Raw genomic sequence first — 142,358 nt, 5'->3', positions numbered from 1 at the left:
GGGAGGCCGCAAGGCTCAAACGCAGAATAACTGCGTCTGAGTATAGGATTAGCTCGGGCCCACAGACATTTTATGCTTGACCTGCTTGGGGCTGTTTATGTTGCCATCTTGCCAATAGTTAAAAATCAGGAGATTTCACACAAAAGCCCCGACTTCTTTCAAAAGCGACGAATTGAGCTCCATGGGGCCTTCCTGCCCTCACATAATGATTGACCAGAACCGAGGAGGCCACTCCTGTCCACAGAGCACGCGCGCTCCGGCTCACTGCGGCCTGAGCCCTACTCCTGACCCATTCATCAGCTAGGTCACCCTTCGCCCCTGCAGGTGGCTGAGCTGGTAACCCTTTCCCCAGGCAGATGGGTCTTTGGGGATGGCAGAGAGTTCCTACCCTGCAGCATGGGAGCTGTGGGGTGACTTCCTTGTACCCTAAGTGGCAAAGAAGTAGCAGGGAGAATGACCAGCCCGATTACCAGGAACACCTCCATGGTAATCACCTGAGCCAACCCCGCAGGACCCAGCCTGAAGGGCGGATGTCTCAGGGTACTGGCTCGGAGAGATGGTGCCTGAGGACTCTGTTGTTTCTCCTGTACCTGGAACCAGCTAAATCCTCAGAAAAGGAAGAAGAGCATCACCACATTTTCCGAGGTCAGCTTTCCACCTTCTTGCAGAAAAGGGCTCAACTAGAATTAAAAATAGCTAAAGGCAGCTGGTGGCTCAGTCGGTTAAGCGTCCAGCTCTCGGTTTCGGCTCAGGTCGTGACCTCGTGGTTCGTGGGTTCGAGCCCTGCATCGGGCTCTGTGCTGACAGTGCAGAGCCTGCTGGGGACTCTCTCTTTCCCTCTCTCTCTGACCCTCCCTCACTTGTGCCGTCTCTCTCTCTCTCTCAAAATAAATACATTAAAAAGTCAACTTAAAAACAGGAACTAAAAACAGCTAACGCGGCAGGCGCTGTTCTAAGTGTTTTCCTAGGAAACTGTTTTTAATTTTCTCAGTACCCTAAGTAAAGATCCCATGATTGCCCCCATTTCATAGATGAGGAAACTGAGACACAGAGTGCTCAAGTAAAAGCGGTCAGGAGAGTGGATTCCTGAGCCCAGCCGCCTGGGTTTCAAGCCCTGCTTTGCCACTTCATTGCTGTGTGACCTTGAGTGAATTACTAACGTCTCTGGTACTCAGCTCAGCAGTAAACGGCGAGGTAACAATCACAGTGACTTCCCCAGGCTGTGCTAAGTGAGCTGGTGCACCTCAAGCGCCTGGGACCGACCGGCCCCCCGTGAGCACATCACTGAGCAGCAGCTGTGTAGATGTGATCTCCATCATTCCTTATCTAACCCAGTCCCCCGTGAACTTCAGGTGTCACTTTAGTTCTGCCTCTTCCAGGAAGCCCACCCTGACCTCCACGGGGTCTTGGGCTCCTTCACATAACGTGCGTCTGGTCAGTGCCCCAGACCTCCCCAGTTCAGCTGGTCGGTCGTGCATTTCTGCAACCGATGATGGTGATGATGGTGATGATGGAGATGGTGATGGTGATGATGATGGTGGTGATGGTGATGATGGCAATAGTGACCTATTACTGAGCCCTGACGTGGACCAGGAGGTGCATTTCAATTTCACGCTCACGTGTCACCTTGTGAAACTGACCAAATGCAGACACAGACTCTGCTGTCACTCCTGCAGCCACCGGGCCACCTGGCAGGAGGGAAAGACCAGGGCGCACAGCTATTTCTAAGCCCCTGACACGTACTCAGCTTTTTTAACACACATTGACTCCTTCAACTCTGCAGGATCGATGTGTCCATCATCCCATTTCACAGATTAGCAAGCACACTGAGGCTTGAGGAGGGTGAGGTGGCCTGCTCTGGGTCACACAACCAGTGAGTGGCAGAGGGTGGTCCTACACTCAGGTATGTTTGGTGTTAAACCTAGATCTGCCCATATCTCCCCCAGCATTTCCTCCGGACATGAATGGGAAGAAGAGTCCAGAAGGCTGGGCTTGCCCAAAGTGGGCTGTTGGCTCAGAGAAGGTTGTGGTGAGACTGTGGGGTAGCATTTTGGGGTCCCCGCCCCATAAGCTCCACTGGACTCACCGCACATAAGGACATTGGGCCCTTACAGAGGACATGGCTCACTTTACACATTGACAGGATGGCTTCAGGCATGGCTACATCCAGGGGCACCTACAGTGTCAGTAAGATGCTCTGTCTTTTAGCCCTGCTTTCCCTCTGTGTTGGTGACGTTCTCAGACAGGCTCTTCTAGGTGGGGACAAGCTGGTCACCAGCACCAGGCTGGAAGCTCCAGGCTTCCAACCACCAACTTAGCAGCCACAGCAGAAACCGGATCCCTCCTTCCAGGGAGTCCAGCAAAGCCCCAGGATGGTGCTTATTGGCCAGACATAAGGCTGCATGAGGAGGGGATCAGGCCACATGGACGGGAGAGGGGAGGACTTTTCACTGCTGACCCCAGGGCCCCGTGTCAGGGTGCGAGCTGGGGTGTCCGTGCCCCGGGGCAGCAGCACTGGGTCCCACGGTCCTGCCAAGAAGTCCGACTGGGTTGTAGCCTGTGGAGCCTCCAAACCTGCCTCTCTGGTTCCCCCAGAGTTTCCAGGGCCCCATTACCCTGTAACCCACTTCTTTCTCTGCTCAAACCACCACCAGCAGCAGCAGCAGAGTCTCTGGCTTGCCAGGAAGAGCTCTGGCACTGACGATAAAGCCTCATTTTACAGATGGGGAGACTGAGTCCCAGGGAGGGGAGGTGACTCCCCCGGGTCCACGGCTGGCAAGCATGGAGCTGGGGTCTGAGCCCGGAATTCAAGTGGAGGGGGGGCCTGCTGCCCTCCCCGTGCAGCGGGTCTCCTTCCTGTGGGGCAGGGCCGGGCCCTGAGCTGGTGCCCCTGCCTCGGTGGCCCTGCGGGGAGGACCCGGGCCCGCCGTCCCGCCATGGGTTGAGTCTCGCTGTGCCATGGCCAGTTTTAACGGACGCTCAGGGCAGGGGTGGGACGCAGAGGTGAGCTGTGATGGGACAGTGATTTCCCCCCAGGACGCGGGCTCCGGCCCCAGTGCGTTTCCTCCTAACGGATGGGGAAGTGAAACATGGGAGCAGCACTGCCCTGGCACAGGGCCATCTCGGGACGCTGACTCTCCTGCTGCCGGCTCTTCTGGGGCCCGAGACGGACTTCTCGGCACAGGGCAGGAGGCTCTCAGTCACCTCTCCAGCTCTGACCCCCACGGTCTCTTGCTCAGGTGCTCAAGCTGTGTCTATAGACAGGCAGAGCTGTCACTCGCTCGCTCAAGCCACCCCCGAGAGTCACCCCTGGTCCTTATGCCACTGGAACCCCCCAGTGTGGCTTTTCTGCTTTGACTCCGCTCACCTGCCCTGTCCCCACCCAGCTGGAGCCCAGTCACCTCTCCCTGGAGCACTGCAGACACCACCCCCCCCCCCCGCCACCTTCTGCCTCCACCAGGAGGCCTGCACAATCCACTGTCCCTTTAGGGGTGATGTGACACTTCAAATATGTAAATCAGTTCTTGTTACCTCTCTGCTCATCGTCAGCTGACTCAGCATCAATGCTCTAGCCCTGAGCTTGACCAGAGGCCTGTGCTGCCCGTTTCCCCTTTGTCCTGCGTCCCGTCTCCTCATCTCCCCCCACCGCCCTCCTGTGCGGGGGGATGTACCTCTGCTCCCCGTTAATCTTTAAAACATTCCCTGTTATCTTCCCTCATTACTCTTATGTCATCATGAGATCAACTTTATTGGCTATTAGTGGACCGTCCTTAGCTTTGTCTGTCTCTTGTTGACCATTTAAGCCACTGGACCTTAAGGGTCTAACACAATTCCAGGTGCATAGCAGGTATTCGCTAAATATTCTCCGAATGAATAAGTGAATTGGTGACTATGTGGTGTGCACAGATGGTCACATCCGTGTACACACTCACACACACACACACACATGCACGCACACCCTCTGGCCTCGTTTCCTGACAGTGGGAACCTTTTCCCAATGACGCGACACAGTTCCCTGGGAGGAGCTATAAATGGAGCCCAGCTTGGAGTCAGGGCCCGCCCCAGTCCCCGGCCGACACCTGCTGGGTTAGATATTTATTTACACTCTCCTTCCTCTGGGCAGAGGATCGTCACCCCTCTGGATTTCTGCTCTGTCCTTCTCCTTTCTCCACCAGTGTCTGAGGAGGGCTCCTGGAGGAAATAACGGAACAAAACCTGCCTTTCCGAGAGCTCGGGGACACCAACCACAGCATCTGCAGAGGGAAGGAGGCTTCTCCACGATGGCAACTGTCACGTGGAAACGTCATAGGGTCTCCCTGGGGAAGTTCTGTCCCCAGCTCCCTGTCTCCTGAGGCCCCACCTGCCGGTCAGACCTCTTCCCCAAGCTCTCTTCTGTGGCTCCTGGTTCACAGGCCAGGTCCCAGGTCTTCTCTGAGCCCCAGTCAGCGCCTGCTCCTTGCTCCCTGAGGGTTGATTTCCACTTACCGTCCTGCCTCCTCCAACATGGCCAGACCACTGCTCACGGCCCCCACGGTTCTCCTTGGGGTTGCTCCTCACCTAGGGGTTCACTTAACAAGTCACAGATAGGACCGTGTTATGGCACAATATGCCGTAAAGGCAAAGCTGCAACTTTGAACCTCTGTAAATACTGAAAAGTAATGAAATTATACTCCAAGTCTTATAAAACATTTATTGTATCAAGGGCCCCTGGTATAAAAAAAATAGATACATATACATTAAGAGATAACTCTCTAGCACCATAAAGATGACACAAAATTAACATATAGGCTGGAATGGACATTAAATCTTTTATTCACAGGGATAAATATACTTGTCTTTCTAGAGTTTAGGAGGCTGTTTCGGAATAATTCATCTGGCCCAAGATGGTGGCAAACATCGATTCAAAGCCTGGGCTTTGGAGTAAGTCAGGTGGGACCCGGGGTCCAGTCCGGGTTTGCTCGTAAGAGCTGCGTGACCTTGGGACAAACCTCAGACCCTCTGTTTTTCCAGTTCCTCATCTGTAAAACGGTGTTAGTAACAGGACCCTCCCTCACTGGGGTGCCCTGAGGGTGGAGAGGAGTCACACACGTGGACAGCTGCCACGGGACTTGAGGATGGCTCGTGTTGTTATGTTGGTCACCCAGGGACCCTCCAGGGAGCACCCCCAACGCCCCAGGTGCGGCCGAGCTCCGAGAGAGAGAGGCGCCTGGCTAGATCTTCGTAAATAGTTGAGACAAATAAATATACGGTCCTAGACACGCATATATTAAAAAGCATGATGATTACACAATGGACCCCAAGGTAATAAAAGTTACATAGACCAGATTAGAAATACAACTCTCTCTGGCCCATAAATTTGGCCTACAACTTGCACATGAGCTAAAGAAGACATTAAACATTTCATTAATGCTCATTTGTTGGGCCTCTAAGAATTTACAACACGGTCCTTGGAGATGTGTCTGCTGCCCCCACTATGATCTGCTTTTCTAGAATTTGGAATTCACCCTCCCCCACCCCCCGAGGAGACACTCTCGTTCTGTGCAGGGCTCAAGGGAATTCATTCATCCTACAGGTATTTATGGAGCACCTGCTCTGCGCTAAGCAAGGTTTTAGACACTCGGGATGAAACACCGAACACGACAACCCACCCCAGGAGACAACAGATAAAAAGCACTGCTTTCTTGGAACCTCTAGCCTAATGGGGTGAGATAAAGACAAGAGGAAGGGACAACAGATGGATGCTTGGGAGGGAGGGAGAGGAGGAGGGAGACAAAAGCCAGTGTATTGAAGGTTGGCTCTGACGCGCCGTCTCGCCGAAGTCCACAACACCCCTCACGGGCAAAGTGCTGTGAAGTTCCCCATTTTACAGATGTGGAAACTGAGGCCCTGAAAGGTTAAAGATGCCCAACAGGAAGTGGTAAAGGCATGAACGGAACCAAGTGCATCTGGGTTCAAAGCCTCCCATAGGTTTGGAATGAATGAATGGTTTCCAGAGCGAATGCATGAGTGGATACGTGAGCACATACGCATCGCTCTGAGGGCCCTGCAAAGCAGAGATCCCACGAGGGCTTTTCAAAACCCAGGGAGAGTCTAGGCCTTTCCCTATGTCCTCTGACCTACTTCCTGATTCCCTCAAATTACTCAGGATCAAGATCGAGGCCCCTCACCTGCCCCTCCTTGCCTGCTCCCAAGGCATCTCGCCTGCACCGTCGCACCTCCCCGACCATTCTGCGTGATTCTGCCCTCACCCTCCGCAGTCTGCTCTCCACTCCAGCCGGGGCGATCCTGTGAAAGCCCACGTCAGGCCATGCCCGCCCCGCACAGAGCCCTCCGTGGCTCCCACCTCACTCGGAAGGCTAACAAGACTGGCCGCATCCTCTAGAGAAACATGGGCTGGGCCGCGTGTCCCGCCCCATCCCTCTGCCCCTCTGAGCCCAGCTCCCCCCTCAGCTCCCTCTGCTCTAGCCAGGCCTCCTCCGGGATACAGAAGCCCTCGCCCCCTGCAACCTTGGTCCTGTTCTTCCCTCGGCCTGGAAAATCCTTCCCAGGGGTCCTCTGGCTGGGTCAGCTCCTTAGGTCTCCTCTGTGAAGCCCACCCCGACCACCCACTCTCTCACGCTGGCCTCACGCCCTCCGACAGCATTTGTCACCAGCTGACATTTTTCTCAATCTATTTCTGTCGCTATTCGGCCCCCCTGCTCAAATGGAATGTCTGCTCAGGAGGGCAGGGATTCTTTTCCAGGCCTGTCTGTGTTCTCCCTGGCTGCAATTCCTGTCTTATCAATTAAAAGAAATCTCCAGCGTCAAAAACAAAAGCCTTTGCTCGGCACGCTCTTGGTACCAGGCACAGTGACTGCTTCTGTCCTGCTAAGACTGCCTGTCGACCAGGCCCCCGGTCAGGGCTTTGCTGATGGGTCCAGTCATTGTTTCTCTTTGTTTCCTCTAATTCCCGTGAGCAACATTGCCCTGCATGACCCACCCGCACATCATTCTCTAAGAGCCTCATTTGCGTAAATGGAGTCCCCAGTTAGAAACCAAAAGTTTTTATTTATTTATTTTTTAACATTTATTTACTACTGAGAGACAGAAAGAGACAGAGCATGAGCAGGGGAGAGACAGGGAGAGAGGGAGACAGAGTCCAAAGCAGGCTCCAGGCTCCGAGCTGTCAGCCCAGAGCCCGACGCGGGGCTCAAACTCACGGACCGCGAGATCATGACCTGAGCCGAAGTTGGATGCTTAACCGACAGAGCCACCCAGGCGCCCCGAAACCACAAGTTTTTAAAACAAAGATCCCTTCTACAACGTGTCTGGTCCCCAGAGGACCAAGGGCAGTGCAAGGGAGGCAGGGGGTTTTTGTCTGTCTTGCTCACTTCTGTACTCTCGACACAAGGCAGTGGCTGGTATACAGTGGGTGCTCCATAAATGTTTGAGTTTGAATAAATGTGAAAGGGATAAACAGCAGTTGAGGACAGTGACTTCAGTCTGGGTATGGGGAGTCACATCTGAGCTGAGATCTAAAGGATGAGAAAGAGCCACCAGGGGCAAAAAAATGTGGGGGAATAGCATATGCAAAGGGCCTGGGGTGGTGAGTTGGAGGAACTCAGTGCAGCTGAAGTGGAGAGAACTGGAGGAGAGCAGAGAGCGATGAGTCTAAGGGGTCAGCAGGGGCCAGACCATGCAAGGTGTTGAAGGCCATGATGGGGAGTTTGGATTTTATTCTGAGTACAATAGGGAGCCGCGGCAGGTTTCAGAGTAGAATAGTGACATGATTGATTTTTATTTTCAAAAGCTCATTCTGACTGCGGGGGATGAGCCTGGACCGAAAAGGCGAGAGTGGACACCGGAGATCAAGAACGATCCAGGAGAGCCAGGATGGATGATGGGGCACAGGCTAGGGGGGCACGTCGGGGGCTCAGATACTCTTTGGAGATAAACTTGTTATTCTATTGATTCCATCGCTCGACTGTGTGGGGTCCACATTCAGGTTTAGGGAACAAAGCCCCCGCTTAAAGTGAGATGTGGCCGCGTCTGGAAATTCTCTTGTTCCCTGGACACGTTCGCATGGGGACATCATGACAAGGAGAGGTGGCTGGACCAGCGTCCTGTGGAAAGTATCATCACAACACAATCCCAATGGTCCGCGAGGCCCCACGCCACCCGGACACCCCCGGGGGGGGTCTTCGTTGTTGGACTTCCCACGGGGCCTCCCTTCTTGGAGGACGGCCTCTTCCGGACTCTGCAAACAGCCATAAGCTCGTGTGGGTTTTGCTAATTGATATAAATGACTTGCCTTTCACAGCCGCGCATCGGCGCTGAGCACGTCCACATTAATTGGGCTGGAGGAGGAAAATTAAGTGCTTCAATTTGCCATTTTTCAAGATGAAGAATGGGAAAGGAGAGAATCGTTCGGCTTTAAGAGAGGAGCTGTGAGGAGCCGACACCGCTTTGGGGAGGGGGCGGAGCTTCCCCAGGGGAGGGGTCTGGACTCCGTCGGGGGAGCAGCCCAGGGGAGAGGAAGAGTGGAGACGGGCCACACCCAGCAGAATCTCCAGAAGCCCTTCGTGTGCATAAAGGATTTAAAAAAGGCCAACTGCTTTTCAAAGGCAGGGTGCATCCAATGCTTGTGACTGCCCTGTGGGGTACCACCACCTGCCCCCCCAAGGTCAGAAGGGAGACTAAAATTGCAAAGACAGGAAGCCTAGCTTCAAGCGGCGTAAACAAAAACGGAATGGATGGATGGACTCATGGGACTAAAAGGTCCCAAGAGCGGTGTGGGCCTCAGGTAGGGCTGGATCCAGGACTCTAGTCCTTTTCTTCCAGCTTACAGCATTTCTTCCTCCTCTGCCTTCACTCAGGGAGAAGCCACCTACCTGTCCAGCAACCCTGGAGGGAAGACTTTGCCCTCAGGATTCGCCTGACCGGACCAACCTGGTCACATGCCCATCTCTGACCCGACACTTGGGTGAAGGTGGGAGATTTTCTCAGGGCCAGGGATCCCCCCCGTAGTGCCTTGATGGCAGTCAGGAAATGTGTCCCTCTTGGGAGAAGCAGCCTCATGCCAGAACTCAGGCTTGGTGGGCCGGATTTCAGCCCCCTGAGCAAGTACACCTGCCCGTGTGTACCCAGTGGTCCTGGGTATGTCCATTACAGGTCTGGACTGGGTGCCTTGCATAGAGTTGGGCGTGGGGTCCACCCCACCCAAAACACATGAGCTGACAGTGGAGGACGGAGTTTCCCAAAGGACGATCAGGGTGCCGTACCCAGAAGGGAGAAGCTGTTCGTTCACTCAACATATTCCTGGAAAGTGCCCACTATGTGCCAGGCACCATGCAAGGTGTTGAAGATTCGGCAGTGAAGAAAGAGGGCGACGTTCCTCCTGAAACTTACATCCCAGAGAGGGAGACAGACAACAAATGAATGAATGATTAAAAAAACGAAACAAAAAAGAAAAAAACAACCATGAAAAGGCCCTGGGGCCAAAGGTGGGTTGGCCTGAGCCCAGTGTAACTGCGCAGATCCTACAGGGCCTTGTGGGCCCTTGTAAGGAATTTGGTTTTCATTCTGTGCCGGATGAAAACCACTGGAGAGATCTGAACGGAAGAGGGATGCGATCCGACCTGGGTTTTAATAGGAGCTCCCAGATGCTGCACAGGGAAGGGTCTGTGACGGGAGAGGGTGGAGGCAGGACACCAGGAGAAAGAGGGTGGCGCCACGGATGCTGATGGTGGCAAAGGTGGCTGGAGAAGTGGTTGGATCCGGGCTATAACCCGGAAGCAGCATGAAAAGGGCGCACGTCCTGCAAGATAGCCAATGCCGCCAGGTGGGGCGAACTAACCACTAAATCAACGGGAGGCAATTCTATTTGTGTAAATGTAATGTGGACCCTGCTTGCATCTCCTCCCTCATGCCCCTCAGACCTCACCTTATTCTAGAAGCCACCACTGGCTCTCCTTATCTACACCCGCCCTACTGGGCCTGGCTGAGCCAAGTGGGCAGGACCCGTGCGAGCCTCGGAGAGAGGAACCGTGAGCGGGGTGCCGAGCCCCGAGGCCATCCTGGGGCGGAAGAGGGGACGCAGCGCAGCCCTGCGCCACCTGGAAAACCCCCTCAGCATGCCTGGTCCCCGGAGAGCGAGGACGCAGCCTTCCTGGAGCAGCCCCCCTTCCGCGGTCTGCCTGGTTCCACCACTCGGAGGTCCCGGGGGCAAACCGTGGGCTCCATGAATTGGGATTCTCCCGGTTGCAAGCGACAGAAACTCAATTCGCACAGACTTAAGTGAAAAGGGAAATGTAGTAGCTCATGTAACTGAAAGTCAGGGGCGTTGGGCGGCCGACCCAGCTGGATCCAGAGACTCCAACAACTTAGTCATGACGTAGAGCCTCTCCCTCCCGGGCTCTGCTTTCCCGTGGGTTCGGTTCACCCTCTAGCAGGTTGTCTCCATGGGGGTGACCGAGAAGACGGCCAGCAGCTCCGGGCTTCCCCCCCACCAGCCCCGCAGCCACGTCCCTCGACCCCCACCCCCCCAACCCCTGCACAGAATCTTTCCCCACCAGATCCACCCAAAGCCCCAGGACAGGCTCTCATTGGCCCATTTGGGGTCACATGTCCATCCCATAGCCAACCAGAGCACCCAGGAGGATGGAAGGTGGGCTTGGCCACACCTGGGTCTCGAGGTCACCGCTGATGTTGGGGGTTGGGGTCAGTGCTGCTCAGTCCCCGCCATGGCTCAGGGTGAAGGAGGCTGTGTCCACGGTGGGAGATCTAAGGTGGACAGGGGTGGACGCGCAGAGACAGAACTCACGGATGCTCCTGTGGTTCCTCGTCCCAGAGCAGGACAGCGAGTCTGGGAGGTGGGACGTGCCTCAGCCAAGGCCACGGAGCTGAAATGGCCAGAGAAGGGTTTTGAGCACGGGCTTCACCCGCAGCTCCGGAGGCAGTGGTGTCTCCCGTGTTTTGCATCCACGGCAGCGGTGAAGTCTGCAGGAGGCCCTGGCTCCCGGGTGGAGGCCTCTCTCCAGAACGGCAGCCCTTGTCCCGACAGGGCAGCCTCATATGTGCACCCCGAAAAGCAACCTGTGAAGTAGGAGCCACCCCAGGAAGCCCTTCTGCCCACCCTCGCATGTCCCCGGGGCTGCTGACACCCCCCCACCCCCCAGCGCCGCGTCCCCCAGCTTGGAAACCACGAGTGAGCAGCACTGAATGCACACTCATCCGTCAGGCTGCTTCCTCCCCCCTGACTGAGGACCTGCGTCCACACAGCAGTGGGGGGAGGAGAGCCGGGGGTGGGAGGGGTGGGGGAGGAGGGGGGAGTGTTCGAGGAAGAGGAGGGAGGTTGCCGGGAGGATGTCTGCTTCCCTTAGAGCTCTAGAGGGGACGCTGCAACCCCCCTCCATCACGTCCGCGTGCAGAGTCATACCTCGTCCCCAAAGGTGCGTGCAGAGATACACACGTGTGAGCACATTTACATGTGTGTGCAAAACCTATCTACAGCACACACGTGCCTCCCACACATACACCCTGTAGAATGCACACATCCATGGAGGCGCGCGCGCGTGCACACATACACACACACACACACACACACACACACAGCATTTTCGCAGCATCTCATACACACACGTGCATGTACTTCCGGAAACAGTTGTGCGCTCAGTGCCCCACGGTATACATGCACCCTCGCTTCCAGGGGGGTTGGATCACCGATTCCGAGGCCAGACTGCCTGGCTCCAAATCCCAGGGTCTGGGGCCAGTCCGGGGGGGGGGGGGGGCTGGGAGACTCCAGCAGAGCGCGTGTGCTCTGGGTGTGCAGGTGTGTGCACTAGCAGGCGTGCACGGGCTGCTGTGGGCCTGCGCTGTGTCTGCCGTTCGTGTGCTTGGCGTTCGTGTGTTTGGGGTTGGAGCATGGCTCTTGCGCGATCACAGCGCGTGCACAGGGGTTTATGACGCGCCTCGGGTTGAGATGCTTTATCTGCTCTGTGCAAACCGTTCCCTGTGGGATTGACTTTCCCAGACCTGCACTGTCTCCAAAGCTGGTAAAACGCCACCGGCTAGATGCGGCCAAAGCCTGCGTGGCCCTGGCGTCCTGCAGAGAGATGATGGATTCTCCTCCACTGTCCGCTGGCTGGGTCCACCTCCCCGTCCCCAAGCCAGGCTGAAGTCTCCCACACTTCCTCCCGCCTCCGTCTCCTCCTCGGTCACCTTCTCACCCAAGAATGCACACGCTTGAAGGTGAACCCAGCACCCCCCAGGAAGTCTCCCTGAGGCGAAAGGGACTGGAGTCCTCCCCTCCCTCATTCGTTTCGATAATGATGATGACAATGAAACAGCTGCCACGTACTGAGCCATCGCCGCGCGCTGGGCACCACTGTAGCCCCTTAATGCACAGGGTGTCCCTCAACCCCCCCCGGCCCCGCCACCCCAAGTCAGTAGTCATCTCTACTGCCCAGCATTTCTAGAGAAGGAAGCTGAGGCACAGATGGTCAGTGAGTGACCCAGGTCGTGAGTTGTAGAAGCAGGACTTGACTCTGGCAGACCGACTGCAGGGTAAAATCGTCTTCAAATTCCTGTGCGAGAATACGTGCTCCGGCAGAGGGTTCCTTACGTGCGCCCTTGCTGACGTCAGCACGTCGTCCTCTCTCTCCGGCTTGGGCCGCACCCCAGACCCCCTCTCCTGCCCCGCCCCTTCTCGCCACAGCTTCCCTGAACTCTCCGCACCTCTGGCCCATCCAACTGGGAGTCTTTTCCTCCCTCCGCTCTGCCTGGGAGACTTTGCGCTACTTCTTGGGCTTTAGCTGCAAGGTCATCACCGTCTCTTTGCAATCTTCTCTGCCCACGTGCCCATCACACTGCGCTCAAGGCTGTGTCATCGTATTTAAGTCTCACATTGAAAGCAAGAAGCACCGCTTGACAGGATGAACAGATTAATGAGAAGCTACGAACATTGGAAGGCAATCCGACAAATGGGAAGTACGGATAGAGAACGTTTCTGTGCCCCACTAACGATCAATGATGAAGAACCAGGACATGACGGTTGCACCCCTGTGTATGTTTCTGGAGGGAGAGTCGCTAGCTTATCTGATTCTCAAGGGGTCTGACAAAGTGTTTAGAAAAACATTTATTCGCCAATTGAGAAAGAGTTAACATAAACGTTCTAGAAGAAAACGAAATACTCTGCGTGTTTCTGCCGTCTTATTATTCGATCACGTTTATGCTACTGACTCATTAAATGTATCAACAAAGGACAGAAATAATAAATGTAAATACATCCATTAAAAAGCAGTTTTTAGCTCCAGCAGGAATAATAATAGAATGACCTAAGGAGTTCTGGTTTTGAGTGAGACAAAGCCATATAAACAACCCCAAATCCAACAGCATATAACGTAATCATCTTTCCCTAAAGATAAGATCTAATTGTTGTATGGTCCTAGGAATGTAAAAGGTTGCAAGGGTTCGAAAGTGTATGAAGTTATATTTCTTAAGATCCCATCAAATTCAAAGGTTTAGACATAGAAAGGGAAAGACGTGTATGTACCACAAGAGTTTATCAGCTTAGTGAGCTTACCTGGTAGACAGGAAAATTAGGTCAAGTGTGTCGCCTTCGTACCTGGAAGGGAGCTAAGTGATCACTCCACCCGTAAAGTCAAAGAATCATTGACATTACGGCATGAAGTTGACACGTACCCTCAACATCGCCAACCGGAATGCAGACACCCCCCTGGCCTAAATCTCTGCTAAAAATAATATAAATGACAACAAATGGGCCTCTGGCGTCCGGGGTCCTTCCACTGGTCCCCGTGTGCTGTGCACATGCAAGGACCGTAGGGTTCAACTCTAGCTGGAGTCTTTTCCAGTTGCTTCCTCCAACACCCAGAGGACTCGCTGCTACCATTTCCCTTTGACAGTGTGGTGCTGGCTGCCGGGCCGACAGCAAAGCCCACGTCAGTATACCCAGCCAGCAGCAGAAGGGGTCCACACAGAAAGTCTGAAGAAAGGTCTGTGTGCACCCAGATAGACAGTCCCGTGAGAGATCGCCTGGCCACCCTCGTGGGTAGAGTCTCCCTTCTGAGTCAACAGTTCTCTGTGCCCGGAGACCCCTGGACCACAGAACTTACCCACATGAGAAGTGCCACCGAAGAAAGATGAGCCTGACCCTCCTGCAAATCACAGAGACCCCCCCAAATCTTGAGGGGGTGGGTGGACGGGGTTCTCTTCCTTGAGGGGCGCCGGTCCCGGGAGACAGCTGTCAACACATCATGTGATTATGAGCGGCAATCTTTGGGGTGTTAAGAGCCTGGATGGTAGAAACTGTGACCTCCTAGAGGGCGGGGACCATCACCACGTCCATGAAATCTATCCGTGGGCCTGCGCCCACGCCCCCGGGGCACCGAGGACACATCTGAGGTGGAACGGCCTGGTACCGAGAGGCAGAGTGGAACGATTTCAGTCCTGGACTCATCCCCCATTCTGGGACTTGGGGAAAGTGATTCTACTTCTGTGTCTGCTACCTCATTTTTTAAGATGCAAATGCTGATAAACAGCATCTGCCTCCTACGGCTATAATATAGAAGATTAGATCGTAAATTGATTTCGCCTGGTACATGGTAGTAAGAAACACTCAAAAACAAAAATCGCCATTGTCATCATTGTCGTTGCTATTATTATAAACGAATGATGAGTATCTAACTACCCCAGTGGAAATCGGAGCGTCTGCTTCTTGCCCTACACTCTTGACGGAGAGTGTGGGGTGGGAACCACCTCTTGAGGCATCGTGGGGATCTTCCCAAGCTGCTTTGCAGACTTCAACCCATTTTGCAGACAGGAAAATGGAGGTGAGGGGGCTCGAGAACGGGCGTCCTAGAGTGACCCACCGATGCAGAGACAGGGACGATGGGGCTAAGGAATGACTCCAATGCAGTGCACCGGCAACTGGTGGGGTATTGGTGGGGGGCGGTGAGGAGAAGGAAAATAAAGAGAAACCTCACTGTGTCACCTCCTGCAGGGGCCTCCAGCTCAGCAATGTCCTGGCACAATAAGGCTCCCCGAGAGCCCACGACTGCACTCCTCTACCTTCTTCTCCTGGAGAAGCAATGAGCATCGTCTTGGGGGAGGGGCCAGTTCTTCCAGCAACTTCTCTTGCCATCCTTCACCCGGACAGACTCACAGGCAGTCATTCACAGGGTTAGGGACCTAAGCGGGGGGCGGGGGGGGCCCTACGGCATTTACTAAGAGTTTGTCACCTCTGCAAAGTCTGCCTCGGGAAGGAAAACTGAAAGACAGGACCTTCAGTGGGCAGCTCTGTGTCCCCCACTGGCCACCAATTCTGCACCTTGAGGTCAGCTCAGGCCGCCTCCAAGACCTTCCTGGTAAAAGCATTGCCCGGTTGTGGCCCCCACTGTGTCCAGACCCTTAGCCCGGGCTCTAGCCTCCCACCCACGTTCTTGGTTCCCTGCGCCCCTGGCGTGACAGGTGGTTTGTTTGTTTGTTTGTTTGTTTGTTTTGTCCTGCTTTTATTTGAGAAGTGGCTAACAGATCGAAGAGTACAAAGAATAAGAAAAAAATGCACATGTATCAAAATACCCGGAATGGACAACTATTAACACTTCATCGTACTTATGTCTTTAGTGCTTTTTCTAATAAACGCAAGGAAAGTTAAAGATAAAATTGAAGGCTTTTGTATCCCCTGTAGTGTTCCAGCCCCTCACCTTTGAGACAATAACTGTGAATTAAATACACTTTATTTCTTAGAGGAGTTTTGGGTTCTCGGCGAAATCGGGTGGAAGGCACAGAGAGTTCCCATCAACCCCCTGCCGCCCCCCCACCGCATGCACAGCCTCCCCCACTATCAGCGTCCCCCACCAGAGTGGCACATTTCTTACAACCGAAGAGCCCGCGTTGACACATCGCGATCACCCAGAGTCCACAGATGACACGGGGGCTCGCTCATGGTGGTGATGCACATTCCCCGGCGTTTGGACAAATGCCTAATGACATGTACCCATCATTACGGCGTCACACAGAGTCATCCCCTGTGTTCTGCCTTTCCTCCCCTTGGGGCAGGTGATTTTAGTCAACTAGTGTCGATACTGTTTTCCTCCCGGCCCATCTTTAGCTCTCAACTTGTCCTTCTCATTTTGGCTAAGGCCCTTCTCATCCATCACCTTGGACACTTGCCATCAGCCGTGACAGGACACCTGCAGGAGGCGCGGGTTTCAGGTGGGCGATATAGGGGCTTCGCTGGGGACATGTTATGTCTGAGGTGCGCGGGGCTGCACCTGGAGACTCACGTCTGGAAATTTCCGACAGAGAAATGCGGGGTAAGGGGACCGACACCTCCTTAAGGCCCTGTGTCCCAGGCAGTCCTATCACGGGAGGGGCAGAGGCTTGTTACTGTTTACTCCTCACTCTTTCCAGCAGCTTCCTTGGAGCCCAGCAGGAGTCCCCCTCTCACCCCCTCCCCGCCCCCACTGCCGATATTTATTCTTCCGCTGTCTGTTGTGCTAAGTGCACAGCTTGTTTGGGAGATAGGCTAATAAAGCCGCCATGCCATTACATTAGCTGTTTTCCCGCTGAGACCTCCCTTCTTCTGGGGGTGGCAGGCACCCAAACACAGTCCCCATAATCAGGCTAACACAGCTAATGACATTCTTCCAGCCGGGAGGGGAGAGGCTTCCTGAGGCTTCTACAGACTCCAAATTGCTAACACAGATTCTGGAAGGGTAGATCCTGCCAGGCTGGTCTGGACGCCTGGAGACTCTTTCTGGAGTCTCCCCATTTGACAGAAGGGGCGCCTGAGGTCCAGAGAGGGGCTGGCCTCTCCCATTCTGCAGATAAGAAAAGATGGAGTAGCCATCGGCTCAGGGCTGGGGGTCAGGCCTCCTGTCTCCCCAGGACAGCTCCTTCCAGGCCCATCTCACCTCTCCCCTGCCAGGTGGAACGACCTTTCTCTCCAACATGGAGGGTCACACAGGGACCAGACTCTGTGTGTGACCGCTGGTGCCTGGAGAAGGAGGGACTTGGCTCTTGCCTCTGTCCACCTTCCCGGGTCCTCCCTCGGGAGGCCCACCTGCTGTCAGGCTGGCCCGGGATGTCTGTGGTCTGTAGGTCCCAGATGCCTCTTGCTTTCCCACTGCCCCGTCTCCTCGGCCAGCCCTCTCTCCGTGTGATTCAGTGGGGCTGTGGCCACGCACTCCTGGTGCCTGGGGCTGACAGGTTTCCAGCCTGTCCCCTCTGTGTGTTCCACCTCCAGCCACGGTGACAGGTCCGGCGCGGGCACGCGCTCAAGTTGGTCCAATGGAAGCTATCTGGGGGTGTCAGCCGGAACGAGAGGGGAGGAGAGGCTGTAGTTTCTCTGGGCTTCCGGGACAGTGATGCAAGCCCGGAACACAGAGGGAGTTCGCTCGGGAAGCCAGCCCAGATAAAAGTACTACCACCGGCTAAGGCGTGTTGGGTTAAAAGTGACAGAAGAATCCACTCAAATTGGTTTCACAGAAAAAGAGCATTTATATTAGCTTAATAGGGCTCAGCTCAATCCTGGGACTCGGAGAATTTTGTCAGCACCCTCTCCCCAGCTCGCCTGGCCTCTGTGTCAGTTCCATTATCGGCCTGACATTTTCTAGAGTGTCAGGGATGGCCTCCCATCTGCGCCCCTCCAGCCAAAGGAGGGCACCTCTCCCAACACTGAGGCCAAGGTCCTGGGACGGACTTCATCTGTACCAACCTGGGTCACGTGTGCAGCTCAGAGCCAAACAGGGGGAGGGATGCTCTGACTGGTTAGGTCTTGATCATGTGATAACTGGGGCCACCAATCACTTTGCCCTGATTTCTGCCCACCCCTATGATCCATTGAACCCTAGGTTGCTTAGCAACCAGTTCCTGGCTCCTTTTCTGCACCCGGGACTGGGAAAGCCACGCCACGGTCCTGAATGTTGAATTATAGGGATCATCGGTCCTTGGATTTCAGAGGAGAGGACGGCAAGATGACCTTGGTTCAAATCCTGACAGTGATATTTGCTCGTTCAGAGACCTTAGGTAAATTACTCCACATGGAAACAATACTGGTACCTGCCTCAGAGGGTTCTTTGAGGATCAAATGGGGTAATTTGTTATGGGAACTTAGCAGGGCTCAGGAAAGAGAACTAAGTATTAACGGGGATGAGGAGGAGGTACCCCTTGCTATATCTGGTCAGCACTGCCTCCCCACTTTCCCCTGTGCCCCCCTCCACTCCCCTCTCCCTTCCTCCTCCCCTGTCACCCTCTCCACCCTCCTCCAACTTTGCCCTCCCTAGTCACTCCGTCCACCTCCCCTGTGATTCCCCTCCCCCCTCCCCTGTCACCCCCCCCCCCCCCCCGCTACCCTTCTATCTTGCAGGTAACACTAGAGAGCAGATTTCTAATGTGGGTAGCAGCCCGGGTCACCTCCTCAGTAAGAGCTCCTCGATACCCCCCTCCTGGCCGTCAAGGTCAAATTCAGGGTCCTCACACTGGTCTACAAGTTCCTGCAGAATCCAGCCCCTGCCCACCTCTCTTCAGTCACACGGGTCCTTTTCCCTTTCTTTCTTTCTTTCTTTCTTTCTTTCTTTGATTTCAATTATTTTTTTAAATTTTTTAAATATAATTTATTGTCACATTGGTTTCCATGCAACACCCAGTGCTCATCCCAGCAGGTGCCCTCCTCTGTTTTCATTTCTGAGCACACCAAGCTCATCCAGCCTCGGGGCCCTTACCCCTTGCTGTTCCCGGTGCCCAGAAGAGTCTCCCTCGGTGTCACTGTGAGTGACTCCCTGGGTTCCTACAGGTCCCTTCTCAAATGTCACTTCCTCGGGAAAGCCTTCTCTGAGCACGTGATCTAAGGTAAATTGCACCCCCCATTCCCTTTCTTTAAAAAAGAATTCTTTTTCTTTAATGTTTTGTTTATTTTTGAGACAGAGAGAGACACAGCATGAGCAGGGGAGGGGCAGAGAGAGAGGGAGACACAGAATCTCTGAGCTGTCAACACAGAGCCTGACGCGGGGCTCGAACTCACAAACCGTGAGATCATGACCTGAACCGAAGTCAGACGCTTAACTGACTGAGCCACCCAGGCACCCCTCCCCCATTCCTTTTCTGTCCCCGTCAGCCTGTTACTCGTTTCTCTATGTCACTTCTTATCATCTGAAATGGTGTTGGTCTCATGTTTGTGTGTTTATTGCCTGTAAGGGGTATCTGGGCCTTGGAGGGCGAGGTCCAGACAAAGGAAGTCAGGAAGGAAAAAGCCAAGTCACAGGGCCTAGACTGGGTCCCTCTTACTGGATGATCAGAGGCTGCTTTTGGAGGGAGAGCTTTGCGCGACCCTGATGAGCCAGCTGACGGGGCTCTCAGTTACCGAGAGCAATCGCTGCTTGCTAGAAGCTTCGCTGGGTCACCATGGAGGCTGGATCCGCTCTCCCGCACCTTAGTGGTAAACAGGACAAAAGCTGGCCAAACACCCGACCTGTCAGACCCTTCTGGAAAGCAGGAGGCCGCCACCTGGTGAATAATTCACCTGCAGTCAGCAGCCTTGAATGCTGCGTTGGCAAAAAGCAAACGGCCTGCAGAACTGTTTATTTTTAATCTGCTCAAAACCAGGGTCTTAAAGCGCTTACTTTTCCATCCCTACTAATTTGGGAGGCAATTAGCTGTTGGGTGTTCTTGCCCGCCAGCTCCCTCCCTGCGTGTCTGCTCGTTCAGTGTGCTCGTTCCTGCCCAAATAGGCCAGCTGTGAAGAGCTCTGTTAATCTGCTCTTGAACTACTATTTTTAACAAGACTCTTAAATGATAGAGGCATTTGTGCATAAATAGCACATGGTAAGCCTCCCCTTGGGACACTAACCTGATTTATTAAAAATGCTGTAACTACCAAGCTTTATATGTCAACATCATTAACACAAAAATATATGATCTAATCTCCTCTCGTGGCCCGGCCGTGATGCAGGCAGACTGCTCGGAGGAGAGGTAGGAACCTGAAGAGGCACATCATGAGGGGCCAAAGGGGCCGTTTTTGAATTTTTTCCATGAGGCCAGGCCAGCCAACCAAAATCTGTTCTCTCCAACCGCGGCCTGGGAAATGTGGAGAAAAACAGACCCAAATTTCTTTCCATGACCAACATTCCCACCGTGCGGGGCCGGGGGTGAGGTCACCCTGACACCTTTCTCTGTGACTCTGGTGGGCTGGGGAGGGCCCACCCCCTCCCCCACCCCCAGACAGGACTTGAACTCTGGTGCCCAAACCACCCCACCTGCCAGATACTCAGCGTGTCCCGAGAGGCACCCATCCACGCGCCCCCCTCACGACCGTCACTCGGGCCACCTCCGTGCCCCACCTGTGCTCCTATGTGATATTGTTCTCGAAATGGACTCATCGTTTCAAATGTTAGCCTCAAACCAAGCAATATTGTCTATGAAATCTTAGATTTGATGTGCTAGTTACAAATGCTTTTCTTCAAGACTTTAAAAAACAGGGGCGCCCGGGTGGCTCGGTCGCTTCAGCGGCCCACCCTTGGTTTCCGCTCAGGTCACGACCTCACGGTTTGTGAGTTCAAGTCGCGCATCGGGCCCTGTGCTGACAGCGTGGAGCCTGCTGGGGATTCTCTCTCTCCCTCTCTCTCTGCCCCTCTGCCGCTCATGCTGTCTCTGTCTCTCTCAAAATAAATAAACAAACTTAGAAAAGGAAAACCTTTAAAAAGAAAACAGAGAAACAACGCATGCTAGCATCCCGTTCTCCTGGTGTGACAGGCATTGCACTTGGAGTGTGCTGTGTAGACCCCGAATTCCAAGTTCAGAGCAGACGGTGTGGACTGGGTCCAGAGGGTGTCTGCTACTTTGAAGATTCAAAGATGAAGCCTCAGTTTTCCAGTCCAGAGGCTTGGGTCCAGGAGACGGCATTGCATCATGGGAGTGGAGGGCATCGCATCATGGGAGCAGAGGGCACACGGCGCCCCCCTCAGGTCAAATTCCTCTGAGCAGACACAGGAGGTGCCTTTTGGAAGGATAACTCAGCAGGCGAGGTCTTGATGTGTTCGCTTTGTTTGGTTTCTAATGACACGTTTATCGTCTCCGTCTCCGTGTCTGTATCTTTATCAGAGAACCAGAGAGAAACATGCACCAGTCTGAACCACCAGGCCCACCGCCACCTTTGGACCTGCTCTGCCCCCAGGCAGTTTTCACGGCCCTCGGCAAACCCCTCACTGTTCCTGATCTACACATAGCCATGGGAGGCCTTCACAGTTACAGGATTTCCTTTGACTGGAGAATCCTAGGACAATTCCAGAATATTCTAAGTCACCAAACTCAGGATGGCGAGGAGGTGGGAGCATGGGCTCTCGAGGCAGATGTCCCGGCCTCGGACCCCTGACCTTACTCCTCTCAGTGTGACCTTGGGCAAAGGATCTGACGCCTCAGTTTCCTCACCTGCCACATGGGAAGAATCACAGTGTCACCGCTTTGGAGGTTGTTCTGTGGATTCAGAAAATACATGCAAAGCCTGTAGTTCAATGCCAGGCACACAGTAAGCACTTCACACAGAGTCGAGCTTCAGCATTTTTAATGTCAGAGCTCCCCGGGGGGAGTATCACGCAGCAGTCACAGGCGAAACCAGTTTGTTTTGAGTCCCTCCCCCAAGGTGTTAAAATACACACACACACACACACACACACACACATTTAAATTAGCTATCAACTTTTTTTTTTTAACTGAAGAATTTTGCATCAGAGCCAACTTGTAGCTGTCCCGAAAAAGCTGGAAGACCTGTCTCTTCTGTCCCCCTTTCTGCATGGGGACCGTCGGGAAGTGTGCAGTGAGGACTGCTTTAGACGGGGCACATCGTCACTAGTGGCCCACAGGCCCCGCTCTGCCCAAGTGTCTGTCTGACTCACATGACCCCATGCCCGCCCCCAAAGACGCTGGTTCACAGCTACAGCCCCAGCCGAAGAGATCAGATCGATAATCCTGCAAACCCAGCAGTCTCGTGTGGCCCAGGGAATGGTCCAAATGAGCCCCGTGGGTGTTGGCGGTGGGATGAGGGGCTGTGGCTCTGGCACCGGGAGAGGCAGCTTCAGAACCAGAGCCGGGCCCACGGCAGCGGGGGAAGACGGTCAGTTGAGGCCACAGGGGGAAGACACCCGCGTCCTGTGCTGCCCTGCAGCCACCAGGCTGGAGTACCGGAGGCAGCCCTCATCCGGGCCTCGAGTGTCCCCGGAATGCCCGCGATGTCACCGGATCAGACTGTGAGCCGCCTGCCCGTGGCAGACTGTCTAACCACCACGGGAGGCTGGGTCCCATCAGCCCAACCGCCCGGAACAGCTCTGTCCCCGGCAGGCGGGGAAAGGGAGGCCGGGGGATACGCAGCAGTGGAGGCCACATCTGGGCAGAGGGACCCCACTGGACGTTTGTGCCCGGATGTGCTCACCGCTGTGCCTCCGACTCGACCCAGAATAACGCGCCGGCTGCCGGGGCCCTGCCGCTCGGGCGGCTTTTCCTCACGGCGGCAAAGGGGGCGCCGCTCCGGACTCCGCAATCTTACAAAACCGAGTCAAACGCTGTTGCTGGGTTTCACTACAAAAAACCGAGGCTCGAAATTGGCTCCTCAAGCCGGGATCAATTAAGCAGATGTCGAAGACGGCGGTGTCGGAATTTCATTCATGAACGTTGGGTGGAAAAAAATCGGAAAAAGTATGCAGTAATGTTTTCCCTCTGCCCTCGGCTGGCTCTGGTTGCAGACGCTTCTGGGAGACCATCGGGGTGCGATCATGGCACTCGGCCGTCGCTGGGGGGTTCTGTTTACTCTCTGAGAAGCTCCACCCAGATGCTGCCCTTTCCTGTTTCACTTGTGAGTTAATGAGGCTGTGTCCTCAGCAGCAGGATTTTCATTGGGGGTGTCGGCCACACGGAACCAATGGACAGACGCTGCTCGCTGCTCGCGGACCATGTCTGCAGAGCCCCTTAATGTCCACCGTCCCCCCCTCCCCCCCCATCTGTTTCTCCTCCCCCAGTGTCCCCATCTCTAACCGGCACTGCCATCTGCCCTACCGCTCAGCCAAAAGCTAGGCTTCTCCCCCACTCCCCAGCGGCACTTGTCATCCATCAACAAGCTGACCTTGGAGACAGATCTGGTCCATCCACCCCCAGTCTCCACAGCACCCCTGTCCTGCCCTTGCCGCCATCATTGCCCCCCCCCACCGGACCGCGGGTCTCCCTCGTTCCGATCTGGTCTCCAGGTCCCCTTTACAACAGCAGCCAGAGTGAGCCTTTGAAAACACAAAGCAGACGCTATTCATCATCTCAGAATGCATCAGCGGCTTTCTGTTCTTAGAATCAAATCCAAATCCTGTTTCCCTCCCTAGCGGGCTCTGCGTGACTTACCTCTGTCACCAGTCCACCCCGGCCTCTCACCCGGCCTCCCCCCGCCTCTGGGACGTGAACCTAGGAGCAGCGAATGACCAGGCCTGGGTCACAAAGTTAGCATGTGGCCCTTCAGAGTGTCATTTAAGCAAACTCTCAAAGGCAAATGGTAGTTTTTGCCTTTCGGGTAGTTTGGGGAGACTCTTGAAATCAGCAACCTAAGGGGAACTCTAAAAGGCACCTGATTTCTACCTGGTGCGGATACTCCAGAAAACAAGTCATGGAGAAGCAATGCCCGACATTCTAGGGCTTGGGGTCTGTCTCCCTTAACCTTCGACAAGACAGCCACTGCCCCGCGGACCCATAAACGCACGGCCCCAGCATTAGAAGCTCATGGCTCACCTTGGAGACATGTTTTCCCTTTCCCCGTCTCCATCCTGCTGATTAGGTCCAGCCGAAAGTCTCAGAGAGGTTGCTGCTCTGCCTTAAACGCCTCTCTTCTACTCGCCCTCATGAGTTAAGACACCTCGGCCATCACAGGAGGCAGTAACTTGCTAAAGATTAATACCTGTTTTCGCTGCACTTGGTTTTACAACAACCCTCTACTCATGTCGGTGGATATTGGTTTCCTGCTCATGGGACATAAATTTTATTTTAAAACAAAATTAAGCATAAAAATAAAAAGTCCAGTTCAGACAAATCTTAATAGTGGAGATGACCCGGGGTTGTTGCAAAACCAGTGCATTTGCACGTGCCTGGGGAACTCGCAGCCGCCCCGGGTGTTCTGCAAGGCAAGGACCATGAATTAGTGTCTGAGTTGTCCCTGGGCCTGGCCAAGCACTTATCCAAGCGTTTAACCCCCAAAGACACTTGCCAGAGATTTGTTGAGGCTGAATGAAGCCGGTCCACCTGTCCGCAGGTGTCTCTGGAGAAGCCCAGAGCTGCCACAGCGTCCCTGCCCAACGACACAATGCAAGCAAGGTCTGGACCTCCCTGTGTTCCTCTCTCACAGAGGAAGGGAGACTCTACCCAAGGCACCAATCCCACCCCTCCCTCACGGTTCGGAAACAGGATAAGTCCCTTTTCTTGCTGTGTCCCATGCCAGCTATCCCAACCCGCCTCAAGCAAAGGGGCACAGCTGTTCACCCACCCCGGGACTGGAAGGAAGCCCGGGATGATCTCAGTCGAGAAGCCTCTGGCCCCAGAACATTCAGAACTGCCGCACAGAGGAGCAGAAAACCGCTGATGGCACATGTTTTTTTCCCCGACCCCACCTCTGCATGCTGGCTGTACCCAGCTGTGAGCAAATGTGCTGAGCTTTTGGGGGAAAAGCATCATTCACTGGGGCCTGTTTTGGGGTTCGGAAGTCCCATCCTCCTGGCCGTTTTCCAGGTCTCCGAAGGAGCTTGGCCACCTTCAAAGCCGGGTTCAGCGGCCGGAGGGGAAGTCCTGGCCCCTTGTAACTGGAAAGGCTTTCAGGGGCTGATCTAAGAGGGTGGGCCGCAGGGCGGGGGCTGACGGATGCCACAGACAGGAGGGGCCTTCAGACACATCCCCTCCCTGAATTCATCTTCAGAAACCCTCCGCGTGCAAAGATGTGAATGTGCAGACATGGCCGGCGGCACTAGTGACAGTGAAAAATAACGTCTCAAGTTGGAACAAGTCAGTATCCTTCACCAGACCGGCTGAGAAGGGCAGTGGTTAAGAGCACGGGTTCAAATCTTGCCTCGGCCACTTCCAATATGTACATAAAAACACACACACGTAAATGAATATCCTTATGCACCTGTTGCGTATAAATACACACACACACACACACACACACACACACACACACAGATACCTTTTCAACCTCCCATGATTTTCCTCGCTCGGCTCTTTTCTGTGTCCTCATCACGCCCATTGCTCCCTTCCTTTTACCAGCACATTCTGCTGGTTTCCATCAAGAGACACTGATGTAAAATTATAATCCAAGCCTGATATTTATCTTATTTCAGGCACAGATTGTACAGAAAACATTTATGGAGCCCCAAAGAAAAGTTCCGGGGTTCAATTGCCAACCTAGTGATTCAGGTGAAAATTCTAAGAGATGTCCCTGCTCCTTCTCTGGACCTCAATCCTCCGAAGCCACACAGGGTCTGGCGCCCTCTCGCCACTGTCCAGGGTCTGGCAGCCTCCATCACGGCTCCCGTGACTGTCACACTGGCTTCCCCCACCATCTCCCTGCTGCAGCCCTCACCCTCGACCACTCTTACTGTACATGAACCCAGAGGGATCTTCCTGGATCTGAGACAGGCTGTGTCCCAACCCCCTAGCCCATGTCTCTTTCCCTTGGAATAAAACCCAGAACGCCACCACAGCCCGTGGGACCCCCCCCGCCCCCGCCGCCCCATCATGGCCTTGCCACCCTCCCTAAGCTCTAATCCACTTTGCAAAGTTCTGCCTGGACACAAAACTCCCACCGCGGTATCTGTGGTCTGGAAGGACCCCTCGTGGCCCCCGACGTGGCCTATTCTAAACACAACCGTGTTCTCCTGTGTCTAATTGTCAGTGCAAGTTCGGAATCCTGATTGCTTCCTGATTGCAAATTCTTTCTGAAAGCTGCCAGAAAAGCATCTCTATGCGTGATCATTAATACATATTGTCACACGAGGGGTACCTTGGGTTCATGCTAATCACCTGCTCTTGGCAGCTAAAAGGCCGATTCATGATTTTAATAATGAATTCAAAAGGGCTACAGATTTCCTCTTGTACCTTCACCACAATTCAAGAGTCGAGAGCAAAATTCAGATTACAGAATCTTAATAGTTTCTGCTAGCAACAATATTTCAAACGCTGTTGTCCTTGATAGTGAACAGAGCCTAAAGGCCCACCCCCTCAGCTCACTGATGGCCAGAACTTCTTGATGTGTCCAGAGAGCCTCCAGGATCTGTCTCCTGCCTTTCTCTCAGTCTCAGGCTCTGCTTCCCTTCCCCAGGCTCACTGAGCTCCAGCCACACCTGCCCTCCTAGTTCTGCCTCAGGACCTTTGCACGTCCCTCTGAAACCTGATTCAGGAGGTGGACTGACAGAGACACATAACTTCAGCAGAGAGAAAGCAGTCGTGGGGACCAGGCAAAGCAGGAGCTGGAGAGCCTTTGTTGTTTTCTTTCTTTTTCTCCTTGCCTTTATATTCATGGGTCTAAAGGAAAAGAATCGCGTGGATATTTACACAAAGGCAGGCCCATCGCCAGCACTCAGGTAATGACTTGTATAATGTCTTCTGGCATGAACAAAGAGCGTTTCTTTGAACAGTTGAAACTATAGCAGAGCAAAAGCTTAACTCTGCTAAAGTCAAAAGAAAAATATTTGCAATTTCCTCGGTCAACAGACTGGCAGAAAAGCCGTTTGAGACCACTTCTGCAGACAGAATGTCTCCCCCGAGCCCAGCGGGATGTGCTGGTGGCAGCCTGAGACCCAAGTCAGGTAACCAGCCTGTCTCTGAACCAACCAACTCAACAGACAGACCGCCCCCGCAGAGAGGAAAGGCAGAAGTCCAGGCTGGGGGAGCAGGCATGTCTGGTCATCCCTTCTCTGCCGGCACTTTCTCTGTCTGCTCTATGCATTAGGGGAGCCCCACCTCCGAAGTCAGGTCATCCGGGCTCCCCTGCCCTGTGCTTTCTGGCTGGCTTGGTCCACAGGAGGGGGCAGAGCAGATTAGACAGGAGGAGAGAGGGGTCGGCAGGTCCCCCTCCCTTGCTGGGTCGTGATGTGACCGTGGCCGTGACCCTCTTTCGGGGTCTCAGCCCCGTCTTACAGCCACAGCTCTTCCTGGGTTCCCCTTCAGGCCTGGGGCTGGTAAGGACCTCTCTCTGTTGTTAGTCCCTGAGTGACTAGCCCTGTGATCCTGGAAAAGTTACCCCTCCCCACTCCCCACTATACCTCATGATCTTGATCTATATATTGGGCACAGTAATGGCACCTTCCTTATCAGGTTATTGTAATGATTAAATGAGTGAATGCATAGAAAGTGCCTAGAACAGGGTCTGGTGTATAACAAACACTCGGTAAGGGTTGGCTATTGCCGTTGTTATTTTATTACTGCCATTCCTGCGGTAAGCACTCCACTTGGTATCTTACTGGATCCCATGAAGAATGTTCTTCGCTCAAACCGGTAAAGTGACGACATCAGTAGATTATGATAAGTTATGTATATACCTAAGACAACCCCTAAGAAATTATACAAGGAGATACAGTTAAAATCACCATAGAAAAATCAAAATGGAATGCTGAATATCATTCAAATAACCCACAGAAAGCCAAAACAAAGCAAACAAACAAAACCCCCAAAAGAACAAACAAAAATAAAATGACAGCCAAATCGTAACATTTCATCAATTACATTAAAAGCAGATGGGCTCAATACAGCAAATGAAACACGGAAATTGGCAGACTGAACTTAAGAACATGTCCAATTATATGCTGTCTACAAGAAACTCACTTCAAATGTGGTTATACAGGCGAAAGAAAGCCGTATCAGAAGGACTCCTGGAACTTCAGAAAGGAAAAAAAAGAATATCGGAGTGGGCAAAATTAGGCGAGAGTATAAGTGACTGTTCTTTACCTCATGAGTTTCTTACATCGTATATGATGGCTCCGGCAAAAATAATCACCGTGTGATGTGGTGCTCTAAAGGAAATACTCAGACAATTGCATTTTCCAAGTGGGAAGGGTAAAGGACCTTAAATATCAGGAAAGTTTCAATACTCCCTTCTAAGTGTTAAAACATCAGTAGCAATCCAGTCCGCGGTGATCAGTTGTGTGTATGTGTATAGTATCCTAAGTAACCACTGAGAAAAATATATAAAACGGTTTACTCTAAAACATTTAAATAAATCACAGTGGAATTACCAAAAAGACTCAAAAGCTATACCAAGGCAAGAGAAACAGGGAGAAAATAGAGAACGATAATAAATAAAATAGCAGTCTTTCGCCCTAACTGATCAGTCATTATTTTAAAATGCCAATGGTCTAAATAGACTGATTAAGAGAGACAGACCGGCAGACTGTATTTAAAAATACAACCCAACTACAGGTTGTGTGCAAGAAACTCATTTCAGACACAATGATGTAGGCAGGCTGTGGGGAAAAGAAAGGATAAAATTGTTTCATGCAAACATTAATTTAATAAAAGCAGGAGGGGCTGTATTAGTATTAGCTTAAGCAGACTTTACTGCAAAGAAAATTGCTAGGGACAACGAGGGACATTATGTGGCGATAAAAGGACCAACCTACCAAGAAGATACAGTGACGCTAAGTGTGTGTGCACACAACAACGGAGCCTCAAACCCCAGGAGGCAGAAACCGATAGGGCTGGAAGGAGAAGCAGATAAATCCACGATAACAGGTGGACACTTCGGCACCTAACATACAGTATTTGTTTGACACCCTCTGTCAGCAATTGACATACCAAGAAACCCGATCTAGCAGCCAGAAATCAGTGAGGATAGAGTTAAACTGAACAGCACCATAAATCAACTGGATCTAGCTGACATTTATAGACTATTGCATCATCAACAACAGAATACACATTCTTCCCAAGCTCATAATGGAACACTCGCCAAGAGAGACCATATCCTGGCTCATAAAGCAAACCCTAACAAGTGTAAAAGAATTCAGGTCACAAAGGGTATGTTCTTTCACCATAACGAAATCAGACTAAAAATCCACAACAGAAAGACAACAGGAAACTCTTCAAACATATAAATATTACAGGGTACACTTCTACCTAACCCGTGAATCAAAGAGGAAGCCTCAAAGGGAATTTTTAAAACACACGGAACTGAATGAAAATAAAAGATATCGCCATGTGTGAAGTGCAGAGAGAGGAGTTTAGAGCACTAAAAACGCTCACACTGGAAGAAAAGGTAAGATCTCAAATCAGTAACCCAAGTTCCTACCTCTCAAACTAGAGGAAGAAGAACAAAGGAAATCCAAGGTGAGCAGCAGGAAGGACCAAATGAAGAGCCAGAATCGGTGAAATTGAGAACGGAAAGAACAGGGAAAATCGGCGAAACAAAGAACAGTTTCTTTGAAAAGATCGATAAAATTGACGGGTTTCTAACAAGACCAACAAAAATAAAAAGAGAGGGAAAAAAACCCAATAGCGCCAATAGCACGAATAAAACACTACGGATTATACCGCCATTAAAGGGATAGTAAGGAAGTGCGGTGAATGACTTTCCACTCAAATTCCCTACTTGAGAAGAAATGGACTAACTCTTCAAAAACCAAAAACTACCAAACTCAATCAAGATGAAGTAGACAACCTGAATAGTCTTGAACTGTGTAAGAAATTGTATTTGTCACTTGAAAGCTCCCGGAAGAGAAATCGCAAGGCCCAGATGGTCTCACTGGAGGATTTTATCTAACATTTTAAAGAAATTAACACCCAACTTTACACGATCTCTTCCAGAAAACAGAGGAGGGAACACTTCCCAGCAGAGACTTTGTTCTTTGCTTTTTGTGTTTTTCGGTTTTCTATTACGCACATGTTAACTTTAAAAAAAATGTTAATAAATAAAGGTTAATAAAATAAAATTCAAAAACCTAAAAAAAAAATTACTGGCCTCATGAAATGATACCTGATACCAACGCCAGACAAAAACAGTTCAAAAATAGAAAACTACAGACATCCCTTGTGAATTTAGACACAAGAATTTTCCAATTTGTTAGCAAATTGAATCCAACAATATATAAAAGAATTATATAATGTGACCAAATGGGGTTTACTCTAGGTATGCAAGATTGGTTCAATATTAAAAAAAAAAACAATCAAGGGGCGCCTGCGTGGGTCAGTCAATTGAGCGTCCGACTTCGGCTCAGGTCACGATCTCACGGTCTGTGAGTTCGAGCTCCGCGTCAGGCTCTGTGCTGACAGCTCAGAGCCTGGAGCCTGCTTCCTATTCTGTGTCTCCCTCTTTCTCTGCGCCTCTCCTGCTCATGCTCTGTCTCTCTCTGTCTCAAAAATAAATAAAAACATTAAAAAAAAACCAATCAATATAATCCACCATATCAATAGGCTAAAAAAGAAAGAAAACCCTTTTAATGGATGCAGAAAAGGTATCCATTCCGGAAAAAATGCTCAGCAAACTAAGAACAGAGGATAACTTTCTCAATCTCCTAAAGAGCATCTACAAAAAAAAAAAAAAAGTACAGTTAACATCATACTTAATGGTGAAAGACTGAATCCTTTGTCTCTAAGACCAGGAAGAAGGTAAGAATGTCCATTTTTGCCACTTTTATGCGCTTTATTACTGGACATTCTAGGCAATGCAATAAGGCAAGAAAAAAAAAAGCCATACAACTAGAAGAACTGAAAATGACATGGTTTCCTCCAGAGAAAATCTCAAAGAACCTACCTGCAAAGCTCCTAGAACTCGTGAGCTCTGCAAGGCCACAGGTGCGAGATTAACACACAAAAGTCAATCTCATTTCGATACACTAACAATGAACAAGTAGGAACCGAAATCGAAATGCCATACCACTTAGAAGTGCTCCAAATAAAATGAAACTTAGGTGCAAAATTAACACAACAGGTGCAAGATCTCTACGCGGGAGGCTACAAAATGCTAATGAAAGAAATTCGAGAACTAAATAGTCGGAAAGAACTTGTTTATGGGCTGGAAGGCTCAGCCTAGTGAAATGTCGGTTTTCTCCTAACTGATCTCTATGTTATATGAAGCTTCTATTAAAATCCCAAGGGGTTTCTGTAGGCATAGACGAGGCAATGGCATTCTGCTCTGTCTCTGCTGATGCCACCAGGGGAGGGAAACTCCTCCCTCGCCTCCTCCTGGTGGAGGGGAGAACAGGAGCCGTGGGGTCTGAGTGGCTGTCTATCGTAAGTGAAGGGTTGGACGACTGTGGGCCTCTTTCACCTTCTACTGCTGGATGGAGGGCTGGGGAGATACCAGGTCTAAGTTACCCTCTGCTTTTGGGCTGGGGGTCATGAGATGCCGGTACTCCCAGGGTGGGCAGAAGGGCCTGCCGGTGAGTCTGGGGTGTGGGATGGGTCAGCCCCCGCAAGCTCTGCAGGGTGCTCCTGCTGACAGGTTTAATCCACCACTGCCACTGGCTATGGTCTCCACCTGGCCTTCCCTTTCCTGTTCTTGGGTTGGTGGGCTGGCTTTGTTTCTGCCCATCCCATTCGGTTGCAGGCCCGTCCAGAGCTCCGTGCAGGAAACACAGGAAGTAAAGAGAAAGCCCTAGTAACTCGTGCGAGGTGTTGCGATTCAGATCCTGAGGTTTCTAGCCAGCTCGTCCTCTTCCCACCTTTCTGAGTCGTTTATGATTGCCTGTTGAATGATTTCCAGTGTATTTCCTGGGATTTGGGGGGGGGAGCAGGGAGAGCAGGGAAAGGGACTCTACACCATTTTGTCCCATAACCACAGGGCAGTTTCTTTTAAAACCAAAAATTGACAACATACACCCAGCAATTGCACTCTTGGGCATTTGTCCAGGTAGATGAAGGCTTGTATTCACACAAGCATTTGCACATGAAATTTCACAGCAGCTTTGTGACCACCCCAAACTGGGACTACCCAAGGGTCCTTCAGTGGGTGAATGAGTGCTTAGACCCTAGAACATCCACACCATAGGGTCTGCCAATGGTATAAAGGAGAACCTACTGATGCACACACCTTGGATGAATCCGAAGGGAATTAAACTGAGCGGAAAAAAAAAAAAAAGCCAATCTCAAAATGATACATGTTGTATGATTCCATTTACACAGCATTGCTGAAATAAACCGTAGAGATGGAAATCAGGGGTTGCCAGGGGGTAGGAGTAGGTGGGTGTGGCTATAAACGGGTAGCACGGGGATGTTTCTGGCAACAGAACACCTCCGTACCTTGAGTGTGGTGGTGGTTACACAAAGCTACGCATGTGATAAAATCACATAGAACCATAGACGCATGCACACACACACACACACACACACTCGAGGGTGTATGTGACTGGTAAGGTCTGAATAAACCCTGTGGATTGTACCAATATCGATTTCCTGCTTTTGATGTTACCCGCAAGGATGTTGCATGAAAAGTACACGGAACTTTCTCCGCCTTGAGCGATTCTCTGCCACTGCCTATGAGTCTAAAGTATTTCAAAATAAAAAGTTATTGAAAAAAACCCCCAAAACAATATTACCAATTTTCAACATGATGACAGTTCCCTGAAACTCCTCCTCCTCTCTTGCTCTCTCTCTCCACTCACTGTAAAGACCCATGAGCACCGACCTGAAACTTTCTATCGGAGGTTCTAGAAGAGCTACTAGAGAGTAGAAAAGCATAACTTTTCAGCAACCTGACCCAGTGGTGTTTAATGTGGTCTCTGAAGTACCCTAAACAACGGAGAGGATTGTCTAATCCCTTAGTTTATCAGCATCCCTGCCCCACCCTTCGGGAACCATTCTGGGATGCTTGGCACTCAGAAGGACAAAGGAACCACCCCAAAGTGGTTGTTCCCGGTGTCTTTAAACACGAGCCATTGAATGATGAAATATTATTGAGCTAATTTTCAAGATGCTGCATAAACGCCAATCGGAACAGCAGGTGGGTCTTCTCGGGGATGGGCTTTGTAGCTCTACGTGATCCAGATCCTTGGGTAATGGTTGAACGTGCATCACGTCCTGGGCAGATAGAGGCACAGACACACATATACGTGTGCACACACAGGACACACGTACAGACACTGTCCTCCTCCAGTCGAGGCATTTTACAGTCAACCCGTGGATCTGCTATTGTGTTTCAGGAAAAGTTCTAAATTCGAATGAAATATGTCCACGTGGTTATATATGTATACACGCATCTGGGTGTAGACACACACACATCCGTACCCACCCCTCAGCCGTGGCAGTTATGCCAACACTGGGCATTTATGTACGTGAACCTGGCCCAAGGAAGGCACATCCTTCGTGTGCAAATGTCCAGCGAGCCTCCTATCGGCCAAGCCTGCCACCGTTCCCCTTTGAGCCGCTGATTAGAACACTAATCTGCACCCCCGGACGGGCTGTTTTGAGGAGTGTTCTGTCCTCCATGAGGTGGGACAGGCAAAGCCGGAGGAACCTCTCTTGCCAGGTGAGTGGTCTCCAGTCTGTCCTCCCCACCCCCTTTATGAACGTATGAATGGCTTTAATTGAATTACAACCCTCCAGCGGGTTCTGTGATGGGTAGCCGGGATGCAGGAAGAAATCCCCCTCACTATTAACTGCCAGATGAGAGTAACTCTGGCCGCTCTGGGGAGAGACGCCCGTGTCCTCCGGGGAAAGCCCATCCTACCTGCTTCTCTGTCGCCAGAGAACCCGCGGGAGAGCAGGCTCCCGGCTCTGCCCCGAAGGAAGGGAGGGCGGCCCTGTGGGACAGAGGCAGGGGCAGGTGGAGGGGGCCAGGGCCGGCCTCCCCGCAGCCACAGATGTGCAAACACCCAGATTCAAGCGTAAGCTGAATGTAATTACTTGGTTAATTAAATATTGACTTTTAACTCAAAAAGTGATTAAAACAAGCTGCTGGGAAGACTGTCCAGAGCAAAGAGGGGGCAGGGAAAGAATCAGACCTTTCAGAAAGGGAAAGAGGTCGAAGGGGATCGTGAACACAAAAGTCTGTGCTTATCCAACCGGGCGCAGGCGCCTACTGTGTGCAGGGGGCGTGGTCTTCAGTCTCCCCGCAGCTGGGGAATTTCAGACAGAGGCCACTGTGCAAAACTAGGGTGTTCGGATGTCTCCTTCCATTTTCCACCCTGAGACCCCGTTGCTTTCCCTAGCTTTTCTCCAAGTGGGCCAGAAGCTTCCGGTGTGCCAGAACTGGACGCTGATCATCTGAGTTTTGTCTAAACGTAACACGATGCCCGGGAAGAGGAAGTGCTCCATGAATGCTCGTAGAGTGAGTGAATGAGCTATGGGACAAGCAGTGCCTGTGTGCACATCAAGTGTATGTGTACAGGGTTTGCATGTGAGCGCCTGTGTGTGTGCACGTATGGGTGTGTAAGGTGTATGTGTAGGCAGGTGCCACGGATCGGGTTTCAGGTGAGGCCCTAACTCACCAACTCAGATGCTCGCAGAGTCAAAGGGTCTGCAAAGCGCCCCCTGGTCACATCTCATTCCCATGATTCACAGCAAACTCCGTGGTCCTCGGGGGTCGGAGGCCTCAGCCTAAGTTTTCCAGCTTCCTTCCAGGCAGGAGGGGGACTCGGGCCACATTTGGGAGCTCGGTGTCTGCCTGGGAGACGTGGGAGGCCTCGGGCGCTCAGATGTCCCCCAGCCTGGAAAATCCCTCAGCCACTGAGCCAGGGCCTGGGTGGGGCCTCAGTGTGATTCTCGGGATCCTCTGGCCTCCTGACACCCCGGCCCCTGACCGTCTCCATCCACACTGTCTGGGACAGCCTTTCTCCTCTGGGGTCCCTCGTCGCCCCGATGGCATCCGTCTCCGTGAGCGTCCTGGCTGGATAATCGGCTTTTCAGGCCCCTCAGGACTGGCCTGACTCCCCACCCCCTTGCTGGTTTCACCTCGAGGGGACCGTTCTGTTGACACCCACACGCCTCATTTCATCCTTCCGTGAGTTCCCTGGCGGCCCTCGGCGCAGATCGCCCGGCTGGTTCTATCCACCTTGCAAAGCCAGGATGCTGTTATTTCTGGAACTCCTATACAACAATTAAAAAGAAAAAAAAAATCGCTCCTGCTCTGTGTTTATCTCCATCAAGAACTGAAATACAACCTGAACCATTTTTGTCTGAGCCCTTTCTGGCCAAGTTTGGGTTGGAGCTGAGCGGATTGATGAGGTTGTAAAAGTCATGCTTTCAGCAGGTGAAACAAGTCAGCGTGTGAAGGAGAAACCATTAAAAATAGGGAAGATGGCTGTGGCTCGGCCTGTGTTAGGAGGATCCGGAAAAGCAGGCACAGAGCTGGAGCAGGGGGGCTCTAAGAGTCACCGAGTTGGGTCAACCCGTGCTTTTCAAGAGCAAAAGACAACAGAGTCCCCCTCAGCTCCTGAGCAGGGAGAGTCATGGCGCGTGTTTTAAGATAGAGACTCCGGCATCATCTCTAACTAACACTGTGCCCTTGCGGCTAATTCTGCCAGAATTTTCTCCCAGACATAAGCCATCTTGTACGTAGAACTGTAATTGCATTAGAGGAAGAAAAAGTTTCTATGTCTTGAGAAATTATGATCGTGCCAAGTAGCAGCATAAACCCCCATTAAGTCAGAAGAAAGCTAATCGTGTTTCCTGCTGCCTCCCTGGGCTGGCTCACTGACACAGACGGATTTAGTCCAGCAAAACAGGGCCCGGCTTTGTAGCTCGGAACCCATTTCCCCCCGTTAATTACACGTAACTGTATAGTCGAATCTATGCTAACGCCCACCCCCTCGCAGTGCGTCTTGATGAAGGGAGGGTTCGCTTGGGAGGCGGGAGAATCGGCGGTGAGGGTTTCTCTAAATTCTCGCTCTTGGAAGATGGCAGGGCCGAGACCAGTTAGGACGCTGCTCTGAGAGCACAGATAAAGGTGGCGATTGGTCTGCTTTGTTGTCCATCGGTAACTCTCTTTTGGGTGAGCGGCCAAGGAAGATTAGGCACGCGATCTCACCGTGCCACGAACACTGGCCCGCGAGCGGCTTTTGTGCGCATGTGACCGTGTGTCCCCGCATGGACGCCCCGGGAAGCCCGGCTGCAAATCTCTGCAGGCGAAGTGCGGCCTGTGAGTCTTTGTTGGATTAACAGTTTCTAAAGGTCTGAGAAGCGGGTCCAATGGACAGAAGTGCAGTCTCCCCGCGAGAGGTCTCGCTTTACGGTCACCTTTCAGAAAATTCACTCGTGAGCTGATTAATGTGGCTGCTGATTTAGTAAAAGAACAGAGCAGTCCCCAGGCTGGGGTTCTGACGAGACTGGCTCTGTCTCCCAGGCTGGAGACTCCTTTGCCGACCTCCCCAGGCCTCGGTGTCCTCATCTTAAGAATGAGAATAATATCAACGATATTACTGGGCTGTCATGGGAATTAAGTGAAATTGACACGAGCACAGATGCCTACCAGAGGCCACTTCCGATCCCCCAGTGTCGCTTCGGAGCAGGAAGGCAGACCTCCCCCGGGGGACATGTCGAGAGGGAAGCCACGTGTAAGATTTTGAGAGGATGCTTTCATTTGGGGTTCTCAGAACTCGAAGCAGCCTCGGGTGTCTCGGATGAGACTCCCGCTCACGTATTCGTTCATTTGACGGATAGTGTCAAACTAAGCACTAGGTCATATCCAATACAGGGGTTATAAACAGGATGCGACATCTGCTTTGAGTCCAGCAGGTAGAACAGAGATAACGGAGCCCGGCCGAGCTTGCGGCAGGCTGCTGGTGGCTTGCCTCTCCTTTGCTGAAGGAAATCAGATCTGTTTCAGGAGCAAAGTGTCTAACTCCAGGGCACAGATCAACTCTGCCAATCATGACAATCCCGCAGGTGACCGGCCGTGAGGGCCAGTCGGCTGGGGGTTTCTGGGGAACGTTTCTCTCCCAGATAACTAGAGGGCCCCCTTCGAGTTTCCATTCAGAGTCACAGCTGGAGGGAACACAGCTCCGAAACTTGCAAAGGACAGAAACCAGGGGAGCAGCTAGTTCATGACTTTTCTAGATCCCGACAGGGCAATCAACGGTCCCAAAACGCAAGGAGACAAAGAGGCACCCGCAGGGAGAGACGAGACTGTCTTACCCGGGCCGGATGTCGCCGGAACCAGTAACAAGAGTGCAGCTGGGGCGGTGGTTCTCAACTGGGGGCGATTCTGTCCCCCCGGGGGCATTTGGCGGCATCGGAAGACATACTTTATTGTCACAACTGGGCTGGAAGACCTACTGTCATCGAGGGGATGGGGACCAGGGATGCTGCTAAATATCCTGCGATGCACCAGCCAGCCCCCGCCACACGGAGGGAGCCAGCCCAAATCGCCACTGACGTCGAGGTCGAGAAAACTTGAGATAAACCAGCATTGTCTCTTGGCTGGATAACAGTAATAGGGTCCTGACTGGTCCCCTGGGGTTCTGCCCTCGCCTCCTACAGTCCATTCTCCACACAGCAGCCAGAAATGGGTGGTAGCCAGATCGTGCCGTATCTCTCCTCAAAACCTTCCAGTGGTTTTCATCTCCTGGCTTCACGTGTCTAAACAAACCGCAGAGTCTCCCCCCCCTTCCACTCCAATCCAGCCTGACTGGCCTCACTGCAAGAACATGCCCACCTCAGGACCTTTGCACTTGCTTCCTCTGCCCAGGATGCTCTTCTCCCACCCAAGGCTTATCACCACATTTCACCCAGGTCTCTGCTCAAGTGTCTCCTCTTCAGGGAGGAGGAGCAAAATCCCCAAATCACACCTAAGTGCCTGTAGAATTCACTGGAATGTTTTAGGCAGAGGTGTAAAAATATCTAACTAATGTTTTCTGGGGTTTTTCTTTAATGTTTATTTTCTTATTTTGAGAGAGAGAGACAGCAAGCAGGGGAGGGGCAGAGAGAGAGAGGGAGACAGAGAATCCCAAGCAGGCTCCATGCTATCAGAGTGAGATCATGACCTGAGCCAAAATCAAGAGTAGGACGCTTAACCGACTGAGCCATCCAGGCACCCCCCTAACTGATGGTTTTTAAACAGATGACTGGCCTCTGGAGGGCAAAAAGCAAGAGCGGAAGCAGGAAGGCCACTTAGGAGTCCATGGGCATAGACAGTGGCTTGGACTGGGATGGTGGGGCTGGGGGTCATAGGAAGCAGTGGGATTCTGGACATCTAAAGATGATTTTAAAAATGATTAAAAAATAAATAAATATGGAGTGCCTGGGTGGCTCGGTCGGTTGAGCGTCTGACTTTGGCTCAGGTCGTGATCTCACGGTTTGTGAGTTCAAGCCCCACGTCGGGCTCTGTGCTGATGGCTCGGAGCCTGGAGCCTGCTTCAGATTCTGTGTCCCCCTCTCTCTCTCTCCCACCCCTGCTTGTGCTCTGTCTCTCTGTGTCTTTCAAAAATGAATAAACATAAAAAATATATAAACAAACAAACAAACAAGGGCATCTGAGTGGTTCTGTCGGTTAAGCTTCTGACTTCAGCACAGGTCATGGTCTCACGGACTGTGAGTTCGAGCCCCGCGTCAGGATCTGTGCTCACAGCTCAGAGTCTGGAACCTGCTTCGGATTCTCTTGTAATTATTTTCCAAAGACACATGGCCTGGATTTCACCCCAGGATGAGTTTCAGGACCCTGGAAATAAGATTGGCCACATTCATGTCCAACCCAGGCAGTGTCGCAGGACCTGCGTTTAGGAGGGTTCCTGCTTGATTTAATGCTCTATTGTCTTGAAATTCCTAGTAATTTTTTAACAAGAGGCCCCAGGATTTCATTTTATGCTGGGAAACTGTCTTCTCCATTTTCTAGTTGTTCAAAGCCTTCTCTTAAATGTTTTGGAGGGAAGAATGGCCTGGTGCTGGGGGCATTTCTGGAACTGTGATGGGGAAGGCTATGGGTCCTCACAGCACCTCCTGGGTGGGTGACAATGGGGGCCTTGGGGACTCGGGTGGGGCCTGCAGGACAAACCAACCAAAGGAGGAAGGCATCACTTTACCCAAGTATAGACAATCTGGGGCACAGAACACAAATTGCTCTAGCCCCAGACCTATCAACAGGACAGCCAGAGCTCAGTGACACCCTGATCAAACCTGTCCTGAAGCAGGAAATGAGAAAGGAAGAAACTAACCGGGAGCCTCCTGGCCACACTCTAGTGATGTTCCATCTCTGGCCCAGCCTAGATGTTAAAATCATGACCTCACTCTCCAGGTATGAGCTAAGCAGTGGTAGGATCTGTGTTGTTTAACCAACTCAGTGGCACTTATGAATCTCAACGAGCACAGACTTTTCTGAGTGGGACCCTCTGGGGACACACCCACTGATCAGACACTTGGAGATTTCTCTTGGGAAGGGAGTTGCCTTTAATCCGAAACCTGCGTTTCTCAATACCTGAGAACATACATACACCAACTGGGGCAAACTGGAGGTGGGTCCCACTACATAAGGTTTGGGGCCCAATGCAGGGTCCTGTGTCCAAAACTTCTGAAGCATTTCAAATCGGCGAAGGCAGAGCGTTAAACCGAGCGTGGGCCCTGCCGAGCGCGGGCCTCTGTGCAACTGTGAGGATAGTATGTCCGCCTGCCTGGCCCTGGAGAGCGGGGCTGGCATTTACAAATGTCTGCGGCTGATTCGGGTTCAAAATCAATAGTAAGGAAATGTGCCGCTGTCCGGAGTGCTGTCGGACAGTCGGGCAAGGTGTGGCTCTGCAATAAAGGGGCAGATGTCTGTGCGGTTCCCGCTCCAGCTCTGAGCACCTTGACCATGACTCCGTTGTTGGAACGAGTGCGATTCCTCCTGGAGACCACGCTGCGGGGCTCAAGAAGAATCGGATGCAAAATATATTCTGGTCCATTTGTTTAAAAAACTGAGTCTTTATGGTTGCAGCTCTGTGGGGTTGGGTAGCACGTAAGGGACTCTGAGTGGGGCCCGGGCGAAAGACCAGGGAAGCTGGGAATGGTGGAAATCTGCTCCTGAGAAGTTTGAGAAGAGGTCTGGGCAGCGTGCCTCGGTTTCCCCACCCGTGTAAGGTGCAATGATAACAGTACCTACCTCCAGTACTGCTGCGGGGTTGCTAATGAGCAGGCAAACGGACCGCAAAGACTGGTGGTTTACAAAGCAAACACATGTCACTGCTTTGGCTGCTTCCATTCTCCTCTGGAAGGAGACAGAGCAGAGGCTGCACAACAAACAGTCTAACAGGCTGCCGCGCTTCGGCGAGCATCTTCGCACGCGTGTGACTCCCATCACCTCCGTCAGGACATCTCCTTCAAGGCTCAGAATTTCCGACAGTGCTTTGCGTAGAATAGTCCTGGGGGGAAATTAGCCGGATTCCTGAGAAGTCAGTGTTAAAAATAAACCTTCCAGGTCACCCTACCCGGAGCCCGAGCTCACAGACGAGGCCCAGAAGGTGAAAGCATCCCGGCCAATGTCATGCAGCCGGCTGCTGATAGAGCCAGGACTTGATCCTGGCCTTGGGACTCCAAGGCCTCTCTGTTCGTTCACCGTCTTCACGGGCTGCTCAGATCCCCCTAGAGCAGCGTGGGGCGGGCAGTGGGCCAGAGGCGCCATCACTCTTCCCAGGACAGAGACCAGGGCTGGGGCTTCTGCGCTCAGGGCCCTCTGTGGCCTCAGCACAGAGGAGTGTGGCCAGGCAGGAAGGCGCCGACCTGTACTTGCTTTGGACCGTCCACAGGGAAGGAGCCGTGGCACGCGGGGCCCCACCCGGGGGCCCTGGTCCTGTGGAGCCCCAGCAGGCGGCTCTGCCCAGGCCCTGCCAGGGTTCCGGCATCTTATCAGTAAGCTGTCATGTCATTCACACTTGGCCACATGCTCACGGCTCTCCAAGGATACCTGTTGGGTTTGGGTTTTTTTTTTTCGCCCCTATTTGCTTATTCCTTCAACAAAAAGTGGATTCTAGACCAAGATGTTAAGTTCTGGGGATGTGACAAGAAACAGGACCAATAGGCCTGGCCCTGAAAAAGTTTCTGGCCTAATGTGTCATTCTAGGCATGGCGGGAGTTGGGGGATGGGTAGGGAGGCGAGGAGGAGATATCTGCCCTGGTGGGGAGGAGTGGTTTATTCCTGAATTTGAGTCCGTTCTATTACTGGTTGGAAACTTCCTGCAGATAATGCACCCCCTTGCTGCCCCCGGGGCAGATGGCTCCCACCACTGCTTGCTGACCATCTCCTTGCGCATGGAATTCCAGGAAGTACATGGGCAGTTACCTGTGTCTCCAGCGTGTGGGACGAGGTTCTGCCTCAGGGCCTTTGCACTTGCTGTGCTCGCTGAGCTCTCTTTCCTCATTTAGAAGCTTGGTTCATGCCGTCACTTTCTTCAGGTCTGTGCTTGGCTGTCACTTTCCTGACGACCTTATAAAAAGGACACCACGCCCAAGGCTGCCTTTTATTCTGTTTTACTTGCCCCCCAAGGCCACGATCCCTGCCTGGTGGACTGGGTATTGTTCCTCGTCTGTCTTCCTCAACCCAGCCCGCTAGGGTAGGGCTTTGCTGAGTATGTTCACTGCTCTTTCTCTAGTGACTGTCCCTTAAATGAAACTCAGAAAATACTGAATGAATGGATGGATAAGAGGGTTCTTGTGTCCAAATCCTGCCCTTGCCCTATGCCGGCTGTGTGACCTTGGGTGAGTTACTGCCCCTCTCTGAGCCTCCATTCATTTTTCTGAAAACAGAAACAAGGCCAACCACAAAGTGGCTGAGCCAGTTAACCTAGGCAGAAGGTGAGAACACCCGACCCCCACAGGGGAGATGGTGTGACCCCCTCCCCTCATCCCTTCTCATTCGCAGCCTCTGATTTCATGCAGGGGAAGGAGGTGGCAGCAGGGGGGGCAGGGAGGATCCTCTGAGCTTGTCCAGGTAGGAGCAGGATTCCTTTCCACTCACCCCACGCCAGCCTGGCCTCGGCGAACGTCGGGCAGCCGAGCAGGGCGGGAGAAATGGGCTGGGAAGCAGGCTGGATTTATACCCGCCTTCCCAGCAAAGTGTTCTAAGAATGTGCACATCTGTGACCCCATCTCCCTCACGAAGACCCAGCGACAACCCCAACAAAGATGTGTGAGCCTCTCCCCTTGTGTGAAAAGGTGGGGAGAAGCGCTTGCCCCTGAGTGACCCCGAAGGAAAAGACCCCGTGGCAGCGAATGCAAACACATCCACAGCCAATGCCGGGGGGGCCTCCAGTCTCAACGGGGATGGTGAGATGGCAAGACCTAGAATCCTGGGCAGCTGACCCTGGGCTTTCTAGCTGGATTCGGGGACGGGGAACCAGAGATCATCACCCCATCCCCCTTCCCTGCCGCCCTTCCCCCACCCCCACCCCTCTGCTAGCAGGTGGATCCTGCACACATGTTAACATCGGTTCCCACCTAAACGACAGCTGCCGGCCTGGCCCGGGGACCCCTATCTCTTTGCATGTTATTGTAGCTCAGGGGCTCGTCACTGCAATAAAGCACTCTCGGGGGGTCGTCTGGAATGTCTAAATCAGCACTGCAGAGAGCCTGGCAGATGAAGAAGTAAGACAGGCTGCCCTACCAGAGTGATAAGTGCTCAACTCAAGCAGGTGACGCTGGGGGCCTGGCCCTCTGAGACCAGTCCCCCCCAAACGTCAGCTCGAGGAGGGACTCTGCTTCCCTGCTATGAGGGCAACGGTGGGGGTCACACGTCGTGGCTACAGGGGATCTCTCTGCAGCCTTTAGCCTGGATGCTCAAACCTCACCAGCTCTCCTAATGACGTTCTGGTTCCCAGTACCGTTTCTGAAATGACAGGGCAGAAAAGAGAGGGGCAGATGGTCAGGTATTAGATCAGCCATCATCAAATCGAAGTGCTCAGACCCCTGGGGATACACGACGACTTTCTAAAGGCTCCCAGACACAGACAGCTTTAAGAGAATCAATTTCTGGATCCTTGACTGACATGTGTGGTCCGCGGCTTCTTCTTTTCCACACCCCCTCTTACAAATGCCCTTCCTCTCCCACTTGATAAAAGAATGATTGATCGGTCGGAATTCCAACAGAGAACGGCCGGAACACTCCTATCTGCTGACTTGAGGACAGTTTCACAAAGGTACTGTTTCAGACGTGTGGGCAGAGGACGGAGGGAAATTACAAAGGACAGTGCAGGGCTCTGGCTAGTACCGGGGGGGGCGCCCTGGGCGAGGAGAGGGGAGGGAGGTTTCTGGAATCTGGAGACAGAAGGGCTGTGCACAGTGAGCCTCGAGGCAGGAGGTGACCTGGAGGGGACAGGCAGCTGGGGTTCCATCGCAGCGGGGGCCGGGGGGCCGGGGACCCTTCCTCTCTCACCCCCACCGCTTCTCTGCACCCCACGGCAAACAGAATCAGGAGCCGGAAAGCATGGCAGCCCAGAGCTGAGTGGCGTTTGACAGAAACTCTCCAATTTGCCACCTGTTTGTTTACGTGAACAAGGTTCGCCACGCGTCCATCGGCCCGACCCAGAGAAACAAAAGAGCAGGGTGAACTGAGGCTGTGACTTCTCACTAGAACAGGAAGCCGTACTCGCTCCGGGATACGCGAATTAATTGAAAAATAGTCCCGCAAGAGTTTGACGGCTTCGACCAATCGGGCTCTATTCCCAAAGCTGATAACTCAATTCAGAGCCACGTGTTTAACATTTAAAAGTGTTACAGTCACAGACACTTGTAAATTTTCAATTGTAGCTTAGGCGTGTTTTCGTTGGAATATACGTGTTTTGTTGTTTTCGTTGGAATAAAAGACTTGCCAGCGGAAAAATATGATACATTCGCCTCAAATCTTACCAGGGGAGTAGCTCCAGGAGACAAAGAAATAACGCAGAATTTCCCACAATCAGAGGAGTGTCTCCGATATTTTTAAAATCACTGATGGTCGGTATCAAATTACCACTGTGGTATCGAATGTCCACTTGGACACGCAGTTTTAAAAGGTGATAGGGGCGCCTGGGTGGCACAGTCAGTTAAGCGCCCGACTTCAGCCAGGTCACGATCTCGCGGTCCGTGAGTTCGAGCCCCGCGTCGGGCTCTGGGCTGATGGCTCCGAGCCTGGAGCCTGTTTCCGATTCTGTGTCTCCCTCTCTCTCTGCCCCTCCCCCGTTCATGCTCTGTCTCTCTCTGTCCCAAAAATAAATAAAAAACGTTGAAAAAAAAATTTAAAAAAATAAAAAAAAAAAAAGGTGATAGAACAGTTTCCTTTTATAATGGAAGTGTTAAATATTTCAGATGCAGCAGCGTGAACTTATGATAAAAATGTGGGCGTTAACGATGTGAGAAGTACATGGAGTTTTTAATGTTTGTTTATTTTGAGAGAGAGAGAGAGAGCGTGCGTGCGTGGGTGAGGGGAAGAGAGAGAGGGAGAGAGAGAATCCGAAGCAGGCTCCGGGCTCTGAGCTGTCGGCACAGAACTCGACGCGGGGCTCAGTCTCGCGAACCATCAGATCATGACCTGAGCGGGTTATGAGTCTGCATTTATTGAACACTGAGTTTTCCAGGCACTGAACTAGGCAATGCACATCTATTTCTATGCCTATAGGCATACGTCCCACTCACCCGAATCCCTAAAAGGAGAGGCTTTATCATCCTCCGCACCAACTTCCACACGCGGGAGCGGGCTAGGTACCTTGCCTGGATCACTCAGCAACAGCTAAATGGTAAAGCTGGAATTTAAACACCTAGTGCTGGGGGCACCTGGGTGGCTCAGTCGGTTAAGTGTCCGACATCGGCTCAGGTCGTGATCTCACACTCTGTGAGTTCGAGCCCCGCGTCGGGGTCTGTGCTGACAGCTCAGAGCCTGGAGCCTGCTTCAGATTCTGCGTCTGCCCCTCCCCTGCTCATGCTCTGTCTCGAAAATGAATAAACACGTCAAAACAAAAATTTTAAACACCTAGTGCCCATCCTTTACTTGCCTCTCTGTTCTTTGGTTGGTTGATTATTCATAGAGTCATTCAATCTTTCCTTCACACAACAAAAAGTTTTGAGCACTGGCTGTGCCCCGGGCGTTGTGCAAGATGCATTTATCTCTACATCTCAACTGCTGGTGAGTCCTCGTCCACACCATCTCCTGCAGGAACCCCCTCTCGTGGGGGTTAATTCTTCCCTTCTGACTTGGCAGCGAGGCACGACTGTGCTTCTGAGCCTTGGAAGGTGAGCCCTGCTCTCTGCTCTCCTGTCTCGTTCTCCAGTCTCGGGGCCCAGCTCCCACGCCCCACCTGCCCTGACCGATCCCTGAGTCGGGGCTCCAGGGAGCCCGGTTCCCAGACCCTGGAGTGTCGTACTGTCTCTATAATCAGACTTTTAACTAAAACTACATATCAACCTTTTTCTCAGTGCCTCCTTCCTCTGCTCCAAGTTTCTAGCGCGGTGCTGAGCAAAACGGCCTGCGTTTGCACTGAGATTGCACTCTGCCGTGACTTTCCGCAAACCAAAATGACAGTGTCCTGCACAGGATAAAAAGTGTCTTCCTGCCTCATACAAATGTGGGCGGTCCAGGGCTACCAGCGTGGCCCCCGCGACACCAAGGACCCAGGCTCTGCCCGGTTCAGCGGACCGGACCACACCGTCTCCCTGTCTGCAACCCTCCCCTTCGCCCAGGAAAATCCTACCTTCGTAGTTACTGATGTCGACACTGAGTATTCTCCAGGGACGCCGTGTCCTCCAGCTTGTGGCGTTCGGGATTTGCGAGAACGCGCTCCCAGACGGGCTCTCCATTGATTTACAATCCAATTTTCCTATTTGGAAGCAAAACTCCATGTTTTCTGCTCTGTTAGTCTGTCAGCTGCCTCCAGGAGGTGACAAGGAGAGGCTCTTCCATATCAGACCCTTGGGGTGGCTCTGCAGGGCCGCCAACTGCTCAGACACGGAGGGGACGAGCGAGCGCGGAAAGCGGGAGGTTTGGGCTGCACATTGTCGGGGCGCTTCCCCGCTGGGGCTCACTCCAGCCACCGGAGCAGGAAAGGGATCTAGGAAAGGGGGTCGGGGGAGCCCCCAGACTCTGGGAGAGACCGCACATCAGGCTCGTCGGAGTCTGCACATTTGGGAATAATGCCTGAACGACACTGGGGAACTCTCCAGTGGGGACCGTGGGCACCGTGGGCACCGGATTCCAGCACTTCCACCTCCGGAACCAGTCCTAATGCTCCCGTCGGTTCCCTTACGTCACAAGCCCCTCAGTGGAAGTCCCCGCGTGGGTGCCGACTGGCCGTGTCCACATCGCATGACTGCTCTACTGCCAGAGAAGTGATGAGGCAAGTCTCCCATGTTGACGGTGAGGATGGGGTGGTTGCTAAGAGGGGAAATTCCCCCAAATTTCTAACACACGGGAAGCGTGTTCGGATGTGCAGGGCGGCCGAAACCACGCCGAGTGTCTCCTACAAACAGGAAAGGCTTTACCCTTCTCTCCCCCAATGTCCCAATCTCAATTTTGTTTCCTATTCTTCCAAGGACGGTCTTATCAGGGAGAATTCTTTATGATTTTTCAAATACTCTCCGTTACGGGTCTATTGGGCTCTTTGGTTACAAACTGGAGACAGTGGCTCTATCTAGTTAACGTAAGCCAAAAAAATGAGCTTTATTGGTAAGCTATGAGGAGGGCCATGCAGTGAAGCAAATCTTGTGAGTCAGGTGTTAGGAATGAGGACAGCCATGGAAGCTTCGGGACTAAAGGGTGCTCTCCCCACCCCCCTACTGCGCAGCACAATGTTCAGTCCTACATGTTCCGTGGCACTGGTCATCGCTGAAATTATCTTCTTACGTGTTTGCTGGCCTTTTATCCCCCTTTTCCGTCTCCTCAAATACACCGGCCAGAGACCATGGCTCTCCGCTCACCATCTCTGCTGTGTCCCCAGGGCCAGGGTCAAGGCCAGGTGCAGGGGACACGCTCAGGAAGCGTTTGATGAAAATGCACACAGACGATTGAATGAACGACGAGTTGGTTTCCAGAATTTCGAACTCTCTTCAAATGCTAGGATTCCACGACTTCTAAGGCCAACACGTGGAGACCCAAAACGAAGAGGCAAGTGGGGGAGATTTGGAAGCCGGTGAAATCATCGGCCCTCTGACTTCCTCTTGTGTTCAGACTCAGTCCACTATCCATTCCCCGGGAAACGCTCATCAGCTTTTCTCGAAGAAATGTGCCTCCTGCTTGTCATCAGATATTTTCAGAGTGCTAGCAGAAGATTAGCCGATGGGGAGTCTGAGATCGTAGAGGATATTGGGCCTCATCCTTCAGTCCACGGGGAATTACCATTTCTCTTCGGTACAGAGGAGCTCTGACCTGGAGCAGAAAAGCCTGAGAAATTGCCAATTTAAAACACACACAGGGAACGGAGGCGAAGGTATCTGAATTAGATCAAATTTTGCCCCCCAGGGTCCAATTGGAAAGCATTGATAAGCAGCCCAGTGTTCTAATGATCTCAAATATTTGGTTAAAGACATGGTATAAACACCTGTGTTAAATCCAACCACGGCCACTATTAAAAATGCCATAAGGTTGTTTATTCCCATGACTTGCTTAAAAAGCAACCTCTCCTTGACAAGCCCGGGTGAGCTATTTGCTAGAAGGTGCACAGAAATGAACAATATTAAGTTAGGGGCCCGTGTATTCCTCCAAGCTACCCAGATTCCTGGCTTCACACTGAAATTCTTTCCCCCCCATTTATCCATATTGTTTCTTTGCAAGTAAAACTTATTACACAGATTCCTCAGGGCATTTTTTTCCCCCTTTTTCTTTTCTTGACTCCAGTTAAATAAAGTATTGATTTTGTTTTCAAGGTAATTTAAGGGGGTAACACAGTTCTGACTTGATAAGCACAACATTAATGCATTAGAGTAAACACATTTTAGGGGTTCAATTGGGGCTCCTAGTTTTTTTTTGTTTGTTTGTTTTTTGTTTTTTTTTTAAATCAAGTCAACCAAACTGACTGACTGCCATGGGGATTTCTGCATGGGCTCGATACGCATGAAGCTGCATGTGACGAGAGAAATTATCAAAACAAAATTGATATTGGTGGCTGGGGAGGCTCTTCCAAAGACCTTCGTGATCTTCAAGGATGAATTAACACTGGGTTTCTCAGAGCCAGCCGAAGTAAAATGCAATTTTTGAGACGCCAACATCACTCATTTAGTGGGCCAAGAAATCCCCTCAAGTGTCACTGCTGAGTAGCCGGTCTGCTTGTCCACTCTGAGACAATGACCGTCAGCCATCAAGGAGGCACATTGTAGCTATTAGGATGCACTTGGTTATAAGTGACAGAAAACTCAGGTCCAACCGGTTTCCGGTTAGGACACTGTTTACTGGCTCATGCCAAGGAAAGGTCAGGGATAGAGGTGACCTGGGCAAGTCCAATCTAGAAGCATAAACTTCATCAGGACTCTGACTCCCTCTGTCTGCTTGGTTTGACATCACACTGAGGCACACTGTCCCCATGGGGACCTTGGCACTCAGTCTCACCTCCTTCTGTCCTAGGGCCCACCATATTGGCACCTGTCTCCAGTTCCTCCAGGGAAGGCCCAGGGTTAGTTCTGATTGGCTCTGGCTGCAGTCACATGCTATTCTTGAGCCAATCACCGTGGTGAGAAGGTCTGATTGGCCAAACTTGGGTCACATGGCCTGCCACTAGCAAAGCCGCGGGCCCCAGAGCGAGCTCGAGCTCAAGGACCTGGTTCACATCCGTCTAGGCAGTTGGCCTCCAGAGTCGGCCCAGAGCCCTTGCGCTCCTTGGCTCCTCGCAGCCTTTGGACCCCGGACGTCAATTCTCAGGACTTCTGCCCCCGCCCCCTCACCGGCACGGCCACCTGCCCCCTCCCTGAGCCTCTGCATCCGGGACGCGGCTTCCGCCGAGACGCCTCCCTTTCTCCACCCTTCCTGGGCCCCCAGTCCCTGGGAATGGCCTGCGCGCCCTCTTTTCCACCCCAACTCACTCTCCTTTGTTCGTCACGGCTCCGACTCCGGGTCCCCAGCTATGTCACCATCAGGAATCGGCGCTCCTCGTTCACGTGTCCTCCCTGACGTCAGACTGCCAGGGGCCAGTGGGCACGAGGGCCAGAGCCGCCTGTGGAGAACAGCCCTCGCCTCTTGTTTGCGGGAGGAAATGCCAAGCGTGCACCTGCCGTTGGCTCTGTCAGGCGGCAGCCTCCGGTCAAAACCAGTAAAGCTCTGACACAACCAAACTTTTCACAGACCTAGAAGGAAACAGGTGGTTTGCATGCATATTTTATCATAATATACTTGTTATATTGTATTATGTATACACACACACACACACACACACACACACACACACACTAAAATTATGGAATATAAGGGAAGATCATTCCTCCTACTAGTGCTGAAAATCCAGCCATGTGTAAATTACAGAACACGATGATTTCCCTCTTAGGTACACACACTATTTTATTTATAGGCGTAAATCATTATCTCCAGCAGCCTCAGCCGCAACATAGCTCACATCTCTTGAGCAGAATGCTAAGCGTTTTACGTTTATTATCTCACTGACTTCTCTTATCGAGGCTCTGAAATGGGCACTGTACTTCTCTTCTTGTTTGACAAGTGGGGGAAACTGAGGCACAGAAAAGCGCAGCACTTTTCCAGAGTGGTGGCGTCTGGGACTGACCTTCATCGCGCTGTGAAGCTGGGAGCCATCCGGGCCCGGCTGTGGCCAATGGAATGTGGTTTGAAGTGTATTTGTCACCCAGGGGAGGACGCCATTCTAACCGAGGTCGTGTTTCGCTTTCTTGCCTCCATGACACATTCTGGACGATGACCGGGGAGCTGCCATCGTGGGGAAAGCACAGGGAGGGTGTTGTAGTTTCCCACTGCCCTGCCCACGGACATGGGTTTCCACCGCTAAGCGACCTAACTTTTAAGCTACTTTGGGGGCTTTTGCTTTTTATGTTACTGCAGAATAACATCGGATATCAAAGGGAACTGAAGCCTCATCTAAATGTTTTTATGCTTTTAATACATGGAATGTATTCGCGGATCGCTTGTGTTATTAACCCAGCACTTCTTAAAGAAACCTAAGGTGCTCGAATGGCAGTAGGAATAATCCTAACTCTGCAACCCTTATAAATTAAGGCATTCTAGATATCTCTGTGTTCTCAATGGCTAATGATTAATAATTTCACCTTTATTTTTTATCTAAAGAATTCAGTGATGTGGGTGTTCATTATACCTTTAACTCTTGTATATTTTCAAGTAAGATATTCAGCTATGTTTCTTAAAGCTCAGTTTAGCTTCCCGTTCGTGCCAAAGAAAATGACTTCTCAGAAGCTTCTAGAGTAATTCTTCAGGGCCAGGCATGCTGCAAATGCCTGACAAATATTAACTCACTTAAACTTGAGACTAACCCTTTGAGTCAGGTATTATTAATTAACTCTCGCATAGATGGTGAATGAGGGAGACGGGATTCGGTGCAGGGCCGAGTGGTCCAAAGTCTTCACCGTCGATTATTATTAGATGGCTCCGTCTTTCCGCACCCGGGGATCTGGAGCAGGGTTAGCTCTATAACAGTCCGTCAATCATGACTTGTTGAGCGAATGAGCAAATGAATGAGTGAACCGTACTTTACAAAGTTCTTTTACTTACATTATTTCATTCAAATCTCACAGTGAGCCACTGACCAGTGAGGTATGTGTGATTAGTATCCCCAACTTACAGATGAAGAAACTGAGTCATGGCAGATTGAAAGGCAGAATTTCCCTGCTAGGAGGTGGCAGGGCCGGACCTAGCTCACTCTTTCTACTTCCAGTGAGTTCTGTAACACTGATGCCCCCAAGCTAAGTCCAAACCACAAGCTATTTAAATTATTTTTAATTAGTTGGTTGATTCCAGATTCCTTCCTTCCTTCCTTCCTTCCTTCCTTCCTTCCTTCCTTCCCCTTCCTTTCTTTCCTTTCTTTTCTTTCCTTTCCTTTCTTCCCTTCCTTCCTTCCTTTCCTTCCTTTGCTTCCATTCTCCCTCCCTCCTTTCTTTCTTTCTTTCTTTCTTTCTTTCTTTCTTTCTTTCTTTCTTTCTTTCTTCTTATCCAAGTTAGTTAACATATAGTGTAATAATAATTACATGAATAGAATTTAGGGATTCATCACTTACACATAACACCCAATGCTCATCCCAAGTATCTTCCTTAATGCCTCTCACCCCATCTAGCCCTTGCCCCCACCCAACACCCCACCAGCAACCTTCAGTTTGTTCTCTGTATTTAAGAGTCTCTTATGTTTTGTTCCTCTCCCTGTTTTTATATTATTTTTGCTTCCCTTCCTTTATGTTCATCTGTTTCGTATCTTAAATTCCACATAGAAGTGAAATCATACGACATTTATCTTTCTCTGACTAATTTCGCTTAGCATAATACGCACTATTTCCATCCATATTGTTGCAAATGGCAAGATTTCATTCTTTTTCATCACCGAGTGGTATTCCATTGTACTTATATACCACATCTGCTTTATCCATTAATCAGTCAATGGACATTTGGGCTCTTTCCATCCTTTGGCTATTGTTGATAGTGCTGCTATAAACATGGGGGTGCGTGTGTCCCTTCAAAACAGCACACCTGTATCCTATGGATAAATGCCTAGTAGTGCAATTGCTGGGTCGTAGGGTAGTTCTATTTTTAGTTTTTTGAGGAACCTCCATACTGTTTTCCAGAGCGGCTGCACCAGCTTGCATTCCCACCAACAGTGCAAAAGAGATCCTCTTTCTCCGCATCCTCGCCAACATCTGTTGTTGCCTGAGTTGTTCATGTTAGCTATTCTGACAGGTGTGAGGTGGTATCTCACTGTGGTTTTGATTTGTATTTGCTTGATGATGAGTGATGTTGAGCATTTTTTCATGTGTCAGTTGGACATCTGGATGTCTTCTTTGGAGAAATGTCTATTCATGTGTTTTGCCCATTTCTTCACTGGCTTGTTTGTTTTTTGGGTGTTGAACTTGATAAGTTCTTTATAGATTTTGGATACTAACCCTTCATCTGATATGTCATTTGCAAATATCTTCTCCCCACTCCATCAGTTGCCTTTTGGTTTTGCTGATTATTTCCTTCATTATGCAGAAGGTTTTTATCTTGATGAGGTCCCAAAAGTTCATTTTTGCTTTTGTTTCCCTTGCCTCCAGAGAGACATGTCAAGTAAGAAGTTTCCACGGCCGAGGTCAAAGAGGTTTTTTTGTCTGCTTTCTCCTCGAAGATTTTGATGGCTTCTTGTCTTAACATTTAGGTTTTCATCCATTTTGAGTTTATTTTTGTGTGTGGTGTCAGAAAGTGGTTCAGGTCCATTTTTCTGCATGTCGCTGTCCAGTTTTCCCAGCATCACTTGCTGAAGAGACTGTCTTTATTCCCTTGGCTATTCTTTCCTGCTTTGTCAAAGATTAGTTGGCCATACGTTTGTGGGTCCATTTCTGGGTCCTCTATTCTGTTCCATTGATCTGAGGGTCTGTTTTTGTACCAGCACCAGACTGTCTTGATGATTACAGCTTTGTAATACAGCTTGAAGTCCAGGATTGTGATGCCTCCTGCTTTGGTTTTCTTTTCCAAGATTGCTTTGGCTATTCGGGGTCTTTTCTGGTTCCATACAAAGTTTAGGATTGTTTGTTCTAGCTCTGTGAAGAATGCTGGTGTTATTTTGATACGGATTGCATTGAATGTGTAGATTACTTTGGGTAGTATTGACACTTTAATAATATTTTTTCTTCCTATCCATGAGCATGGAATGTTTTCCCATTTTTTTATGTCGTCTTCAATTTCTTTCATAAGCTTTCTATAGTTTTCAGTGTATAGATTTTCCACCTCTTTTGTTAGGTTTATTTCTAGGTATTTTATTGTTTTTTGGTGCAATTGTAAATGGGATCAATTCCTTGATTTCTCTTTCTGCTTTATTATTGATGTATAGAAATGCAACCGATTTCTGTACATTGATTGTATATCCTGTGACTTTGCTGAATTCATGTATCAGTTCTAGCAGTTTTGGGGTGGAGTCTTCTGGGTTTTCCAGACAGAGTATTATGTCACCTGAGAAGAGTGAAAGTCTGACTTCCTCCTTGCCAGTTTGTTGTTGTTGTTGTTTTTAATGTTTATTTATATTTGAGAGAGACAGAGCACAAAGGGGGGAGGGGCAGAGAGGGAGACACAGAATCCGAAGCAGGCTCCAGGCTCTGAGCTGTCAGCACAGAGCCCAACCCAGGGCTCGAACTCATGTCATGAGAGTATGACCTGAGCTGAAGTCAGATGCTTAACCACCCGAGCCACGCAGGCACCCTGTCCTTGCTGATTTGGATGCTTTTTATTCCTTTGTGTTATCTGATTGCTGAGGCTAGGGCTTCCAACACTATGTTGAAAAACAGTGATGAGAGTGGGCATCCTTGCCGTGTTCCTGACCTTAGGGGGAAAGCTCTCAGTTTTTCCCAGTTGAGGATGATGCTAGTGGTGGGTCTTTCCTATATGGTCTTTATGATCTCGAGGTATGATCTTTCTATCCCTACTTTCTTGAGTGTTTTTTTAATCAAGAAAGGATGCTGTATTTTGTCAAATGCTTTTTCAGCATCTATTGAGAGGATCATGGGGTTCTTGTCCTTTCTTTCGTTAACGTGATGTATCACATTGATTGGTTTGTGGATATTGAACCAGCCCTGCATCCCAGGAATAAATTCCACCTGATCATGGTGAATAATTCCTTTAAAAAATTTTTTTTCAGTGTTTATTTATTTTTGAGAGAGAGAGAGAGAGAGAGACAGAGCGCAACTGAGGGAGGGGCAGAGAGAGAGGTAGACACAGAATCCAAAGCAGGCTCCATGCTCCGAGCTGGCAGCACAGAGCCCAACGCGGGGCTTGAACCCACTGCAACATCATGACCTGAGCCGAAGTCAGACGCTCAACCGACTGAGCCACCCAGGTGCCCCTTTGGTGAATAATTCTTTTAATGTATGGTTGGATCGGTTTGCTAGTATCTTGTTGAGGATTCTTGCCTCCGTGTTCATCAGGGAAATTGATCTGGAGTTCTTCTTTTCAGTGGGGCCTTTGGTTTTGGAATCAAAGTAATGCCAGCGGCAGACTCCAGATTTCTAAATTGTCTGTAAAGTAAGGAGGAGGAGACTTGGTTGCATGGCCTTCATTGCTGTAGGCACAGCTGTCTGTTCCCCCGGAGCTGCCCTCCCCTGCCCCCACCACTCCCACCCTGCCCTCCGTGGCTGCAACTTCCCACTGACCCTCTCAGGGAGGAGAGGAGGACTTCTCAGTGTGTCTTTACTGATGAGGAAACCAAGGCTTGGAAAGGTCCATGGTCATCTAGAGGCAGTGGTGACACTCTGGTGGGTATGGCTCTGGGGCCACTCCTTAAATGGCACCCGTGCTGAGGTTGACCCTGCCGGGGGCCTGGGGTGTGGACAGAAGGAGGTGACACGCGGGCTCAGAGTGGGGGATGTTTCCTTTTGCCTGACGTCCCAGAGGTCCTCTCCGAAAGGAGACCCCCATCCTCGCTGATTGCCCAGCCGTCTGGGAGAGAAAACAGCTGCTGTTGAGCCTCAAAACAAAGAAAACAAAAGGTTGCCTTTTCTTTCCTTCCAAGGCACAGCTGACTCTGCCTCCTTCATCTACGGCGGCATAAATTGGGAGGTTTGCATTTGTAGCGTGCGTCCCCTCCCTCCTGTCGCCGAGTGTTCTGTGCTCTCTCTGCCACGTGATAGACCTCAGGGAGGCCTCGAACTGCCCCTTCCAGGGGCCCTGCCTGCCGCAGGAAGGGGCCGTTCCTTCCAGAAGAGCGTCCTTGTCTTCGTCTGCCCAGGTCACCGTAACAGGCTAGCACAGACGTGGGGGCCTAAAGGAAAGATAATTATTTTCTCTCAGTTCTGCAGATTGAAGTCCAAGATCAAGGCCCAGGCAGCGTCAGGGTCTTGTGAGACCTCCCTTTCTGGCTTGTAGATGGCCACCCTCTCACCGTGTCCACACATCACCTTTCCTCTGTGTGCACACACGGCCAATGTCTCCTCTTCTATCTGTCCCATCAGGCCTCGTTGAAGCTTGATTATCTCCTTAGAGGTCCTGTCCCCAAATAGAGTCACACTGGAGGTTAGGGCTTCCTTCCTTCCCTCCTTCCCTCCTTCCTTCCCTCCTTCCTTCCTTCTTTCCTTCCCTCCTTCCCTCCTTCCCTCCCTCCTTCCTTCCTTCCTTCCTTCCTTCCCCCTTCCTTCTTTCCCTCCTTCCTTCCCTCCTTCCTTCCTTCTTCCCTTCCCTCCTTCCTTCCTTCCTTCCTTCTCTCCTTCCTTCCCTCCTTTCCTCCCTCCTTCCCCCTTCCTTCTCTCCTTCCTTCCTTCTTTCTCCCCTTCCTTCCCTCCTCTCTTCCCTCCTCCTTTCTCCCTCCCCCCTCCCTTCTTTCCTTCTCTACCTCCACCCTTCCTTTGTCCACTACAGATAGTCACCCAGTAACTACTATGTGCCAGACACAAGGGCAAAGCAGAACATAGATGGAAGGTACCTAGCCCTCGTTCATGGAGCTCATACTCCGTGGGGGAGACAGAACATAAAGAAACAAAAGCACAGCGTCCTGTCAGCTCATATTAAATATTTTGAAAGAAAAGTAGTAATAGTCATGGTGGCAGGAGTAAGGAGAGTTAGTTCAGGAAGGCATTGGGAAAACTCTCTCTGTTCAGCCCCCTCAACACACACACACACACACACACACACACACACACACACACACACGGGTGATGAGAAAGAGAGTCGACAGGAGAACTAATGCAACCGATGGTAACACTCACTCCGGTAGGACGGCACTTCTGTCCGTCGTTTGCACCACCGTCAATGCCTGGGACGCAGCCCGGAGCTCCGTCCCTGCTTGGAACACACTTGGCCAATGAGTGGACAGGTGGTGTAGGCCTGTCGATCTATGCGTTTCATCCCAGGCCGTCTTGCCTCATTTGGAGCGGGCATGTGATCTGCCCCTGCCCTTGGACGAGGCTATGTGGACGTGATCATTGGCGGGGATGTTGGCAAAGGAGCTCTCCCTTTGGATGGTGCACCCGATGACTCTGAGGGCTGGGACAGCGGTAGCTGGCCAGCGACCGTGATAGGACCGGTGCTGATGGTGGGTACAGGGGGGAGAGGAGAGCAGGGCAGACAGAAGCACAGACAAGAGCCGAAACATCCCTGTGGTTTGAAAGCCGGTAAAAAACAAAACAAAACAAAACAAAACAAAACAAAACAAAACAACAAAAAACGAAGTCTCTGCTGATAAACTAGAAAGAAGGAAGGGCTGGGCTCAGCACCAAGTGGTATGTTGACCCTGAAAGTTGCAGCATTTGGAATCTCTGAGTTTCCCCAGCACGTCACGGACCACAAGAGGCCCTAGACATGAGTGAGCCGGTTTCCAGTCACAGCCATGCACCGGTTCCCACGCCCGCTGTGGCGGTGATGCCAACCTACCCCTGCACGGGACTCTACTGTTTGCCAAGCGTTTTAAAATACTTTAGAAGTTCATTCTTCAGGGCGACTCTTATTACTAGCACGTGCACCGGGCAGGTGGGGAAACTGAGGCTCAGGGAGTTCGCTCACTAACAGGTGCGTGTGAAGCACCCCCTCCCCACGTGGGGCATGTTCCAGGTCCCGAGGGCACAGCAGGGAACAGAGCGGAAGGAGACAAGGCTGCCTGCATCACTCGGCTGGGAGCACCCAGGCTGGGATGCCCAGGGCAGCTGAAGAAGTTTGGGCTCTCTATTGGCGGCTCCGGAGTTTTTGTACAGCAGAAGGCGGTTTGGTTTGAACAAAATTTGAGAGAGGCTTTTGTTGCTCAGGAACGTTCTGCCCTCCTTCCGGAAACAGCGGCCTGACACGACCCGTCCCCTTGAAGCCGGGGGGGGCTGCGGGACACCCTCTAAGCAGTTAGTGTGGCTGGAAGAGGCGTGGTGCGTCACTTTCCTGAAGCATCTCTGGCAGGTGCGGGAGGCCCGGGGCCCTCTGCGCTTCACGGCGATGGTGGCAGCCGGTGCTTCGAGGTCCAGCCCGCCCAGTGGAAGCCCCCCGAGTCCACACGAGGACGCTGCCCTTGGGGGTCGCCTGGACCGCCGGTGGACCTCACGTGAGAACAAGGAAACACACAGATAACACGTAAGTTAACACGCGAACAATTTTGGGCGTGAGACCCCCGAGACGGGGGGCGACGGCTCTAGCATAGCCCAGCCCTCTGTGTCCAGTGAGGGGCTGTGAGGACGGGCGCAGGGCGCTTGTCTTGAAGCTGCCTGGGCAGAGCCTTCGGTTTACGTGTGGAGCGTCTCAGACAAACAACCTAAAAATGAAACCGCTTTATGATTATTTCATTCTGACTTCACATACGTAAGTTCTTGGTGGGGCACTAACGGAGTCTGCCGGGGGTGGGTCAGTCGCTCTTTCCCATTCCTTCTCGGCATTACCACTAGGAAAGAATATTAAGCCAAGAACTCAGGCATTTGGGGATTTCTCAAGGGCCCGCTCTTATTGCGACTTAATTAAGAAGCTCGGCGGAGAAGCGTCGGGCTATTTAACAGAGGTTGACGAAGCCTGGTTGACTGGGGCTGCATAGAGACGCGGCTTTATTAGTCTTCCTCGCTCCTATGAAAGCAAAGTAGCTTGTGTTCCACTTGGGGACTAATCCATTAGTCACTGCGAAATCTCTGAGGACAGGCCGGTCCATTTCAAACCTAATTTGCAGTTGGCTTTTCATTTTAGTGGTTTTGGAATGGAATTCATCTGCCTAAACCCGAGAGTGTTTGGTTACCCCATGCAAATATTTAATACCCACAGCGAAATTTCAATATAACGCTAACAATTTGTTTTCCCCGAGATCAGTCTCATTTGTCAAAGCTATTGACCCAGGCCCGTAAAGAAATGTCATTCTCGCCCCCCTTTGTAATGGTTTTATGCAAATAGCTTTCAAGACTTAATTCCGTGGAAATGTTTAGGGACAAGGAAGAGAAAAGAGAAGCTAGATCAAGGCTGGAGATAAATAGGAAGGTGGAGGAAGGAAGGGGGCTGTGGAGGAGAGGTGGCGTCACAGAGAGAAGGGAGACAGAAAAGCAGGAAGAGGACAGAGTGGCGGGAGCATATTAACTACCGCTGTGACACAGACAGCGGGCGAGAGCTGGAAATCCACTCCCGTCCAGGCCCCTCACCGCACGGCCACGGGCAGATAGGTAAGACAATGCTTTTGAAAGGGCCAAATGCAGCTCACGCAATTTTGACTCTTACTGTGCGAGCAGAAAGAGAGAAGTCCGAACGATCAGGTCCACGCTGACGAAGGAAGGCGCTCCTGGGCGGCCGCCACGCTTCCCGAGGGGCGCAGGGGCACGGACACCTCAAAGCTTCCAAGTGTTCCTCTTGCCTAAACTGATCGGCCCGCGAACACGCTTGCGGTGTGGTCCACGCGTCTGTTCTCTTCTCCCACCTTCCTTGCACGATTCTCCTTCTGCCGTTTTGCAAAGGAAAAGCATGGTTTCCAGCCATCCCAAGCCTTCCCATGGTGCACACACTGCCTGGGCGTCCGAGAGCCAACTCGGCCCGCTGGCATCTGGGCCCCGGCCCCTCCCCGTGAGAGTAAATGATGCTCTCTACAAATATCCTTTTAATGTTGGAAAACACCACATTTTTCTCTTTACGTTGTTTCCATCAGTTGCGCACTACCGATAATTCCAGTGACAACTCCATCCAAATACATTTTTAAACCCTTAGAGGCTTAGGTGCACAGTAAATTTTAAAATTATATTTGTAATCCATCGTATATTATATAATAAATTATATATGTTATAAATAATACATACAACATATATAATAATATGTATTATATATTTGTATTTAGCATATATATAATATGTATATATTATATATTGTATATTCGATGCATATATGTGTATTATTATATATTAACTTATTATATATGATATATAATAATACACACATATGTATATGTATTACAACCATACATATATGTATATGTATTACAACATATACATATTGTTAAGTATGTTATATAAAACTTATATATAACATACAATAATACACACATATAATACGTATTATAGCATATACATATTGTTGTATATGTTATATGTAACTTATTATATATAATAAATAATAATACACATGTAATACATGTATAATACACATATAATATGTATTACAGCATATCCATATTGTTGTGTATGTTATATATAGCTTATTATATATAACATAATACACACATATAATATGTATTACAACATATACATATTGTTAGGTATGTCATATAAAACTTATTATATATAACATACAATAATACACACATATAATATGTATTATAATATATACACATTATATATGTTGTAGGTAACTTATTATATATAATATATAATAATACACACATATAATACACATATAATATGGATTACATCATATACATATTATTGTGTATGTTATATATAGCTTATTATATATAACATGTAATACACATACAATATGTATTACAACATATACATATTATTGTATATGTTATATATAACTTTGGAGACCACAGGAGCAGAGCACCCACCACCATGTTTCCCTTTAGCTGCCCCCAAGCACCCAGGCCACTTGATTGTACAGACTCATCTTTCAACAGGCAAGTGAATCCTGACTTCCAGGGGCCTCTGGGAGCTCCCACATTCGCAGGTCACTCGGTGACCTAGATGAGGTCCCCCATACAACACAGCTATTTCATACACTGCCTTCCCACTGAAACCGGTCCACAAAACGTTTTTCAAGTTTTCCATTCAGCACATAATGTGGTCTCATCCTTTTCATTAATCTTAGTTGCATTTGTACTTCATGGTTTCATTTTTTCCAAAAGAGCCATTTCCTGGCTGAGACCATTAATCTTGTAGACTTCTGCACTTCTAAGACTGTGTTGAGAGTTTTGCTGCACTTCTCCGTGATGCCAAGAATCCCCAGGAAGACTGTGCTGTCATACGCAAATGTCGCAGAAGCCCCTTCCAGCCCTCGCACTCAAGATCCGTGTATTTGGGGTTCTTGATGTCAGTTAGTTTCCAACTATTCTACTAATGAGGCCTTCTCATTACATACAGTATATTAGTATAGTATACTTATGTAATATATAGAGTATATCAGTATAGCATACATATATATATATATACAGTATATATAGTTTTGTTGCATGCGCCCCAGCACCTCTGTAAAATAGTTCATTTTTCAAATGATGTCCAGGATCCAGGTTTCATTATAGAAAAATCAAAATAAAAAGGAACCTGATAAAAGCAATCTGTGGGAACCTATCTGATGAGCCCAGTTAGAGACTGTGTAAGTGAATAAACAATAAACAATAAACTACTCCCTAAGATTGCTGCCTGGGCATCCATTTTGTGTGGCCAAGTAGCCTGCAAGGGGCTTGAACTGACAGCAACAGCCCTCAGAGTCACAAGCAGATATGACTCCCCGACCGGTCCTGTGAGAAGCACTCTGCCTCCCAGAGCCTTCCTGTTGTGCACCCCTCAAATCACAACCCCCGCTGCACCCCCAGCGGGAAGCTTACTAAAACCCCTGCTCATTTTGGTTTGAACTGACCAATCCAACTTTAGTCCGGAAACCCCAAAGCACCCCCAGTCCTGCTTTGCTCTCCCTGCCTGCACCCTGCCTGGACCTTCCCTGCGGGCCACGAACCTCTCAATTTCACTTCTCCTTGCGATCTTTTGTTAGACAAAGCTCTACTCGACAAATGTTCACGGAACAAAGTCACAACAGCCTGGAAGTTGGATTTCTGCTCGGAGATCATTGTTCACCAAGAATCTGAATTTTAATCAACTATTATTTATTTGAGCACATGTAGTTGGGAAGACGGGTTCTAAGTGCTGAGCGGTGGGCCCGCCTTACTCACCAACTAGGATGTCTTGGCTCACCCACCAGCTTTGCTGGAGGAGAGTCAACTTGTCCCGGCATAGCTACATATGGGCTGTGGTAGTTATCGGTGCTATTTGCTAAACACATAAGAACCTCCTCCTTCTGGATAGTACTGCACTCCCCTGCATACTTGAAGTTTGGTGCAGCCATGTGACCGGCTTTGCCTGTGACACGTGAGTAGACACTGCGCGTGTCTTTTCTGAGCCAATGTCCATTAAGCTACATTATCATCTGCCTGCCACGGTGGTTTTCTAGAAACACGTGTCAGGAGGAAGCCTGAGTACCCGGATGAATACCGTGTGCAGAAAGCCCTGCTCTAACAGAGATGGAAACACGACATTTATGAGAATTAGCTGTCTCTTATTCTAAGCCACTGAGATCTGGGGATCTTTTGTTACCGCAGCATGAGCTAGGCCATCCTAACTAATACAGAGTCGTTTACCGCTGGTTAAAGCTTCATTGACAACTTGTTAAATCTGTGACTTGAAAAGTTCTAATACACACACCTCACTTTGGTGCCCATATTTTTTTTCTTTGCTTACAGAAACCCAGTCTTTTACCAAGTCTAAATTTTACAACCGCCTCTTGGAACAAATTCTGCAAACTGCCAGGTTTGCGTTCTCTGCTTGGCATATGACTTCAGAAAGGAGCTGGGAGTTTACCACCGTGATGTGTTGTGCCCGCCAAAGACCTTTGAGCATTGGGTCTGTGCTCACGGTCCTAACCCTGGTGGCCGTAACCTCTGTGACATTTCTCCTAACGCCACTTTCTGCTTGGACCCAGGGTCAGAGACACTGGTCAATAAGCAAGCCGGGTGTCCATCAAAAACTGACTTAAATATGAAAGTCCACAGGAAGGTCTTTACAAGAGAAACGCCACGTGCAGCTAACGGAAACCAGAGGAAGAGCTTCGTTAGCCCTGGAAATTCAGGAACGCTTGTCTCCCGCATTTGTCTGAGGTCTTAGCAGAGCGGGGGTCCAGCATTCTCACACTCTGAGTGATACCAGAGCCCCCATTCCAGCATCAAAGTCCTAAATGAGGTCAGCTTCTCCAGGAAAATTCCTAAGAGGATGCATCATCACATTCCAGTGACTCTGGCTTTAATTTTTACTCTCCATTTCTTAACTGGAGGCCTAATTGAAACCACACAAGGCTACTTGAGTACTCTATCTTAAAGGGACAGAAGGACACCTTCTGGAGGAATGAAGGGAGACAATGGAGAACTTGATGACTCCGCTCGCAGACCCAGCTGCGTTTAGACACTGAGAGTCACCAGCTTTCCTGCATGACATCCGAGAGCCTCCACAAACCATCATCTTCCTCCCTGGACTGCCATGTGTCGGAGGTCCTATCATCGCTGCTCCTTCTAGGCTGACACACGGAGCACCCCCTTTTAAACGCAAACACCTTATAACTCAGAGATTTTATCAGTCAGGACTCTTGGTTGCATACAACAACAACAACAACAAACTGGGTTAAATAGCTTTAAATCAATGTATGACGTCAGATAACTACGAAGTGCGAGGAGTAGTCTCAGGCACAGCTGGATCCAGAGTTCTAGGTGACGTCACCAGGTCCTGACCAGTGCGTGGTCTCGGGGCCCCTCCTTCCCCTCTCAGGTCCATTCTTAAAATGTCCTGTCGTTGCTACAGGACAGGCAAGAGACTGCCGCACTCGCAGAAGCCACTAAAATAGCTTTGTTGCAGCTCATTGGTCCAGGTCACGTGCCCGTCCCTGGACCAATCACAGTTGCCAGAAAACGAAAACCCTGATAACCCTGATGATTTTAATCCGTCTGACCCCGAGGGCTGGTCAAGCCCTTTGGGTGATAGTGAAGAATGATTTCCCGAGAAAACTGGGGTTTGGTTACTAAAAGGTGGTACAAGGGGTTCTGGGAAGCCAAAACATAATAATAATGTACATTATAAAAATCATATTCATTAATGACATTTATAAGCTGAAGTAGGATGCATAGAAACAGGTTCACTGTCCCCCTGTCTGAAGGTGAAGTCATGAAGCTATTTGCCAGGTTGACTTCTCAGATCCGCACCTGTGACCATGGAAAGAGAAATCCCCTAGTGTTGGGACACAGGGCAGACGTTTAGGCCGTGGAAGGGAATAAAAAGTTTTCAGGTAGCATACTGACCAAGATCGAAAATGGGAGTGTGGATTTCCAAACAATAAAGTAGAGGGGTGAGGTTTCCAACACGGGGAAAGCAACGTGGGAGGTAGAGAGGCCAGGTGTGTGGCACCAACCTCTCGTGCCAGGAAATTTCTTTTCTCTGCCTGCCCCCTCAGTCCACCCTCCACAAGCGGCCGTGTAGTTGGGGACTTGGGGTTACAAGCGACAGCAGCCAGCTATCGCCAAACTAAAGAAAACAAAGTTATGGAAGGTTCACAGGCTGGAAGGAGGCATTTATGAAAAGGGTAAAAACCAAGCCAGCTCTGGGTTTCTAGGCAGAAGTAACTGATGGGTGATTTTTTTCCAGGGAGCTGCAGTGGGTTCCAGCCCCTGCGAGAATGTGTGTCACTCCTCCATGGATCCAAAATCACATGTGCGAGGGCGCTTGGTATTTTTAGCTAAGATGGAACGAGGGCCCTCTGGCCAGGGTGGGAGAGAGAAAGGCCATCTTGCTCCACGGACCCACCAAGGTGTGGCACCTAATTGGAGCAGAGAGTAATTCCCCAAAATAAAATCAAGGTGCTATTATCAAAAACTGGTGAAGGAGTCAGGACGTAGATTCTGGCCTGCAAACACACACACACACACACACACACACACACACACACACAATCAATATGTAAACCATAATTGTTCCAGATCCCCACCTCTATTCTCTAACCCTTCTTGCTTTGCACAGGCATAGCTGGAAAAGTAGACCCTCTTTCCCCTCATCCGTGTATACCTTAGAGCCTGTCTTGGGCACATGCACAAGAATCCAGGCTCCAGAACATTCCCTGGAACCTTGTCTGTGCTAGTGAGAGCCTGGAAGCCAGCCTGGATGTGCATCAGCTGGAGGCCGTGGCACGGCGTACACACGAGGTGAAAGCAAACTGGCCCCGCGAGACTGGGTGCAAATGCAATTGATGTGGGAAAGGTAAGCATTAGCATAGTGAAGACCAAATTCAGAGAGGGAGAGAGACAAAAAAGAAACAAAGGAAGGGAGGGGGAGGGAGGGAGGAAGGAAGGAAGGAAAGAAAAGGAGAGAGGGAGGGAGGGAGGGAAGGAGGGAAGAAAGAAAGAAAGAAAGAAAGAAAGAAAGAAGAAAGGAAGGAGGGAAGGAAGGAAGAAAAAGGAGAAAGAGAGGGATGGAGGGAAGGAGGGAAGAAAGAAAGAAAAAAGAAAGAGAAAGAAAGAAAAGAAGGAAGAAAAAAGAGAGAGACAGAAGAAAGAAAGAGAAAGAAAGAAAGAAAGAAAGAAAAGAAAGAAAGAAAGAGAGAAAGGAGGAAGGAAGGAAGAAAAAGGAGAGGGAGGGAGGGAAGGAGGGAAGAAAGAAAGAAAGAAAAGAAAGGAAGGAGGGAAGGAAGGAAGAAAAAGGAGAAAGAGAGGGATGGAGGGAAGGAGGGAAGAAAGAGAAAAAAGAAAGAGAAAGAAAGGAAGGAAGGAAGAAAAAAGAGAGAGACAGGAAGAAAGAAAGAGAAAGAAAGAGAGAGAGAAAGAAAGGAGGAAGAAAGGAAGAAAAAGGAGAGGGAGGGAGGGAAGGAGGGAAGAAAGAAAGAAAGAAGAAAAGAAGGAGGGAAGGAAGGAAGAAAAAGGAGAAAGAGAGGGATGGAGGGAAGGAGGGAAGAAAGAAAGAAAAAAGAAAGAGAAAGAAAGGAAGGAAAGAAGAAAAAGAGAGAGGCAGGAAGAAAGAAAAAGAAAGAAAGAAAGAAAGAAAGAAAGAAAGAAAGAAAGAGAAAGGAGGAAGGAAGGAAGAAAAAGGAGAGGGAGGGAGGGAAGGAGGGAAGAAAGAAAGAAAAAAGAAAGGAAGGAAGGAAGGAAGGAAGGAAGGAAGGGAGGGAGGGAGGGAGGAAGGAAGGGAGCCACAGGTGCCCAGCCATGGCCAGAGCACGCCTGCTTTGCCCCGAAACGATTTCTGTCCCGAGTCTGCACATCTTCCTTAGACAACGTCAGGCTGTGAGCTCCCTCGCTCGTTCCACCCAGGAGCCGCCTCCCCCCTGCTCCCCGCCTCTCAGGATCCCGTGGGTGTTTTTGCCGTGCTTTGGGCAGAGAAGATGCCCTCCTCCCCGCAGCCCTCCGTCCCATTGTCATGCGTCTGTTGACCATCGGTCAGGAGTCAGGAAGGGGCTGCGGGCACAGCCGTCTCCCCACGGGAACCTGGACTTCGGCCGCATCCGTGCTGGGATCTTCCAGGGGCCCCTGGGTCTGCTCAGGAGGACGCGGGGGGCTCTGACACTCATAGAGAGGCGCAGCTGCATGAGTGGGGCACCTGGGTGGCTCAGTCAGTTAAGCATCCAACATCAGCTCAGTTCATGAGCCTCTGGTTTGTGAGTTCAAGCCCCACTTAGAGCCCTGGGCTGACAGCTCAGAGCTTGGAGCCTACTTTGGATTCTGTGTCTCCCTGTCTCTCTGCCCTTCCTCTCTCTCTCTCAAAAATAAAGCATTAAAAAATTTTTAAATGATGCTGCACAAGCTTTTCATCCCCCCTGTCTTTCCTGGGGGCTTACATAAGTCTACACTGGACAGAGAGGTGTGCAGGGACAGAATTGCTCTATCTCACAGTCAATAGCTAATGTTCCCTCCTATCATTGAGTATTCTTGGAAAGGAGATGTCCAACCAGCTGACTCATGGTTCTTATGGAGGCTTTAAAGTTGACAGGAGGGTCCTCAGAGGCCATAAGGTGGGGCAGGGGGTCTCAAGTAGACACCCTATCCCCAGATCAGCCCGAACAGCTCTCACTTTGGTCTGTTTAACAAAGTGAATTTTTCTAGAAGACTTCATTTGAAGACATTCTTCACACCTAAAAATGTTGAGAATGGCTGCTTCAGTCTAAGCTGGGACTCCTGAATTTCAAAACTGTCATACTGAGCAGGAAAGTTCAGTCAGATATTATTGTTCTGGTCAGGGTCACATGCCCGCTCAGTTTAGCCCTGTGTGTTAGTTGTCTATTGCTCGTAATAAGTCACCCCAAGTCTATTCTCTGCAGTTTTGGGGGGCCAGGAATCTGGGTCCTCTGACTCTAGGCTCTTGCCGTGCTGTAATCAACACGTCAGCTGGGGCTGCGGTCTCATCTGAAGGCTCGCCCGGGGCTGGACAATCTGCTCCCGAGCTGACTCAAGTGGTTGTCGGCAAGATTTCTTTCTTCGCAGGCTGTTACTAATCTGAGGGCCTCAGTTCTTTTCTGGATGTTGGCTGGAGGTGTCCCTTGGTTCCTTACCACAGGGACCTCCTGAAGGGGAGCTCACAGCTTGGTGGCTGGCTTGCTTCCTCAGAGCAAGCAGGTAACAAGAGAAAAGATTTGAGTATGAGCAAGGTGGAAGTCACAGTCTTTTGTTCCACCCCAGTTTCAGAAGTGACATCCATCACTTTGGCTGTATTCTACTTGTTGGGAGCAAGTAATTAAGCCCAGTCCACACTCGAGGAGGAAATCACATAAGGACATAACACCAGGAGGTGGGGACCATTGGGAGCCAGTATTAGAAGCCGCCCACCACACCAATATATGACGAAGTTTGGGATCGTTAGATTAAATTGTGAATAAATGGCAGACTATTTTCGTCTATTGCCCAATTTTAGGATGCATCTCTTTCCTGGAAACAGCCCTTGTTCACACCATGGTTGTGAACAGAAATTCTTGTGCTTTGTTGGCCTCAGACTCATTTTTTAAAATGTGGTATTTCACGCAAAGTGTTTCTCACTTGTTAGCTGAATTGTGTGTGTGTTCCCCCCCCCCAACTCATGTTTTTATGGAATGTTGAAGACGATGGGAGTTTGGATTGGGTTTTCTTTTTTATGTTTTTCCTTTCTTTAAGGAGAAAGTATTTGGCTAGGATTGAGCACCTCCTAATCCCCAGTAGAAATCTGACATTTTCATTTTGCTTCTTCACCCTCTCTAATCTTCACATAGCCTGAGGTGGGGGTGGGGTCCGTGCAGCAGAGTGTGACAATAATCCCACCCGGTCATAACCAAGGCATGCCTGAGGGTTTCAGTGGAGATTGAGATGTCCCAAGCCCATCCCTTTTCCAAAGTGATGAAAAGCTGGTCTGGGAAGGGCACCACGTGTCACTTATCAGATTCCAAGTGGCATTGTTCCTGGCGCCTGGCCTTGCCGGTGGCATCTGTTGAAGGTCGGTTCCATCAAGAGAGCGGGAGGGGTGACCGGGCACCAGGCTTGGGGGATTCAGGGTCCCTGGCGCGGTTCCTGACTGGGACGGCTGTTTGATTCTGGCAAAGACGGGGGCACCATGGAGACGAGGAAACAGACAAAATGACTCATCTTGGCTCAGAGCCCAGAATATGTATGCTAATGCCTTCATGCAGACAAAAATAAGACTATAAGAGATTGAGTGCAAAAAAAACAGCCAACCTCAAATAAAACTTGCCTTTAATCCTTCCCCTCAGAACCCTAATAATTTTCTGAGATGCAAAGTGTCAAAGAGAAAACCATCACATTAGTGAAGTTGTTTGTAAGTCAATTTTTTTCTTTCTGCCCCAAATACTGCGCTAGGGTAGACATCACCAACACTCAGGGGTTGTTCAAGGTTTTCCTCTTCTTCTAGTCCCACAAGGGGGGTCACACTTCCCGCTCCTTAACAGTATGTGCAGACATATGATCTTGTGTGGTCAATGAAATCTGAGAGGAAGTGAGACGTGTTGTTTCCAGGTAGAATCCTTAAAGACTCGGTATAGGATTCCCTACCATGTCTTGCCATGCCTTGGTGATCGTGGGAGCATATATTCAATATGCTGGCATCCAGAAATGGTGGAACCTCTGGCAGCCCAGATAATCCCTGGGAGATTATAATGAACATAGCCCTCTAACAGCCCTGTTGAGATGCAGAGAATGAGTTGTTACTGTGTTAAGCCAAGGAGATTTTGGTGTTATTTGTTCTGCCACATAACCTCACCTGTCCTAACTAGTAAATCCACCATCTAGAACCCCAATATACTGTGTGTAGGTACATTAAAAGGTTTCAACTTCCCCTGAACTTACCCTCAAATTAATACTGGTCCTCCAGTTCCTCTGAACAAGAACACAGACTTGTTTTAGACAAGATGGCAGCTGACTTCAGCGAACCGAAATCGCTGCCCCCAAAGGTGCACATAATGAAAAGGAAAGGAGCATTTAAAAGCTCTGTCATTGGGAACAGACACTTTAATGGTTCTGTCAATGGAGATCTAAAGTTGAAAAAAGCCAAGGGCTCACCTTTCAAGGTCCATATTTCAAATGGAATGACATGAGGAATAAGCCTGTAGGACTTAGGTGCTTGGTGCTATGTGGGAGTTATTTGAGCTAAATAATTGCTGTCATACACATTGTGATGTATATTTTTTTATTTTGATCTTTTAAAAAATACAAAGGAGAAGGTAAGAGAAAAAGCACCACACAAGAGACTGGACAATTGCTCATTAACCACAACCTTAAAAATCAAAGGAGCACAGCTTGCTTTTGTTTCCATAATAAGTAAGCTGTGAAAAGATGTGAGAAGGTCATACAATTGTAAGTATAAAGCATTAGAATTATGGGCATCAGCTCTGTGCAGCGGGCAAGTGTTGCTTTCGCCCGCCAGCATTCACTCACATGACTTTTAATAAGATAGTGTCTTTCTTTTCTTTTCCTGGGGATTCATTCCCAGCCCACACCAGAAAGCATGGATCCAAGAATGAGTGGTTATGGGATTAGTTTAGAAACCTATTTCATTCTGTCCAGCCTTAGTGACTGGTTCAGAGAGGGACATATAACCCAACAGAGCTGTATAACAAACCATCTTGGAATTGGCTGGGCCATAAAAGCTAATGTGTAATCTCCTCACTCATAGGTCTTCAGGTCAAAAGATGCATCTCTGCATCAGACTTCAGGTCAGGTTCAGTCCACAAGTCACCATCCCAGGCCCATAGGATGCTTGGACCCTGCCCTTCTCGTGCCCGTACCAAAAGGGCAGCTGCCTAAGCACGCCATGGGAATGCGTTTAAAGGCTCTTCTCACGTCACGCCCACTCATATCCCGTTGGCCAAGCAAGTTACGTGGCCAAGAACAAAGTCTGGGGGATAAGGATATTGCTCTGCTCACTCCTAAGGAGGCCTCCAGAGGCCACATGACAGAAGAAAGTGTTTGGGATAAATTATCCAATCTATTACACCCACATGGCTCTGACCCCATCAGTGACAAAGGCGATTAACTTCCTTTTTCTGAGTTGGGTTTTTATGAGAGGGTGTTGACTGAGACTCTCTATAGGCCTTACAGCTCCTGGCCACACATTCACACACTTAATTTCTCCTTCAGAAGAACCTCAGAGACGCTAAGTGGAGCAGAAAGTTGGTGAAAGATCAATGACAGATGACAATAAAGATGAGGAAGGGGCGCCTGGGTGGCTCAGTCGGTTAAGCGTCCTGCTTTGGCTCGGGTCATGATCTCAGGGTCCGTGGGTTCGAGCCCTGTGTCGGGCTCTGTGCTGACAGCTCAGAGCCTAGAGCCTGTTTCAGATTCTGTCCCTCTCTCTCCCTGCCTCTCCACCACTCACACTCTGTCTCTCTCACTCAAAAATAAATATTAAAACAAATTTTTTTAATAAAATAGAACAAAAAAATACAGATGAGGATAAAATTCTAGAATGCAACCCTTTCTCACGTTTGAAGCGGTCTTTGGGCACTGCCTTCCAGCTATGAGCATGAACATCAGAAAATTCAGCCTCGAGCCGAGGCCACCCTGAATTGAAGAAGTGACTGAATCACACTTACAAAAGGAAAGGACCTTCTCTTCCGTCCAGACACCCATGGGGTCGTGAAGACACACAGTCCTCTCATTGACTGTGTATTGCCTGCATGCAAATCAGACAGCTGAGCTATGCCTACAAATAAATAGGAAGGACTTGGTAACCGCTATTGGTAGCCAGGGTCTTGGGATTGGAATTGAAGTTCCTCTACTTCCCAGCCAGGTGACCTGGGCAAGTGATGTGTCCTTTCTATGCTTCGGTTTCCTCATCTGCCCAAGGGGGATGGTAACAGCACCTACTCACAGTGTTATCATGAGGATAAAGTCAACTAATATGGAGAAGTGCCTAGAAGAGTTTCTGCCACATACAGACCACTCAATAGGTGCTATTACTATTAAAATTAGTAGCAGCAGTCACAATGGTAGTGGGTAGTGGGCGCAGTATTTTCCTTTCTCTTAAGGAAGCTTAGGATGTCATCATAAGTATAACAGCGATTTCATATGGCTCAGACTAAGAGTAGCCTTTCTTGAACGACTTGCTGTGTGTGCCTGGCTCTCTGCTAAGCACCTGGTGTGCATTATCATATTCATTCTCACACGGTGATGATGGTGGTGGTGATGGTGACATGACAACAGCAGTGACAATGACAATGCACTTTCCGTTACACAGATGAGAATGGTGAGGCTCAGGGATGTCCAGTGACCTGAAATTAAGGTCACACAGCAACTCAGGACGAATCCAGGATTTAAGTCCAGGCCATCTGATTCAAGAGCCTGAGTCTCCTCCCTCTCACTATTCTGCTTTTATAGGATGGGAAAGACCAGAAACATTCTCCTTCATCCGTGTGTTTATTCGTTCCACAGTCGTTATTGACTCCCTTCCCCCACCACGTGCCAAACGTAGAACAAGACAGAGAAAATGCGTGCACCTGTCTCTCTGTCCATCCGTCCATCCGTCCATCCGTCCATCCATCCACTTTTCATCCACATTCCATTATCCATCCATCTGTACACAACGCCTAATAGTTCTGGGATGTAATGTCTCTATTACCTCTAGCAGAGTCTCCATCACTCATGGGATGAACCATGGGTCTTCATAAAAGGTTTTATCATATTTTTTCCACGGGAAACTACTGTGTCTAGACTATTCCATTGAATTCCATTTAGCCCATTATGCTAATCTCTGCTACCCCAGATCCTAAGATTCATGCCTCACTCTCCAAAATGCAAATGCTTCCTCTAGACTTCCACTTGCTCTACAGAGACTGATGGAGGCACAGCTGGCCCATTATCAAGTTGGCCTGGCTCAGGTCTCCAAGCTCAGACATCACAAGATGTGGCAAGTGCAGGCTGGATGGCTGGAGTGTTGTGACACTTACATCTAAGCCTCAGGCATTTCAGTCAGGCGTGGCTCTATTTTTTGAAATACCATGACTTAATAGTGGCTTAAATTTTAAGATGTGTTTGGTTTAGCTTGGGCTACCGGACTCAGAAATAAACCTGGACAAAGAGCTCTTTCAAGAATATTTGAATGAGCTTGTTTTGTTACAGTTGAATCTTTAAAGAATATATACATATATAGTTCCTTAATAAGCTGGATGCTGAGGGTTTTTTTTAAGGAAATAAAGTTTAACATTAGTTTTGATTCTGTGATTGGCATTGGAGTCAATGAGCGCAGCTCATTTGGGTGTTTGGTTCAATCCAGGTGACTAAAAACACTTATTTACATAGTTAAATATACGTGTAAAGTAGTCACATTTCAAACATTGGGGGAGAGGGGAAGAAGGTATTTGATTTATAATAGAGAGTTTTCCATCCCAGAGCAAATTCTTTAGTTAAGTTCTTCCGTAGTATTTATGATTGCTTTACTGTGTCTCTTGAGGACAAGATCATGGGTCTCTGTAATCCACATCTCATTTTATACATTCCAGGAAGAGAAAAAAAAAAAGGTAATAAAAGTAAGACATGGCCTCATTCTGCTGCTTGTTTTCTTTTAATGGAAGATGGGAGGTTACAAAAGACAAAGGAAAAAGGGAGGGAGAGGAAAACATCAAAAGCACAGTCTAATTTAAAAAAAAAATTGTGTGTTAAGAGGCATGATTGGTTTATGTCAGGTCTATGTGATATTCCTTCTTTCCTTCTCCTTTTTAACTGAACCCTTATTTAAAAAAAATTTTTTTAATGTTTATTTTTGAGAGAGAGAGACAGACAGAGCGTGAGAATGAGTGGCAGAGAGAGAGGGAGACACAGAATCCGAAGCAGGCTCTCCAAGCTCCAAGCTGTCAGCACAGAGCCCGACGAGGGGCTCAAACTCACAAACTGCAAGATCATGACCTGAGCCCAAGTCGGACGCTCAACCGACTGAGTCACCCAGGCGCCCCTTAACTGAACCTTTATTTTTATTTCAAGAAGCTGGATTCCCAGTGAAAAACATTTACCAGTCTCTATCTTATCCCGGGATGGTACATAGATCTAGCCAATAGTTACTAAATCTAAGCCACTGGATGGTACTATCAGGGAAAATCTTTAAAAGGAGCTGGCTCAGTAGACGAGTGCTCTTTGCTATTGTCTGTCTTCTGAAATCTGGTCTTGTGGGCTGGAGCTCTGGCAGCCATCTTGAGACCATAAGACAGGGCTCACAATAAAGGCAGAGGAGTAGAAAGCCGGAAAGAGCCTAGGGTTCTGATGTTATCATGGAGCCGTCATACCATCTATGGACTGCATACCACTAGACTTGTTTACATGAGGTAAAATAAACCCCCAAGCCGTTGTGCTTGGTGGGGAAGTGGGGGTGGTCTCTGTAACTTGTATCTAAAGCAAGCCTCAGGAACCTTTATCCCTCTTTTTCAACCACCCATAACGGACTACCTCCCACTGTGACAGTGTGCATAATCCTCCTCCTTCCAGGTGGGCTCTTTTTTGAACTGAAATGACAGATATCTCTGCTACTTTTCCATTTGCGTGGAAAATGTCAAATTATAATGTATCATTTTCATTTCCCCATGCTAACAAATCCTCTCATGAAGTCAGTAACTGGAGAGCTCGTCTAAGAAGCGACTTCCCGATCATCATGTTCTTGCATAGATATGTATTTTAATTTGCTACCCCTGCTGAGATGCCTGTTGTCATCTGTGCTAAGCCCTGGAGATTTCACTGTTATTTGTCAAAGACTGATATAAGCCAGCCCTCCGATCACCGTCAACTGTTTGCATTGGTCACGGAGTTTCATAGACTCACGAGATCCAGATCAGGAAGGAAGTTTAAGAATAATTAAATAATTAATAGTTGAGATTTGCTTATGCGATAGGGCAAAAGTTTCCAGAAGTTGCCAGGTGTCAAGGCACACGGGAGCCTTGGTCCGTCTTAGAAAATTCTATGGGTATTTCAGGACATACCCTGGGGTGTGAGCTGCCTGCCCCTCTACCTAAATCTTTCTGAGCCACACATCTCTGAGACTGCATTTCTCCCAGTTATTCAGACGGGATCATCCAGGAGCAAACCCGAAGAGGATTCCATCAGCATCGATCCCAGATCTTCTGTGGAAGCTACTGGACTGCATCCCCCTCCCCCTGTGCTTGGGAATCTCAGTGGATGTGAGGATCCGGGCACCAAGGCCGCCCTGTCCCCAACGGGTCCCTGAGGCTGAACCGACACCAAGACATCCTGATGACTTTATCTGGACGCTGAGCCTAGCCATGCTTGACAGCCATGTAAGATGACAAAACAAGTTGCTGCCCAACCCCAGACACTCGCAGAACTAAATGGAGCCCTATTAATAATGGTTACAAGGGTTAATTAGCAGGCATGAATCAGGGCTGTCCCGGGCCAGCTCTTGACTGACTTCCCAGTTGTGTGAGACGACAAATCTCCTTCTTGATAGAGCCACTCCAGATCCTCGCAATAATTTCCTCTGCTTGGGTTACCCCGGGGGGGGGGGGGGGGGAAGGGGGGCAGTTCTGTGACTTACTGGCAGGTTGGCAAAATAAGTCGTTGCTTAAACTGGGTCACTCTGGACAGTGAAAGAGGCTACTGGGAACAGTGAAGGGGGCCGACAGACACACACCAGATGTCCCTGAACACACCCGGACATCTGCCTGCCCCCAGTACCCAGCACCTGACACGTGGGGTTCCCGGAGGAGCAAGGCACTGGGACATGCCCTCCTCCGGGCGCTCACTGTCGTAGGAAGAGACACAAATACCTAAAACCACAATTGCAGCGCAAGAGTGGGGGGGTGGGGGGAGGGCTGCAGGTAAAGCCCTCCTGCTCCCCTGCCCCTTTGAAGGGTGCTCACATTTTCGGGGCTTGCCTCTGTTCAGTCACACCCAAAGATGATGAATGGCTGAGCCAGCCGACTTGACCTCTTCCCTTCCTCCGGCATTTTCTGGAAAATTCCAGCACTTCAGGTAAAAATGGCAGGCCATCTGTGGCTTCATATTTGAGCTACTTCCTGTCTGTCTACGATTAGAGTTTCAGCCCCGGAGCCTTAGAGGTGGAGACCTCCCAACTGTGGGTCAAGGAGACCATGAGGACGGAACAGGAAGTTCAGCGCCCCCCTCCACCACACCCACCTCCATCGGACCAGAACCTGCTCCCGATGCGGGGTGGGTCACCCAGCTGTGACCGGTGACCTCCCTTCTGTAATTGAAACACCCACGTGATTTGCCTCCTCAGAGCCTTCAATGAAGTATAATTCCAGGGAATTATTGCCTGGACAGAGTGAAACCCGGTGCCCGCTGCGATTCATTCCCAACTGATCCCAGGGCGGGTCAGCAGTGGGCACCACTTGGAGGTTCGGGCGAGCTGGGTCATCCTTCGCTTCCTGATTTACAGACACGCAAGGGGGACCCCCTGCCCTGCTCTCTACTGACCCCTGCTACGTTTTGGGTCCGAACACTACCCTTGACTACAAAACAGCAAGGGCCTGTTCATAAACCATCTTCCTAAGTTGTTTTTAGACCGTGCCTGCGGACGACTTAAACCTCAAAACAACAGAAGGATGTGCATTTAACGGGCTCGCTTCCATTAGGAGAACGCTGCTCCCCCCACACAAATCCACGTTCTTGATTTTCAATAGATCCTTCAGGGCTTTTTCTTGCAGACACAGAAATATGAGCACACACAACCTCACATCGGCGCCCTTCACACACAGGAGTGCCCTTCTGTTCATGCTGCCGGTCGTCCTGCTTTTTTATCACTTACGAGATGGCGCGTACATTTGGCAATAGTTACCCCATAATCCCACACCTTTGTCTGAACCATTCCATAATATTTCAGTGTGGAGAGGTTTCACGGTCCTTGCTCGTTTATGTTTTGGGGTCTGGTGTCCCATAGAGACACGCAGAGTCGTTGCATTTTTTTGGTCCTCACAAACAGCATTGTGATGTGCACGTGTGACCTTGATCAGACGTATTTGTACACAAATTCCTGCAGCAGAGATTCCCAGGAGTGGGATTTGCTGGCTCAAAAAGTACGTGCATTTCTCAGTGTTTTTTAGGTATTGCCAGAACGTCCTCCAAGGGGGTAGCGTGGTTTCACCCCCACCAGCCGTGCTGGGGATGCCTGTTTCCACACTGTTTTCCTGGCTCCATCAACATGGAAATACCGTCAGCTTTTCGGATTTTTGCCCATCGGGTACATGAGAAATGGCATTTCAACCCAATTCGTTATGACCCAAACCATCGAGATTAAAAAGACACCTAGGCGGTCACACGCCAAGCAGCCCCACCTGGTGTCACTGGTCACACTTGGGGCGGACGGAAGGGTCCCGGTCCTGCTGGACCTGAGCCGCACGACGTTCCCGAGGCAGCAAGGACAGAGGGTGGCATGTGTGACCCAGTCCCCCCGCTGGGGCCACCTCGGGGTGGGGACCTGGGGGGGCCGGAGTCCCGCTTGCCTTCCTGGTCTTGTTCATTGTAGCAGTTTTGTCTCTGTTTCTGTTTTTGTATTTTTGTTTCTGTTTGGGGAAGAGACACGGAGCATCGTGCTGGGGACTGAGCGGCCACACACACCGTGGGCAGGACCCCGGTGCCGGCATCTCTTCCCAAAGTCGCCACGTGAGGGAGAACGGAGGTACGATTTCCCTCGCCTTCCCGAGCGGCACAAGCTGTGTGTCAAGTTACGAGGGGACTTGACGAAGTGTCATACGCCTCGCCATCTGACACTTAGTGGCCTTGTCTCCCTTCCCTGGGATAATATTGGATTTCATACCGAGCACGTCGACAAGAGAAAGCGCATACCTCACAGCTAATATGTGCAGAACACGTGTTTCTGCTCGATTTCCGCACCTTTGTCACTCTGCCTGACACTGCAATTCTTTCTGCTGCATAACAGCCTGATGCCACTCATGTGTCTCACATCTAATTCAAGTTGAAGTCTCTTAGAAAGCCAGTTCCTGGCCTCTTTGTGTCCTTTTTCCAAGTCACTGTCGCCGATTCTCCTGTTTGTTTGCTTGTTTCTCCAAGATCCAATAGCTGAAAACATTCAGATGAGGTCAAAGGAGATCTCATATTCTTTTTCATGTTGTTTTTTTTAATTTTTAAAAAATGTCTTATTTATGTTTGACAGACAGAGAGAGAGAGAGAGAGAGAGAGAGGAGTGCTCAGTGGGGGAGGGGCAGAGAGAGGGAGACAGAGTCCAAAGCAGGCTCCAGGCTCCGAGCCGTCAGCACAGAGCCCGACGCGGGGCTCGAACCCACGAAGCGTGGGATCGTGACCTGGGTTGAAGTCAGACGCTTAACCGACTGGGCCACCCGGGCGCCCCACGTCCAGTCTATTTTATAGAAACTATTGGTTCCACCTTAAAAAAAAATATTGCCCTTCCACTGCTACCACCTTGTTTCAAGCTGCTATTAAGACGCTCTCCACACGGGTCTCTTGCGTCTGCATGTGCCCCCTGCTCCAGTCTATTCTTAACAAAATGGCCAGAATCGTCCTTTAAAGTATGAGTCAGATCACCCTTAAAATCTCCCCCACTTCATTCAGATAAAATGTGAGGATCCAGAGCCTCACATTGGCCAAGGAGGCCCAGGGTGGTCCGGTCTCCTCACCTTTCTGGCCTTTTCTGGACACCTGTCTCCCTCCTTCCCTCTGCTGCGGCCACACTGGTCACGCTCTGCTGCTCAAACTTGCCAGACATGCTCCTGCCCCAGGCCCTTTGCACTTGCTGTCCCCACTGCCTGGAATACACTCTCTCTCCAGATGTTGGCCTGTCTCTCTCTCCCTCTTGGCTTTCAGGTCTCTGTTCCATGTCAGCGTCCTCTGAGGACCCCAAACCCACCATTCCCTGCCACACTTTCCTTCCTAACACCGGCCTCACTTGTTCCAGATAATGTCATCTTTTTATCGATTGCCCTTGACCAGAAGGTGAGCTCCCTAATGTCAAGACTTCTACCGATCTTCCGCTTTATACATCGAGCCTAGAACAGTGCCTGGAACATAACAGACACATCACCACTACGTCTTGAATGAATGAATGATTCGGGGTTTAATTGGGAAACCCGGCAACACAGAGCATTCACGGGAGCCTCAAATGCCAAGTGAAATGGGCCACATGAACTTGAAATTGTCCATAGAAAGAAAAAGCCGAAACCACACAGTGGCAACCTTTTTCTCTAGTCCCTCCCGACCTTCATGTTTTTTGAAGAAACCAAATAAACACGGTTTCATCGGCCTTGGCATTTTTTGTAGAAGTGTTTCTTTACCTGCTCGGCAGCCCCCGGAGCCCCGGGGCCCCCCAGACACCCGTCTGGTCATGGAGTCGTTTGCACTTTGAAGAAAATGGGACCAACGTGACAAGTCGCCGCCTTTGTCGGTCAAGGCCAAGATACACAGCAGCAAATGTCAGCCAGAGACGGGGCCCCTGGAATAGGGGGGCCGCTGCGCCTGAACATTCTGCATAATTGGAAGGCGAGGTTAACAGCAATAAGGAAAATGAACACGGACGTCCAACGGTTTATGAAGCAGATGCTGGAAAGTAAATAGAGCGGAGGGCGTCCAACTAGCTCAGCCGGAGCCTGTTATTTATTTTTTTAGAGTGACGGAATAACACGGGGGCGGGGGAGCGGGAGGCCTGCGTGTTTGGGGAAAGTCACGGCCGTGGAGTCGGGCCCAGGACTCGGGCTGAAGTCCAGCTGCCTCCACCCCAGCTGTGTGGCCCTTGGCGGGGGCCCCAGCTGACCTCTTCCCAGGGTGAAGGAGTGGAACGTCACTGATGGGAAGCTTTTCTGCCTAGTTAAGCCGTGGGATTTGGGAGCTGTTTGTTGTTGGGGAAGCATCTTGTCTGTCTTTGATGCAGATTCTCCTGTGGTCAACTGAGTAACAGCCCCCCAAAGCCGTCCACATCCTAATCCCCAGAATCTGTGAATATGCTACCTTACATGGTAAAGGGACTTTGTACATGTGATCAACTTAAAGGTCTTGAGACCGGAGGACTAACCTGGACCACTCAGGTGGGCCCAGGGTCATCACGAAGGTCCTTAGAAGAGGGCGGGAGACTCAGAGCCAGGAGGAGGTCATGTGACCTCAGAAACGGAGAGAGATGGGAAGATGCTCGCTGCTGGGCACGAACATGGCGGATGGGCCGTGAGCCAAGGAGCCCAAGTGGCTTCCGGAAGCCAGAAAAGGGAGGGAAACGGATTCTCCCCTCCAGCAGCCCTCCCAACCCATCTTACACTCCTGACCTGCACAGAGGAGAATAAGTTTGTGTTTTAAGTCACCACGTTCGCGGTAAGTTGTTAGGGCAGCAATAGGAAAATGGCGTGTGTCCTGACGTTTTCCGTAAAGCAAACAGCGCCTCTATGAACATCTTCACCTCTCTCTGGTATATGTGGTGTTTCTCAAATGCAGATTTTTAAACAAAGGATGCATTCCACAAAATTGGGCTGTCACTTTTAAGAGTAAAGGTGAACTCTCTGCTACATAAAATTTCATCTAAAACACCCAAAATGCCTGCGGTTAAATACACAATACCACTTATTAAACCATCACTCCACGTTTAATACAAAGCTCCGATAATTGCCATCCACTCTCCCCGTGACACTGCTGTGGAATGAGACAGTCGCAGTGAGTGGCTGGCCTGGGGACGGGGACTTCTCAGACCCGGCCTGAAGGAACTCAGAGACACCAGACGTCTCCCCGAGAAGAGAGGAACTCAGAGGGTCTTTCCTCCGTATTTGCCCCAACCACACACGTCTCTGTCGCCCTTACATCTGTGGCGGCAGGAGATGGCAGGACAGGCACCTCGCCTGTCTCCTGGTCTCTGAGCCCCAAGGCCACTTTGCAGTTTGCTCCCCTGTATTTAACCCAGGAGGGGGTTAGGGGAAGTCACAGACAACCGGTGCAATGAACAGTCCCCAACCTCGCCAACCTTTGTCCAGCCTGATTGCACGTCCCCTGCATTTTCAGCTAAACCTCCTTCCCTTTCATTTTTCTCCCCAAGAACCCTGAGGAGCGGCAGGCCTGGGGACTGGGCAGGATTCTTAATGGCCGGTTTGATCGCTCAGGTCCAAGCTGTTCTCTCAATTTGGTCACAAAGGTTTCCTAGCTCCATCAGCAAATCAATTAATCACCACTAACGTATGCAGGCCCCTTTAGGGCCACAGGACATGTTGTAGACTGACTGCCAAGCCATTTTAAAGCCACGGACATTCAAATTGCTTCTGGGCTGAGTCTATGCTAGAACATAGTAATTTTGAGCCTTTGTGCAGCTCAGATTCTGCACAAGCTGGTAATGGGTACATGGGGAGAGTTAAGGCGAGCTTGGCTGGCTTTCATTCAGGATGGCAGAAATGGAAATTTGAACAGAAACTTCATAAATCATCACGAACCTTTGCAATGACACCCGCACCTCCCAAAGCTAGAAAGCAAGTTTTTAAAGATACCTGTGCTGTTTACGGGGCACTCAGCTTGGCCAATACGACCTGGAGGCAAGGACTCCCTGAATTCCCACTTAAAAGATAATTAATTTCCAAGGGGGGAGAGCAGTAGGGAAGATTACAGGCCTGGCTGGGGGATGGGGAGGCATGGGCAAAGAGACAAAGAGAGAAACAGCTCCTTAACAAGTCTCTTTCACCACGAGCTGCTCCAGGTTTGAGAGAATGGCAAGAAAACTCACGTCTGTTTAGCCAGAAATTTCACCGCAAGAACAGACATTCCCACCAATAAGGATTATTACGTGTTCAGGCGGCTTCTTTAGTATAAACCTCCTGTTTTGAGTTTTCAGCACACGTTTGCCCTCCCCCACCATCTTCCGGTAACCATGCCCCGATAAACAGTCACTCTCCCCCTCTCTACTTACAGGGTTCAAGATGAGCTCCCTGTCTGGGGCTACGGGTGGAGCGTGTGACCTGGCCTGGCCAATCAGCTGGCGAATCCCTCAGACCCGGAAGTGATTCATGGGACCAAAGTTGGTCCGAGCAGAGTGAAGCCCATCTCTGGAGCAGGAGTGACTGAGAGAGAGATGCCCTTGGGGGCAGGTGCCGCTGGATGTCAACCCCACTGCTCCCCCAGCCCTTAATTCCTGCCAACACAGGACAGCCGCCAGATTAGAAAGGGCCAGTTACTTGCTCTCCCATCGTCCTTTGCAGCGAATCTTGGGCACGTGACCAGCTCTAGCCAATGGAATCTGAGGAAACACCTGTTGGGGGGCGTGGGCAGGGAAGGGGTGGTCCTGGGAAAGATTTGAGGACGCGGAGAGATGTGCCAGACAAGACGCTTCCTTGCCTACTTCATTGCACGCTGTTGTTTCAGTACACAGTGCTTAGAAATATGGTAGCCATTTTTTCACGACAAAAAAAAAAAAGGTTACCCTGAGCCCTTACGTTTTACTGAATGTAATTCAGTTACTGAATCAATCTCAGAGCCAACTACATTCAGAAAAGAAAAAATAACTGTATTTAAGTCACTTTTAAACGTGATTGTGTTATTTACATTCATTCTTATAAATGAATTCTTATAAATCATTCTTATTCTTATAATCATTCTTATAAATGAAGCTACGATGAGCCACGTTGCTACGCTATTGAGGCCGGGAATGACACTATTATGAAAAAAAGCAAAGCCGAAACAGTATCTTCAGGCCCCTGTTTGAGCTGCCGGATCCGCCGGCACCTGAAGCCCTGTCTCTGAGTTGTTCAGTTACATGATCCAATACAGTTGATTTGCTACTTTTGTTAGGGTTGGGTTTCTCTCACAATTGAATAGATCCAAATTTATAGCTTCTGCACAACAAAGGATCGCATAAACAAGGACGAGGAGGAGATGGCTGGCTTATACATAACAAAGGATTAATTTAACATGCTCCTATAAAGCAATAGGAAAAATACAAAAAGTAATTCAATAAGAAAATTGATAGCAGATATGAATGGACGGTTTACTGAAGAGAAATGCAAGTAGGCAACAAACATGAAAAGATGAGAATTTGATCTTTAATTAGGAAAATGAAAATGACAATTAAATATCCTTTTTCTCGCCGATCAGATCGGCCAGGCAACATTTGCAGGCCTGAGGATAAGCAGATACCCCTCTCAGTCTAACTGAACAGGGACAGACATTTTGCCGGGGGGGGGGGGGGGGGGGGGACTTGGCAATAACTAGCAAAGTAAAATATGAATGCTCATACCTTTTGTGTAAATCAGGATCCAGGCAGAAAAATGAAACCATCCTAATCTGAAAAACAAATAGAATCGGTTACTTAGGAGGGAGAAGAAATGGAGGCCGAGCAGTGCAAAGTGACCCAAACCACAGTGGAAGAAAGCCACTGGCAGCCCTAAGGATAATGAGAAAATAAGGAAGTAGAATTCCTGGAACCCAGGGCCCGGGTGACCAGAAAGAAGATAGTGCCGCGCACGAATCCTTCCTGAAAAGCTGAAGCCACGAAAGACACGCGATTATTGCCAACGGCGAGGCGCAAGAAGGGAAAAAACCAGCGGAAACACTTTTCCCTGGTCGTCCCCCTAAGTGCAGCCAGAACCCCTGGAAATTGTGCAGAAAACAGTCTAAGACTCTGAAAGGTAGAGAGAAGAAGACAGAGCAGCTAGGAACCTCGGGCTGTGAGGAATAACGTGATGGTTTGCTCCCTCGTGGACCCCGGAGAAGGTGCTGGAGAAGCTGGTGATCCGAGATCTCAAGAAAAGCCCGCTTTCTCCAGCTAAAGAACCAGACATGGGGCAGCCTAGCAAGACAGAAAAACTTCCAGACGAGAGCCGCCCCACTCCAGGCAAACACATGGAAAAACCTCAGCCCCACCCCCACCCATGCCCGCAAAGATCAAGCAAGGAACCTGAACTTCCACCCGCACCCAGTAATAGGAAGCCCCCAACCCCCCCTTGGGTGGGGTCAGAGAAGGCAGAGTAGTGAGCCTAGACTTCCAGACTTGCTTGGGGTAACAAGCCCCCACTCCCCCCACCCCACCCCCGCGCCCCGACACAGTGGAGGCCCCTAATGAGATATGCGTGCACCCCCAAGCCAGAGTGCTACGAGCAAAAACTTCATGAGAAGCCAAAACCCTCTCCGCTGAGCAGAAACGAGGCACCCCCTGCCCCAGGATGTCAACGGAGGCCAAGAGGGGAACCATTGTTTCCATCCCAACCTGGCAATCGTGAGTCATTGTGACCGGTGTGATATGGAGAGGCCAAGATCCAGGGTCTCCCAGCCTAACACCCAACAGTCAGGGATTCCGCTGGAAACCGCTCCTCTTGCCAAGAATCTGGAAGGTCTTAACTAGAATGGGGAAAGGCAACAGATGCTAACATCAAGACAGCACAGATGTCGGGATGATCGCGTATTATTTTAAAGCAGCCGTTGTAAGAATGCTCCAGTGAGCAATTACAAACCCACCAGAAACAAATGAAAATAAAGTCTCAGCAAAGACGCGGCAAAGCATCCACAACAATATAGAGAGGAACCAAGCGGAAAGTTGAGGACTGAAGAAAATGCAATAACCAAAACTTTGAAACGCTGAATAGCTGGGTTCAGTTGCAGAAGGCAAGGGAAGGAGGCAAGAACTGGTGAAACGGAAGATAAAACTATAGAGATTTCTTGTTCTGAACAATGGGGAGAAAACAGACTGGAGAAGAAAGAACGCGTCTCCCAGACTCGTAAGGGAAAACTGCAGACTCCAGACCTCTCTTGCCCCCATTGATGGCTGCTTTCCAGGAATCACCACTTCTACTCTTTAGCTGTTTCTCCTCCCATGTTCCTCAGTATTTCTAACTGACATGTTTATGCTGTTACTTGTTTCTCTATTTTAAACCTTGCCTGGGGGTGTCTGGGTGGCTCAGTCGGTTAAGCATCTGAGTTCCACTCAGGTCACGATCTCACGGTCCGTGAGTTTGAGCCCCGCGTCGGGCTCTACGCTGACAGCTCGGAGCCTGGAGCCTGCTTCGGATTCTGTGCCTCCCTCTCTCTCTGCCCCTTCCCTGCTCATGCTCTGTCTCTTTCTCTCTCTCTCTCAACAATAAACATTAAAAAAATGTTAAACATTGCCTGTTGCTCACCTACGATAAACCATGAGGATTTAGGTCACAGACTAGCCAGGCTCATACCTTCACCCTCCCCCATCACCCTGGCAGAGTCAAATCAGGACTCGATGGTGCATAAGGAACGTGTTCGTGTTCACGCTGCCATAATCAGGTAAAAAGCATTCACGGTAGAGCTGTGTAGTGTATACTTTAATGACCTGGCATGTACAACATTTTTTTCCCCCTAGAAACAATTGATCTCTCACCTCCTACGTTTTCTCCATTGCTGTCGCTAACCCATCCCTATGATCCAAGCCCTGCCTATAACCCGCCCCTCAGGAGGCTCACACCGCCAGGTAAGGAGACCTGTTGATGGTTTTCTTGGGCTGCTCTCGAGATCTGCTTCCAAGCAGTGATCCTGCCGTTCCCCCCGTGCTCTGATTCGTCCTGGAGACTCTGCCCCTCCCCCGCCTCTGAAGGATCTCCCACCTCCTTGTCTGGGACCCAGGGTGGCTTTGCTGACCCACCCCTTGCTGGTGCAGCATGTCCTCTGCCCGTGGCTTCCCGAGAAAGGGCACGGAGGAGATGAGTCTCTGCCATCTTGCAGGTGAACGTGCTCATTCTGACCTTGCCCTTGATCTGTGACGTGGCCGTGGTTCACGCTCTACGCTCGGAAGTAGATTTCCCAAGAGGTTTGAAGCCGCTGCTCTCTTCCAGCCCCAGGGTTGCTTCTTGAGTCCTGATCCTGAATTTGAGAGCAACTCCTCTCTGGAGGCTTCTAGGATTTTCTCTTCTTCCCAGATTTGTGTGAATTCGTGACGATGTCTCTGAGTGCTGGGTCTTTTCAAATGAATTGTTCTGAGCGCTATGTGGGCCCAGAAAGCACATCCATCTGCTAGTTGTATAATTAAAAATTAATTGTAGAATTCCAAAAATGACACAAGGGCAAAGTCGCCCGCATCCTAATCTTCTTCCCCCCTGGTAGAGTTGAGCAGATCAGCGTGGCCCCAGTCACCGCCACCACCACCTCCCTGGGTCCGTCCTAGGACATCGGCCGTGGTGCCAAGGACTCTGGAGCCGCCCCTCCAACCACGTCAGCTCGCCAGGAGACGCTCGCAGCCCCGGACGTGTGCCCTGGGCAGCCGGAGGCAGGACAGGCCTGCGCCCCCCACCCGCATGGCCTCTGCCTCAGGGGACCCCTTTCAGGTCCACCTTTGTGGATCCGGAAGCTCAGTCACAGAAAGAGCTTCCCAGCACCTCGGGGCCGGCGTGAGCCCTCCTCCTCTGGGATCAAATCCCTATTTCACCTTCACTTGCTGAGGCCTGGGACCCCTGGGGACACCAGGAGCCAGTGAACCTGCCAGCTGCTCTTGGCCTTGAAACCACAGCCCCTCCCCCTCGGTGTTCTGTCTCCAGCAGGGCTTGGCGGGGGGGGGGGGGGGGCGGGGGGGGACAGGCATCCTGAACCAGATGGAGCCATGTGTCCCCACACAGCATCAGCCTCCTTCTCCAGCCCGGATTTAACTTTCTTTGCTTGAGCTGAGCTCCATCAATAAGCAGACAAGTACGTGGGGGGATCCCTGCCCACCCGGGCTCCCACTCACAGCTGTCAAGACCCGACTGGTTGAGATGACGGGAGATCTCTGACCCTGGGTCGTTTGCATGAGGGCAGAGGACCCTCACTGAAGACACTTCTGCGATTTCCTGCATTCATTTGTGTGCCTGTATTATTCCCTCGTTGATCTCTAAGCTCCACGAAAAGTAACTGTGTGCTTTCAGTTTATCCTCATTCCTGCCCCTCTCGTTCCCTCGAAGACAGGTCTGTGCTTAGTATAAATGCAGCTTCTCAAATCCCGCCCCTGAACATTGAACTTGGGCCCGGGGAGTCCCACATTTCTGCGAGCTCCTCGAGTGAGTCACAAGCACATCTACCTTTGAAACATGTGCAGTAGGTGAGAGACAGATCTGTGTTTCTCTGTGCATGAAAAATCAGACTGGTCCTTCTCTTTTTAAATTTAATCTGTTTACCTTTAATGTAATTATTCCAGTGATTTAACCTTATCCTCCTATTATTGGTTTTCTATTTAGTTCACTTTTCCTCTCCTTTCTTGCCTATTTTGTATTAATCAAGTAGGGCTTTTTATTATCCTAAACTATAAGCTTACATTAAGTTGTCAGTCTTACTTATTCTATTATTCTTTAGTGGATATCCTACACATAACAGCATATATCCTCAACTTACTAGGGTCTACCTTTTTTTTTCAATTTTTTTAATAGTTATTTATTTTGAGAGAGAGAGGCAGAGCACAAGTGGGGGAGGGGCAGAGAGAGAGGGAGACACAGAATCTGAAGCCAAGCTCCGGGCTCTGGGTTGTGTTGAGCCCAACACAGGGCTCGAACTCACGAACTGTGAGATCATGACCTGAGCCGAAGTTGGATGCTTAACCAACTGAGCCACCCAGGCGCCCCAAGTAGGATCTACCTTAACCTACAACTTCACCAGTTGGACAATGGAAGGGCTTTCGAATTCTTTAAAACCATTTAGCCTCCTTCTGCTATTGTGACACCCTTGGCAAGTAATTTAATTCTACATATACTATGAACCTCCACACTTGATTATTATTATTATTGCTATTTTGTGCACTTGTGGTTAATTTAAATGTCCCAATGTATTTACACTTTCTATTGCTTCCCATTTTTTTTTCCCGTATTTTTCATTTCGAAAAATTTTGCCTTCTGTCTACAGAACTCCATTTGGTATGTATCTGACAATGAATTACCTGCTCTTGCTCACGTGGAAACGTTTATTTAGTACTCACCTCCAAAAGATAATTTTAATGGAATGCACTTCTAGATTGACATTGTTTTCTCCTTTTTTTAATGTTTATTTTTTTATTTTTGAGAGAGAGAGAGAGAGAGAGAGAGCGGGAGTAGGAGGGGCAGAGAGAGAGGGAGGCACAGAATCCAAAACAGCTCCAGGCTCTGAGCTGTCAGCACACAGCCTGACACGGAGCTCGAACCCATGAAGTGAGATCATGACCTAGGCCGAAGTCGGACGCTCAACCAACTGAGCCACCCAGGCACCCCTGACCATTGTTTCCTTTCAGGGGTGTGTTTCTTTGTGTTCAGTGTGCTGGGGTTTCTTGCGTCTGTGACTTACCACCTCTCATCAACTTTGGGGAGCCCCCAGTTATGTATCTTCCTATAGCACTTCTGATTTTCTCTTTCCTCTCTTTAGGATTTAAGTTATACATATGTTAGACCTCTTTGCCACTCTCCAAGTGGTTTAATCCTCTTCTGTGTAATTGCAATCCTTTTTTGGTGTCCATGCTTCAATATGGATATTTTCAACAAATCCTATCATCTGCTTTGTCCAATATACTCTCACATCAATCCATTATATTTTTCATTTCAGTAACGGTATCTCCCAGTTGGCAACTGTACATGTGATTTTTTTAAAGATTCCATTTCTCTAATAAAATTCTTGATCTGTTCATCACTTTATTAAATACGTTAATAGATATTTAAGTTTATCTCTGATAGTCTCATTAACCAATCATCTATGAAGTTTTTTCCTTTTTTTTTTTTTTTGTTTTGTTTTGTTTTGTTTTGTTTTGTTTTTCATTTTTCCCCCTTGATTTTGGTTATTTGGACCTCTTTCTAATATATCTAGTAATATTTTTATGAATACTGGCTAGGCATTTTGTGCGAGATATTGTAGTGTTTAGAGATAATGTTATATTTCCTGAGAGAATTCTGATTTACCTTTTTTGTGTGTGAGTGAATACCATGATTCAAGATTGATTTTCTGTTTGTGGCTGTTGTTGTCATTGTGGGTGTTGTTGTTTGAGTAAGTTCCACACCCAGCATGGAGCCCAACCTCGGCGTAAACTTATGACCCTGAGATCAAGACCTGAGCTGAGATCAAGAGTTGGACACACAACCGACTGAGTCACCTACACACCCAAGACCGCTTCTCATTTTTATGAGATCTGGTTTATTTGGGTTTATCCTTACTTCCTAAAATAACACCTTCAACGAACTCAGTAGAAACCATAGTTTATGAAGCCATGGCTTCACCTATTTGGTGATCACTGAACTCCAAGTTCTATGATTACAGCATTGTGATGTTGGTGAAAATTTTGCATAGATTCTTAGACTCTCAGCTGCTCACTTTCTGCTTGTCTTCTGAGTCCCTTGTCTGTCCTTCTTAGGAACCAGCAAACTTGGGGCACCTGGGTGGCTCAGTCAGTTAAGCGTCCGACTTCCCTCGGGCCATGATCTTGTGGTTCACAAGTTTGAGCCCCACGTCAGGCTCTGTGCTGACAGCTCAGAAGCTAGAGCCTGCTTCAGATTCTGTGTGTGTCTCTCTCTGCCTGTCTCTCTCTCTCTCTCTGCCCTCCCCTGCTTGAACTCTATGTCTTTCCCTCTCTCAAAAATAAATAAAACATTAAAAAAAAATTTTTAATAAGGAATCAGCTTATGCTCCAAGAGGGAAAATTCTGCAGAAAATCAGACCCACTTTCATTTTTCTCTGTGATCTTGGGCCTTAAGCCCTGGGTCCCTTGGTAGCCCCCCACTTCTGCTTTTTTTATGTCCTCGGATCAACATCTTTGCTGAAAAGCCCTCAGTTTCTGTGACCCTGGGCCCCTCTCCAAACTCCTCAAAGGGAAAGAAGTGGAGACATTGGACAGGTCTCAGTGCACCTCCCTTCTGTCCGAGCTGTTGGCCCCACAAGCGCTGGCAGCCTCAGGTGCTCTCTGAGCTTTCAAACGGGTCCCCTGGCCACCCGGCGGATTCCTAGTTTTTCTCTCGGGCTTTCTGAAAGATGGAGTTCTCTTTATGAAAGCTGCCCTCTCCCCTGACAGACAAAGGGTAAACGGTGGTAGTAATGAGGGCCCCGTGGAAGCACAAAATAGTGATATTCCAGAGAGGGGCACACTTCAGGGACACCGATACACAGCTTCCAAGTTTGTAACGTGTAAGTTCTATTTTTATAGAAAATTAACAAATGTTTTAAATTTGGTGACTAATTAATTCGAACCACCGTGGAATTCTAGCACAGATATTAGAGCATTGGCTCTGGAAGTCAGACCACCTGGGTTCCAATCCTGCCTGTCCTCCTGCCAAGCAGGCGACCCAGGGAAAGTCGCCTAGCCCATCTTGGCCCGCGTTTCCCCGTCAGTGAAGTGGGAAGAGGTGTATCTAGGTCACGGGTGGGAAAGTGAGACGAGGGAACAGACGCGAAACGCGCAGCAGCGGAGATCTCAAGTCTGGGAAAACGCTCGTCAAACGTACACGACCGTGCACAGGACGGACTCCCTCCGGAAGCTGATTTCAGCCCACAGGCCACCGTGTCTCAGCATCTGCCCCGGTCCAGCCTCCTCTCTCTCCACGCGGGGCACGTGTGAGTCACAGAAAGGGGAAGGGAGCTGCCCGGGCAAACGGACAGCCCCTCAGTCCTAAACCTGGGTCCAGGACTGGAGTTTCCTTTTGATGCATTTCATCAATTAAATCCGCGTGCCCTGCAAGGCGAGCAGCTAATTCCCGCGGGAGGCGGAGCGGTCGAAGCTCCCTCCAACTACAGATGACTCCCTAATTGCCACGACTGCCCCAGTTCGCCGCAGTCATTAGCAGAGGCCCTTGTGCTCCGGCTGAGAGAGGAGAGGGAGGTCCAGACATATCATTGCTCATCTAAATTTTTAATAATGCTCCAATCTTCGGATCACCGGGGTAATCAAACCCAAATTAGCCTGACACTCAGAGCCACGGAATAACAAGGAGAGTGAAAGCGATAATGTTTCTTTAATGAAAATTTCATCAGTGCAGAGTTCTCATGGAATATTAAGGGTCTTGGCCCAGAGCCAGCATCAGAGCTGACTGCTGTGACACTGACCTTTGTCCCTCAGAGGGAGACACAAGTGCAGGGTCTGGCTGGCCTCACCTGCTCCGTGACGACGCAGGTGGTCTTCCTCCAGCTCCCACGAAGGAAGCTCTTGAGCCCGGGGCGAGGGGGCTCAGGCCCCGTCCTCTCCGGAAGGTTCCGCCGGGCGGCTCAGCACCAGCCTGGTCTCCCTGCATCTCGGCCCCTCCCTGCCCTGCCGGCTCCTCCCGAGACGCCCCTCCCCCGACTCACCAGGTGCCCGGTTCTCCAGCTGCTCAGACCAAGTCCTTGGGGTCGTCTTGGCTGGTTTCGTTCGCTCTGTCTCACTGTCCACCCGTCAGCAGAAGCCCAATGTGACCTTCAGATGTGAGGCGGGAGCCGGGCCCTGGGGACCCTGCCCACCCCTCCTCCTCGTGCTCCTCAGGGGCCCCGCAGGCCGTCTGAGGGACACACGCTCGGGCTCAGATCCGCCCTCGCTGGGCAGGCCAGCTCTAGGTCCCGAGATGCACAGAGGACGAGAGTCTGAGTCCTCGTCCTCGTGGCCGAGCTGGAGGCAAGGGGCAGGGGCCCCCTCGGAGCCGCCAGAGGCACCAGCCCCGCCAACCCCGTGGTTCCGGACTTCTGTCCCCCCAAACTGTGAGAAGACCGTTCTCTGTGGTTTGGAGCCCCCGGTTTGTGGCGACTTGTCAAGGCAGCCCTAGGAAACGGATACAGAAGCCAGTAGAAGCTTCTAGGACAGAGCACATGGTCTGACTTCCATTCTGGCCGAGCCAGGCAGTCCGGAGGGACTGGAGGGACGGGCCTCACGGCGTTCTTGCCGAAGAGCCTCACATGTGGGGTTCACCTGCCCCTCAGGCCATTCGACCTGCTCGCGCTCGGGGAGCCTTTCTGGGCCCCCGACCCCTCCCCCCCCCCAGCTCTGTCTCCTCAGAACCCACTGCTTCTCGTCATGTGTCCTCTGGCCTATTTGTGCCACCTGTCCCTACTGTCCTCGGCCGTGTGTCAGGGGAGGAGAAGTCCCGAAAGCCTCCCCTCAGCCGGTGCACACAGCACAGCGGGCTACGCGGGTCCCTCTAACCGAGCAGCAGCCCCGGGGCCTCAGATGTGAAGCAAATCACTTGTCCTCCTGAGACTCGGTTCACGAAATTGCAAAGGGAATGGGTTTGACTAAGCGATTTCCAAGGGCTCCTTCTGACTCGAATGTTCCAGGATTCCAATTTCAGAATTCTTAAGATTCCATTCTATTGTTCTTCCCAGTCCTTCAGTGACTCAACGAATGCAGATCAAGAACCGAATCTGTCCTCAGAGCAGGAATCCAACAGCAGACAGACAGACAGAGGGGGTTCCGGCTCTCACGCGGTTGCCATTCCTGTGGGTGCAAAAGGCGATGAATAATCAATCTCAGATGGAGACAGCTGTGCAGGAAATAGGGACAGGATGTAGGGTGCAGACAGCTTCCGTGGGCAGGTGGTCACAGCTACTATCTGAGGAGGTGACACTTGAGCAGAGACTGGAAGGGCATGAAGCAGCAGGTCTGGGGAAGCAGGGGCGGCACGTGCAAAGGCCCTGAGGCAGGGAGACTTGGGGTTTGCAGGGGGAGCCAGGAGGCCGGTTCACTGACAGGGAGGGAGGGGAGGCAATCGGAGATGATTCCACGGAACCCACAGGAGTCGTGCTGGGCTCTGCAGGTGCAACAGGAAGTGGGGTCCCCTTCCTCCACCGACACATGTACTCAAGGGGACGTGTCTCGTGTGGATCTCACGGGGTTCACTCTCACTCTGGGAGCGTGTAGAGCCTAGATCTGGGCATGGGGCCAGGAGGCCAGCAGGAGGAGCCGTCCGGCTGCGGTGGTGACCCAAGCGAGGACGCGGGTGACGGCAGGGGACAGAGGGGCAGACAGACTGGAGACTAGTTTGAGTTTTGTGGACTGGACGCGGGCCGGAAGAAGAGGGAGGCCCACAGGATGACACGTGGGCAGGTCCCTGGCCTGAGTGACAGGCGTTTGGCGGCCCCACCGACCGAGGAAGGGAACCCGGGTCTCGTGCAGCGCCGTCGAAAACTCCCGGATCTGGAAGCCAGAGTGGCTCTTCCTCCGGAGCAGCTGGGGCGCCTCCCTCAGGCCCGAGGGGGCCGGGAGGCGGTGGGCACCTCGCCAGCCCAGGACCGACCCCGATCTGGACGTGGGGCAGCATGGAGCCCGGTGCCGGGAGGGGGGTGCTGCCCGGGGCAGAGCCAGGCCCCAGACTCACGGAGGAAACTGAGGGGCCGGCGATCACCTGCCACGATCCTCCCGGACCCCCCACCACGGGCAGGGGAGGGGCGTCCTTAGGCGGCGGGTGTGCCCAGAACACCCCACGCCGGCCCTGTGGACGCACCACCCCTGGAAACGGGGAGACGACTCGACCGCAGGAAAACGTCAAGGTTTCAGCCTCTCGGCATCATCGAGGACACGCTCTGCCTTCGTCCGGCTGCTCTGCTTCTCAGAGGACTCGTGCCTTCGCGGCGCTTCTGGGCTGCAGTTTGAGCAAAGGCAGAAAGAGGAACGAAGAGGGGGTGAGAAGGAGGGACGGAGAGAACGGGGACAAAGGAGACAGAGGCCTCTCGGCTCCCAGATGAGGAACGAGAGTCCAGGTGTGTTCAGAGGGGCTGTGGACAGGCCACCAGACGGTCCCCGGCTTCGCTTGTTTACGGTTTTGAGACGTTGGTGTCGCTTGATGGTGGATGCTGGGCCCACATCCCCCTAAGGACCCAGCTCTCCTGCATATTTCGTCCTTGGGGACGCGAGTAACTTCCTCAAGTCGGCACCAGAAACCCCCTCTCGCGTTAAGAACTCCCCGCATGGTAACAGCCCAGACCCGGGGCCCCACTGTGTGCGGGACTCAAATCCTCTGCGCGTCAGCCCAGCAGGCCCTCCCAGAGCTCGGGGAAGGAAGGCCAGCTCTCGGCCCCTCTCCCAGCGGGGAAGGAGTGTGCAGGGACGGGGACGACTTCCCGGGGACTGTGGCCTGGGGAGCAGGGGTGGGGGCCCGGCCCCTGCCCGTCCACCAGCCCCTCTTCCTTCCGGGAGGCCCCCCTGAGGAGCTGGTGTCCCACATTCTGGGCAAACGGACCTTCGCTCCTGGTTGACCTTGGCCTTAGGGGACCTACCTGGATGTGGACAGAGGGTTCCCGGGAGGCAGGGGCCGCCTTTCCTTCATGAGTCCAACTTCTGGGCGGAGCCAGAGCAGGGACCTGGCCCGGCGGAGCTCCGCCTTGGCCCGCAGCTGAGCCCCGGGCGCCGACCCTGCAGGTGCCGCGGCCACCGCCCCCCCCCCCAGCCGCCCACCTGCAGCCTCACAGCCAGAGGGAAGCAGAGGACGGGCGCTGCCCGCGGCGGGGCCTCCCGTGTCGCAGCCACGAGGCCTCCTCAGGAAGCCTCCCGACGGCATCCGGGAGCCCGTGTGTCACAATCGCGGGCCTCCCTGCTGTGGGGAAATCGTACATTTCCCCTGGCGGAAAATAATGAAAACCAAGCAGGTGCATGTGGACCCGTGCCGGGCGGCTTCTTCCCTGTCACGCGTATTCAGTCGCACAAAGGAGGAGTGTTCGTTATTCACATAAGCAAAGTTCCAGGTTCAGGGGAGAGATCATCCTCCACCGTTTTCTAAGGCCTGGCTTTTTGATACTTTCTCTCCTGGGAAGGTTACAATCTTGTGCTCACAACCGTGCCTCCTAACGACCCTGGAGGGAATCATACGAATGTTTGAAGGCCTTTCCTCTCTTCATGTACACATAACAATATGTATTTTCAAGGCCCTTTGTATTCCTTCGAGAAAAAAAAAGAGTTCATAATAGCAGATTTCCCAGATGTTATTGAGGAAGGAGATGGGACTTACTCTTTTTTAAAACAGAATTTGTTTCACAGCAGCAAGAGACAAATAACATAGAGCATGAACAGAAGTGTAAAACAGAAGGAAAATCGCTTTTTTTATATATATAAACAGTAAGAGAACGCATAACAGAACGTGTTCATGGATTCCGAGTCTCGCCAAAATGAAAATCGTTTTTAAGAAAATATTTGAAATATCTCTGGAAACCTGGAGTGTGTCACATTCCAATGTCTTTAGTGGACATGCGGCCATCAGGGAATTAAAGGCAATTTTTAGGAAGGAATGAAAGCTAAAGTAGAGTCGATTTTTGATTCCTTAATGGATGAGAAGAAAACCTTTGGACCGTAAAAAGGAAGTCCAAATAAAATAGTACTCATTTTGAAGTTTCAAAAAAATTAAGATATGATTTTTATTTTTATTTTGTGTCTCTTTTTCTGCCAGGCATTACTAATTATGCATGTTGTATTTATAGAGGCAGGAAGCGGGGGGGGGGGGGGGGGGGGCGCCTGGGTGGCTCCGTTGTTTAAGCGTCCGACTTGAGTGAGCTCAGGTCATGATCTCACAGTCCATGGGTTCGAGCCCTGGGTCGGGCTCTGTGCTGACAGTCAGCTCGGAGCCTGGAGCCTGCTTCAGATTCTGTGTCTCCTTCTCTCTCGGCCCCTTCCCTGCTCGCTTTCTGTCTGTCTGTCTCTCTCTCTCAAAAATAAATAAACATTAAAAAACATTTTAAAAAATATGCTAAAGGTAGGAAGGTGCAGAGAGAACTCACCAGTCCTTGTGTGGCCCTTTGTGGCCTGGCCTTGAAGGTAACACATCAAAACAAGACCGCTCAGATTCACAGAGAAGGGGTACAGACCCACCTCTCATAGGAGTATCCAAAACCGTGCAGCCACGTTTTAAAACTACCGTGCACGATATCAGCATTGCACCCTAAGATTGGCTTTTTCTGTCTTCCCGTTTCGCTCTGTGCAGTCCCCAGACCGCCTCCCTAAACCACCTACCTGCCTACAGGTCCTGGCCTCCAGCTCAGCTTGTGGGGAAACCCCAGCGACGACACTGTCCAGAAAAGCTAAACAGAGTCAATTTTTGATTCTGCTGTTGGACGTCGTGTCGACCCCAGACGACTTGGGACCTCGGGCTTTTTGGATGAGGCGGAGTTTAGGTAGAAAGTGGTTCCACCTTGAACCTGCTTCAGCTGGAACGTGGGTTTTTGTTTGTTTTTCTTTTTGTCTTTGGGAGAAAAGCAAATTCACCCAGGAGTAAATGTCCACATGAACACATGCGCCACTTTCTTTCACAAGATGCTTTATCTTCCACTTTTTAAATCTCTCCTGTGAGTGGCTTCCCGCGTTCCCCGAACGTTGCGTTATTTGGAAGAACTTTTTAATTATGCGGTCATTCTTCCTCAATTTTCTGATGCCTCAGCATGAATCAAAGGGAGGTGACTTGGCTTCATAAGCCCTTCGTCACATGTGGCAGGGTCCGGTCTGGCGCAAGCGACACCTTGTGCGAGCAGTCCCCTTACAGGCAAATCCCGTGAGAGGCGGAGCTGGCTTTCCCTGCCCTTGCTTCCCTGTGCCCCCATCCACCTTGCTACATCCACCTTGAGCACGGAAATCTCAGAGCAGGTCAGACGCAGAGCTGGTGGAGTTCAAAGTATTCGCCATTTACTCAGAACTACGTGCAGGCTCTGATTTTTTTTTTTTTTTTCTCCTTCAGGCTGACTTATTTTATCTTACTCATGAAAGTGATTTTAAAAATTGGTTTGTCGTTGGGGCACCTGGGTGGCTCAGTCGGTTAAGCGTCTCTTGATTTCGGCTCGGGTCCTGATCTCCTGGTTCTCGGGATTGACTCCGCGTGGGGCTGTGCACCGACAGCATGGAGCTTGCTTGGGATTCTCTCTCTCTCTCTCTCTCTCTCTCTCTCTCTGCCCCTCCAGTCCGGCTCATGCACGTGCATGCTCTCTCTCTCTCTCTCTCTCTCTCTCTCAAAAACAAATAAATGAACGTTTTTAAAAACTTGGTTTGTTGTAAGTTAGCAATAGTACCAAAGTACCCAGGACACAAAGACCCCAAACGCTCACCAGGTGGACAGAAGAGGCACAAGACAGGGCGCCCCCATGCTGGTTGGGTTTCCACACAACTACCAACGGCCCTGTGGGATGAGAGGACACTACCTGGTCTACACGTCAGGAAACCTGAAGTTTATAAAACCACATCATGTTGAGTGTTTACTCTGTGTCCAGAAACCCTTCCAGGTGTGTATCAGGTATTAACCCATTCGATCCTTTCAATACTCTCTGAGGAAGACACGATTACCTTCCCCTCGGGGCACAAACAGGAGAAAACCGAGAGCCAGGGCGCCCATGTAACCAGCTGTGGGTGGTGCCAGCTCGCCTTGAACCCAGAACAAGCCATGCCCTGCGGGGCTCGTACGGTCGCCACGGAGCCCTGTCAAGAGGATGACGGAACAAGACCAAAAAGACAGAAGGAACCGCTTGAATTGTGGGGCTGCTTCTGCAAAGAAAACAGCAACCAGTCTCTTGCTGAGGGGACCCTGGTCATCGAAACCCATGCTGCGTTTGTATGGTTATGGAGGTGTTTCCAAAGTCTCCTCAAAATGGTTGCCTTATCTAGATCACGCTTGTACTACGATTTGCTCAACTGTTTCTTTAGTTTTGCTCCCTTTTTTACACAAATAATTGTGTCTGAACAGAAAACGATACCACAATTCTAAAAAAGTAAAACCACTAGCCTTTGCCGTTATAAACTGAAGGTAACTATAAGGAGAACACACGGTTTAAAAAAAAAAAAAAAAAAACTATCCAAATAACGGAAGCTGTACTTCCTATCACAGTGGATATGTAACACCCTTTTGGAAATATTGATTGAGATAAAGGATATTAGGTGTATACATTCTTACTATAGGATACAAAATATGAGTTTCACATTTAAAAAAAATTTTTTTAACGTTTATTTATTTTTGAGACAGAGAGAGACAGAGCATGAACAGGGGAGGGTCAGAGAGAGAGGGAGACACAGAATCCGAAACAGGCTCCAGGCTCTGAGCAGTCAGCACAGAGCTCGACACGGGGCTCGAACTCACAGACTGCGAGATCGTGACCTGAGCCGGAGTCGGCTGCTTAACCGACTGAGCCACCCAGGCGCCCCGAGTTTCACATTTTAATTCGACTCCTTAGGAAATTCGATTACAGTTTTAACTCTGTTCAGAGTTATCCTCGAGTAATCACTTCAAATCTTAATTTCAGAAACTTAACCAGCCAGTAAGGCCAGAATCCAGCAGAGCCCTAAAAAAACAACATGATGCACGAGGCGGAACTGAAAAACCCCCACAGCCTGTTCCCAAGCCCCAGCTGGTCTGCAGCCTGAACCACAAATGACCCGACAAGGCCAGCCAAGATCCGCCAAACCACAGTCAATAGCACAGACGCTTGAGGGTGAATATAAACATGGCCGCTCTAAGTCACTGAATTTTTTTTAAACTTATTTATTTTGAGAGACAGAGAGAGACAGAGAGAGAGAGCAGTGGAGGGGCAGAGAGAGGAGAGAGAGAGAATTCCAAGCAGGCACCGCGTTGTCAGTAGAGAGCCCGTTGTGGGGCTCAAACTCACAAACCATGAGATGATGACCTGAGCCGAAATCAGGAGTTGGACGCTCAACTGACTGAGCCTCCCAGGCGCCCCTAAGTCACTGAATTTGGAGGTGGTCCACATCACTATTGTGGTAAGAACTCATATACCTTCCGACTTAGAAAATGGGCCTTTCCTTGTCTGCCCTTCCTGGAGACCAGCTCCAAAGAGATACTTTGCACCATAGAGAGACAGAAGAGCCAGATGGTGGACACAGGATGAGGAGGGATTTCTCTGGCCACCAATAGGAGGAAACCAAGGTTTTCTCAAGCCTTATGCCAAGTTCACAAACCACTGCCCTTGAGCCACACAGTGTCCAGTGACGGGCCCTTACTGTGGATGACCGAAGGAGAAGACAACGAGAAAGAAAGAGAATGTTCTCTGGCTCATGCCACCCCCACCTTCCTGCTCTTTGCTCCTTAAAATAAATAACTCATGAACACGTTCACCCTGATCATCTGAGACAAGACAGAAATGGGGAGAGAAATGAATGTATCAATTAGGTACCGCTCACAGACCTGCTTCCTTTTTAGTTAGAGACTGTAATTAGAGTTCTGCGGTTTTCAAGTCAGTGAAATGCTAAGGGGAAGCGTGTCAGCTGGTTATAAAGAGATACCCAAAATAACATCACAGGGAATGGATCTTTTGATAAAATATTCCTAAAGGGTTTTAAGCTACATAACATTTTCTACCCCCAAATTGGCAGCTTCAGACCCCAGTTTGCAGACTTCCAGATCTCCGTGCCAGGATGGTTTTTTGATGTCGCAAAATGTGCCTACTGCTTACCTTCTCCCTCCGATGAATTATCTCTTTTGCATTTTACAGTTAATTTTAAACCTGAGACTGAGAACTTTGTTTAGTGCTGAGTCACTGATCCAGGAACGGCCCGATTTCCAGCTCTCTGGAGGCAAAGATATGGGGCCCGGGACCACAGAAAAGCCACAGTCAGCATATTCTTTACGAGACTAACACCAACGAAGCCTGCTGGCCAGACGAATCTCCAGCACGCCCTGAGAACGATTCCCCTTTACAGCTTTTCCTGGTAACAGAGAAAGGGCGGCTTCCTGACCACCTGTCAGAATCTTGACACGTCAAGAAATATTTAGCAAGCGTCCTGGGAATGGTTTAGGGGCCAATGAAAGAAGCACAAGGAGAAATCGCTCCCTTCGGGGAACCTACAGGATTTAGACAAAGACGAGACTTTCAAACCTACAGGAAGGACGTGTGTGTTGTCACTGTGTCAGAGGAACACCTTAAAAATTCAGAAGCCCTGAGCTCTCGCTCCGGAAAAGTGCTTCCATTATACACTGTGTGCTTTACTCAAGTATTCCTGCTTCCCAGCTAGAGCAAAGATGCTGTGAATTCGGAGTCTCATTTTTAGTAGTTTTCACAGCATCTACTGCCTTTTGAACCCGAGATTAAGAAGTCCTCAGAGGCACCTGGTGGCCCGGTCGGTTGAGTATCCAACTTCGGCTCAGGGTGTGATCTCCAGGCTCCTGAGTCCAAGCCCGGCATCGGGGTTGTTGCTGTTGGCATGGACCCTGCCTCGGATCTTCTGTCCCTCTCTCTCGGCCCCTCCCCGCTCATGCCTTCTCTCTCTCTCTCTCTCAAAAATCAATAAACCTTAAAAACAACAACAGCAGCAAAGAAGTCCTCAGCCAGTTCTGGCCCACAACCTGATGGATGATTCTAGAAAGCCCGACAAGAGAGAGCTCCATGTGGGCTGGGAGAGTTCAACAGAAGGAAAAGGCTTTATTTCGCGAGGGATCGTAATGTTCCCTTGCACAGGGGCTGTATTTTCTCAGAAGCTGACATCGCTTTCAGGCGTGAGGCCATGAGTGAAATATGACACGCGTTTTCTGTCAAAGCCAAGGGTGACCCGAACGCAGACCTGGGCTCGGCTTTCAGTTTGTGCCTGGCCAGACGCAGCTGCTGGAGAGGCCCCGTCTCTGGACGTGATCTGTAATCTCGAAGAGAGGAGAAAGGAGCGTAATCTTTCCTTATTAGTATTTGGAGGCCCCGCACATACACACACAGGCTCTTAGACACGTCTCTGCCCTGAATTGATCTGAGCAGAAATCCCAGGGCCGGAGTCTCTGAGGCCACGATAGCTACGGGTGGTGGGCACAGATACACCAGCCAGGGGCCAGCCCCTTCATTTACTTTGTCCAGGCCTGGCGACGGGAGGTATAAGCTGACCACAAACATTAACGCGTGACAAGTAGGCGATGGGACAGCCCACGGCGAGCGCCTGCTGAGCGAGGCGCCGCCTCTACACCCCTGCAGCACTGTTTTCCCCTCCCCACCTCCCTGCCCACCACCCCCAGAGCACCTCCAGGCTCCCCCTCAGATCCCCACCTCCCTCCCCAGCTCCCTGCAGTGCTCTGCAGAGCAGGGGTGAGGGCTGCGGGCTCGGCCTCCCACTCGGTGACCGTGGGGACCTCACCGCCCTCTGTGGTCTCAGTCCCCTCCTCTGTAAAATGGGTGTCCTGCTGGGCACTGGGGGCTTAACTGGGGTGCTCGGTGCTCTGTCCTGGGACCGCACCAGGATCAGCTCAGCCGACCCGAGCTCCGGTCACTTCCTCCAGGGCAGGCTCCCCAGCCCGGCTTTGCTCCCACAGCTCAGGCCTCCTTTCCTGCCCCCACGACACACGTGCTACAGGTTCCTTCCCGTCAGCGGACGTGCACATGCACCTAGACGCACACACGTAGACACACACGCCCCTAGACACACACACCCTTAGACACACACACATCTAGACACACACGCATCCGTGGAGCTTGTAGCCGCCACCATGGACACCGCGGGTCCGGCCGCCTCCCTCCCCCATTGTCACACTGTGCTCTCCCTCCGGGGGTCTCAGCCTCCCCATGACTTCAGGGGCCACGTACAGGCAGGTGACCCCTTCACCACACGCAGCCCAGACTCTCCTCCGGCTTTAGACCTGTGTGTCCACGTGAACGTCCCACGGTCACCCCCAGACGTGGCCCCTCTGGATGTCCCCCCTCACCGGCCAGTGACGCCATCCACCGGGTCCTTGCCGGGTCCTGGGCATCTCTCCTGTCCCCTCCCCTCCCTCGCATCCCAAACCTAATTCCCGCTGCGTCGGCTCCTGGGTATCTCTGGACCCTGCCCCGCCCCCTCCCCCCCCCCCCCCCCCCCCCCCCCCCCCCCCCGGCTGCCATCACCCTCCCAGCTCGGGGGACCGCCTCTCTCACCGCGTGACCGCCTCGCCCCTCTCACGGATCCCCCTGGGCACACGCTCCGCCCACTCCACACCCCCGACGCGGCGACCACGTCCCGCCCCTGCTGAGCATCACGAGGCCTCCAGGCTGCTCCTAAGGACCCTGGGTGCTCCCGGCGTGGTCCCGGGCCCTGCGCCGCCCGCCCCAGCGCCCTCCCCTCCACCGCCTGCCCTCTGCCCTCAGCGTCCTCGGACGTCGCTTCGCCGCCACGCGCCGCTCTCCTTCCCGAGCTGGCTGCACCCTGGTGCCTGCGGGCCTTTGCACGCCGCGCCCCTGCTGGAACCGCCTTCCCTCGCTCTGTTCGGCAGGCAGGGTCCTCGCTGTCCCACCGGCCCCGGCGCAGCGGTCCCGCTCCCCGGAAGCCTCTCTGGGTGGGGGTCTCCTCCTTCCTGCCGTCCAGACTCACAGACCTCCCCCGAGGCGGCACTGCTGCCCCCTGTCGTCGTTCCCGCGAGCAGAGGAGGGTGGCCGCCTGGCCCACTGCCCAGGGCAGCGCCCAGCACGTGCTGGGGGTGGGGGTGGGGCTCAGCACGTGTCCGCTGAACGAGCTAAGGTGTTGTTTCCCACATCTTAGCTCCCCAGCTCATCGTGAGCCTCCGAGAGGAGAGCTGGGACGCCCACTCTCTGGGTCCCCACGTCCCCCGCTCGCGGGTCACGCACGTTTGGCGGGCGATCGGCCAGCTCGGGCCCGCGGTCTCCGCGTTGACTGTTGCCTGCTGCTTGTGCGCAAGGGAAACACCAAGGGCAGCGTCGGACACCGGACAGAAGAGCGACGCACGCGGGGCACCGGGGCGGCCGGCTGAGCGGACGCGAGCGCAGCCCGGTGTCCTGTCCACGTCAGAAGTGATTTAACGAGTGGGGGGCGTCTGGGCAGATGTCACAACCTGTGCCATTCTTTTTCACGTCAGCGCTCCAGACGGTGGGGAGGGGCTGTCCTTCTGCAGCGGGCCCTGCCAGGGAACAGCGATCAGAGAGAAAAATGCTCGCTGCCTCTCTCCAGCTTCTCGAGTCTCGACCGGATCGTTCGGAGATAATTGTCTGTGCGGCGGGGAGGCGCAGGAGAGGCCCCGACGTCAGCCGAGCCCTAGGCCTGCTCGAAAAATATGGGCGCTTGGGTCTGGAGGCGACGGTATTGATTTGTCCTCTGGCTGACGTGCGGGATGTAGAGACATGACTCCCAGGGGATTAACACGAGGCGCCCTGAGTGCCTGGCGGGGCTCTGACTGCTCCACAGACCCGCTGAATCTGGGTCCGGGGTCTTCCTCCTCCCACCAGGGGTCCTCCCCGCAGATGGGGCAAGGATTAGGCCAGTGGCCAACCAGGCACGGGGGCAGGCGGTGATCGCAGACGTCCTGGTGGCCGATACGTCCCCGTGGCTGACCGTCTGCCTGGCCTGGAGGAAAGGGTCAGCCTTCCTGGGTCAGTACCTGCCGCTCGGCCCCCACTCACCCCCACTCCTGTGCTGCTTGGGGTCGGCCCAAGGCCAGTCCTTTCTCTGTGGCTCAGTCTTCCCACCGGCCAGATGGGAAGATTAACATCACCCCCTGCATTATCTCAGAGCGTATGAAAATGTGAGATCCCAGCAGGGGGATCCATGGGGGAGAGCCATGGGGAAGGTGCAAAGGGCCAGCGCCCAGGGCCCAGGCTGCATATTGGATTCAGAACCACATGGCGATGTTACTTCTATTCATTCTTAAACACAGGCAGCCTCTGGGCACCTGGGTAGCTCAGTTTTTTAAGTGTCAGACTCTTAATCATCTCCTGGTTGAGCCCCAGGTCAGGCTTGGTGCTGAGAGCAAGGAGCCTGCTTGGGATTCTCTCTCTCCCTCTCTCTCAAAATAAATAAACATTAAAAAACAAAAACAAAAACAAAAACAGGCAGCCTCTAAGTGGAGAAACTAAGTCCCTTTTTCAGTGCTGTTTCCAAGAAGCCACAGCTCATGAAACTCTGGGCTAGGATTCTTTTGATCATCCTAGTTCGGTGTGGAGAGAGCGTCCTGATGAATAACAATCGCGATAACAGATGTCTTAGCTGGAGTTCTCCAGAAGACAGAGAAGAAGAAAATGATTGTGTGCTAGTCCGCGGAGGAGATCAACCCCAGGATGCAGGGGGGAGGGGAAAGGAGAATGAGCGAGAGATTGAGCGAGGGGACGAAGAAAGAATAGCATGCCCCAGCCCCACCCAGCTGGACACAGATTCGGGCTGGCCTCCCTGCAAGTCTCACTGCCGTCCCTGGAGACCCTGCCTGCGAGATTCTGGGGGAGGCCCAAGTGGGGGTAACTTAGCCAGCTCCTCTGGTGCACGGCTTCCATGGAACACAGTCAGTGCTGTCCCACGTGAAACTCAGTGCCCTCAGGGACCAGCGGTGACATAAACAAACGAGTACGGGGACGGACGGGCATGGGGGCCATCTGGAACACCTGTCACTCTGGTTCCGCCACTGTCGTCTGTAAGAGCCCGGGCCCACGTTCCCAAAGTCATCATGTTTCAATGAGCGCCTGAAATTGAGACTTTTCCCTTCTGTTTTAACTCAAGTTACTTAATATATCTGCCTTGACCGTGCACCATTCACTTTTTCTTTTCAAGTATTTTTTTATAGAGATAGCATTCATATGCCATAAAATTTATCATTCTAAAGGATGCTGTTCACTGGCTTTTAGTATATTCACGATGTTGTACAACTATGACACTACCTGATTCCAGAATATTTGAGTCACCCCAAAAGAACCCCCAGACCTGTTGGTTGTTATGTCCACTCTTCCCTGCCCCCAGCCCCTGGCAACCGCTAATAGGCCGTCTGTCTGTGAATGTGCCTACTCTGGATACATCACACGAGGGGAATCCTTCAATATGTGGCCTTTGGGAACGCCTTTCTTTTAGTGTTTTTAGGGCTCATCCGGGTGGTGGTACTTTGTTCCTTTTCCTGGAGGAATGTTCATTGAATGGACATCTGCTTCTGCATTCAGTAGATGGACAGTACTCAGCCCCTTCGTTAGCGTTTTCGAAACTCACACTCAGCTGCCACTCCCATGTGAACGTGGGGATGGCTTTGGGGTGTGGCCGTCACCCGGCTCAGCATGAGATGGGGGCAAAGGCAGCCCTTTCGGAGGATGCGGTCAGGGGCAGGTCATGTCCCGTCTTCTCCCGGTTCCCCGCTGTACTTCCCATAGAACCTCGCTTAAGCTCACACAAGCGTGGCATCGGACAGCGAGAGACCCCCCCGCAGATAAACCCCAGGAGGTCACGTAGCAGCAGGAGTGCAGGGAGGCCAGGAGGACTCTTGTCCCACTCTCTGAGGGCTGAAGACAGTTTTCCTCCTTGTCGCACAACACGTTTGCAGCTAACAGAGTTGTCAGATGTCAGCAAATAAGCGGCCCCCTTGGGACGGGCACTCAGCCCTTGCCCAGCTCAGCACCATTGGCCACAGCGCATTTTGTCTCGCGGGGACATCACATCCATGTGGGCTCTTCGGCTATCTCCCAGAAACAAATTCCCTACCACTGCCTCTGCTGGGTCCCGTTCCAGAACGTGCCATCATTGCAGAATCAGACCAATCTCCCGAAAAAATTTTTAAATGGGCTGCCAGCATCACGGATTCACGGCGGTCGCCTTATAAATTTCCAAACCCGTATTTATCAAAACCGAAAAGATATGAGCTTCATATCAAAAGAACCCAGTCATCATGCTCTCCGCAGCCTAGAAAAGCATTTAATGAGGGTAACGGACATACAGAAACAAAGGTGTCTTTGCAGTCCTTCCCTTGTATTCATTTGTAAAGGCAAGCGTAGCGGCTCAATTGAGAAGGAACTAATTGATCGGTCATAGAGTCATTCAGCAAGCATGTTTTGAACAACTACTCTGTGCAAAACACGGTTAGGTGTGACGAGGTGTACAAAGCAAAGTGATACAATTCCATCAAACTCGGCAAACGAGGACAAGTCCCGGCCACGCACCAAGGATTCTGCTAGACTCTGAGACCCGGTGGTGAACAACACACAGATCTGGTCACGGCCGGGGTGAGGGGCCAGAGTAGGGCATCCATCAGGTGGCTCTAACTGAGTAGAGGCTTCGTGCTAAATAGGACCCGAGACAGCCTGGGACACAGGCCGAGGTGGGCAACGCCTCCGCTCCCCGCAAGTTCTGCGCTGCATGGAGCCCCGGCCCCCGGATCCGGGCCCCTCAGGACAGAGCGGGCTGTGCCCCGACTCGCTCTGAATGTGCACAAGACATTGAAACGCACTGTGCCTCAGTTTCCCAATCTTTGAGAACGGGCACTACTCGTACCCATTGATTGCAAATGAGACAGCCGTGGAAGGAGCTGCCGTGGGCTGTGCCCGGGCCACCGTGGCTGTCCCCACCGCAGGGTGGCGGGAGGGTGGGGTTTCGGCCGCGCTGATAACTCTGTCGTACTCGCAGCCGGCAAGGGCGTCCTGGGTGCAAAAAGGCCACCCCGGGAGGGGACCTGCGGGCGTGGTGCCAGGCTGGGAGGCTCCCAGGCCGGCAGTAGTTCCAAAGCCAACAACCCGCAACGTGTGGCTGCAGTGGCCTCTCTTCCCTGGGCCACGGCCACGCGGTGTGGGGGCGGCTCAAAGGGCGGAGTCAGGGTCAGAGCGGTGGCCCCCCTGGCCGGACCCAGTCTGCTCGGGAAGGCACTAAGCAGATACGAAAGTTGAATACAGGTTAACGGGGAACGGACAGCCGCAGCCGGAAATCGTAGAGACTCGGGCTCAGACAAGGCAGGGGCTCAACCCGGGACGGTTTTGCACACGCACCCCAGACAGGTGTGCCTGGAGACATCTGTGGTTGTGACAGGCGGGGCGGGTGCTCCTGGGATCTGCTGGGTACAGACCCGGGATGCCGCTCAACGCCAATTAGTTAATATCTGGGTCTCCTGCCCAGGGGTTCGATTTGCTGAGTCTGCCATCCAACGTGGGCGGCAGGAACGTTCAGAGCTTCCGGGGGGTTACAAAGTGCAGCCCAGGAGGAGAGCCACGGCCAGACCCAGGCCTAGAAGAAACGCAACTCACACTGTCACGGCAAGCCAGCCCCCTGCGGGCTCCAGCGCCTCCCCACTGCAGACGTGGGGACCTCGTGGCCACGCTCTGCCCCCAGCACCTCCCCTCGGAATCGGGAACATGACCTCTCTCTGATCTTCAGGAATCTTCTCCCGCCTTTCCTGCTCTCCGCCCTCCCCGTCCCCTCTAAACTCTCCAGGGGGCTGAGTCCTTCCCCGACGGGAAGGGCAGCTGCCTGTGCCCTGGGACGGTGCCTGTGACAAGGTAGCCACACCTGGTGACCTCCTGGGGACACGTAGACAGGACCGTGGGCAGAGAGACACATGCACCTGAGGCCCCCAGTGTGACCCTGCCTCCGGGAAGCAAGTGACACCAGGCCAGCACACAGCAAATGGGACCTTCCGTGACAAGTCTGGGGGTGCTGAGGAAGTCGGAGAAGAGGAGGCGGGAGGACAGTGCCACCCAGCCCAGACAGTCACCTCCCGTCCTAAAGGCCCTGAAGGAGATTCCCAGAACAAGCACATGCCCGGGCCCCCACGTGGCCATTTTCCTGGAAAGCTCCTCCTGACGGTGACCCTCAGCCCTCTGGCATTTCAAGATGGTGACCATCGGGTCATGGCCACCTCCCTTGTGCTCCACTCGGCGCCCTGCCCTGGCCTGCGGGGGCCCTGCGGTATGTGGCAGACGGGTCGCCCGGTCCTCCAACCTCCTCCTCTCCTTCACACGGCTCCAGCTGCCCCGGCCTCCTGGCTGCTCCTCACCAAGGACCACCAAGGGCTCTCCTGCCTCAGGGCCTTTGCACCTGCTCCTCCCTCTGCTTGGTGTGCTCTTCCCAGGACTGGCTCACCTCTCACGCATAGGACCCTCCCCGCCCTCATAGGGGACCTCCTCCATCAGCTCTGCTGTCCCTTCTAGCAATGATCACCGCCCTACACATCATACAATGATTGGTTCGATGACCGCTGCTTGTCCTGAGACGGGAAGGTAGCCTCTGTGAGAGCGGGGACGTTGTTTTGTTCCCCGCCCTGTCCCGGCATTCGGAGCAGTGCCCTCAGGCGATGCCCAGGAACACCCGTCAGTGAATGACTCAGAAGCGGGGCCGTCTCCCTCTCACCTCATGGGTCTGTCTCTCTTATGCCGATTTTGAGCGGTTTTCAGACACCATGCCCTTTCTTTATTGATTCCTGATCATAGAGCCTCAGAGCACGTTGCACAACGAACACCCCTTTGCAAACAGGAAACTGGAAGGTGGCTTCACCTTGTGTCCAGACGGGCAGGAAGGCTCTCCAACCCCTGAGAAGGGCCCCCCGTCCTGGTGATGCCTGGGCTGCGGCTCCAGGCGGGGGCCCCGCAGTGCCTGTCATTCGTGGATTCTGCTCCTTCCCGGCTCTCAGCAAGCCAACAGCGCCCTCCCGCCTTCTGTGTCCATCCGTCTAAGCAGCGGAAAAATTAAAAACAAGTGAAACGCACTTAAGAGAATGCCTCCAGGAGTTAGCGGGCGCCCTGCTGAAGAGAATGGGTTCCTTTCGGGGTCTCTGTGATGATCAATTATTTACTGAGCCCTGATTATATTCCTGGCGCCACGAAGACAGAAGGGAGACAGGGTCCCTGCCCTGGGGGCTCCCAGGGAAGAAGGGAGAGTTTGTGGAGCTAAAAAAATGTTGCAGCTGAAAAGACAGCGACGCGTCATGGCTAGAGGCTGCTCTGTGCCTTTATTAGATCTTTACTTTTAATGACGTTCATTTATTTTTCTGATCTGAGAGGTAAAGGGAAGTTTATAGGAATATAATATATTCCTACAAAAGAGAGAAAAAGTAAACTCCAACTCTGGTATTTTACCGCACATATAAAAAGTCTCCTTAGTGTGTAAACTAAGGATTTAATCTGAATATGTACTCTTCAGATTCTGCCTGGATTTGTCCGTCACGTTCTATCACATGCAACTCTCTGTACCGTGACATCAGAGGCATAAATGTTAACAGCTAGAAACATTCCATCACGCAGACGTGCAACGATTCCCCTCCTGCACGACCGTAAGGTTGTTTTCTCTATTTTGTGCTAGTTTGTTGGAATAATATAAAAAAACCTCGCCATAAACATCCTTACTCGGGAGTCTCGGATAACTTTTGTGATCATTTAAGTGCCTAATGGAGAAGTGGAACTTCTTTGTTCCTAAGCCCAAGTTGGAAGTAAATCCCAAGGTTTCCCAGAGTTCTGTGTGCAGGGGTGAGGGTGAGTGTGAAGCGTGTGTAAGCCCCCCGGGGCCACACGTGGGCACCCAGAGCCATCACCTCCGGAGGGCTCTCCCCCCGGTACCTCCCTCCCAGCTGGTGGGTGGGGGCACCTGCGGGATCCCACCTTCCAGCCTGAGGAAGCAGAAATAAAGGGCATGACTGCGGGAAATGTAAACAATCCAGTGCAAATTAGCTTTTTAAAATATAGCAGCTCATATGTTCTTTTCTTGTTTTTAAAAAATGTTTATTTACGTTGAGAGAGAGAGAACATGGGAGAAACAAGGTGGGGGTGGAGACAGAGAAAGAGAGAGAGAATCCCAAGCAGGTTGCATGCTGTCAGCTCAGACCCCACTCGGGGCTTGATCCCATGAACCGTGAGATCCTGACCTGAGCCAAAATCGAGAGTTGGACGCTTAACCGATTGAGACACCCGGGTGCCCCGCTTTTCTTATTTTTTAGCTCAATATAACAAAGTGTGTCTTCTCCGGGGAGGCCCATGAGGCTCTGAGCTCCTTCCAAGAACAGACACTCCACGGAGGGAGACACCAGCCTCTGGTTCTTCCGTCTCCCCCCGAGTGACGAGACACAGGGCCTCCTTGGGGTTGCCTGGGAGGGAGCCACGTCACCAGGGATGTTTCTCTCTCTGGCTCTCCTGTAGCAGACAGAAGAATGGTGGAAAATTGGATACCTCCAGCTTAAAACTCGCATCTCACTAGAGCTGACTGTTCTAAGAGACCAGCTCCTACAATCCTAAGTTCATCTGATTTTAATATAAAAGCTCAAACGTTCAGCCTGAAAGCTTAATACGGAACTGTCCTTCTGCAGAGTTATCCTCGAACGATGGTTCGCAGGTGTCTTTTCCTATCAGAACGAGCCGCTCTGGCCCCGGGTCTGCATCGAAGGGGGCAAATGCACTGTCACAGCTGCATCTTCTTCCAGAAGAGAAGACTCCATGTGGCTTCACAGTCTTTAGGCCCCTCGTGACAGATCCTGAAGAGGTGACACATCTTGATCGCATGTAATAGAAAGACAACTCAACCTAGATGTAAGAAAAACATTTTCAAATAAACGCATTGGTTCATTAGCAGAGAACTCCGGGGGGTAGTGTGGGGTTCAGGCACGGGTGCCTCCAGGACCCCACTCTCTCCATTATTGGCTCTGACTCCAGGGGTCTGGGCTCCTTTCTTGAAAATCTCCCACTGCGGCAAGAAGCTGCTGGCGGGTCCGGGGTGGCACCTTCACACCTCCAAATCCACAACAAAGAGCGTTTCACCCCTGCTGCAGAGCTGAGAGAGGAGCTCCTACCTTTCCTGTGAGTCTTTATCCCCCCACAGCCTGTACTTATATTTAAAACGAGGCGCTGCTACGATGGCTGCATAATTGCCCAGGACCTCAGGGTGCAGACTAGTGTTTTTAGATATAGATGATTCTAGTAGCTCTGTGAACCGTCGCTTCATTTGACTGAGCGTCCGCGGAGCTATAGAGCCGCGGATTTTCCCAGCCGTTTTTCCAACAACTGTCAACGACTCTTACGACAACTGCCTTCAGCGCCTCACGCATTCACCTGCTTCCCTGCTCCCGCTCAGATCAGCTGGTCCTGTTTCCTCTCTCTCCTGCTCAGTCCGGTTCCCTCCCCGAGGCATCTGTCGTTGAACAAACGTGCAGAACGAGGTGCCGGGGCGTTTAGGATGCTTTCAAGATACACGTGAAGAGACTCCTGCAGGGCCACCTTCCCGTGTGACGGGCACTGTCCTCGCGGCTCAGATGGCTGCCCTCGCTCCCCAGACGCTCGCAGGGGACCTGAAGCCCAATGGGCGGCCTCGGGCCACAGGGGAGCCCGGTGGTTTCCCCGCTCCCTCCCTGCCAGCCCCTCACACAAGGTTCACACAGAGGTGCTGCTTCGGTCAAGAAAGGTCAGAGCCCAAGGTCACTCGAAACAACAGGAAGTTTGGCGCCCCTGTGGAATCCCAGGGGGGACAATGAGAAAGGAAGGTAGGAGGCGCCCTCCTGACAGCACAGAGGCCGCAGGTGTGCAGTGAGTGAACCATACGGCACCTGCTGGGTGAGCCAGAGCCGCCAGGACTCAGGAGGACGAGGGACAGCCACCCAGGCTCTCGCCCCCGGACTCGGACTTCATGGTGACAACCGTTTGTTATCAGGGTGACGCCAAGGCGAGACCCGGGGGGATTTTAGCCCCAGTCCACTCCCATCACACCCCCAAATTCACCCCCCAATAAGCAGGGAGAACCTCTGGGAAAGAGCAACAGAGAAGCCCCCTGAAGCCCCTTCTGGTCCAACTGCCTGAAGCTTCTTCTTCCGTACGGACAGTCTGCAGCTGTGTGCCTTCGGGCTACCTGCAGAACCTCTCTGAGCTCCATCTCCTCTGTCCAGGGAGGACAACGGTGGTGATGCTCTCCAGAGCTGGCAGCGTAAACTGTGAGATGGTGTGACAGAGCAGCCCAGCCCGACAGCACCTCTGGGGAAGCGCTTGGGGGGGAGACGTTCTTGTCAATTCTCTCTCGACTCCTAACGTGGAAAAACAGAGCTGTGCTCCCCCCCCTCTTCCTGCTTCCAAGAGGAGCAGCGATCGTGATGTTGACGGTCATCCAGTCATAAACTCCACGCGAGGACAGTCATCAGGAGGGGACACGGGTGGATCCTCTCCAGCGAAGGTGTCAGGATGAACGAGGAAACGGAGTGATGTATAATCCGAATTGGAGACTGACCTCCTCTGCTAGTTTCCTGTCACCGGGAAGAGGCCACCTCCAACCTGCCGCGGGCTTAGTGAAGCAGCTCGGAAAAGTAGAAAGTGAGCTGACATCATGTGGTCCAAGCAGATGTTCTCGGCATCAGTGGGACTTGATGAGCCCTTGAATGTCTGATTAAAGAAAAGAAAGAACGCTAACAAAGCCTGGGCACAACGGCACCGCCCCCACTAGACGCAGACAACACAACCCTGGCGCCCGCCCCTTGGGAACATTGGCGACATGACACGGTGGACGGGGACATGGTGTCGGACATGAAGAAGCCCCGAGGGGTAGCGGGAACTGTGGTGTGTCGGCGGAAGACGGGCTGTTCCCACCTGTGCTGAGAGCAACGACACCCAGACCCTACCGAGCACTGCACTGCATCCGCTGAACCTCATAGCAGTCAGCCACTGTCACCACTAAGCTGCGTAACAACCGCCCAAACTCAGCTGCAAAGAATAGCAAGCATCTGTTTCTCATTCTCAAGTCTACAGGGCTGTTGGGTCCATCACATCTAGGCTGAGCCTGGCTTCTTTTCTGGGCTTCAAGCTGAGGGGTGAGCCCAGGGCTGCCGCACCATGTGTCTCCCATCTTCCCGGGACCATTGAAGACCACAGCACGTTCCTAACCCTAACCCTAGGCGAGAGCACAAGAGGGCAAGACCAGCTGTGCAAGCACATTTCAACCCTCTGCCCACATCGCATCAGCCGAAGCAAATCACATGACCGAATTCCGTGTCGATGACACAGGAGACTTCCCACCTAGAGGGACAGCCCCCAAAGTCATGTGACAAGGGGCATGAATCAAGGAAGCAAGATGGGAGAATAAAGAGCAGTGATGTGCAACAATACAGGCTCCCAGGGGCGCCTGGGTGGCTCGGTCGGTTAAGCGTCTGACTTCAGCTCAGGTCACAAACGTGTGGTTTGTGAGTTCGAGTCCCATGTCGCCCTCTTTGCTGACAGCTCGGAGCCCGGAGCCTGCTTTGAATTCTCCGTCTCCCTCTCTCTCTGCTCCTCCCTGGCTCGCACTATGTCTCTCTCTAAAATAAATAATTGTTAAAAAAAAATTAAAAAGTATCATCAACAACAACAACATAGGCTCCCAAGGGCGTCAAGCCCCATCCTGGGCATGTTTCCAAAGACACAGAATCCTGCACCGTGGGTTTTGGAGCAGCATTTCTTTTCTCCCTGCACAGATCTCCACATCTGTAACACAGGGGTAAAGATGTCACATCAAATCGTCTCACATTCGTTTGTTTCAAGTTGAAACAAGCAAATGCCGGAGAAGCGTTGAGTAGGGCCGGGCACAGTGTGGACAGAAGCTACCCTGAGCTCTTAGCAGTCCTGTCAACGCTCAGGTGGTACAAACCCCCTTGAATGTCTCATTGGAGTGTCATCCCCTGGCAATTTACATGTGCTTGTCCTTGACAGTCAGGAAAACTGTCATGGGGTAGAATATCCTGTCTGAGGAGCGCAGAGAACAGGTTAGGGCACTGGAGTCCCAGCCCTGCTCCCCCTCACCCCCACCCCATGGCTGTGTGATCTCCAGCATCGCCAGCCTCCCTTCCCCATCTGCAGAATGGGTATCCTCAGCCTCGTGGCGGGGATGGTCAGGAATAAATGGGCTGATGTCTCAAAGCGCTCAGCACAGCCTGGCCCGGGGGGGGGGGGGGGGGGGAGCCAGGAGGGGCCGGTAGAGAGAGCACTGAGGCAGGAGTCAGGAGCTTGGCCTCGGCTCTGCCACCCGCTACCTGGGGGTCCAGGAAAGTCCCTGTGGGTCCTGAGCCTCGCCGGTCCCGTAGGCCCAGGAGGTGACTGCACCAGTCAGGCCGCGGATGCCCTTGCAGCTCTCTGGCGTCCTTGACCCACGGTCTGCACACACGTCACCAGACCCTGGGCCTGGCAGGCTCCCACAGAGCCCAGGGGCGCCCTGTTAGCTCGGGGCGGCGATGCATTTCTGCTACAAAGACTGCGTTTCACAGACAAGATTTCCAAGGGTTTTCTTTTCGCAGAGAGCTTCTCTCTCGGAGCCTGCGGGCGATTATTTACACGTGTCCGCCTGCGGGGGCCTCGCAGAGAACAAACAGGGGATCATCCTCTGCAGGCAAAGCCTTGTTCCTCGGTGCTCCCGCCTGGCCTGGGGCAGGCCTCCCCTGAGCGATGTCCCCCGACAGACCCCACACCCTGGAGGGAGACAGGAGCCAGCCAGGAGCTGGGCCAGCTCTTCCCGGGCCCACGATGGGCTCCTGGCCACCCCAGCTTCCCGTCCCCCCAGCAAAGCCGGTTTCCATAAAGCAGATCCCACCAGCCCACAGTGTAAAAACCACAAATGATAAACACCACTTAACTGATCACACAAATAAGAGTGAAGTGTGTCACCACATCTAACTTGAACAAATCTTTGCTGGGACGTGTGAATGGTGGCGAATCTCACGCCTCCCCTGCTCCGGGTTCAGAACCCTGAGGACAGGTTTGGGGACCGCAGGGGCAGTCGATGAACCTCACCGTTACTCCTGGAGGCTGCAGGGAGCAACTCGACCTTGGGACGCAAACCCAGCTCCTAATGCCACCTCCAGGAAGCAGTCTGTCTGCAAAACCAGACGGACAGGACCGGAAAACTCCCCGCCAAGTCGCCAACTCCGTGGGCCTGGCTTGGAGCTCTGATCCACGACTACAGAGGAGGACACTTGTCTCCCAACCCCAAACCCCGGAGCTGAGACGGAAGGGAGGTCAGGCCTCCGCGGTCCCCCAGCCCGCTCGCCACGCACCCGCCGGCCAGCCCGGTCCTGCCCATCGGCACCCGCACACCACGCGCCCAGCGGTCAGCGCGGACGTGGTGGCCGGAAGCCACGAGCGTCTGGGCGAGTGAGGGCCCAGCTGTGACGCGGCTCCTGACGAGGCCCCAGCGAACCCAGACCCTGTAACTCGCTCGTCCCCCGGCTCGGGTGGCCCAGAGTCGTTGCAGGGACAACGGCATTCAAGTACGCGAAGCTCACGCCCCGCCTCGCCCCTCGATGCCTCCCTCCAGGACACATGACACTGGGGTGACCCAAATTCTAAAAGGGCCCTCGAACTCCACTCTGAGAGAGAGTGACAAAGCAATGACAACGACTCAGACGACCCCCGGAACCCGTCTTGGCTCAGAGCGGCCCCTGCCCACCCTGTTTCCGGTTCCGGTTCCGGTTCCGGTTCTCTCCGGCCGCGGGGAGGAGTCAGGGTTCATCCCCGACCCAGGGTGAGCGGAAAGGGTCCCGAAGGCGGATTCCCACCCAGCTCGGTGGCCCCAGGGGAGCCGTTTCCAGGGCTGAGCAGCGAGGCGGGGTTGAGTGGGATGACGGGCGGTTCTTGGGACGGAAACTCGAACAGACATCGTGGGTCCTCGGTAACCGTCCCCGGGACGTACTCGTGTCACGTCTGCTCCTCTCGCCCAGACCGACCCGCTGCTCCAGCCGTGAGACGGAGGGAACCGGCCTCGGGCTGGCGTCACGGGCGCAGACTCGGCGACCCTGACCCGGGGAGCGCCGGCTGCGGGGCTGCTGGCTGTTCCATCAGGTCAGAAACCACGTGACGGGCACGACGTGCTGGGGAATCGCTCCTGCCTCCTCCGGAAGGAATTCCTGGGCAATTTGAGATCCACGGCGTGACCGTATTTCGTCTTGGTGAGCGACAGACACACCCTGGCCACTTGATTGTCTGTGGTCCCCACATCCGTTGCAGCTTCGACCCCTGTGTCCCGCAGACGTCATCACAGACATGGATGCTGACACAGAACTGGGGACATGCGCCAAGTGCCAGCAAATGCCCCACTGTGATCACAGCTTCGTAAGCCCCAGGTCATTTTTGCTGCGATTTGCTCCATCACATCACGGGCCCATCAGGAAGAGGCAGAGTCAGTTCTGGGGCATCGATGATGGTCGTTCTTAGTAAGTCGGACGAGGCGAAGATCCCCCGCAGCAGGAGAACGGAGCCCGTGCCCACGTGACCTGGGACACACCCTGAGCCTATGCTTTGCGTGAGACCGTGTTCTGTCTCCGCTCACCCGAGACGGGAAATGACAAACGTCGGCTGATTACACCCAGTGGGACTGATTGACGATGCCATCGGCCAGTTCAAGCTCAACTTGATGTGTCATCATCAACCATCCGGAAGCCTGCACAGATCCGCAGGTACAGGCTCGGTCCAAACCTGGGAGCAGCGGTTCCAACCAGGGCGGTCTGCACCTGGGGCACACGGGGCAATGTCTGGGGACAGTTTTGGTTGTCACCACGTGGAGGGATACAACTGCATCTAGAGGGTGGAGGCCGGGGATGCTGCTAAACACCCCACGATGCACAGGACGCCCCACGACAAACCAAGGCGGGTCCTGCCCGGGATGTCAACAGAGGCACGAGTGAAAAGCCCTGATTCACAGCCACGGTCGACATTTCATTCCCTGGACGGATATTGCCAGGAATGACACACAGCTGGTGGTCCGGCTTTTCCTCGGGCATCACGGGCATGAATTCATGCGCAACGAAAACCATGCGTAAATCAATTGTTTGCTCTCCGGCTTCGTCCTACTGTAATCTTCTCCTTCCCACTTTTATTTTTTGTCACTGGAGAAATAGTGAAAGAATAAAATACGCTGGAGAGCCGATAACAATTTTGTTTTCTTCAATGAAAGAGAAGTAATTTGGAAATGATGCATGGGAAGCTGAAAATCAGTGAAGGAAGAAGACGTGGGCTCATCAAACGGGCATCATCCCAGAGAGGGGCAAAGAAAAGTCTCCGTGAGCCCTGGACAGTCGCATGAGTCAGCACGCCCGAGTGAGGCAGGGGCAGAGGCCGCGGGAGGACCCAGGGAAAGCAGGGCTGTGTGAGGCGAGTCAGAGCTTCCCAAAGTGCAGGCCATGCCTCCTTAGTGGAGCCTGAGATCAGTTTCATGATGCGACGCTGACCAAACCAGCATTTTAAGATGTGAAGTAACAAAACCGAGTAGAAAATACCAAAGGGTATAGCTAAGGTAAATATTGTTTTGTGAAATGTTAGTTTCATAGCTTATGTGTGCATGTGCACGCCAGGTCTTGTAAAATATATTTCTTACCATGGGTTGTGGGGGAAATGGCTTGAAAAACACTGGACTGAGGGGCACCTGGGTGGCTAAGTCAGTTAAGTGTCCAACTTTGGCTCAGGTCATGATCTGGAGGTTCATGGGTTTGAGCCCTGCGTCGGACTCCGTGCTGACAGCTCGGAGCCTGGAGCCTGCTTCGGATTCTGTGTCTCCCTGTCTCTCTGCCCCTCCCCTGCTCACGCTCTGTCTCTCTGTCTCTCAAAGATAATAAATAAACATTTTTAAAAACGTAAAAAATAAAATAAAAAAGAAATCCCGGTTTTCAGCCGAGCACGTGGCATTCCAGACCAAACCCGAACTTCCCACCCGATCAGGTGCAGCTCGAGAGCTCCTCCCCCACCCCACTTCTCCTCCCTCCTGCCTAACATGACCTGCACCCCTTCATCAGGTGAATGAGAACAGTGACCTAAAGTGGCAGAGCAGCGAGGAAGAAGGTCCAGACACCCCCGTGGCGCCGCCCCCCCAGCTCCGGGCCTCCCACCGAGGCTGCTGCCCGGAGGGAGACTAACTTCTGCCTCGTTCAGCCACTGGCACTGGGGTCCCTGCACCAGCCGGTGGACCAAACACCCAGAAGTCAGGGGGTGCATTTTGTGTTTTGACCGTTATCTTTTCATGTCAAGGTGAGCTAGGGGGAGAATCCCAGCTTGTCATCTGGCCTGTGATGCCATGAGGACGGGGGAGGGGGTGGAGGCAGGGGGTACCGTAACGCGGGAATTTATTTAAGAAAACCGGGAGCTGCTTCGGCGTAAAGGAGATCTTCGGTAAGATAATGACACGGTGTTACACGGTCCGGCAACGATTCTGAAGGGGACCCCGAGGGACCAGAGCTTGGGAAACTCTGTGCCTGACAGAGTCCGTCTCCTTGTGGCTCCGTGGACAGCCGGTCCCTTGCAACCACGTCCCCTCGGAAAGGCGACCGGAGGGAGCAGCAAAGCAACCAGGGTCAGGGTCAGAGGCACAGACGTCCCCTCGGGAAAGTGGGAGCAAAGCACACGAGGATCGGGAAGCACTGAGGTCTCGGCACCTCTGGTGACCATTCCTGCCTGTCGTGGGGCCTCAGCACAAAGACCCCCGGATGCCTGACGGGCCCCAAGGTCCCCGACCTGCAGCTCCGATTTTTTTGCCACATCACGTCCCTGCAAATTCTAGCTCCGACTTTGCTGTGCGTGGCCTGACCTCCGAGGGTCGCTTTCTGCATTTCTCACTAAGGCCTCTGCTGCTGACCCTGCATTAAGCCCCTGGTCTCCCTGCCTGCCCGGCCCCCCTCCAGGAGCATTCACACAAAAGGTCTCATTGTCCCCTAGCCTCAGACTCAGACGTGATCCGGCCTTGACTTTCCGCAAACGCCCACCGCCTGCCTCGGGTCAGAGGTCACCCCCAGCACCCTCTGTGCCCAGAGTGGCTGGCGTGCGGCGAGCAATCCCGACTTCCTGTGTGATCCCAGCTTGCCCACAGGAAGTCCGGGCTTCGCAGAAGCAGAGAGTCCACAGTGGACTGGATACAACGTAGATCAGGACGAGACAGTCCCATGGGCTCCTCCAACGAGCGGGAAGGTGAGCTTGTCCCTTTGTACTGAACAGCGCTCTTTCCCCAAGCTAAGGGGACACGCGTGTCTTTATTGACTGCGTCCAACGCCTTCTGGGGAGCAAAGGGGAACCCCCAAGGGGAAGCGGTGTCACCCTTCGCTTCGGCTCGAGACTTAAGATGCCCTCAATACGTATCCTCAAATCTGTGTGTGCCCGAGCGTGTTAGAGCCAGCCGTCCCCGTGACCTCGGCAAGTTCCTTAACTTGTGGAGACAGTGATCGTACCACCCTGAGTGCTTGTCACAACCACGGGAGACACGGCACGAAAACCCCCGGGCACAGGAGGGCACCAAGCGTGGAGCCGGGTCCACGCTGACATAGGTATTCGGGGAGACGTGGCCTCCGGCTTCTAGTCGGGGGAGGAAGGACAAGCCCGTCTGAGCTTAAAGAAGGACACACACCGGATCCCCCCGTCCAGCCGGGGCTCCGTCGTCTGCAGAGACGGGCATGAAGGCAAAACGGAAGCTCCACGGACACCGCGCAGAGCAGGTCCCTCTGCTGCCCAGACCTGCACCCGCCTGCCCTTGGCCACCCCGGGTCACCAGCCAAAGCCAGTCTGCTGAGTGACCAGTCCGCCCACCGAGGAAGCCGCTCACTGGCATGAACCTGCTGACGGGCCGGTTTGCTCCAAGCAGTGACACGAATGCCTGCAGCAGAGCCTGGAAGGGCCCAGGGGGTGTGACCGCTGTCAGAGCAAGGCCCGGGACAGGGACAGAGGCCGGCCTGACCCCGCGGTGGGGAATGCAGAAAGCTGCCTGACCTGGGCATTCTTACATTAGTTTTGAAGGCGTCGGCGTTTTCCCAGTACCTCCTGTCTCCGCCGGCCGCCCGCTAGGAACGTTCTCCAAGGCAGCCGCCCCTCGCCCGGCCCGCGCCCTGAGCAGGACCTGAGTGAGGCCGCGAAGCCAGGAGCCCCACTGTGGCTGGGGTGGCCCCGCCTGTGGTTTGTGCAAATTGACACGTCTCAGCTGCACTCGGTGGAGAGAAAACTCCAGGCTCCTCTGTGGACAGACCTGGATTCGACCTTGGAAGTAAGGCCCCTCCACCCCCTGGCGTCGTGGGGACTCCCAGCCCGGAGATGTTTTCAATGTCTCTCAGAGGGCCGGGACTCAGGGGTAGCTAACAACTTACAGAACACTGTTCTCCGTTCTCCGAGACTCGGTCTGTGAAGCCGAGCACCGATCAGCATGCTGCTGCCACCGAAGCTGACTGGTGAGGAAGGATCCAGAAGGTGCTTTGCTGTCCCCTGCCCTCTGTCACCAGAGCCCTGGGACTCAGCAGGACCTGAATGCTCCCTGAAGGGTCAGCTGGAACCCGGCAGCTCTGTGCTGGGGGCAGAACTGAATTGATGTGAAGAGCCTGGTGTTGGTCAGCAGCGTGGGCGGGGCTGATGCAGGGAGGGAGGAAAACGGTTGGGGGGGGGGGTGCAGTTGTGGGGGGCCCTCCCTGGCGCCCCAGGGCTCTCCCAGGGGCAGAGGCACCAGCCTGCTCTGCCTTCCCTGGGGCTGGTTCAAGGCCCTCCCCAAGCTTCCCACTGGGTGAGTCCAGGGAGGGAGGGGGGCGGGCCCCTGCCCTGGGCGTGGGCGGAGTTCTAGAAACCAGGCCTCAGTCCCCAGCCCAGGTCCCCATTCACCCCAGCTCAGCCACTGGAAGGGGCGTCCAACGTGCTCTGCTCATCTCAGCGGCCCTGCTGGGCGGTTTCCATGGTTCCCAGTCTGAGAAGAGCTCCCAGGAGCCCCGGGGCACAGGGTGACAGGCGCTGCCCCAGATCCCGCGAGCGAGCGAGCGGCGCACAGTGTGACATTAATGGATGGAATTAGCAGCCTCGGCAGCGTTAACGAATCTCCTCGTGGAGACTGTGACGTCTGTTTGGCAAAAGGGATCATTAGATGTGTGCAAACATCCCACGTGCCGTGGAAGGGCCTCGGGCGCTGACAAATGATAAATGAGGAAATTAGAGGCTTGGGGAAAATGTAAATATCGCCCTCTGTAAGTCCGTCCCGTCCCTGGGCAGGGAAAAGACAGACGTGTCCCCAGAGCTGGGAGCCACCCCTTCCGTCACTTCCCCACCTGGAAAGTGCCTGCGATTACTGCCCACGGCGGGCGCTGCACGGCCTGGCCGCCCGCTGCCTCCTGCCCGCGTCCGGGCCTCGCGGGGGAGGACCAGGCCGCGCTTTCGTCCGGGTTTCCTCTAAGGCTGTTCTCAGCCTTCATTTCCTGATCGTCCCCTACGGAGCCATTTTAGACATTCGTTTCTGGGTCCCTCGTGAAACGTTAACGCCACAGAAGCGCCACGCGGTGGTTTGTGTGCCGCCGCCTGTGCCCCTTTGCTCCTCCATGATGACAGTGACATCTTTTCGCCCGGAAACCACGCTCTGCCCCCCTGGGAGCGGCATCGCCCGGCGGAGAAGGCGTATTCTCAGTCGTGCGTGCGCGCGTTGCGTCAAACGCGCAAGTGCGCACCGGGTGCCCCCTCTGGGCCTCGGGGACGCAGCGGCGAGCACGGCAAGTGGCCCTCGTGCGGGGACACCGCGCGGGGACGGCAGACAGCGACGGAGCAAAGTGTGACTATGCCCCACAGCCAAGAATATCGGGAGGGGAGCCGGGAATGGGTCCCAGGTTGACCAGGGGCCTGCCCGGGCAGGCTTGGCGCGTGGGGTGCCGCTGGAAGCGGGGGCCGGTTGGGGCGCGGGGCGCAGCGAGAGGGGGCGGCAAGGGTGAAGCCCCGAGACGGGACAGTAGCCTGAGTCTGCAGAGCAGCGAGGAGGCCGGTGTGGCCGGAGCCAAGTGGGCGAAGGGCCGCGAGGGGGACATGAGGCCAGGGGGGTGACAGGTGATGGCAGGGAGGAGGCGACAGCTCTCAGGACCCTGGATCCCTCTGAAGACTAAGGCTTCGACTCTGAGGGAAGCGAGAGTCACCGGGACCAGACCTGGTTCACACTTGAACGGGATCATCCGGCCGGTGCAGGGGGGTTGCGGGGCAAGGCCCGGGGCAGGGAGACCGGGAGGCGGGACGAGGTGAAGGCGGCCCGAGCCAGGCGGTCTTGGTGGAGGAGGTGAGAGGGGTCGGGTGGAGCCGGAAGGACACGCTGCCCGGGGAGGAGCGGAGTGTGGAAGGAAGGAGGGAGGACGGTGGCCGGGTGCTGGCCGGAGGGCTTCCAGGGCTGCCCCAAATGGCGACGGGAGAGGCTGTGGGGCATCCCGAGCATTTGGACTTCCTGAGCCCCGGAGCAACAAGGTGCGGAGGGTCAGAGGGAGCGAGTCAGACCACTTAGGAGATTTGTCACAGTCCTGCCTGAAAGAACAAATCTCTTTGGAATTTGGTTGGTCCGATGATCTGCTTCCAGCAAGAAAGACCAGGCTAGGTCTCTGGGGAGCCTGTTGTTAAGAGTGGGGGTGGGGCATGAGCTGTATATAATCCAGGTTATGGAAAGGATTCAGGCTTCCTGTATCCTGTGACCCATTTGCATCAGTGAATCACGGAAAATCCCTTTGCTTGTCACTTAGGCAAGTCACTTAACTCCTCCCGAGATTCGTATCTTTATAAAAAGAGATTTGTTTTGACTACAATGGCAATGATGACATCGTACCTGCAGCAATAGTGTAATTTCAGGGCTTTCGAGAATAACAAGGAGGGAAACAGAGAAGCCACAGATGTCCTGCAAATTTCACAAAGGCGCGTAGACGGTGATACATGGACTAGGAATCCAGCTTAGAGCTTACTTGCTCTCTGTGACCTAGGAGTGGCTCATAGAAGAGACTTGATGAGGGGCGCCTGGGTGGCTCAGTGGCTTAAGTGTGTGACTTCAGCTCAGGTCATGATCTCGTGGTTCATGAGTTCAAGCCCTGTGACGAGCTCTGTGCTGACAGCTCGGAGCCTGGAGCCTGCTTCTGATTCTGCGTCTCCCTGTCTCCCTCTCAAAAATAAATAAAAGTTAAAAAAAAAAAAAGAAGAAGAACAGATCTGATGAGCTGTTGGAACCACCACTTAAATAAAGATTTAAGTCTGCATAAAATAGATTGGAAAAAATGTCAGAGTGCATCACCTGGAATAAGGATACTTATGATGTGCAAATTTTATTTCAGTTTGCAAAGTGTAACCTCCGTGTGTGCATGTGTGCATGCTGGGATCCACTGTAAAATGCACTTCTTGATTTGTGTCCTCTTCCAAATGTTTTCCGGGTGCTGGACTGAAAGACCTCAGTCTCTCCACCACAGATTTTGCTGTCATGGGCTGTACCCTATTCTGTTTGAGACGGAGATGAACTTCAGCTTTATCAGAGCCCTGCCTCTTTTCTATGCTAAAGGAACACTGAGCTGAATTATTCCAGGAATTTCCCACAGTCAAATTGCAAGCAGACAAGGCTGGCGCAAATTCCTCCAGAGCAGTGCCTTTTTCCATAGCGTTTTTTAAAGAAACATGTTGGCACAACAGTCCTTAGGACTAATGGAAACCATTAGCAGAGGCCGTGGGAACTGTCGACTGAAATATCACTGGTGGGAAGGTCGGACACCTGGAGAAGGCCCTGGTCCAGCAGAGGCTGCGTGCGGGCTCAGACCTTCACCTACCGATGGCCTGGTCCCCCAACCCTGCCGTGACCCCGCCTCCTAACCTGACTCCACTTCCTTGCCCTCACTCCCCCCCCACCCCCCCTACCCCCCCATCCCCCCCACCCCCGGTTTGGCCCCGCCTCCAGCCGGGCCCCACCCCAACCTGGCCACGCCTCCAGTTGGACCACGCCCATAGAGTGGCCCAGGGCCCAGCCTCTTGAACTGGCCCCGCCCCAACCTGACGCACCTATGTTTAGCTATGGTAGACCCTGTGGAACGGCTCCCAAGTCGGACCGTTTCTATCTCCTCGTTCTAAGCAGATGAAACGGTCCAGGCTTTGTCCCTGCTTTTCTGACGTAGCCGCCCCCCTGCCTCCTGTCTAGTGTGGTTGAGGCAGGTGGGCCCCTCCGTGGCTGGCAGAGGCCTGCAGACACCTTCTCTGCTGTGGGGGGGGGCCCTGGGCTCTGGGCCCCCAGCAGTGAAGGAAGCAGGCAAAGGTCCCCCGTCTGAGATGACGCCTGGTGGCCTGTCGGGGATTCCAGGGACAAGAGCACCCAGGTGACTACTCCATGGAGCTATCCCACCCCAGCCACGAGGGCACTTCCAGATTTTAACCGCCGCTTCACCCCCCACCAAACCAAATGGGGTGGAGGGTCAGAGGTTTGTGGAAGGACGTGCAGTGAGGCCACCTGCGGAGAGGAAGAGGTGCTCAGAGCTGGCCTGTTGGTGGGACCAGTGCAGCTGCTGGCCAGTGCAAGTGATTCCTAGCAAACCCTTAGTCAAACTCTGGTTCCAGATCCTTCTCTACACCCAGTGAGGGGTCCCACCTGCAGACCCAGCCCTGGAGGAGATCCGAGCAGACCAGAAAGGCCCTGAGTTTTCTGAGGGTCTGTGCAGACGATAGTGGGATCCTCAGATAAGGTCACCGAGGGGCAGAGCACAGGAGAGGGTGAAAACAACTCACCGTGACTCCCTCAACACCAGTGCCCGGAGATGGACGACATGGGCTGCGACTTCCTGTGTTTGTTATTTGGTGCTTTTTCTTGGGTATCGACCTGCAGTGCCACATTACACACGTTCCTACCAAAACCAAAGCCAGAAAACAAAAAAACGTAGCGCATAGATGGGATGGAGATTAATAGCATACGTCTTGTTCTGTCCGCACTCCCTTTTGGACTCTGTATTGGGATTTTGTTCTCACAGTTGCTGCCTGTGTGTTGGGTCCTCTCTTCTCCCCTACTTTCCTCCTAAGACAAAGAGACGGGGACTGACATACCCCCTCCTGGTTCCCTGAAGCAGGGCCGTGAGAGGCGGACCCCGCGTTGGACTTGGCCGGCGTGGGCACAGCGGAGGGCTGGGGGACGAGACGGGAGACCTGGCGAGACGTCTCTCTCTGGGGCTCCACAACAGTCATCAAGGTAACAGCAGCCTCTTCGAGTCCGCGCTCTGGCGGTAAAGACTCTGTGTTGAGACCTTACGGAAATCGTGACCGTGCTTCAGGCCACCGTAAAATGCCTTCGGTTTCTGCCGAGCTGTTGGCAGTGAGAACCCAGCGGCCGGTTTGCTCGGTGTTCCCGCGTTCCCTCCTTCCGAGGCGACGTTGACGTCCACTCGCTTCTCCCGGGGTGACGAGAGCAGTTTCCAGTCCGGCGACTTGGAGGAGACGTCATCTTATAACGGTTCATCCGTAAAACCGTCATGCAGAACAGACTTCAGGAGAAATTGAGGAAAACTGCCCGTGTACTTGTGGTTCCAGGCAGGCGTCGGTGAAGACTGGGGGGTTTGGGATGGAAGAGGTCCCTACTCAAATCCCGACTCATCCTGTACCTGCCGCGCGGCCCCAGGGAGGACGCTGACCCGGGACATCACTTGCCTGACAATGCCACTTACCTGAGTGGTCCCTTCCCTGGAGAGGCCACTGACCGAGGAGGCCACTCACCTTCTCTGAACCAGTTTCTCTCAGTTCGAGGATTGTCACAAAGGTTCAAAGTCAAAGCAGACTGAGGCCTCGCTCCTCGAAGTGTGGTCCACAGACCAGCACACCTTCCCCACGGGGCAGCGCACCGAAAATGCAGACTGTCAGGTCCCATCCAGGTCCTACTGGGGCGTCCAAACCTTCGCCAGCCCCCCAGGTGGCTCGCGTGGGCCCTGGAGTGGGGACACTGCCTCGGGGCGCCGAGCAGTCCGCCAGGTGCACGGCCCGCAGCCCGGATGGTCTGGCGCTTGAGTGTTCGGGCCGATGTCTCGCTTAACAAAACTGTTCCTTGTGCTCTTTCACAGCGTTCACACTGGTTCACACAACTTCACAGTTTACGTGAGGTCCGCCGAGTAGCTCCCCCGGCCTTGCCCCTCCTCCCGCATCCGGATTGTGGCCCGGATTCTGCCGTCGGAAGGGAGCGCTCGGACAGCCCCCTTCTCTGTAGAGCTTCCCCTTGGGGCAAATGGAACCAAACAATCAAAAACAGGAAAGAGAAAAAGAGAAAAGAGGAAGAAAGACCAAGAAAAGGCGACTGTCTGTCCCAGCAGATCAGGAGTCCCGAAGTCCTCGTCCATCCCGCTGCGGGGAAGGCAGCAAACGTCCCCTGGGTGCATCTGCTGGGTGGTGGGGGCGGGGACCAGCCCCACCACGTGGGCACAGAGCTGCAGGGGCGGCGGGCACGCCTTCGGGGCACCGCTGCCCCGTCAGGTCCTCAGACCTCAGGGAGGGATGGCCACAGCGCGCCTCGGGGCTCGGGAACTGGGGCCAGCGCGGGTTACTGAGGCTCCTGTGCCACAGGTCCCTGTGACGGGGCTGCAGCTACAACCACCTTCCAGTCCTGAGTTCGGGGCGCCTTCCCCCGCGCTGATCTCTGGGCCCCTGGAACCGATACAATCGTGCACTAATGCACAACCTGACTGCAGGGAACCCTGGTGTCCGGTGACCTCCTTGAGCCCTCAGAGCAGCCCCCTCTTGATAGCAAAGGGCTGGTAACGCTCCAGGCACTGACCTGAGCGTCCCCTTGATGAGGTTTTGGAGTGATGGTGGGGGGTCCAGAGCTGATGGCCAAGAAAGATTTCTTAAGATGTCTTTGGTACAAAAGGTGATTTCATTAAAGCTTGGGGACAGGACCTGAGGGCAGAAAGAGTGGCACTGGGGTTGTAAAGAGTGACTGGTTACATACTATGGAGCTGGGGGAGGTAAAGACAAAAGGGAGGCCTCCAGAAGGACTTTGATGTGCTAAAGAGGACTCGTAAAATGCCAGGGGCCTTGCTATTGTCAGGCTAAGGTTGTTTCCCTTCAACTTAAGGCAGTAACATAAGACAGCAGGGGTCCTGGAGAAGTGTTCTACTCTGTATTTGCCTCAAGTGTTTGTCAATGGGCTGCAGGTCATAAAGAAATTTAATTTTACCTGCCATTTCCTCCTTGCCTTTGTGCCCCACATCCCTATGTAGGGGAGGGTGATGTTGGGGCTCCGGGAAACTGAGACTATACGTTTCTGGAGATTAAGCTGTTGATCAGATTGTCTCTTTCTTGTAATTTACCAAGACCTGTAAACCGATGGAGACTCTTGTCCTGCAGGACTGTGATCTCTACCAGTTATCCACGTGTTTTCTTTCCTTTCCTTTGTTCTTAGGCAGTCGCAAGTGACTGAGGAATGTCACACAAGTCCCACCTGGGGGGGGGGGGCTGTGCTAGCTTGTGCTTTGTCCTCAGCTTACCTCATGCCCCCTCATCACCCTCACTCATCGTGCAGGGCTCTGCGGAGCACAGAGCCCCAGCCGGACCCCAGCGAAGGCCACACACCCCACGCGACCCTTCCCAGGGTTGCCCCCCCCTCTCCCAGAGCTGCTGTGAGTTTTCAGGAGGTAAAAATCTCCAGACTAAAGCTCAGACCACAGAAGCTCGCGTTCTAGAACTCAACCAAGTACATGGGCAAGACACTGGGTGTGTGCAAGGTGGATGTGGGGTGGGAAGAAGAAAGGGGTCTGGGAGAGTGGGGGCTCCGCTCTGGCCCCACAGATATTGGAGGTTAGCCCGGGGATGAGGGAGGGCCAGGATGAGGTGGCCTTCGAGGACTGACCTGAACAGGACAAAGGCGGCGACAAACTGATGAGGGAGTGTTAGGCAAGCTGATCTGTACACCCCCCCTCACCCCCAGGTGGGATGTGTGTGATATTCCCCAGGCACCCCTGACTACCAAGTACAAAGGAAAGGACAGAAAACAAATGGTTAAAGTGATAGAGTCTCCATCAGTTTACAAAGATCTTAGTACAATTACCAGAAAAGGGTCATCTTATCAATAGCCTAATCTCCAGGAACACCCTACTGTCTTCAAGTTGATACTTTGCTGGAGGAAAAACCCACCTTAGCTTGGCAATAGCTAGGCCTCCAGTTATCTGTGGGTCTTCGTTAGCATGTGGCAATCCCTTTAAGACACTTCCTCTTGACTTATATCTGCCCCAACTCCATGGTATATAACCAGTCACTCTTTACCACCCAGCGCAGCTTTTTCCACCCACGGGTCCTGTCCCCGTGCTTTATAAAATCATCTTTTTGCACCAAAAACGTCTCAAGACTTCTTTCTTGGCCGTTGGCTCTGGACCCCCTCCATCACCCCGAAACCCCATCGCCAACCAGCCTGCAGGCTCCAGGGAGGTGATGGCAGGGCAGCGGCTATGAATGGAAGGAGGGGGAGGTGGGGGTCTTCCCTCCCGCCTACATGGAGGAAGCGTGGTCTGCAGAATGTTCTGTGCCATCGCTGCTTCCGTGGAGTCTGAGGAACACAAGAGCTGCCTGGTGTGTCAGAGCATCCCCCGTGAGCTCTCCCTACACCCGGCAGAGGGAGAACCTGGGGTCAGCCCCTTCTGGAATGTTCCTTCCAGGGGCAGATACTCATGGGTTCTCATCTCACAGAAGACATCATCACTCAGAACTCCCCCCAAAAAACAAATGCCACTGAAGGCAGCAGTGACGCAGTGTGCAGGAGACAGCTCACCAGCAGCAGGGTCAGCATGATTTTATGGCCCCCACTTTCACAAACACCCCACCGCCTCAGCTCCCTGCCCAGAGCACCCTCTGGTAATTCACAGAACAGTAATTCACAGAACTATTTTCTTCTTACAACCGATTCTACTTTGTCTCAGATGCTGAGGTGGTTAGGGACTAGAACATCATGAACATCATGACACAAAGAGCAGGCGATGTGTCCAGCACTTGGTTGAGTAACGACCACAAGGAGACATTAAGGCCTGGATCCCTGGAACTTGTAAACGTTGAAAGAGCAGAAAAGACTATCCAATGGAAAAAGGACAGTCTCTTTAACAAATGTGCTGGGAGAACTGGACAGCAGCATGCAGAAGAATGAAACTAGACCACTTCCTTACACCATTCACAAAAATAAACTCAAAATGGATAAAGGACCTGAATGTGAGACAGGAAACCATCAAAACCCTAGAGGAGAAAGCAGGAAAAACCTCTCTGACCTCAGCCGCAGCAATTTCTTACTGGACACATCTCCAAAGGCAAGAGGCTTAAAAGCGAAAATGAACTATTGGGCCCTCATGAAGACAAAAAGCTTCTGCACTGCAAAGGAAACAATCAACAAAACTAAAAGGCAATCGACGGAATGGGAAAAGATATTTGCAAATGACGTATCGGACAAAGGGCTAGTATCCAAAATCTATAAAGAACTCACCAAACTCCACATCCGAAAAACAAGTAATCCAGTGAAGAAATGGGCAGAAAACATGAATAGACACTTCTCTAAAGAAGACATCCAGATGGCCAACAAGCACATGAAAAGATGCTCAACGTCACTCCTCATCAGGGAAATACAAACTCAAAACCATACTGAGATATCACCTCATGCCAGTCAGAGTGGTTAAAATGAACAAATCAGGAGACTATAGATGCTGGCAAGAATGTGGAGAAACGGGAACCCTCTTGCACTGTTGGTGGGAATGCAAACTGGTGCAGCCGATCTGGAAAACAGTGTGGAGGTTCCTCAAAAAATTAAAAATAGATATACCCTATGACCCAAAAATAGCACTGCTAGGAATTTACCCAGGGGACACAGGAATGTTGATGCATAGGGGAACTTGTACCCCAATGTTTATAGCAGCACTTTCAACAATAGCTAAATTATGGAAAGAGCCTAAATGTCCATCAACTGATGAATGAATAAAGAAATTGTGGTTTATATACACAATGGAATACTACTTGGCAATGAGAAAGAATGAAATATGGCCTTTTGTAGCAATATGGATGGAACTAGAGAGTGTTATGCTAAGGGAAATAAGTCATACAGAGAAAGACAGATACCATATATTTTCACTCTTATGTGGATCCCAAGAAACGTAACAGAAGACCATGGGGGAGGGGAAGGGAAAAAAAGAAAGTTAGAGAGGGAGGGAGCCAAACCATAAGAGACTCTTAAAAACTGAGAACAAACTGAGGGTTGATGGGGGGTGGGGGGGGGGGAGGGTGGGTGAGGGGCACTGAGGAGGGCACCTGTTGGGATGAGCACTGGGTGTTGTATGGAAACCAACTTGACAATAAATTTCATATTAAAAAGATGAGTCTTTGCAGGTGTAATGAAGGATTTTGAGCTGAGGCAATCGCCTAGATTGCCCAGGGGGACCCTACAAGCATCACGAGCGGCTTTACAAGTTAGAGGCAAAGGGACGTGCCACACACACCAGAGAGGCTGTGGCGGATGGACAGAGGCAAGGACCTCAGTGGTGCAGCCAAAGCCCAGAAATCACCCAGGAGCCACCAGAAGCTGGAGGAAGGGATTCTCCCCTAGAGCCTCCAGAGGGACCATAGCCCTGCCATTTTCTGATTTCTAGCCCCCAGATCTGCGACAGAACATGCGGCTCTTGTTTTCAGCCACCAAATTTGTGGTGAGCTGCCCTGGCAGCCCCAGGGGTGGATACAAGCAGGAAGGAAAAGTTGCCTTTGTTTGGTATGATACCCAGGGGAGTCAGGGACCAACATCCCAGGCTTCAGCTCCCTGCCACTAGGGAATGGTCTATGCTGCTCAGCACTCCGTGACTTGGTTAGTCCTGAGAACATCTTCTCAGGTGGGCAGGTGGGCGAGAAAGCCCAATGAGATGGAGAGAAGAGAAGAGACTTGTTCAGGCCCTTTGGGAGGTAACCACAAGGAAAATACAACAGCCCAGGTCCAGATGCCCCTCGGGGCTCAGTGCCTGGAGCTGTATCGAAGACCAGTCTCTGTTTCATCACCTGCTTATCCATTTTCTGAGCAGATACTGTGCCAGGCACTGCTCCGGGCCCCAGAATACAACCTGAGCAGGACTGACCTGCTTGGTTGGCCTCAGAGGGTGAAGCTTTGAGTATAGGAGACACTACGAACAATCACAGAAAAAACAAGGTTGACAAAGAGGATTTTGTGGAATTTCTCTGTGGGAAAAAACTGAGAGTTGAAAGAAAGCAGGGAATAGAGACCACGTTAGACAGCGAGATCAGTGACAGCCTCTCTGGAGAGGTGACTTTGACCCCAGATGAACACAGCAGATTCCAGCCAGGCAGAGGCCATCAGGAGAGCATTCCAGGCAAAAGGCACAGCACGTGCAAAGGCCTAGAGGCAGGTCTGGGCTGGACAAGGAACAGAGAGGGGGCCGAGGCCTGGGGCAGTGGGGGACGGTGGGTCGCAGAGAGGCAGGAAGGGGGCACAGGCCTCCAGGGACAAGGCAATGCCCTGGGTTCGCGAGAAGAACGGAGGGAAGCAACAGGCGGGGTGTGTACGGGGAGGGGCGCGTCCTGGCTGGTTTGCACCGCTCGGCTGCCTGGTGGAAGCTATTGGGTTGGGCAATTGTGGAAGCAGGGGGCAGGCCGATCCCCAGGTCTGCGAGACGTGTGACCTTGAACAAATTTCCCTCCCCCGAGCCGCAGTCCTCATCTGTGGGGTGAAGGAATCACCACTGAGAACGCAGTAAGATGTCGCCCGTGGAGGAGCCCAGCCCACGGCATCAGGGTCTTTCCGGAGCTGTAACGAGAGGACACTGGCCTCCCCAGCCCGTGACCCGGGGTGACCCGGGCCTGGATAAGTGCCCCTCGTCTGCCAAGTACACGCGCGTGGGTAGCACAGCCCCTCTCGCGTCCTTCACTCACTGTGTCACAACCGCTGGCGAGGGTCACTTGGGGGAGGACCAGGCCCCGCTGTGGGGGCTGTGATTCTAATTTGCGGGTCCCCTGGGAGAGGCGGGGCAGCTGACTAGTGGCTCGCCCCAGAACAGAGCTGACACGATGAGGTGGTGACGCCCGGGAGCAAACGCTTCCGTTGCTAGTTAAGGACGATCCAGGAAGCCTCCTAACATGCACCCAGGCCCTTCGTACGGCACCTGCTGGAGGCCGGCCCCGCTGGGCTCCAACCCCCTGGGTTTCCAACCAACTGAGCCCCTTCCCCAGGTGGAGCCCCTTCCCCAGGTTGCTCGCTGGGACCCCCTTCTCCCTGCAGGGGAGGGAACGGAAACGTGGCAGGGACAGGCGGGGACCCACAGATCCACACCGTGGGGCCCTTCGGGCCACCGATCCCGGGAATTCCGCAAGGCAGTGACATGACCTGCCAAATCAAGGGAGGGGATCACGCTCAACCAAGACCTGCGGAGACCGAACCAAGGGCCGGGGGGCTCTTGCTTGCGTCCCGACTCTGGACAAGCAAGGAGAAAAAGGCCCTTGTGAGGCAGCTGCACACTCCCGCTGATGAGGACACTGCAGTCCCCTTTCAAAGAAAAACCCATCCAGTACAGGCTGGGACTGGCTTGAAAATACCTTGGCGGGAAGAGGGGAGGCAGCTGGAGGGAGCGGGCAAAGCCGGGTAAGTGCGGAATGCGGGTGAGGGGCAGATGGTTCATTACGTTCTCCCGGTGGAAAATCTCCATGATCGTTGTTTAAATGTGCTCCGTTCATTTTTTTAAGATAGCTGTTCACTTGAGGAAATATTGCAGGATGTGACAAAACGCAGACCGGGAACGTCCGCTCTGTCATTTTGCCGCTTCCCCGTGTGAACCGGGCGACAACAGGGCATGTCACGTGGCCACGGGCCCGAGACGGGACCTATCCCCGCGTCTTCTGCAGACGGGACTCTGAGACCTTCGGCCGGTCCCGCACGCAGGGGGAGGGTTTGCGTCGACACCCGTCGGAAGCTACCGGCTTGCTCGTCACAGAGCCAACCGGCTGATGGCGAGTTTATGCAGAGCTGAGCACAACAGCCGGGGCCTGTCACCCCGGCTCTCGAGTGAAGATCCAGGGGTGTTTTCAAGCAGAAATAATGGGCCGCCGTGGCCGTTTAAAGAGGTATGATTTATCTCCGGGACCGCATCCAGGCTGGAGCTGCTGGGGACAAGCCCAGGCTCCCTGGCCGGCGACGAGGTTTAATGCCTCGGCGGCTTGTCTGCAGGTGGAGGACGGCTGAGCCCTCGCGTGCCCAGCGACCGGGGTCGGGGTGACCCGCGCGGGCACAGACGCAGCCAACACGGGCCGCTGCGGACAGCGCGTCTGTGCACCCCAGGAGGTAGGAGATTTGGGGGTTTCTGTTGACTCTGAGCACATGATGCTTAGCTGGGGTTATCTCGGGGCCGGTGGAATGTTTGCAGGCAGAATCATGTGGCTTGGTTGCCTTCATTACTCAAAAGCAGGAATTTCTGTCTCCAAAGATATGAATTATGTGCCTTTGATTGAGAACAGCTGCCGCATCCTCTGCACAGAAACGCCGACCCTTTGGGCCAATTCATCGGACCGTGACACGCACCACCGGGTGTCTACCCAGGGCCCTTCCTTCTCGCTCATGAGTCCCTAAGCCTTGTCCAGCCCCCGCCCCTGTGCCCCTGTGACACTGCTCTGGCCATGAGGGGACGCAGAGGCCGCTGGGGGTTCTGGGCAAGTGCTGGTTTCCTATTTCAGCCTCCTCCTCCCTCCTCCTTTCCCTCCTCCTCCTCTTCCCCTCCTCCTCCCCCCTCTTGCTCCTCCCTCCTCCTCCCCCTCCCACCCCTTTCCCCTCCTCCCTCCTCCATCTTCCTCCTCCATCTTCCTCCTCCCTCCTCCTCCCTCCTCCTCCTCCCTCCTCCTCCCTCCTCCTCTACCCCCTCCTCCCCTTCCACCCCTTCCCCCTCCTCCCTCCTCCTTTCCCTCCTCCTCCTCCTCCTCCCTCCTCCTCCCTCCTCCTCTACCCCCCTCCTCCCCTCCCACCCCTTCCCCCTCCTCCCTCCTCCTCTCCCTCCTCCTCTTCCCCCTCCTCCCCCTCCTCCCTCCTTCCTCCTCCTCCTCTTCCCTCTTCTCCTCACTCCTCCTCCTCCTCCCTCCTCCATCTTCCTCCTCCATCTTCCTCTTCCCTCCTCCTTTCCCTCCTCCTCCTCCTCCTTCTCCTCCTCCCTCCTCATCTTCTTCCCCCTCCTCCCCCTCCCACCCCTTTCCCCCTCCTCCCTCCTCCGTCTTCCTCCTCCATCTTCCTCCTCCCTCCTCCTTTCCCTCCTCCTCCTCTTCCCTCCTCCTCCCCCCTCTTGCTCTTCCCTCCTCCTCCCCCTCCCACCCCTTCCCCCTCCTCCCTCCTCTGTCTTCCTCCTCCATCTTCCTCCTCCCTCCTCCTTTCCCTCCTCCTCCTCTTCCCTCCTCCTCCCCCCTCTTGCTCTTCCCTCCTCCTCCCCCTCCCACCCCTTCCCCCTCCTCCCTCCTCCGTCTTCCTCCTCCATCTTCCTCCTCCCTCCTCCTTTCCCTCCTCCTCCTCTTCCCTCCTCCTCCCCCCTCTTGCTCTTCCCTCCTCCTCCCCCTCCCACCCCTTCCCCCTCCTCCCTCCTCCGTCTTCCTCCTCCATCTTCCTCCTCCCTCCTCCTTTCCCTCCTCCTCCTCTTCCCTCCCTCCTCCTCCCCCCTCTTGCTCTTCCCTCCTCCTCCCCCTCCCACCCCTTCCCCCTCCTCCCTCCTCTGTCTTCCTCCTCCATCTTCCTCCTCCCTCCTCCTTTCCCTCCTCCTCCTCCTCCTTCTCCTCCTCCCTCCTCCTCCTCCCCTCCCCCTCCTCCCCCTCCACCCCTTTCCCCTCCTCCCTCCTCCGTCTTCCTCCTCCATCTTCCTCCTCCCTCCTCCTTTCCCTCCTCCTCCTCCTCCTTCTCCTCCTCCCTCCTCCTCTTCTTCCCCCTCCTCCCCCTCCCACCCCTTCCCCCTCCTCCTTCCTCCTCTCCCTCCGCCCTCCTCCTTTCCCTCCTCCTTTCCCTCCTCCTCCTCTTCCCTCCTCCTCCCCCCTCTTGCTCCTCCCTCCTCCTCTCCCTCCTCCTTCCTCCTCCTCCCTCCTCTGTCTTCCTCCCCCCTCTTGCTCCTCCCTCCTCCTCTCCCTCCTCCCTCCTCCTCCTCCCTCCTTCTCCCTCCTCCTCTTCTTCCCCCTCCTCCCCCTCCCACCCCTTTCCCCTCTTCCTTCCTCCTCTCCCTCCTCCCTCCTCCTCCTCCCTCCTCCTCTTCTTCCTCTTCCTCCCCTTCCCACCCCTTCCCCCTCCTCCTTCCTCCTCTCCCTCCTCCCTCCTCTTTCCTCCTCCTCCTCTTCCCCCTCCCCCCTCCTCCTCCTCCTCCCCCTCCTCCCTCCTTCCTCCTCCTCCTCTTCCCTCTTCTCCTTACTCCTCCTCCTCCTCCCCCCTCCTCCTCCTCCCACTCCGTCCTCCCTGGTTAGGTAAGAGTGGCAGCATCTACAGCCACGAGAGACACCCAAGGGAGGGCAGGACAGCAGAAGGAGCCAGCCTTGGTGACATCACGCGGCCCCCACAGCAGCCCCAGACCTGTTCGTCGGGAGTGAGGCCAACCACCACCGGTCAAGCTCCCGGAGCTGGTTTCTGTGGCTTCGAGCTGAGCGGGGTCCTGGCCGGGAGAAGCACGCACAGCTGGCCCTTGATAACCGAGGCGCCTGGTCCACTCACCGTGACCCGCTTGCACGGCACTGGGGTCCCCAAACTCACTTGTTCTCTGATGTACACGGAACGTGGCCGCGACCCTGCATCCGGTGGCCGTGCTCTCAGTTACTCACTCCCAGGTGGGCTCAAGCTTTCACACGTGAATCCGGAATCGGCAGAACTTGTTCCGCTCCGACCATCTGATGCCTTCGGGTTCTCCGGCGGTGTGGTGGGCACCCTACGCGTTCCCTTCCCGGAACGAACGCCTCTCGTGCCCTCTGACGTCTGCTTCCCCTTGCCGTGTAAGCAGAACCTGGCTGCCATTTGAGAATTCACCTTCCTACCTCTGTCCACGGGACCCCGAACCCCAGGCCCTCGGGGAAAGGCGGGCCACAGGAGCCACGAGTGCCCGACAACGGGCTCGGTGACAGGAGGGACCTCAGCCGGCCGTCAGTGACTCTGGGGCTCTGATGGCATCCTGTTCGTGTCCCTGCACTTGGACCTGAGCGAGTGTGGGGCTGGAGCTGGAACCGTGGGGGGTTGGAACCACGCGGGGGGCACCTGCCGCTGCCCCCGAGGGGAGTCTGCAGGGGGCCGGCACCAGGGGCGGTGCAGGGGCACACGGGAGACCAGCCCAACCCACGCGATGGCCTCTGAGCCCCCAGACCCAGCTCTGCCCGACCACCAACACCAGTGCGTGAGCCCATTGAGGCCCCGGGCCTGAGCCCCTGAGTCGGGTCTGGGTCGCGTCACCAGGAGAATCCAGCAGAAGGTTCGGTTTGGGGCAGAAGCGTCCGTGGCCCCTGGGAAATCTCCAGCCGGCCCGGAAACCAAGAGGACATTTACACCTGCTGAGTCGACTGTTCGTGACCATCCTGGGTGGGCCTCACCCGCTGCCGCGTGGGTCCTTTTCCTTGGCTGAACTCACTGAACTGTCAGGGAACGGTCACCGGGGGTGGTTTTGCTCACTTCCCGCCAGAAGAACACATTCTGGTCTGTTTCAAAACCCTCATGACGTAACTGTGCCCCCCGCACATGAGGAAACGGAAAGTTCTTGCCGCAGAGGGAACTCTCGGCACCTTTATCCTGAGGCTTTGTTCAAGGAAAACACACCTGCCTGGCACTCCCTGCCGGGGCTCGAACTGTTGTTGCAGCTGCCTCCAGGGCCGGTCCCTGCACCCCAGCGCCCAGGTCTGCGGGGCCCTGTCCCCTCCCGGCCTCTCGGCTCCCCCTGGGCCCCCGGAGGCCGCCGCCCACCCGTCAGAGGCTCTGGCCTCCTGCCAGCTTTGTTCTGGGGATAAAAAGGCAGTGGTGGCCGAAGGGCTCTGCCTGCTGACCTCCAAGGAGCGGGGCTCTCGGGGCCTCTGCTGAGCTGAAGCTGCGGCCTCCCCGACGGCGAAGCGCCCTGAGCGCCCAGAAAGTTCGTGGCAGAGGCTCCAAGGGGAGAGATGGTAAGGCCTCCAAAGCTGGAAACCAGAACAGCCCCCACCCCCAGCCAGTGTCAGGTCAAGGGCAGGGCACGTCCCTCCTAACAGACTCTGATGCGCCCCCGGAATGAACTCCGCTGCTGGCCGCGACCCCTGCTGCAGTTCAGGTCCTCTCTGCTCTCTGGGGGCCCCAGCGCACCTCCAGTTCCGGGAGGGGGGCGCGTCCCAGTTCCCAGAGCTCACTGGTGCCCTGACCCAGGCTCTCCCCGCCTTTCAGGAGCTGGTCTCTGGAGCATCACGCTCCTCGCCCTCCCGAGGCTCTGACGTCACCCCGGGCCTGCAATCTTGGGTTGTCCAGAGATGACGGATTTCGCTAAACCGAGCCCGGCCCCCCTGCAGACAGTGTCCCCATTATATTACCCCACTCTGCTGAGCATGTGACGTTTGTTAGTTCCTGGAAGTGTCTTGTTTGTTGATTTATTCACTTCCTTCTCTCCTGTCTGCACCCCACCCCCCAGGCTGGGCCAGGAGCCCCCTGAGGCCTGGGGCTGCGTCTAATTCTCTTTTGTTTCCCTGGGGCCATAACAGGGCTCCAGTCCCCGGAAGGAGCTCGACAGAAGGCCTTTGGTCAAAGCCCCCTTTGTGTCTCATTCCCTTCTTGCCCGGTGCCTCTTTCCCACCCGATGTCTTACCGGATCCAAAACCTTGTGTGTCTGGCCAGCGTCGTCCACGAGAACTTTCTGCGATGAGACATGTTCTGTATCTGCCCGTCCGGTGGGGTAAACATTCACTGCACCATCACAGGGCCCTTGACATGTGGCTAGTGTGACTTCGGAGCACAGTCAGGGAAGGGGCAGGGGAGCCCCCAGCCTTCTTCTGGGTCTGGTGACCGGCCACAGCCGGTCACTCCCGTGGATCGGAGACTACGGGGGGTTGGAGGACAGGCTGGGAGGAGGGACTTTCACCCCGGGGCGGACGGCAGGAAGGTTGTGTGGGAGGAGGGAGAGGAGCCTCAACGCCTGATGAACAAAGATTCAACCCCGAACGGTGCCCTGCCCCCCGCCTCCACGTCACCCTCCTCCACCGCTTCCTGAAAGCTCCAAGGGGTTGGGGACCAGGCTCTGCCCCTTTCTTGTCCCACTCTTTCTGGGGTGTTGTGCTCATGCAGGTGACCGAGATGGCCCTCTCCCAGGTCCAAATTCCAGCCAGTGGGGAGGGGGAAGGAAGGAAAGAGAAGTCTCTCACTTTGAAGGCTGGAAGTCAGACCCCTCACTTCTCTTCCCAGCCCATTGGCCAGAACTTAGTCACAGGCCGCCCGGAGCAGAGGCACAGGGAAGGAGTCGTGCTCTGTTCTGGCAGCCCCCTGTCCCACTGAGGGTCTGAGGGCTCTGTCTGTATAAAGGAAGGGAGAAGGGGCATAGAGAGACAGCTAGATGTTTCTGCTCAGAAGCACTTGGCGAGATCAATCACCTCACCACAGGACCACCTAGGCCTTGCCAAGTTCAAGGGAAATAGAACAAATGTTGCCCCGTGGAGGGTCAAGTCACGTCCTTGTCTGCTTCCAGCTGGGGCTCGTGCCTGTGCAGAAGCCAGCTCTCTGTCCCAGCTGGGACCTTCCCCCCCACACACACACCAGTTGCTGGAGTTGCTAGGAGTAACCTAGCCTCCTTGTGCCTCAGTTTCCTTATCTATAGAATGGGGGTGATAACAATCACAGGTAGGTTCGATCGTCAGAATTAAGTGAGTTAATTAACGTGAAACCTCTAGAACAGAGGCTGGCACGTAGTGAGTATTAACGGATGTTCACGGGGAGAGAGCAGTGGAATAGTAAAGAGCGTTCACCCACATGCACACGAGCACACACACACACGCACACGTATGGCACACACACTCACACACACGCACACATACGCGCAAATGTGCCCACACACGGGCACACGGACACTGAGTCTCCTCAGCCTGAGCCTTGGCCCCCGACCCCCACCCAGGTGCTCACCGCGACAGTGACAGGGCCGCTCCCGTCCCCGTAGCTTCGATGCAGGTGTCTTCTGTCTCTGAGCCTCCCAACAGTCGTGGGAGACCGGGACTCTGCTACCAGCCCCTCTCCACAGAGGAGGAAGCCTGGACCCACACAGGAGGCGTCCCCGTGCCACCGTCAGTGGCCAGCAAACAGCCCGCGGGACCTGAGCCCAGGACGTCGGATGCCAGGTCAGCCACGGAGTCGCCCCCCAGGCACGTTCCGGGCAGCGCCTCTGGGCCAGGCACGGCTGCAGGTGCTGGGAGCCTGGGGCTTAGCAGGACGGGGCCGTCCCTGCTGCCTGGGAGCTCACAGTGCAGCGGGGAGGGCGAGGGAGGTGACAGCAAGGACACGTGCCCTCGAGGTCACTTCCCATGGTGGGGAGTGGCACCCGGAAGAGACAGGGGGCCGCGTGCCGGGAGGGGCCTGGGCGGACAGCGCCGTCAGGGGGCTCGCTGACCGGGTGACGCTTGGCAGAGCCCTGGAGGCTGAGAAGGGGCAGCTTCTGGAAGGTGAGCTGGGGACAGCATGGAGGAGGCCACACGGCGGGCACAGAGGCCCTGGGTGGGGACGAACCTGGCACGTTAGTGGCACAGAAGGGAGGTCAGGGGGTCCGGGGCAAGGGGGATTGGGGGGCGGGGAGAGGCCTCCACGTGCCCCAGGGCCTGTGAACCCGGGCACATCTCCGAGCGGTCACGCAGGTTCTCAGGGCAGAGAGAGCCCCCACTCTGGGCAGGAAGGGGCCGCCGGGTGGGTGGGGAGGGTGCTGGGGTGCGGGAGGCAGGCCCCCGCTGTTCTCGCCAGAAGCCCAGGGCCGGCTAAGCCAGAAGGCCCCGGCCCAGCCTGGCTCCTTCCTCACCGCCGGGCCTCTGCCATCCGGTTGGGGCACCTCAGAATGAGGAGCAGGGAGGGGGACCGGTCACAGGCGCGCACCTGCTACCCAATCTCCAGACCCAGGTAGCATCCTGTGACAGGCTTCCCCGTGCCAGCGGAGGGGACGCTGACGAGGGGGTCCCCTGCCTGGCGATTCCTTTCTGGTTCTGCCCACGTGAAATCTGCCCGTTTGAGCCTCCTTCTCCGCCTGTTTGCGTCTTACACTTTCCACACGGGAGGTAAAGGCAGAACAGACGCAGAACGTGTAATTGTAACCCTTTATCCCTGCAAGTTCCCAAGTACCCGTGCGGTGAAAGCACGCTGCTGTGCAAGAAGCCAGGCTTCGGGACAGCGATCTAACCGCTACTTATCCCGTTATTCATCTAGTCCCGTGTGTGCATCTGCCCGTCCCACTTTGTGGCCGTGCACATAACAAGGACACACACAGTCACAGGTCCCCTGTGTGTTTGGACAACACGTGACTTTGCATCACAAAAGCACCTGTGATGTCAGAGGCGCCGTGAATCATCGTGACGACTCTGGGCCTGGTATCCAAGAGACCTCAACTTGCAGCCAAGTCACTGTCCCCCCGCTGTGAGAACTGGTGGCTGTATTGGAGCCTCTAGCTGGAGGGGATGAAATTACATCTAGAATGACCCGCATTGTGCCACCGCTAATGACCCAGTTAACCTCTGGATAATTTTCTGCTTCTTGGTGTCCTGGGAACGGGTGGTGTTTACTCCACTTGGGACAAACCTTTATTAATGTGCATTAATGTGCCGGGGCGGTCGCTGCTCTGGGCCCAGGGTTTTCATAGAAATCGGCCAGTGAGCCAGGGTCCCGCTGGAGCTGTTGCATGAGAATGAGGCTCTTTTCTTTGCCCTCTCAGATCCTTGCCCTGATTTGCATGACTAAGGGTTTCTGCCCCTTTTTTTTCTTAATGTGTTTGTTTGTTGATTATTGATCTGTCCCCTATGGAGGGACAAATTATTTACCCACCAGGCAGTGACCTAAATTTGACAGAAGCTTCAGCTGTGTCTGCGGTGAATTTGGAGCCAGACAGCAGTACTTGAGCTGGTAGAAACAATTCCAGGAGAATTTACCCGGCCCGGGGATGTAAGGATCAAAATTACATTGGTCTCCAGCAGACTCATTAAGGGGGATCTTGGCAAAGGAGGAGACTTGATGTTTAAGAAGGAAAGAAAAGATCCTCTTTTGTAGTAAAACTCCAGTTCCATTTAGCAAAAAGCTCAAAAGTGTCTAAATGAGGCTGCACGTTCCCTGGGGAAAAGAGAAGCTATTGCTGATTTTTAGAAATGTGGTTTTCAACTCTGTCAGACCTCATGCCACCTTTTTTTTTTTAACGCGTATTTTCTGATTTCCACTTTAGTATCTTGAAATAATATTCATAGGTAATATAAGTCACCTAAGTATCTCTTTCTAATCTAATGTAATGGCTTAACTACAACATAAAGAGAAATAGGAGAAAAATAATCTATGTACAGTAATTTGCAATAAAACAATGCATATTTCAACATGCAAATGCTCTGGCAGGAACCCTCTGAACTGGGTCAGTTTTACACGCCGGCTGGCATAAAGGGTGGTGAGTTAGCCTCTCAAATGCCGTCAGACACACTGGTGCCTGTGATGTGATGGTTCCAGTTGGTGAACGAACCACCATTGGCAAATTTTCTGGACAAAACAAATACAAGCTTCCCTTGACTTACATCATAGTTGGCATCCCAGGAAGCTCCATGAATATTAAAACAGTGCAAACGGCATTATTATCGTTTCCACGTAAAATGCATTTTCTGTTTGGGCCTCGGATCATTGTAAATAAGGTTCACGTCCATGAACATCCAGTGGGACGTCTGAGACTGGCGCAAGACGCAAGACGGTTCTAGAAGCAAGATGTAACACCGCCCTGGGTACAGCGCTCACCTGGTATTCCCAGCTCCCATGCACGTCATTGTGCCACGGAAGTCACCTCTTAGGGGACAACACCTCTATTTTTTTTTAATGTTTTATTTATTTTTGAGAGAGAGAGAGACAGAGTGCCAACGGGGGAAGGGCAGAGAGACAGGGAGACACAGAATCCGGAGCCAGCTCCAGGCTCTGAGCTGTCAGCAGAGGCCTACACAGGACAGGGCTCGAACCCACGAACCGTGAGATCATGACCTGAGCCGAAGTCAGACGCTTAACCAACTGAGCCACCCAGGCGCCCCGCAACACCTCTATTGATAACCCCTGCCCCACATACATCTCACAGAGACTGAAACCTGCTGTCATCCCCACCTAATGTTTCTCTGGCCCGTGGCCTCTCTGTGGCCAGCTGTCCACCCTGCCCAGAAGGAGGCAGGCCGCCCAAGGACACCCCAGCTGCCTCAGGCCTCCCCTGCCCCTACCCCACCCCAGCCAAAGAACAGCGGATCCTCAAACCGGGTCCCCATATTTGTTCCCAGCTCCCAGGGACCTGACGACCGCCCTCCGGTACCTCTTACTTGGGAACTCCCTCCACACCGATCGAGCTTTCTGTGTGGGTGTTGAGGATCTCTGCCTACGGGCCCCTTTCTATCTATCAGTTTGCTTGCTTAGTTATCTTTATTACCAAAACTGTATCAAGATAACCGCATTCAGTTGAGGTTAAGTGGCCAACGCAGCCACACCTCACCAGCTCAGTGCCTTCCTGTGAACCCGGTCAGTTTTCACACCCCGGCACACTCTGACTGTCTACCCTGTCTCCCGACATGCCGCTGTGCCCTCTCCTTTTCAAGTGTGCCCTGACGTTCGCCCCAGAACCTGGTCTCCTTCCCCACTCCCCAACTTAACGCCCAAACGTTTCTCTTTCCACAACTTTCTACGTACTCACAGACTCATATACAAACATGGATACACAGGGATTCTTCTGACCTCTCTCTGTAAGGATTTAGGTTTTTTTCCGCACCAAAATATAATTGTACTACATAAGTTACTCTGCACTGTGTTTTCTCGATCTCAATATGTTACGGATGTTTTCCAGGTCAGTGGATTAGGATCCAACTCAACATTTAGAAACAGCGAACATTCACATAACTGTGACTATGTCACCCTTTGGTCAGGTCGTCTTCAGGTACTAAGACCCCCTGCAATCAAGTCACTATGACCAGCACTGCAATAAACACTTGTGAATATATATCCTTGTACAGGGGGCTTTTGTCTCAAAGAGAGATGTTTCTAAAAATAGGGTTTGTTGGGGCGCCTGGGTGGTTCAGTCAGTTGAGCGTCCAGATTCGGCTCAGGTCACCATCTCACAGTTCGTGGGTTCGAGCCCCACGTCGGGCTCTGTGTTGACAGCTTGGAGCCTGGAGCCTGCTTTGGAATCTGTGTCTCCCTCTCTCTCTGCTCCTCCCCCGCTCGTGCTCTCTCTCCCTCCCTCTCCCTCTCTCTCTCTCTCTCTCTCAAAAATAAACAAACATTCAAAAAAATTTTTAAATAGGATTTGCTGGGTAGAAGACTGTGCGCGTCTAAGTTAGACTTGGCGGAGGGGATTCTGCCTGAGGCAGGAGGGGACAGGATTTTTGGTGGGGGAGGTGTCTGAGGTGGTCCTTGAAGGCCAAGGACAATGTGTGGGCCGGGGAGGATGGTCCCTAAGGCAGGTGACGGTCCTCCACTATGTAGTAAGAGAAAGAAACCCACAGAGAGTCTTTGTAGCCAATTCCATAGTGAAAAAGGCCCTCACTGGGAAATCAGAAGACCCGGATTCTGGCCTAGGGTCTACAGGGGACCGTGGGTGAGTCACTTCCCTCTCTGAGCAGATCAAGCCGTGGGGTTAGATGGCCTTTAAAATCTCTTCTACGTGAGCTCTCTCTGATTCAATGAGTGCACCCTACGTGATGGGGTTTTCCGAGCTCCTTATAAGGTGCTTGGTAGGGATAATGGATTCTTTCCCTGATGATGATTTACATCCATGTGGTTAAATCTGACACCTCCCTTTCTTACACACCCCCACACCCTCCCTCCTTCCACAAACATTATGGGATGTTTGCTATATGTGAAGCAATCTCCTAGAAGCCGGTGTGAAAAGAACAAACATGGTTCTGCCATTCCGGGCATCCTGAGACCATCCCCCTGAGAGCGTTCTCTTGGCCCGTGGCCGGAAGCGCTGGCAGTTGACGGCCCTGAGACCCCCTCGGCCAAAGGTGCGTGGAAATCAGAATATAAATGTCCAGGGCTCAGTCCCGGCTGCCCGCATGAGAACACTCTGTCTCCTTCCCCTCCCCTGGGGCTTCCTGGGGCCCCGTCCCACATAAACAACTTCGCACTCACCCCGGCACCCTGCACGGAGCCGCACACGCAACGGAGACCCTGGTGAACAACGATCACAGAGCCATTTTTCAAGCACCAACCCTGTGCCGGGCCCCCGTTTCAAGAGTTTCACCCTGACGAATTCATCCAATCCTCACCTTGACCTTATGAGGTGGGGGCTGATTGTCACCGCGTGACACAGGAGGACACCGAGGCACAGAGGGGCATAGGCAATGTTCCCAAGGTTATGGGTTCAGGAGTGGTGGACCAGGGTTCAAGTCCCGACCGTCTGACTCCAGAGCCCCTGCTCCTAACTGTGGCACACGGGTGCACCCACATACAAGATGAGGGAATTGAAGAAGTGTTCTGTGGCTAGTCGCTCAGCTGCTAAGACGGAACCTGGATTTAACCTCAGTCAACTTACTGTGGCGCCTCCCTCCCCCTTTGGGGCAGAATCAAGCAGATAATCAAGCGTGGAAATGCTGGACATCAGTCAGCATTTCCTGCTACCCTAGTCCCTACTTGCATACGATTATGAACCAAATTGCTGGGGCGCCTGGGTGGCTCAGTCAGTTGAGCATCCGACTCGACTTCAGCTCAGTTCACGACCTCATGGTCGTGAGATCGAGCCCGGTGTCGAGCTCCACGCTGAACCTGGAACCTGCTTAAGATTCTCCCTCACCCTGTCCTTCCGCCCCTCGTGTGCTCGCGCTCTCTTCCTCCCCCCCCAAAAAAAATAACAATAACAATAAAAATAAACCAAAGAGCTGGAATCCAGTCACGCACAGTGAAGGAACCTCACAAATCTTACCGGTGGTGCTCTACACGGC

General features: G+C 52.6%; 5 long non-coding RNA genes across 8 annotated transcripts; all 5 read right to left on the bottom strand.

The window, feature by feature from the left end:
* Positions 1–39,319: 39,319 nt before the first annotated feature.
* Positions 39,320–48,962, bottom strand: LOC122237170. 4 transcript variants are annotated; one of them, XR_006215388.1, is made up of 5 exons: positions 48,874–48,959; positions 45,558–47,227; positions 42,684–42,721; positions 41,180–41,323; positions 39,320–40,262 (listed from the first exon to the last, which is right to left on the bottom strand). It is a non-coding gene; the product is annotated as an uncharacterized LOC122237170 (long non-coding RNA). The 4 variants fall into 4 exon arrangements; XR_006215389.1 differs by having other exon boundaries at positions 45,558–47,242; positions 48,874–48,958; XR_006215390.1 differs by lacking the exon at positions 48,874–48,959 and adding an exon at positions 48,404–48,853.
* Positions 48,963–49,010: 48 nt separating this feature from the next.
* Positions 49,011–80,263, bottom strand: LOC122237171. Its single transcript, XR_006215392.1, has 3 exons — positions 80,005–80,263; positions 49,566–49,723; positions 49,011–49,134 (listed from the first exon to the last, which is right to left on the bottom strand). It is a non-coding gene; the product is annotated as an uncharacterized LOC122237171 (long non-coding RNA).
* A 9,716-nt stretch (positions 80,264–89,979) lies between these two features.
* LOC122236954 lies at positions 89,980–92,345 on the bottom strand. The gene is made up of 3 exons (XR_006215134.1): positions 92,199–92,345; positions 91,427–91,564; positions 89,980–90,420 (listed from the first exon to the last, which is right to left on the bottom strand). It is a non-coding gene; the product is annotated as an uncharacterized LOC122236954 (long non-coding RNA).
* Positions 92,346–98,301: 5,956 nt separating this feature from the next.
* LOC122236953 lies at positions 98,302–100,639 on the bottom strand. Its single transcript, XR_006215133.1, has 2 exons — positions 100,476–100,639; positions 98,302–98,529 (listed from the first exon to the last, which is right to left on the bottom strand). It is a non-coding gene; the product is annotated as an uncharacterized LOC122236953 (long non-coding RNA).
* A 6,817-nt stretch (positions 100,640–107,456) lies between these two features.
* LOC122237169 lies at positions 107,457–112,689 on the bottom strand. Its single transcript, XR_006215387.1, has 3 exons — positions 112,580–112,689; positions 112,317–112,399; positions 107,457–109,943 (listed from the first exon to the last, which is right to left on the bottom strand). It is a non-coding gene; the product is annotated as an uncharacterized LOC122237169 (long non-coding RNA).
* Between the last annotated feature and the right edge of the window lie 29,669 nt (positions 112,690–142,358).

This window comes from Panthera tigris, chromosome A3 (assembly GCF_018350195.1).
Source record: "Panthera tigris isolate Pti1 chromosome A3, P.tigris_Pti1_mat1.1, whole genome shotgun sequence".
NCBI lineage: Eukaryota > Metazoa > Chordata > Mammalia > Carnivora > Felidae > Panthera > Panthera tigris.
The sequence above is the reverse complement of the archived record's forward strand: the minus strand, read 5'-3'. Positions and strand labels throughout refer to the sequence as shown.